Genomic DNA, 142,096 nt, shown 5'->3' with positions numbered 1-142,096 from the left:
TCCCCAGCTGTAGGAATGAACTGGCTCGACTGCAAATAGGTCAATTAAACTCCAACCAACAACCCTCTGGGGTCATCATAAAAGTTACAAATTGGATTGGAAGGCATGTAAGTATAATTAAACTTCTGTAGTTTCAAGCTAATGCAAAATTTCTCACTTCCTGCCCAGCATTCCTGTGTGATGTTCCTTGCCTAAAAATCTGATGCATTATTTTAATAAAGGTCTCTAGTTGGGATGCAGTGTGAGGCTGGACTGACCAAGAGGAAGACCCCTCCTGCTCTGGGCAGTCACAGATGTCCCCTGCAGGTGTTAAACCAGGAAATTCTAGTGGTGAGCAAAGGAGGGACCCTTCCTTCCTTCCTTCCTTCCTTCCTTCCTTCCTTCCTTCCTTCCTTCCTTCCTTCCTTCCTTCCTTCCTTCCTTCCTTCCTTCCTTCCTTCCTTCCTTCCTTCCTTCCTTCCTTCCTTCCTTCCTTCCTTCCTTCCTTCCTTCCTTCCCCTCTCCCACTGCTGGCACAAGTCCTACCCCTGTTCTCTCATCTGTTCCTTCCCACAACTTCTCATCCCTCTCTTGTTTCTCCCTGCATCCCACCTCACTTTAAAACAAAAAGCTGCTCCAAAACCTGAGGAACTGGATTTTACAGGAACCAAAGGCTGCCTGAACCGAGTCAGGCTCTGATTTACTCTCTTTCCTGGGACAATCAGCTATGGAAAATGCTGTGAGAAGCTGGGTGCCACAGCAGGGTGGGCTGTGAGATCAGCAGAGCTGGCTGCAATGTTCACAGTGCCATCTTTTGGATAAGGTGGAAAACTGTACTGAGTTCCCAGAGCCATCCAAAAACTCTCCAGACAGCCCTCCCAGAGAAAAAGATGTTTCTTATCCTGGCTGTTGCCAAAATTGCTGCCTTGATTCCCCTTGGAGTTGTTACTGGGAGAAGATAGTTATTCCTCCCTTCAAATCCAGAGCTGCTCTGTGGTGTCTGCACTGCTCCAGCCTCTGCAGTCAGCTGCATTTCAGCAGTGCAGCACAGGGGAAAACACTTTGGAAAGGATTTTTCTGCAGGTTTTTGGGTGCCTGATGGAATCCTCTGCAGCTCCTGGTGCTGCCAGGTCTGACCACAGGCAGGAGCAGCAGAGGGGGCAGCAGTTCCAGGATTTGCCTGGGCTGAAATAAGGAAAAACTCTAAAACCCCAGTACACCCTGGATGAAATCTTATACTTCCCATGCAACACACCAGTGATGCTGAGGTAGAAGTGAGTGCTGCACCTCCACTGGGCTTTTGAAATTCCATGGAAAGACCTGATTCCTGAAGGGGCCTTAACTGAGAATAAGCTCATCCTCAGTAGTCAGGCTAATGCTGTGTCTGAGCCAAGGTTCTGTAAATCCAAGTCAGCTCTGTCTCTTGTGCCTAATAATATGAAGCAAGAAATAGCCTAGCCTTAGAAAAGCTGTGGGGTTTGGCCTCAGCCCATATTGATTATCCAGCTCAGAAATGGAGCCCAAACTTCTGGTTCTTGCCCAAACAGCAATGATCTTGGAGCTTCCTGCCTACAAATCAGACTGGGTGTGCTGAGTTTGTTCAGACTCACATCTCCCAGTTTTAGCTGAGCTTCCCTTTTGTTTACAGACACTTTTCTTGAGCAAAGTCTTTTTCTAGTTGCTTGCTCTTCATGGAATCAAAATACTTAAGTATTTGTAGAGATTTTCTGTGGTCAAATCCTACTGTCATGAAATTAATGGCAAGATGCTGCTGATTTTATTGTAATCAAACTTTTCCCACTGGGAAACTCTCATTTTTGCAGATGAGCAGTGCTGCATGAAACCAGGACTAACTAAGCAATATGATGAAGTAGAGGGTGTCCAGCCAAACCATCCCATAAATGAGAGCTTAGCAGAGACATCTGAGCTACTTCTATCAGCTCAGTGAGGAGAAATTGTAATTCTCTGGTCACCCCTGCGTGCCAGACTCTGTCATCAACCTGCAGCAACTATTGCTCCAGCCCATTGAAATCAGGACTTCATTGTTCCCATTGAAATCAGGATAAATAAAGCTGGCAGAACATAGCCTGGGGTGCTGTCACCCTGAGCAGAGGGCTAGGACAGCTTTCCCATGTTTGGATTGCTGAATATTACCATCACCAATTGTCTGCAGCCAGCTGAGTGTCCCTCTCCCATTTGGCTACTGCTGTGATTTGCTGGGTGTTGAGAGGATTTTGGCCACACAGGTATGTGAAATCTGCCAAGAGAGGCTGTGGCTGCCCCATCCTGCAAGTGTCCAAGGAGCTGGATGGGGCTCTGAGCAACCTGGGATTGTGGAAGGGCATGGCAGGGGTGGAACTGGATGTTTTTAATGCCCCTTCCAACCCAGGTTATTCTATGGCTCTGTGATTCTGTGACACCAGAGCTCTCTCAGCAGAACAGCCCTGTCTGGAGGGCTGCTTCACCTTCTCATCCCTATTTCCCTGCCACATTGAGCTGGAGGTGGGGGCCAGGGGGTGGAAATACCTTCACTTGACATGGTGGCATGGAATGGAAAGGTCTTGAACACTGTAGATGGAAAGCCCTTGGATTTGGAGGAGGCTGCTGCCCAGGCTGGGTTAGTTTTCTCAGGACTGAACACCAGGGAAAGGACAAAGGGTTCACCAAGTGGGGAATCTGTCAGTGGAGGACACAGATGCCTTTGAAAAAAATGATTTCTACTGCAGGGCAAGCTTGGCCAGCTGGGAATGGACTTGTCCCAGGGCACTGAGAACTCCTGCTCTGTCTGGGCAACTGAGACCTCAAAAAACCCCTTGTGAGTAATGGAGTTCACTGAGCTCTTTAGTGGACTTTGGGGGAAGCCTCAACAGGTGGGGAGGTGCCTGTGCTGTCCTGTGTGCACAGCACCCCCCTCAGCTGTTTCCCTGGTGTGCTGGCTGAAGGGTTCTTTGATGCCCTGTGTCCTGGGCTGCAGTACAGGATGTGACCAGAAATGTGGATTCTGTCACCATCTGCTGAAACCAGGTGGGCAGTGACCCTTATCTCCATGGCACATATTATCTGCTAATGGGCCATCTTTAAAACCAGGTGGGGCAATCATCTTTATCTTTCCCACAGCCCATCCTCCCTTCAGGAAGATATCATCTGCTGCTGGGTCATTGAGTCCCACTGTGTGACTGATAAAATTCCATCAACCCACTGGGAGATGCTCCAGCCAGGGGGAGGAGCCTTTCCTACCCAGATAAAAACTGAGATTTGGAACACCAAGTTATCCATCTTTCCACTGGATTCCAGAGGAAAACCAGACCTTTCCACATCATCCCTGGACCTTCAGAGGAAAACTGCACCTTCTCCAGGAGCACTGCTCCAGCTGAACCACATCTGCCACTGCAGGAGGATGCAGCCACCATTGAATGGGACTGTGCCAACACCCTGACTGACTGACGGGTGTCAGCTTGGATTCTGACTCTGGCAGTGTTTTGGGATTGTTCTTTGTAATACTGCATTTCTATTTTAATTTTCCTAGTAAAGAACTGTTATTCCTATTCCCATATCTTTGCCTGAGAACCCCTTAATTTCAAAATTATAATAATTTGGAGGGAGAGGGTTACATTCTCCATTTCAGAGAGGCTCCTGCCTTTCTTGGCAGACATCTGTCCTTCAAACCAGGACACCTTGAAAAAATGTGAGCATCTCTCCAGCTTCACAGGTCCCTGCAGACTTGGGTTGTACACTGGGACACCAGGGATGATGTTTTGAAGCCATGTCACATGGGCAGGTGAGAGAGAAAACCCTCCTGGGTTTCATGAGGGTGATTTTGTTGGGAAATACCAGCTCCTGAGTGTGGATGGTGTTTGTGTGCAGCAAATGTGGCCAGGAAAAGCAATCCTAGAGACCTGTTCAGATCAAGGGAAGCCTTAGAGAAAACTAGTCCAGCAAAAATTTTATTAGGTCTCTGTGGCAGATGGATTGAATTATTTGAGCTTAAGCTAATACAAACTTTCCATGTCAGACACTCTGAGTTTCACTTCATGAGGACTGAAGTGTTTTGGGCAGTGTCTCTTTAATGTGCTGCTGAGGTTTGCACATGCAGATCCTGCTAAAATAATCCTGTGTGAGGGAAACTGTGAGCAGCTGAGGGGGAAAACGACACTTTTGAAAACAAAAATATGCTTCAGAAAATGATGCATGCTTTGAAAAATGAAGGTATTTTATTGCTGAACATTCCTGGCTTTTGGCCAGGTGCCAATCTGAATCCAGCTTGGCAATTTGCACTCTGCCATCTCCACTTTTGCTCTCAGTGGGGTTTTTGCCTGAGTGGGAGCAGGAGAGCTGGAGAGCTGTTCCTCCCCCAGGGACAGCCCCAAGAGCAGGGTACAGCAGTGGTTTTTCCTACAAATGTGACATCACAAACATCCATTTAGGAAATCAGCTCGCTCTGGCAAAGCACCCCATGCATTTGTGACCCTGTTTCTTCAAGACCCCTGCATAACTTTATTCTTACTCTTCGAAAAAAAGCTTTGCACGTGCTTGTGTAGTTTGCAGGACAAGGGGCAACGCTTTTCATCACCCAGGAGCCAAACACCAACTTTCTGCTCTGTAAGTCTCTGTGCTCTTGAGCTCAATGCCATCAATTCAGCTGATGGAGTTAACAGCAAAAATGTAGAAGGAAACAGAGCTGGCAAAATAGCTTGTGATTATTATCTGAGGGCTGGGTGGAGCAGCTATTGGAGAGGCAGCAGCTGGGAGCCAGCTCTCCAGAATAGAGAAGCTGACATTACAGAACTTCTTTCCCCCTTAAATGCTTTGGTTTTCTCTGAACTTTCCAACTTCCCGGGAGGGGTGGCAGCTCTGTGACCTGCAAACCCTGGGGAGACTGATCCCAGCTTTTAGATCAAGGGACTCAAAGTGACAATGGGAACAGAGAGAAAAAACAAATGCTTCTTTTAAGGAATGCTCTTTGAATTATTTATCTGTGTGTTACTGAAGTCTGTTTTGTGCCTCGCTGTACTAGCTACGAGGCAGCCTAATTACAAGTATTTAAGACAAAAATAAATTACCTTGCCAGCCATGATAAATGCTGCCTGTAAAGCTCTCTGCAACTGCAGCCAAGCAACCTTAATAGACCACCTGATGCAGAATTATCACCAGCATGTTATGAATAATCTGAATTCCAGGGAAAATGGGTGGTGCTTTTTTAGTGTCCTGGAAACTTGTAGCCATCCTTATCTGTTTGCTGCACCCCTGGTGCCAGTTCCTTAGGGATGCAGCAGGGCTCATCTGTAACTGGATGCTTTGGGAACCTGCAAGGTACCGTGAGGACAACGACCTGGCTTTGGGTGGGTGTCCAGAGCTTTGCTGCTCAAATGCCACAGGAGCTTTGTACCTGGTTTTCTCCTGGCTTCCCAACCCTTCATTCTCTCTTTCCAGCCTTCAGAAGGTATTTTGTGACATCCCCACTGATACACAGTGGTTGTGCTGGGGAAAAATGACAACGTGGAACATAAGCACCGACACAAAGCGACTCCATGGGTAGAGGTGATGCTGCTAGAGGCAGACTTCTGAAAATACCTGACAGACTTCAAATGTCAGGTTGCTTTTTGAGCCCTAGATATACCTGCTTAGGCTGCTGCTTTTGTTTTTTCATGCTGCAAATTTAACTCCTTGCAAAGGTGTCCTATGTTCTTTCAGCCTGTGTGTTTGCATTTTAGACAGGGCTGTCTTCCAAAAGCACCAAAGTGGCCTGGAGCAAAGGTCTGTGGTGGCTGAGGGAAAAGCACAGTGACAATGGGATGCCAAAAGCATCTCCCTGAGGCTGCAGTGGGATGCAGAGCCAGCAGCCCAGGCTGCAGCTGAGAGGATTCATCCTCAGATACAGCCACAGGTCCTACAGCTGAAAGTTCCTCTCTCTGGGAGGAGAAACATTTTCAGCCCACACAGACTCCTGCCTGGTCATACAAGGCAGTGCTCCAGGCTTAAAACTAGGCTTACACAGGGCAGGAATGGAGCTTGGACTTGGTGTGAGGTACAGGAGAGGACTGGACCTGCTTAGCTTGTGTGGGGTGCTGCTCCCTGGAGTGATAGCTCAATCCCCTGGGATACAGCCTGGAACAGGACCCAGGCCAGCATGGGGTGTGTTACCCACCCTCTGTTTGCTCTGGGACCTCAGGACATGGGCAGGGCTGTGCCTCCATCAGCCACGAGCAGGAATTTGCCATGTAAAGCCTTGGGCTAAGCTTTCACAGAAGTTTCTGAGGGTTTTTTTTCTGGGGCACGCTGAGCTTCCTCAGCAGTTTTGGGAGGATGCTGTCAGGCTGGCAGTGCTGAGCAGCCAGAGGCACTGCTGGAAAGCTCTGCTCTGCTCTGCATTAGCACTTCAGTGGGAAGAGGCTGCAGGAGAAGTTTACCTGGGCACTGAGCTCCATCTCTCTCATCTGCCTGTCTACAGCTCTGCACCTTCAGAAGCCACTTCACACCCCAGCACCACGAGGGCTTTGGGGGTGCAGAAATGTCCTGTGGAAGTATCTGTGTCAAGCTTTGCCAAAGCAGAGGTCAGGGGTGCTCTGCTTCCTGCAGAAAACCTGCAAATTGAGTGGCAGCCCCTGAAATCACCTCAGCATGGAAAGGATGGCATCACTGCTGACTCTTGTGGCACTGCTGCTGTGGTTTCCTGAGCCTGTTCTCTGCCCTGAGCCCAGCTCATGTGCTCAGGGCTGACCTCATTTTGTCCCCAGGACAGGGTGAGCTCACCCTGCTGTGGTCAGGAGCAGCCCCAGGGCTGCCAGGGACAGCCCCTGGGACATCCCAGGACACCATGGGCCAAAACGGTGGCAGGGAATGTGGTAACTCTTAAAAACCACACAGGGCTCTGTGCTGCTGCTGGAGAACTCTCTTTGGTTTGCTGGTGCAGATATCATCACTGGGAATAAGAGGAGAGACTGAAGTGCTGCTCTGCTCAGTTATAAACAAAGCTGAAATTATTGTCCCTTCTGTGAGTGTCCCTATTGAGCCCTCTGTGCTACAGGGATGGTCTCTCCTCCCTGCCTGATCACAAATGGATGGGAAATGTGGCAGGGGTGTTGGTCACTGCAAAACTCATCTCTCCAGGCCTAGAAGAGCTGGCAGATGTAGAGCTGTGCCTGTTTGCAGTGGAGCTGTGTGGTGTGCTGGATCCAGCCCCTCCAGTGAGCTGCCTCTCCATGAAATCCTGCTGGGCAGCCAGAGGTCAGAGCCTGGTGGAGCTGCTTCCCTGGGATGACAGCAGCATGAGTCAGTGGGGAGCTCGGTGTAACCCACTTATTTAGAAACACTGTGTGCAAAGACAATTTCCCCTCCCTGGCTGTGGCAGACGCTTCCCTTGCTCTGAGCTCACAGTGAGCTCCCCCAGCACTGATGAGGCCTCTCTCCTCTTTTCCTCTGCAGGATCCCCCCGGATGTTTGCAGCCCTTGGAGCCAGCAGTGAGGCACACAGCCCCATCTGCACCTTCCAGCCTGCAGGAATGGCTGCAGGACATCCTATTGCAGGTGGGTGTAGGCACCTCAGGCACGACCTAGAGGGAACCAAAACCCTCAAAGCCCGAGTTGTGACCCCTCCAAAAAGCCACACCCTTTCAGTTTCCACCTAACTCATCATTTCTTCCCACCCTGGTGTTTCCTGAGCGCTGCATCACTGATCTGTGTAGCCCAGGAGACCCAGCCCCCATTCCTTGTGCCAGGTACAGGAATGCCAGCACAGGGCAGGGTTTCAGTGTTCATTTGCCTAAATGCAGTCATGCAGTGCTATTTTAAGCACATTTGTTTACCCTGCCCAGCCTCTGACTGGCTGGTTTGTACATCCCACAGTGCCCCCCACACCCATATGGGGCTGGCACGTCTGACACAGCCCCTGACAGTCCCAAGCCCTCCTGGACTGGCAGGGCTGAGCATGACACACACACATGACTAAAATAGCACAAGACACCTCTGCTTCAGGCAGCCAAATCCTTCCCAGCAGCAGCTTCAGTGTTTCCCTGGCTGGTCTGCACAGTCCCACTGCTCCAGCTGCTGAACTCTTGCTGTCAGGGGCTAATTTTCCACGTCACTGCAATTTTAATTTTCCAGAGTTGCACCTAGTTAGGACTGGTTATTTATTGTTCCAGCAAGAGAAGGACTTGATGAAATGTTCAAATTCATATATAATAAAGTGCAGGATAACCTGGCACTCACAAGAGCATTGAACAGTGCAGAAATGCCAAAAGCAATATAGGATTTGATAGGACTTGGCTGGCTGCACGGTGTGAATACTTATAGATCACAGATCTGAGTCTTTATGGCACTGCCTCTTGTGTGGTCATTTATTATGCCTTAAAATGGGTGAGCAGTCAGCTTTTGAAGTGCTTCATGGCAACTTTGCAGTGGAATGGGCGACTGTAAAACCTGTTATCATTTGGTACTTTAAATCTATTGATGCAACAAGACCTTCCTACCCTAATGCTTGCATTTTTCATGACCAGGTTCTGGTTCTCTCTGCCTTCTGGAGGAAAACTGGCATCTCTGGATGTGCATGTAGATAAGCCTGCCTTGCTGGTGGCACCATGTAAGTAGGTTTTGATTGCAACACAAGGAGTTTCATCACACAAACCAGCTGCTGTTGTGGTGGAAAGAGCAAACAGAGCTGTGGCCTGAGCAGGTTTCAGCTGGTGAGGAGTGCATCTCCATGGGTGCCATGGTGGGGCTGCTCCAAAAGGTTTTCACTTCTGGAGCTCTTTGACATCAGCAGGAAAAGCAGGGAAAGAGCAGAGCACAAGAACAGCTCCCCCTTCTTAACCTGTTCTGCTCAGCCAGATTGGCTTTATTTGTGGGGTCAGTGCTCAAGATGCAAAGATGCATCTCCTTACACATAGGGAAGATTGGGACACAGGGACTCAAACCCAGCACCACACCCTTAGGCATGAGGGACACCTCAGAGGTCAGGGAGGCTCAGGGGCCAGTGCAAGCAGCTGCTGCCCCGTGGGGTGGGACTTTGGGGGCAGCAGGGTGGGAAGGTCCCTGTGCTTGAGCAGATTTTGCCATCCAGCCCTCCCTCAGAGCTGTGCCTGTGGGACCTATCCAACCTTTGGCTGCACAAGGAGCTAAGTTTGGTGTTTGGAAGCAGAGTGATGGGCAGGGTTAGAGGGGTAGGGGCTTGAGTCTGACAGGGGTTGTGGCACATAGCAAGAGCAGGGGAAGGTCTGGCCTGCAGCCCTTTACAAAGTCCAGTCTGCAGATGTGTTTATCTGAGTCCCTTACAAATCATTTCATGGGGATGGAGGACAGAAATGGCTCATCCTTGTAAGGAGAGGGGGGGGAAAAAAAAAAAAGGATGATTTTAAAAGCCTGAACTCTTTACCAATTGAAATGGGAAAATCAGGAGAGAGGGAGAAACATGAACTGCCCATTTCAATTGTTGCTGCATGTTGGGGTATGAATGCATCCCCTGCTTTCCTCCAGCACACAAATGCAGCAGGGGCATGACAACTGAGTTAACATGACAACTGAGACCTGCAGCCTGTGTTTTCACTCTGTATTCCCTTCCCCTGCCCTCAGCACACAAGCCCTGTGAGAGCCCATCAGGCCAGACAAGTCCCTGGGGCTGCAGCAGAACCCCAGGTTCCACCAGCAGCAAGCAGGGATGAGAGCAGCTGCCATTCACTCTCCTTTATGGCCCAGCTCTTCTTGTGAATGGCACAGAGTCTTCACACTGAAGGCCAAACACCATGGGAGCTCTGGATGTGTTTAAACAAAGCTAAGCTTAATTAGAGCTGCTCAAAAATTAAATGCAGAAAGAGAGTGTATTTATGTTTGCACTCAGGAATACAGGAGGCTCTCAGGCAGATCTAGGTCACCTCAGCTCGAGCAGAATTACTGAGGAGCACAGCATGTGTGCAAACATTGTTCAGCCTGTTCAGTGGGAATGGGGTAACTCCTGCAGGAGCTGCAATTCCCCCACTCACAGCACTGAAACCTCCAGGTACTGTCCATGTAACAGATTCTGGCTTGTTTTGCCTTTTGGCTTCTCTTTCTCTCTCTCCTTTACAGCAACCACACTGCATCTTCCTGCACAGTCATGGGATGCAGAAATCCTTTCTTTTCTGCAATTAAAGCTGAGTCTGTTATAATCATAAGACTCAGAGTGCAATAGGGCTAAGAAAAACACCCCACATGTATTTCCACCTCCAAGCTGTGCTGCTGAGCTGTCACTAAACAAAAAGGGTATTTTGTACCCTAAGGAATACTCAGGCTTTTGATTTTTGTCTGCTGCCTTTCGAGCAGCAGTCTGCAGGTCTGGGCTCTGCCTGAGGAAGCTGCTTGCCCCTGAGCCACTGATTGTGAGGATCCCCTTGTCTGGGTGAGGTTGGGATGTGCTGTGGTGGGTGCAGCACAAGTCTGGAGGCACAGCAGGAGTTTGGAGGCCCCTCGGATCAGAGGTTTGGGAAAGGTCAGGTATTTGGTGTGGGTGGGCTTTGGGGTCAGCTGGGCTGGAGGGAAAGCCCTGTGACTGCTGCAGGGCCTGGGAAATCTCCTGTTTGCCCAAGAGATTCCTCCTCCTGCTGGCAAAGCAGAGAAGGTCTGTGTCTTGCTGAAGAATCAGGGCAATTCCAGGAGCTGTCAAAATTCTGGATTTTCATGCCAAGAAATATGAACATTTTCTAATATTATTTCAGGGTGAGTCAGCAAAAACCTAACAGCAGTCCTCATTCTTAATTTGGCCTCATTTGAAATAAGATATTCAGTTTGCAGCAATGATCACAGACCTAAAGGAGCTCTGTGAACAACCCCTTGGGATATGAGAAAGCAAAATCCTGCTCCCACAAAACACCTTTTCTTTTGCCTGGCAACTCTTTTTCAAAAGGTGGTCTCAGAAATATTTGGGTGATTCCAGTGAATTCAGGTGATGCTCATGGCATCCTGCTTTCCTATTCTTTTTAATCATAGCCTGGTTTGGGTTGGAAGGGACCATAAAGATCATCTCATTCCATCCCCTGCCATGGGCAGGGACACCTTCCACCATCCCAGGTTGCTCAGAGCCCCATCCAGCCTGGCCTGGAACTGGCTCCACTCTCCCACCCAGCTGGTCCAGCCCCCAGCTGCCTTGGAGTGCCCTGTCCTGGCTCTGCTCCCCTGCTTTGTGCCCAGCTGTGGTTTCCATGGGCATTATTGACCATGTGTGACACTCCTGACAGCCACAGTTCCAAAGGTCTTATTTGTCTTTCCCACCTCTCCAAATTCCAGAAACACATCACTGGGATGTGCTGCTCGAGGACCAGATCTGAATTATCTCCAAGGCAGGGGATACCACCAGGCTGAGCATCAGAGTGGGAAGGTAAGATCTCACAATTTATCCTTCTTTTTGGTCCAGACACCCACGGGTTTAGTCTCCTTTCCCACACCCTTTTCTCAGCACATTAAACCAGGGTTCATTTCCATGACACTCTTTTATGACCTGAAATGCAGAAGACATTTTCCAGCCTACAGGGTAGAGGCTTTGCTTGTTGAGAGCAGCAACTCCAATCCCCGTGCTGAGGCTCACATTTTTACAGTAAACCCTTCACACCCTCTATCATCTCCTTGCTAAATGGTTCAGTGCATTAATTATGATTATTATCCATGGAATGTATTTCAACAGCACTTTTGGGTGAAGAAGCAAAACACAATATACCAATTTACGAGTAATTTTCATGCAATTTGCATGCACCCATGAGATGGGGGAACTACTTGAACTTGAACTAGAGCTTTCTCATTCAGACTGCACTAAAAACTTTTCCGAGGTGCTGAGGGTGGCCTCGGGAACAAGGACACGGATGGAGGGGGGTGGAGAATAGGCAGGACAGGATAAGGCATGGCCAGGTCAGCACGGGATGGGGGGACAGGGGGATGGAGGGATGGAGGGATGGGGGGATAGGAGGATGGAGGGATGGGGGATAGGGGGATGGAGGGATGGAGGGATGGGGGATAGGAGGGTGGAGGGATGGGGGATAGGGGGATGGAGGGATGGGGGGATAGGAGGGTGGAGGGATGAAAGATAGGGAGATAGGGGGATGGAGGGATGGGGGATGGGGGGAAAAGCGGGGTGGGGGATAGGGGAAAAGAGGGATGGGGATGGAGGGATGGAGGATAGAGGAAAAGAGGGATAGGGGGATGGAGGGATGGAGGGATGGAGGGATAGGAGAATAGCGGGATGGGGGGATCGGGGATGGGGGGATCAGGGATGGGGGGATCGGGGGTCCCAGTGCGCTCCCCCCTCTGGCCGCTGGGGGGCGCTGCGCCCCCGCCGGGCAAACCGCGCCACTGGCCCCGCCCCTCGCCCTTCGGCCCCGCCCCTTTATGCAAATTAGGATAGCGGCTCAGCCAATGGGAGCGCGCCGCCGCCGTTGTATTTATAGCCGCTATTTAAGGAGCCGGGCGAGCCGCTCCCGGCGGGAGCCGCGTCCCGGCCCCGCTCCCGGCCCCGGTTCCCGATTCCCATCCCTGACCCCATGCCCTATCCTCATCCCCGGCCCCGAGCTCCATCCCCGATCTCCATTCCCGATTCTCATCCCCGATCCCCATCCCCGATCCCGATCCCCATCCCCGATCCCCATCCCCGATCCCATCCCCGATTCCATCCCCGATCCCCGTCCCCGATCCCATCCCCCTTCCCATCCCCGATCCCCATCCCCGATCCCAGTTCATCCAGCGCTCGCCAAAGCTTCCCCAGCCGCCGGTGGTTTCGCTTTCACCGCGGTTCACTCCCATCTGTGGAAAGGCTTTTTTGCCTTTTCTTTGCCTGACAAAGGTTCATTGGTGAGGGCTGGCAGGGAGACTCGGTGATGCTCCAGGGCTGGCAGAGGTACCCTGGCATCTGTAGGTGTGCCACACGGATAATCCTCAGGATTTTGTCAGTGTTCTGCCCCGAGTGATCAAAGCCCAGCTCGCTGCCAGCCCTCTGCAGAGCAGACACCCAGGGTTTTCTGTCCAGAACAGCAGCTTTGTGTCTCCACAAGCCGCACTTGTCATTTGTCATGCAGCTTGCAGTGCTACTGACATCAGCAGTGCTTCCCCCTTCATTTGGAGACCCAGCCTGCTGTTTCTGGGTGTATTATGTGTTTTCATACACAGCCTTTCATCTGGTTGATACTTGTGCTTGTCTCTCCTTCCCACAGCACAGCTGGGCACTGGTTCTGTGAAGAAGAATTGCAAATGTCTTTACCCCTGTTTTAAAGAAAAAAAAAATCACATCAAAGAATCACAGAATGTGTAGAGCTGTAAGGGACACACAGAGATCATCCAGTCCAACCCCTGGCCCTGCATAGGACACCCAAAAATCCCTCCCTGTGCCTGAGAGCATTATCCAAACACTTCTGGAGCTCTGGCAGCCCTGGGGCTGTGACCGTTCCCTGGGGAGCCTGTTCAGTGCCCAACACCCTCGGGGGAAGAATCTTCTCCTGGTATCCACCCTGACCCTCCCTAAGCTCTTGGAAAGGCAGCTAAGGTATCACAGAATAGTTTGGAAGTGACTTTAAAGTCCATCTCTTTCCAAACCCACAGCCTGGATTGATCCCAGCACCAGCACCTGGTCCTGTTAAACCCCATGAGATTCCCATGGCCCAGAGCTCAACCTTATCCAGGTCCCTCTGGATGCCCTCCCATCCTTCAGCGAAATGTTGGGAGTAAATTAGCGAAAAAGGCAACAAATTACTAATTTTTTGTTGAGCATTTAAAATTACAAGCAATGCCCATTTGATCAGTGCAGAGACTTATTAAAATAGTAATTTTAAGATCATGTTTGTCAGGCCCTTGAAGGAACTTTGTGCTGAAGTATTGTGATGGGTATGGTTACTGCATTTTACAAGGGCTTTCTGGAATTCTTAAGCTGCCACAGTGGGAGAGAGGAAGAAATGTATTTTGTAGCTGGAATGTGCTTCAAGTGACCTGGTTTTGTTTGGTTGGGGTTTTTTCTGTTTTTCTAACTGCACTTTTGTAGACATCTGCTTGAGAATTGACTGCAGTTTTAAAGCTGTAGGTTTTACTACCATCTGTGCTTAGATTAATAGGGAATCCCTGAATATAGGGAGGTTCATGTAGCAATGTATGACCAGTGCATGAAATAGATGCCAGTAATTCTGTACTTTTTTCATGCTCTGGATTATATTCCATAATAAATGAAAGCACAACCAGATCCACAACGAGTGGAGTTAGGCTGGGTGTGAAGCTTCACCAGCAAACACCATCTGCCTGCTCACATTGGTCAGGAATATAAAGGATTCCCAAATCCCCGCCCCTCTACTCAGTGTGTACAAAGAAAGGGATTGCTTTCAAATTGAAAAGGACCAGATATCAGCAGGGAGCAGAGCAAGGGAGGAGGTGTGTGCACATCCCAGCTGAAATGGGATGGAGCTGGGCAGCAGGGCGTGCACAGCAGTGCCCTGCAGCTGCTGAGCTTTTGTTCTGCAGGGCAGGATCAGGTGGAGAGGCAGAGCCCGTGCTGGCACAGAGAAACTGAGCTCCATCTGTGACCAAGCAGCCTCTGAGGGTGGCTTTCTGAAAGGCTTGCACTGAAATTTAGCAGCCCCTGGTGTGTTCTGGCAGGGATTTGTGCTTGGTGAGCTGCCTGAATCCAGGAGGGATGCTGAGGTGCCCTGTCCCTCCCCCAGGCACTCACCTGCTGTGTTTGCCTACCTGTTGTCCTTCTAAAGGCTCACTCTAGTTGTAACCTCTGATACACTTGTGGTTTGTTTGTGTGTTTTTAAATCACAGGCCCTGATGAAAATTGAATAGCTTAGTGAATGCCTCAGGCTGCTGATGGCTTTGGGAGCAGCACAACTCACTTCCCATAATTGTGTCCACACTGGGACTTGTGCCAATAAAGATCTTTTACTAAAGGTATTGGATAGTAATCAATGTAGTTGTACCAGTATAGAGGTGCAGATGCAGAGAGGGATGTGTGTATATATACATATATAAAGGGAATCATCCTTTGGGTTCTGCTTCTTTAAAAACATTCCACAGAGGTTGAAATTTGGGACTGCCTAAACACAGAATTTGTCTGGTTTGAGCACTGTTGGTAGAATTAATCACTCTGGGGCTGTGGCAGGGGTTGTTACATTGGTGTTTCCAATTAATATTGCTTTGCTCAGATCACAACAAAATAAATTCAGTTCTCTGGAGTTTGTAGCTGTCTGGTGGGGACTCTTTGCAGGATAGCAGAATCACACAATGGCCTGCATTGGAAGGGACCTTAAAGTCTATCAAGTTCCACCCCCATCCCATGGGCACAGACATTTTCCACAAGACCAGGTTGTTCATAGCCCCATCCAACCTGGCCTTGAACACTTCCAGGGATGGGGATGAGGCTGGGCAGCACAAGTAAGACATTTTTTTTGTCCCAGAATTGCCACAACAAGGCTGTAGGGAGATGCCACTTTTCCCATGCAGCTTTCTGGCTGTCTGTAATTGTCTCCTGGCTGAAAATTGCCATTCCCAGCAAGCTGCCAGTCTGTGGGAGCACATCCTAATTCTTTTCAGGCCAGAATCAGGCAGGCTGGTTTGAATAGCTGCAATAGTCAGTCTGAGCTCATCTGAAGGGAAAGGAGGAGTGCTCACTGGAACTGCTCACAGTTGGAAGAGGCCAACATCCAGCAGAGGGGCTTGGGGTGGTAACAGATTTTACCAGCAGATTCAGATGACATAAGCTCACAGCCAAAAGAAAAAAAAAAAAAAATCACCTCTAGATCCAAAATGCATCATAACCTTACAAAAAGCAGTATTCAAGCTCTTTTTTTTTTTTTTTTCTTCTGAGTTTTTTCCACCTGTAAATTGCAGTAATCTTCAGATCCTTCCAGCAGCTCGAGTCCTGCCTATCAGCAGGAGAACATTAAAGCCTGTGAGCCAGAGTACAGATCCTGGACTTTGTGTGGTGGAGTTTGGCTTGCCTGACAGTGCCAAGGAAGCACAGCAGTGAGGGCATGCTGAGCAGGATCCCACAGGAAGCACAAACCCAGGAAGGTGTTGCCTTTCTCACACAGGAGCCCGACCAGGGTGGGTGTCACACTCAGTGGACACTTCTCCAGCAATGCTGCAAGAGTGGCTTTGGGCATTCTGGAGATGTGGCTCTCAATGAGTTCATTATTTTCTCTCTTTTTTTTTTTTTTTCTCCCAGTCCTTCTGTCTGTCTTGTTAATTATTAATTCAGTGCACTGAGAGCCACATTCTTCTGGGCGGCTCCTCCCATGTTTCCAACCTGGGCAACTCGTCTTGCCTTATTAGCCTGTGGACTAAAATTGCTCCTTCATAAAGGTCTGTGCTCTGGAAAGGAACCCAGGTGTCAGAGTGTACAGAAGGTGTGTCATCCCAGCCTTGTGGTGTGTCCTGACAGCTGCCTGCCTTACCCATTATGCAGCTTTTTTTACATGACCTCAGCAGGGTAAAACAGCCCCAGGTTTTGGGGACTCTGCTGCCTTTTCAGCACATGCAATTAATCAGGAGGGGAAAATAAATCCAGCATCAGAATGAGGGTTTTACTGGAATGGAATCACAATTTCTTGTGCATAATTTAACACTTTGGGGAGGGAGCGTTCTCTGCTTGCCTGAAATAATTTAGAGGTGGTTTTGAAATAGAACACGTTTGTGTAAATATGTCTTGGGATTAAAGAGCTCACATTTAGCTCCTGCAGCATTGCATCTCTGTCTATAGAATGTGCCATGCAGTAATCTCCAAACCCTGTTCTGCAAACTGTTTCTTATATGAAGAGACTCAAAATAGTTCTTCTGGCATAGTTCCATTTTTTTCCCTCCTAAATATGAGTCTGTAGCATAAACCCAGTGCAAGGTAACTCTGTGCTTGTTTTATACATGGGAAAACTGAGGGGAAGTTTGGCTGAAAGTGGCCTCAAGCTAGTGGTTCACATTTTTCAGTACTTACCAAGGAAAGGAGCTGTTTTGACATGTGGGTTTCCCCAAATTGCAGCCCTCAGAGTTACAGCTTGCTTTTTAAAGCTGTCCCGAAGTTACTTGATTAATCTGCTTTAGACCCCAGTGTATAGTTCAAAGGCCACATCTGCAGTTCATCCTGTGTCCTGTGTTAGTAACATAGACCAATTTATGGAGCCTCAGTGAGAAATCCCAGCAGTGACAAAGTGGATAATACTTTTGTGTATGGAATTTGCAAATATGGTGGGGCCCACTGACACGTCCTATTTACAAACACCTTTGCACCGCCCTTCTTTCTCCTTCCCTCTGAGACTGGGGAGCTTGTTTGGGATCAGATGGTGTTGGCCTTGCTCTTGAAAAGCTCACCAAGGCCTGAAGGATCTCTGGGAATGTGCCAGCCCAGCAGGATCAGAATCTCAGGCTACAGGCTGTAGTGATGGCATTCAGAGATCCCCTTTAGCTGTGACAATGCTGTGACGTTTGCTCAGCTAAGAATAGGCACTTGGAATAAGTTTCCCATATGGTGCTTTTAAATACCAGTAAACAAAAGCTCTCTCAAGTTGGTGAGGAGCAGTGTTTTTGGGTTAATGCATTTTTAAAGCCAGGGCTCATTTATTTTACAATTAACCAAAACCTGTTGGGTAGGTTGGGGTGTAGGTTGCCACACTTCAGACTCCAGTCATTTGCACTCCTTAGCCAGTGGCCTCAGCATTTTACCTTCATGCATGCTATCTGTAGGAGGGCAGAAGATCTGAGTTTCTCCAGGATGAGGAACCTCCTTGCTTAGTACAAAAATGCATTTTCACATATGTGGGCCAGGCAGTGCCAGGTCCCCCTGCAGGGGACTTGTGCTGGGACTTGGAGCCATGCAAAGGACAGAAAGGAAGAGCCAGGGAGTCGATTCTCCTGGTGAGACTGAGGGCTCCAGATGGTTTTAGGGGCCACAACAGCATTTAAGTGGAACTGAAGGGTCACCTAAAAGTCCCTTGTTCAGGGAGTTGCCCATGCTCGTGCCACACTGCCCCGTCCTGCTGTGCCTCTTTCGGGGTTTCATTTTCTTTGAGTTCCACTTTTTCACTCCAAGTTTCCTAATCAGCACAGCTGTGATCAGCACAGCTGTTTGGCTTGGCATTCCTAATCCCATCCCATTCCTTATCCCATTCCTTATCCCAAGCCCCTGGAGATGAGGTATGTGAGGCATCCACTGAACCGAGCTCGGTGCATTTTCATCTGATGCATTAAATCTGAATCCCTGCTGCTCCCTGGAAAGCTGCAGCTCTGAACCTGACCCCAACAGCTTCCTTGGGGATCATGCAGTCAGGTCCCTGCTGCATCAGATAAGGCTCACCTCATTTTCCTACCCATCAGCAAAGCAAGAACTTTCAGTCTGCTCAGTTCATGGTACAGGATATTTGGGATTGCAGCAAGGCATGCTCCTGTCTGGGGCAGGATGAGGAATTCAGTTCTGCCCTGCTTGTCTCCCACTGATGTCCAAATCCACGAGGAGCAGCTTTGTTTTGTTCTTTGCCCCACTTTGTGCCTCTGCTGGAGGAACATCCAGAGCTGGCTTCATTTCTGCCCCACCCTTGGTACAGCCCTGAACACATTAGTGGCTCCTGCAGGGCCCCAGAAGGGAACCACAGGATTGATTTTGGCTGCAAGTGATCAAAATAGGGATTTTTAAACAGGTGTCAGAACTGCTACCAGTAACAGGATTTAGAGTGGGGTGATTGCATCACTGCAGAGCAACTCAGAATTTTGCCAGGAATTCATTTGGCCAAGGGTTCTTCCTAAAACTCACAGCCAACAGCAAAACCCCACCAGTGCAAACCCCAGTTTAGCCTGGTGAGCTGCTGGCAGCAGTCAAGGGAAAGGCAGAGCTGCAGAGAAGACAAAAGCTGCATTAAAGCACCTGCATGCCCTGGCACACAAGGGGAGCAGGTTTTACATGGTTGGAAAGTGTTTTGTCCAAAACACTGTCTGATTTTTGTGATGGATTGAACACCTCAAGCACTCTTCCCTTTGCCTGCCTGGGTTGTGTGCATGCAATTTGGTGCCTGGATTCTTGCACAAGCTAATCTGAAATTAATTTTCAGCAAAGACTTAAGTGTACAATGGAGGAAGTGCACTGCCTGAATGTTTTTTGCCCAGGCACCTCCAGTGCACGCAGAAACCTACCACAGAAAAGCTGAAGAGTGACAAAAAGATTAACTGAACAAGCTGAATGTGTTATAATAGATGTATTTTGCCCTCAGCCCTCACTATGACAACACCTTGTAGCTGGCATTTGCATGAAGAATACACAGGCATGGGACACAGAAACAAAACTCAGCACTTCCCAACTGCTTCAGTCAAGTGTTCACACATCCCAAAAGTGAAGGCTAACAAAGTGACAGGGACAGCTGCTGCTCTGTAATGTGTTATCCCCCATCAAACTGTGAAATAATGTGAAAATGGCAGTTCCTATCATTATCTCATAACTGGTGGGCTGTTGCAGATTTACTGGGTTGTTTTGGGCAAGTGGTTTCAGCCTGTGGTGCCTCAGTTTCCCTGCTGCACAGGAGTGACAGGACAAGGGGCAATGGCTGCACACTGACACAGAGGAGGTTTAGACTGGATATGGGGAAGAAATTCTGTATTGTGGGGGTGCTGAGGCCCTGGCACAGGGTGCCCAGAGAAGCTGTGGCTGCCCCATCCCTGGCAGTGTCCAAGGCTCTGAGCAACCTGGGATAGTGGAAAGTGTCCCTGCTCACAGCAGTTCAAATTAAATCATCTTTAAAGTCCTTTTCCAGCCCAGGCCAGTCCATGATGTGTCCCTGGGAAGCAGCTTGCCCCAGCACCTCAGGAGTCTTTGCTGGCAGAGCCCACCTCTGAGGATGCAAAATGTTATTCTGCAGGTTTTTTCCCCAAAAATCATCCCCAGTGAGGCTGGGCACCACCCCAGGGTGCAGTGGGAGAAGTGAGGTGTGCTGGAAACAGGTCAGATGTGCCCTTTCTGTCCACTGACAGCTCCTGCATCAGACACTGGTGCTTCTGCTTGGTGGGCTTTGTATCACAGGAAAAGCTGAGCTGACTTTTCCTTCCTTCCTCCCTTCCTTCCTTCCATCCTTCCAACCAATTGCTGGGGGCAGGGCCCCGTTTCTGAGCTCACCAGAATAAAAACAAATCCAACACGTGTAAAAATTTAAATGTTTCAGGTCATTTAGAAATGCTGCTTTTTGCTTCATGATGCACCAAAATAAAATAATTGCTAGACTTAGGTAGACTTAGTACTCTGGAAGCAAAACCCAGTTCTTTTAGTTTTGTTTTGGTTTGGTTTTTTGTTGTTGTTTGTTTTTTGTTTTGTTTAATGAGACATATTTCCTTGGTCTAAACTGAAAGTTTAGGGTTTGAGTTTTTTTTTCATTTCCATACAGAACACAAATGAAAAAAAAATCAAAAAGGTGTGCTAATCATGAGGCATTACAAAAAATGTACTTACACCAATGGTAAGGGAAAACAGAGCCTGGAAATAAGAGTTAATTCAAACCAGAACCTGAGATTCAAACACTGAATGTTTTTCAGGACTTCTGAAATCCAAATATTGGTACTACTAGACTTTCAAAAAATAAGGCAGAACTATGTGAAATGTCAAAAGCTGAGATTTTTTTTTTCACATTTGGCTTTCTGTTCTTCAACCTTTTGTCCTTTTCAGCCTAACTCTTTTTCAGGGGCTACAGTGGCCACGTGGGCAGTTTTTTCTTTCCAAACAGATGCTACAGAAGCAAAAAAAAAAAAAAAAAAAAAAAAGAAAAAACAAAACTGTTCTGTGTGTAGGAAATTTCTCCAGGATTTCTATCACATGGTGACAGTGCTATCCAGTCAGCAGTGTTCATCATCTGCTGCATCACAGGGACTTTGCACAGTTATTATTTCAGAGTATTCCCTATAATACTGAAAACACCCCACTATTTTAAGTTATGGAAAAATTGCTGCATTTCTGAGGTTTGGGAGCACTGCAGGGATGGTTTCTCATTTATTAAATGCTCTTTTGCTTATGATATTATCCTGTGTTTTTTAAGATGTCGTGGTTCAACCCCAGCTGGCAACTCCTTTTATTTATGTCAGCCCTTATCTACAGCTTTTCACAGGCTTCAGTTTTAAATGGAGACAAAGCAAAAGGAGGTTATGGCTTATCTTTCTTATGCTGTTGTTTTTTCAGAAGCATAATTTAGGCATGATAAGGGAGGGAACTTCACAGCAGAGTTCTCTCATGGGGACTTCAAAGTCTTTCTAGCACCCTGTGGCATCCTCTTGTGGGCTTTATTTGGGGGTGAAGGTTGGGAAAATGCCTTTGGAGATTTTGTTATAGTTTGGATGGCTAAAAAGAGAATTGGATGTTTGACTGCAGGGTGGAAACGAGGAACAAAGAGAGCACTGAGACCCCTTGGAGGCTGTGCAGCTGCTCAAGGGGACATGACAGGGCAGAAGTGCCTTTCCCTGGGGTTTGTGCTGGAAGGGAAGGAAGAGCAGCCTGTGGAACTCCTGCCTTGCTCCCAACACAGGCTCATGCCAAGCTGGGGAGGGCAGAGGTTACCCTGAGAGGGTTTCCCTGCTCCTTTGGATGCAGTCCTGCAGCTGCTTTAATTTAGGCTGAACACAGGGCTGGTCCTGCAAACATGAGAAGCCACCGTGGTGGTCTAGAACAAGGGAGGTGCCTTGATGTAGGGTCTGATACAAGCCTGGAACAAATCATCTGAAATCCTTTCAGCTCTTTGAGCTTCATGTGAGGGTGAAACCCATGGCATTAAAGCCCTTTCTGCTTCCTTAGCTGCAGAGCAGGCTGTTTACAGCAAAGATTATGGACCATGGAAAATCGATTCAGGGGGTGCTGAGCTCAAATCACACTGCAGTGCTCTGCTGGAATCATCCCAGGGCCATTAGAAGGAGTGCTAAGTGCTTGGACCTAGGGGGACTTTGCCATCCAGAGGGAATTGCCCAGACAGAGGCATCACAGGGCTGAAATTTCCCCAAATTTGCAGAGCTGGTTTGTGGTCACACCTGTATTTCTGACAGATATCCCAGTGCTTCCAAGCTGCATAAAAAACAGGATGGGTTCTCCTTTGGAGATGTAGCAGAAAGTGGTTTTCTCCCAAGGACAGCCCTGCTGGGAATAAGTGGTTTGTTCCCACACAGGCACACAGAAACTCTGCTCTCCTGTAACTACACTGGCTTCATTTTGCATTGCAGTCCAGGACAAACACTTGGCACTCTCACAATTGGCAGCTGTGAACAGATATGATGCAAGGACTTCTACTCACTTAAAGCTCTGCTTTATGCCTGATTTACATATACTGGCTGAGAAAGTTAAAGAACAGACACTTCCTAAAACCCACAAGGTAAATTTTCTTTGGAATGAGAGTCTGAACCTCTTCAGTGAGACTTCAGCAGGACATGCCTGAGCCCTCAGAGTTTAGCACCAAAGCTGCTGATGTTTCCCAAAGAGATTGATGCACTTGGAGGGAAGGTTCTGGAGCTCAGGGATGCTCTGTGGTGACTCTCCTGTTCCATAGAGGAGTTGCCAAATTTCTGGAGGTTCTGGTGTCACATTAGTGGTGAGCTAGGAAAGCTCTGTGACCTTGAATTTAAGGCTAAGTTATGTCAGTTCTTTGGACATCCACAAGGTTGGGTAAGTCTAATTATTTTTTAGCTCTTGCTGCTGTTACTTTTGCTTTGCAGAGGTGATCTCAGCTGCAAGTCTTGATTTCAACTTCCTCAGGTTTTTTTGTTTTTTTTTTTTAGTTGAGAGTCAGATATATTTTTCAGCCCATCACCACAGTGGTGATGTAGAGAGCAAAATGGGACAAAGTGTTTAAGCACTGGAGGTGAAATACTTGATTCCTTCCTGTGGGGTGTCCCATGATGGGAGAATTCCTGCTGTTTGGCATGAAAGATGGTAGTCTTGGAGGAGAGGGTGATGCTGGAGGGCAGGACACTGGTGTGGTCTCCAGATAATCTCCAAGCATTCAGCAGGACTGTGGGAGCAGCAGGAGGTGCAGGAGGGGACTGGATGAAAACCAGCAAGGAGGGGGTTCTGTGAGACAGTTAGATGAATACACAAAGCTTTGGAAAGCAAGGAAAAGGAAACCAGAGAGAAGCCATTCTTGAGGAAGAGCTCATTAGGAGATAGAGGAAGGTGCCTCCTGCTCTGCCAAGGGCACACACAGTGCAGGTGGGGCTGGAATACAGGTGTGAATCCTGCCCCTGGAGCCTCCCCATTTCCTTGGGAATCTGTCCCAGGCTGGGAGGTGGAGCCTTAGGCTCAGCTTAGTGATGGGGAGGGCATGGGCAAGAACTGTCCTGAGTACAAAGTCTCCCTTCAGTCACCAGTGGCTCCTAGGTGTGGGAGGTCACTTGCCTGCTTCTGATTGCAGGATCTGGGCCTTTGCTGGCAGAAATTCTTCTGAATTGTTGCTCCTGGAATCTGTTATTTCTCAACCTTTCAAGCGTGCCACAGCTTGGCTGACAATAAACCATTCTTGCCAGACAGGAGCATTTAAAACCTTCATAGAAACCTGTGATCAAACTGATCACTTGATTAGATTGTCTCCCAGGGAACTGATCTGGTGCAATCTCTGTAGTGAGAGGAAGTGGTTCTTGCTTCACCAGAACTGCATTGTTCTGCTGCAGAGCTGCTCTGATCCCTTTTGGGAAGTCACCTGGTGTGTCACCAGGTGGGGAGCAGGTATTGCCCTCTCCAGTGCATTTTTGAGGGAATGTCAGTCTGTATTTTTGCTCCTCTGAGTAATCATAGTGCTTTTCTGCAACATTTAGAAAATCTGACCTCTGAAATTTTTTTTGTCTGTGAAATATCTGAAGTAACACACCCAGCAGAGCAGTGACCTGGCTTCTGACTGCAGCTCTAACAGAGATGTTTATGTCCATTTAAAAAGTTTACATACAGCTTCCTGTGCCTGGTATTTCCATACAGTGGGGATAGTTGTATTTCCTCTATTTAAAAACAGTGATTGATAATCCTTGGACAATGTGCTGTGTAGGAGCACTGTGCATGCTCATTAGTAAATTTGGATTGGGAGCTTCTTCCCTGCTTTTTAGAGGGGCCAAAAGCATGAAATCATAGATCAGCTTCTGCTGGAAGGGACCTTAAAGCCCATCCAGTTCCAGCCCCTCCTGCAGGGACACCCTCCCCTATCCCAGGCTGCTCAGAGCCCCATCCAGCAGCTCCCTGTCCTGGCTGTGCTGTCCCAGGGCTGGGTGCAGCCCTGCAGGTGCTCAGTTAGTGCTCCTCCACCAAAGCAGAGTCAGCAATTCCCATTCCTTCACCCAAGTACAGTCAGATCCCTCCAGTGCAGGATCCCCTTGGTCTGAAGGGCAGGAAATCAGCCCAGCAGGGGTTAATGCAGCCATGACCTTTCCAGCTGGGCTCCAGCTGCTGGTCCCAGCTGCAGAGCAGGGAAAGGGGTGGAGAGAAGGGCTGGAAGTCCAAAGGTAGGAAAGGCACAAATTAAAGGTCTCTGGTTTTGCCACGTGCATTTGCCTCCTGGGAAGTCCATTCTACTTTGTTTGTCTCCTTGCTCATTAGTGAAGAAAGAATCTTTCCTAAATTTGGGAGACCATCCTCAGTAATGAAAGCAAACAGAGCACACACTGTGCCTGAACATGAATTAACTTTCACATATTGAAGACTCACCTGTGCCTGACATAGCTTGGGATCAGCTCTGACTTCAGTCTAAGCTAAAGTGGGTGGTCTTTGTTCTCTTCCATTCACTTCTATGCAAATTTTTTTCCCCTGAGGACAAATGAGAGATTTCCTCCATAAATGTTTTAGATGTGTTTCTGTAGTGGCTGCATAGAGAAGCTTAATTGATTTGTGTGAAGTCTAGGAGTCATAAACTCTAAAAAATGTTTCAGAAATGATATCATTATCCATTTTCACTGTCAAAGCCTGTTTCCTTAGAGACCAAGAGGGCTGACAGCCTCTCTTTAACGTGACAATCAGTTCTCACATCTCTCACCAAAGCTCTGAAAGCAAACTCTACCTACTGCAATTGTGAGTCAGCTTTTATACCCAGGGTGACTCAAACACACAACCCTGGCACCTGTTCCCTGCCTGGCTTTGGGGAGCACAGGGAGCAAAGGTAAACAGGAGCATGTCCCTTCCCAGGAGCTGTTTGCCTTGCCTGATAAAGAACAAAAGCTGCCACTTCAAGGTGCTCAGGACACTGAGCTGGAGGAGTGGGGCATTGCAGGGAGGTCTTGTGTCACTTGGCTCCAAGAGGGAGTGACTCAGGGATGGATGCCAAGGCCTCTCATATTTCCTAATTAAGTTAGCTGCTTGTATTAACACTACTGAGGCACCTTATGGATGAAAATCACTATTCAAATTATTATTATTATCATTATCATCATTATCATTTCTACCATTATTTCTATTATTATTTCTATTATTTTTTCTATTATTGTTTCTACTATTATTATTATAATATTATAATATTATAATATTATAATATTATAATATATTATTATTATTATTATTATTATTATTATTATTATTATTATTATTAAAAAAAAAAATTCCTCAAGAGAGAAAGCTGCTCTGCATCTTGCCCAGTCATGCCACTGCAGATGTGTGAAGGTGAAGAAAAACAAGACTCCACACTAACAAGGAGGTACCAGTGTGAAATTTAGGTGTGTAACTCTACTTTTGATTTGTCCTGGCACATGCAGCTGCAAACAACATCCCCAAACCAAGAACTGGTTGCTCAGCTTTCCCATGTATGTCATTGTCTGAAGTAATAATCAGTGTCACGTGAAATCTCAGCCTGGCTGCCTCTCAGACAGGGATCTGCCTTCTGTGGGGATGCCACGTGCATATTCCCATGAAAAATGAGTGCAGGTGTAGGGAAATGCTGCTCACTGGGTGTTTGCCTTGGTCCTGTCAGGTAGAAAAGGGGTTTTACACCTCCCCAGAGACAGCTCTGACACATCAGGGATTGGTGTTTCCAAAAAAAAAAGGCGGAGTTTTGGGAGGTGAGGTTTGGAACCAGGAAGCAGGGCCAAGTTGGGAGAAGTGTGAGATGTAAATCTGAGCAATTCCCACACAAATTCCACACAAAGGTGAAACTACAGAGCTGCTGTGGTTCTGCCAGGTGTAAATGCTGCCTGCAGGCAGGAGTGTGCACAGGGATCCAGTCTGACCATGTGGGTTAAGAGTGGATCTGCAGCTTATCAGCTTAAGGGGGAAGGAGGAGAGCAGGATTTAAGGATTTCATCACATGATAAATGGCTTTTTTCTGTCTTCTTTGTCACCTCTGCCTTCATAAATCTTTACAAGATTTTAGATTGCTTATATTTTGAGCTTGTTTTGCTCTTACTTGCTTCTACCTCACTATGCTAAAGGCAATTGCAAGGTGAGGGTCTCCCATGGAGATCCATGCTACCTGCATGAGTGGGAATGTTAAAATGAGGGTACTGGAACACTGTCACTGTGCCCAGCAGCTCCAAACCTTTCTGCAGGATAGAACAACTCCACATGGGGCTGTTTGCATCTCTTAATTCAGAATCCCTGGTACAAGTTTCTGGTGGCTGATGTTAATGATGATAGAACAGTGCCAGCAGCCCAGAGCCATGGAAGGGATTTTCTGATTGCAGAATTACGTAGGATCCATGTGTGTTTGCCAGTGAGCATGAATCACAGTCTATTCCTGATAAGTCCAGTGACAGCTGCAGTGCTTCAGTGACAGGAAAAGGAAAATTATAGTAGTTTCATTTTTCCTGTGCATTTTGGGTGCACACCTTTGCTAGCAGAAAATAGTCTCAAAAAGAAGCATTCTGCCAGGGTGAGGAAGGGAAGAGCCTCCCCAGATGCATTAGAAGAGCAGGTTCAAAGGGATGATCTCTCCTCTCTGTTCAGCACTGCTGAGACACATCTGGAGCACTGGATCCATCCTGGGGTCTCCCAGAATTAAGGAGACATGGAAATACAGAGTGAATCCAGCAAAGGGCCAGTAAGGTGATGAAGGGATTGGTGTTTCTGTCCCACAAGGAGAGGCTGATGAGGATTTTATCCATGTGTATAGAGAACTCACAAGAGGATATAAAGAAGATGGAGCCAGGCTTTTCCCAGGGACATGACAAGGGCAATATGGGACAATGTACCATAAATAGAAAAAGCCTTTTTTACTGTAAGGGTGATCAAACACTGGAATAAGTTGCCCAAAGAGGTTGTGGAGTCTCTGACCTTGGAGATACTAAAAATCTAGCTGGGCATGGTCCTGAGCAGACCATGAGCAGAGGGTAGGATTAGTTGATCTCTGGAGGTGCCTGGAGAAATGATTACCTGTAAGACCAGGTAGCCAAACCATACCATGCTGGAATAGGTGTGGGGTCAATAAACCCTACTCTGAAAACTGCAGAAAGCTCTTAGAGAGCCACTGGTGGTGTGAGGAAAAGCCCCAGTGAGCTCAGGGTGCTGCTGGTTGCAGGGTCAGGTTCATCCCTGGTCAGTCAGCCACGATTTGGGACAGACAAAAAAAGCACCTTCAGCTCACCTGGCTGGCTGGTGGCACAGCAGGCAACATGGGAGGCTTAAACTATTTTAGGGCAGGTGTGGGAAAAGCAGACACCCAGCAGGAAGCCTCAGGTTCAGGTTTTGGGGAGGTGAGTGGAGCTGTGGCAACAGGGACAAGGAGCCAGACAGGCTGGGTGGGACAGGTTGCAACAGAGCAAATTAGCATCCAGCAGCCCAGGAGCTGCTCAGCTCTTGCATCACCTGTCTGCAGGGCACTGCAGGTCTGCAGGGTTACAAGGAACACTCCTGGGGGGTGGCTCCTCACACCTTTCCAAAGGCTGGAGATGCCTCCACACCACCCCAGTTAATCCACAGGGAGAAGGAGCAAGTTTGGCTTTTTCAGGCCTCTAAATGCAGAATGGGCATTACTTACAAATCTCCTTTTTGCATTATTCCAGAGACATTTCACCAGAAAATCTGAAGCTTCAAGAAGTAAAATGATGCCAGTATCATGGGAGTTTATGTTAAATTCCATACCTGTGAGAAATTAGTTAATAACAAGACAACAATAAAAACAGTGCCTTTCATTTTTGCCCTAAACAAGGGACAGAAAGGAAAGAAATCTAAGGTTATCTACTCTCTTCAAGGACACATCCAGGCAGAAAAAGCTCCTTGCTTTTTATCCTTTTCCAGCTGAGAAACTTCCTGGTAAATACATCCATTCAGTCCTAGAGTACATCCTATATCTTTAGATTGTGTTCAGAGAGTAAAAAAATTCTCAGTCTGGGAAGATATTCCAGCTTTCCTATTTCTCCTCCCATTTATTTATGCCCACCAGTTTGTATTTAAGGCAGGCAACGGGATTGAATTCTTCCATTTCCAGCCTTTCCCTCCCCTCCCAGTATTGATCTGTGAGCAGTTTCATCCTTTGCCATTGATTCCCCAGGCTCAGTCCCCTCTGGGTTTGATCCCTGCTGAGCTGGTAAGCCATGAAGGTTGAAGCTGTGCTTCTCAGCAGCGTGCTGACCTCACTCTGAGGTGTGTCCTCCTTCCTTGTACAGATGTTTGATGAGTGCACGTCGTGTAGAGTCATATCTGGGATGGGAGCTCCTGATAGGAGCTGCATCCCAGGGCAGCCAGCCCTGTCTGGGGTGAAGAATGTTCTATTGGAGAGACTTCTGCAAACAAACAATTGGTGTTTGTGCCACGTGGGTGGGCTGCTCGGCCCTTTCAAAAGCCTTTCCAGAGCACAGAAGGGTTTCCACAGCAGTGCTGTGGCTTTGCCTGGAAGCAGAAAGGAAGGGACAGAAAGTTCTTGGTGTTGGGGGGGACCTCATTAGCTAATTAACAAGAAGGATGAGGTCCAGGTCGTTTCCTTGGCCACACCTTTGCCCTCTGGGCAGAGCCTAAGGAACACCAGGGACACAAGGCAGCTCATTGAGCTGCACCCTGTGTGTGTGGAAAACTGCCTCTGAAGTCATCTTTCCTTATGCTAAAATATTTTCAACTTACTGAGAGAAATTTAATTCTTCCCATATACACATCAACAAATAACTTGCTCCCACCCACGAATATGCAAACAAATGCATAAGTTACGCCAAGTATTTCTCCCTCTCCCTGCCAAGTGAGAAAGGGAGATTGTTACTGCGACTTCTGTTCCCAAATTCTTGGGAGGTGCTCCAATTCTGCAGCGAGGGGGGACTGTATAATACCTAGGCTGGAGCTGAAAGAGCTCTAGCAGCAGCTCAAAGCCTGGCTGAAATAGCTGAGTGCTGAGATTCTCCCCCTAAATGATGTTAGCAGAGCCCTACCTTTAGGTGAAAGCACACATCCACAGCTACCTAGCTAATTGCAAACAGGCTGCAGCCGTCCCAGCTGCTGCCCCACGGTTTGCTGGGTGTGAGACTGAGCCCAAGGCTTTTCCAGGCCCTCCCCTCCTTGCTGTGTTCTATTTTGGGCTGTGGCGAGGTGCTGGGACCGAGCTGGTGGATGCAGCTGGAAGAAAAGGCTGGTTGTTCAGCAGGGGAGGTGCGCCCTGGGACACGCTGCAGGAAGGATGTGTGCTTGGAAGATGTGCAGGAATCATCAGCAGGGTGTGTGCAGCCCAGAGGGGGGGACCCAGCCACAGGAGGAAGGAGGCAGGGGAGGGAGAGCAAGGCAGGATGAGGGTGAAAGGAGCAGAGACTAAGGTAGTAATTGGGACTGCAAAAGTCACTGCTGGATGTAGGACACCTGAAGAGAAACTCCAAGACCTCCTTTGGGGTGGGAATTGCTCTTAAATGTTGATTGGGTCACCTTAGGAGAGCTAGGTCTTCATGCCCAGTTGGGCTGAACTGAACACAGAGCCTGTGGTGAGAGTAAAATCTGTCCAAGTGATCCTAAACTTTGCAGGGCTGGGATCCATTTGGCTCCCAAGTATTTAAAGCCATAACTTCTCTAAAATGGTTGTTCCATTGCAGGGGGTGCCTTAGACAGTGTCCTAAAGAGTTTCCTGGTCTGAGCTGGAGCAGGTGGATGAATCATCTTTAAACCAAACCTGGATTTCTCTTAATGTCAATAAAACAGCAGCTGCTGTTTCAGGACACCCCTGTGCCACAGGGACAGCACAAAGAGGTGAACCCTGGCAGCCAGAGCTGCATTTGGCCCAGAATGTTGAAGGGAGCCTAAATCACAGAGGGGAGACTGTGCAGCAAAAAAACAGCCCAGAGGGTATGAGTGAAAGGGCAGAGATGAACCTTCAGTGTTTGCTCTGTGTGCTCCACCTTCTCTGCCCCCCAGGAACCACCAACTCAAACCCTGGCAGGACTGACTCAGCCCCTCTGTCGCTCCTGAGGCTGAAGGAAACTGTGAAACCAAAGGTTCTGCAGTGAGGTGTTTGCCAGGGTTGTCCTGGTGCTTTCTGTGGCAGGCTGGGCTGACTGGTGTCCCTCACTGGGCCCTCATTCCTTCCAGTGTGTTAATCACTTAATTACTGCCTCAGTGCTGCTGAATTAGCCACGTGCTCTGAGTTGTGTGTATTTACCATGCACATCTTCAGTGAGCTGATGTAGTGCTGCTGCCATTCCTGGACTTACAATGATCTGCTCATTAAAATCCACAGTAGTCCTCTGATTTCAGCTTTTTATGGGTTATTAGTTGAGATGGACTGTTTACCCTTGGATATGAAAAAAGCCTGTGGGCAGTTTTTAAAAGGATCAGTCTGAAATATCTTTCATTATCTGTCATGCTGGAAGCGTGTTGGATGGGGTTTTTGTTTCTTTTCTTTAAGGGAAAATAAAACAAACATGGGTGTCAATATGTGACCCAACCCATGCTTTTAAAAACTCTCCCTTTAACTTTTTAGACATAAAAACAACCTTTTATGGTTTTCTTTTTTTTTTTTTTTTTTTAATAAAATATTGCTAAAAATATTCTCCTGACCTGAAAGTTTTGACTGCCAATATTCAAGGCTTCAAATATGCTTTTATAGCCAAGTTACAAATCTATGAAAAATAGATTTATCACCTGAGTAGAAATTAATTTGAACTAAGCCAAGATCCACATGATTCCTTTATATTTCAGAATGAAATGTTTGTTGTTCTTCCTTTTCCCTCCCAAATCTTGTAAAGGCCTGATATATCCCAACTAAATACATATGATATACAGACAAATTATTTTTAAGAATATGTCATAACAGGTTTAAAAAAAAAAAAAAAACAAAAAAAAAACAACTCTTATCATTCTGTTTTTTCTCTAAAGGTTTTCCATGCTCTAAATGAAATTATGAGAAGTAATCTATTCTGGTTGCCTGCCACTAGGTTTGTCCCTGCTCTAGCCCTGCAGAGCCCTTCAGCCCTCCAGCTCCCCACTTCCCCTCCCTTCTGCTGGAGTTGTCTTTCCTCCTAAGCCCAAACCCTTCCTCTGACCATGCCCCAGAAGCTCCAGGCTCTCACTAACCATGCTCTGCTCTCTCCTGGCTCCTCCAGCCCTGCCTGATGAAATGCTGGTTTCTCACACCTTGCCTCTCCTTGCCTGCTGCCTGCTCCTGTCACCCCACTGCTTCCACACTTAGCCTGAAGTGCCAAAAAACCTGTAAGTGTTGGTCTTTTTTTCCCTCCATCTCAATGGCTGAAGTTCAAAACCTTTTATATTTTAAGTATTTCTATAGCAACATCTGATCAGTATGATATTTTCTTAAAAAGAGCTGTGTTTTATCTGTGGAATTCCAGTAAAATCTATAAAATATCACTCACTGAAGGCATTCCAGAATGCTTGTGGAAAAGGGAAATCAGGGAAGTTCTCATTTTATACGGCTGGGTAGAGTTGCTTGCAGTTGGTAGAATAAAAGAGATAATAGAAACAATTTTTTATGTAAAACTACCCAAGGTTTCAGTAGGTAATTCCAGAGGGTAATAAAGGTGGGAATAACCATTCCTACATTGGAAGAATACAAGCTCTTACAAGTTATTTCAAGCTACTTTCCCATGTAGATATGTCCATGTGGCTTTAGCATAGGCTCATTTGGAACTGGTTTAAATCAAACCACAAAAAAAAAAAAAAAAAAAAAAAAAGGGCAGAACAAGAGTGTCCACGTGGGCAGTTTAACCACAATAACTCCACTGACACCCTGGCAAGTGTCACAAGAGCTTCCCCAAAGAGCAGAGCAGAATTCCTGCCAGCTGCAGCCAGGCAGGGACCCTTGGGGGGCTCCCCTGATGGAGAGAGGGCTGCTGTCAGCTCTAGCTGAAAGAGCTCGAGGCCATGGAAGAGGAAATGACTCAGGCTTAAGAGAGGAAAATCATCCCATGGCCATGTTTGTTAAAGGAGGTGGAGGAAAACTCTCTGTAACATCATCAGCCCCGTGCAAAATATTTTCAAGGTATCAAATTGCTGGTGTGAATGACATATCAGTAGATCAGAGGATTCTGTGTTTGGAATATAGATAGACAACAGCTGAGTTTTGTTGTTTTCCCCCAGCCTCCCCTCCCTTTTCCTCTTCTCCCACCCACTCTTTTCCTTCTCTGTAAACTTTGGTGGTTCAGATAAACTGAAGCATGGACCTTCCCTTGCCTCCCATTGATGCAAAAGGAAATATCTGCAAGCAAGATGTTATAAACCCAAGGCTTAGCCATGTGCATCCTTCCCTTACAGTATTCCTGGGTTCAACCTTCAAGTTATACATTCTCAGTGCCAGTAGGATGTGAAATTTGAAAATGAAAGTATAAACTGTTTAATTGTTATTTATTCATGGCCCAGTTTGTAAATGCACAGTGGTGGCATAACTGCCTGAGACAATAAGCCACCAGAAGAAACGCCTTTACATGAACAAAAACAGGTTTATACATAATTTATAGGAATTCCTTCACACAAAGACATTTCAGAGCCATCAGTGTGTGCAATTTTGCCCCCTCACTTTAGTGGCTGTGTCAGAAGTAGGGCACATTTTGGCAAAGACGTGGTACATTTACATTGTAAAAAACTTCATAAAAACTCAGAAATTTGGAACCTGCAGCATGACTTTTTCCTGCTGAACCTAGGAGAGCTGGGTAGGCAGACTGCATTTATTTGATGATGTTTGGGTAGGGTTTTGAGGCTGAGATTACTCCTGCTAGGCTGAGGAGAGCTAGGAACAGGCTGGGAAAGGAGGATTTGGGTAAAAGGTACAGTGATCTTTCTGTAGGAGCCAGCCTCCTCCATAAAGGACCAAAGGGCAATTAGGGAGTAAGCATTCACAAATAAAAGCTAAATCCAAGCCAAAAAAACCCTGTCTGGAAGTTCTCTTGCACTTCACTCTGGGTTCAATCTTTTTGAGGGAGAGCTCCCACCTTCCTTCAGCATCATTTAAAACTTGTCCCCTGCTCAAGAGCCTTTGTGACACTGGTGTCTTTCCTCGAGTTCCTGAGCTACTTTTGTTTGCCAGACAAATGGAATGTTTTATCTGTTGGAAATTCTCTGTGCCTTTCACACTGGTTTTTATCATGAGTTTAGCAGTGAAGGAGGATGCTTTGAAAAAGAGTGTTTGAAAAAGACAATAGCATCTCTTAAGGGCTGAGGAGGGAGTCTTGATGTGGCTTCACTAAATGCCACACAAAATATTTCAAAAATTTGAGAGAACTAGTTCTTGAAACACTGCAAGAGAAAGGATGCATTCTTACCCTGCCCCCACATTGCTAAAACTGTGCTTTGCTAGGTTTAACCTTTGCAGCTCGTGCCTTCAGTGGAGGATTTGAGTACCTCAGCTTGCACTAAACCCCAGGAAATTCAAATAGTGAAATTCCTTCTTCAGTTTGTTTGGATGAAAATACACGTTGTTATTGTCCATAAAACTTTTTTTCTAAAATATAATATAATAAATATAATTTCTGGAGCTGCCAGGCAGGAACTCTGTCTTTGTACAGTGTCTTGCACAATAGACCTTTTGAATAAGATTTTGCTGTCTGGTCACTGTATATTAATGTCTGTGATATAAGTTTATTACTCACCTAGCCAGCCTTTATCTTGTTTTGCCTTGAAACAAAGGAACTGCAGAGCAGGCTTAAAGAGTTGAGTTAGATTTCTGTAATGCTCTCTAATTGTACTGTCTGGCCACACACAACCTCCATTTCTGCCTGTGATGTCAGAGGATACTAATTATTTCTCTGCCTTGACTAAGTATTTTATTAATGAACACTTAAAGGAATGGTTCAGCACAAGCTGCAAAGTTCAGGTGCTAATACAAGTTTATGTTTTCAAAAAGTAGCATTAATTTTAGCCCCAACCAAATTTTCCTTTAAATTAAAAAAAAAAAAAAAAAAAAAAAAAAAAGATCCCAGAACACTGACTTGAACATCATGCAAAAAAAATAAAAAAAGAAATTTCAGGGTGATTCCTCTCACAAAGGTCAGGGAAACTTTGATTTGTACTTTTTCTAAAGAGCATCTCTCTGTTAAAAGGAAAGCTTTGATAAAAATGGAAGAGTGAGGTAAGATGACACTGGCCCACAAGGAGCACAGGCTGTAGAATTATCTGTGAGACACGTGCAGACTAAAGAAGAAAATCAAAAGGCAAGCAAGTCAGGAATTGCTCTTTCATTTAGGACTGGATGTGCCAAGGAGGAATTTTCATCTCAAAGAGAACTATTGAGGAAAATAGCAAGGTAAGCTCATTCCCTGCTGCCTTCTGCCAGTCTGACAACAGGCTCTAAAATCAGTGTGAAATGGTAAGATCTTCCTGCTTTAAGATGATACAGCAAGAATCAAATGGAAGGATGGTAGGCAAAAGGGAATGTAGGAAAAAAGTCTAGCACAGCATGTGCTGTCAAAAAAGAGTTAAGTGAGCTGGATAAGGTGAGGTCTGACTTGATTTTGTGATAGAAAACCTGAGAGAAAAAGCAGAGAAATTATTTTACTGCCTTGATTATTGCCCATCCCCACCCCCCAGCCCCCAAAGTGCTTTGTTCTATTTTTCACAACCACAAGCCCTAAATGAACACCAGCATCCTCACTAATTACGTATGACAAGGTGCTGTGAGAACTGCTTGGCAGCCAAATATATTCCATGGTGTCCTAAAAGCTGGGATCCACAGTCACTCCCTCCCCATAATTGTAGGGTGAGGACAGGAGGAAGTCTTCAGGGTCTTATTTTTGGTGAGCTACACCATGTGTACAATGACATCTTGCAGTCCTCTGTCATCTTCCTTTCCTGGGTCCCAAGCAGATTCCTAAGCTTTACCAGTAGTGCTGCTTGATGGGAATTTCAGAGAAATTCCTCAAAAGTGTGTGGGTGACATTCCTTGTCACAGAATCACAGAATAGGTGAGGTTGGAAGGGATCTCTGGAGATCACCCAGTCCAACCCCCTGCCCAGGCCCCTGGAGCAGGTGACAGAGGAGCGTGTCCAGGTGGGGTTGGAATGTCTCCAGAGAGGGAAACTCCCTGGGCAGCTGTTCCAGGGCTCTGCCACCCTCAGTGTGCAGAAATCCTTTCTCCTTTTGAGGGGGAACTTCTTGTGTTTAGTTTGTGTCCATCACTGCTCATCCTGTGGCTGGGCACCACTGAAAAGATCCTGGCACCGTCCCCTTGGCACCCTTTGAGATATTTATATTTATTAATGAGATCTGCTCTCAGCCTTCTCTCTTTGAAGCACATCAGTTTAGCAAACTGTTTCTTCTGCAGGCACTGAGGAAGAAGGAAGACCATCTTCTCTTTTCTTCTGATCAGCTGCAACTTTATCCTCACTTTGCTTAACACACTCTCTGGTGGCTTGTCTTGTCTAGTTTTGAATTATTCATACAGTCACACTTCAGCATCAGATAAAAGCGCAGCAATTTCCTGGGACAACATTTTGGGAAATATTTCCATATTAAACAGCAATTAGTGAGAATAAATGAGGAATCTATAAACTGATCAATTACTGGATCATATCCTTGCTTTACTCAGGAAGCAGTTCCTTGAGGCTTGGTTCTTTTCTCGCTGCCAATTGTGTAATTATTGAGCAACTCCAACTGGAGTCACCCCAGAGTAAAACTGACTTCCGTGAGAGCTGAAGGAAGCAAACTCTCCAAGAAAAGCAGCAGTCAGGCCTTAGCTAGAATATTTCTGCCCCTTAGCCAAGAGACAGCAAATTTTGGTGCCTTGTAGGTCAGGTTTCCTCTCTCACAGCAGGATACAGAGGTGCTGACTTGGGTGTTTCCTCGGGGTAATGTGTCTATTTTAAGAACATACAGACACTTGCTGATCACCACAAGGGTGGTTATAAACAGCACACAGTCAATTCCCCTTTGCAGAAACACCACAGCCTTGTCCCAAGGAACAGATGCTTTGGTGTCCTTTTTCTTTGGGCCACTCACAAAACCAAGAGGCTGTTTGGACACATCCAGCACCCCTTTCTGTCCCCCACCCCTGACTGTGAATGGGGGGAACCTTTGCCCAGGGCTCTGACCCCGTGGTGTGGAAAAGCATCTGGATCATTAAGCTTGGCTTTTATAAATCTGGGCTCAGTTTCACAAAGGCTGCTCAGAAAGCTCAGACAGAGGCAAGAGCTTCAAGCCACAAAGTATCCTTAAGGATTTTGTGTGTGGTGACTGCTTGGGATTTTTAACTTTTTGATGAAGAATTTTATCATGGGTGTGATGCATCATGTGCAAACCATTAACTCCTCTCACCATAGCTGTACATTTTCAAATACAAAGGATCTCTTTATTAAAGCACTTAAAAATAGCGTTCTGGTGCCAAAGGTTATCCAGTTTTCTGCTGCAGAGCATGTCAGCAACTCTCTGACAGCTTGCAGTGCATGGCAGTGATTTATTTGTGGAATTCCTAGAGAGCAGGGGCAAGCTGTGCAGAAGCCCTGATGCATCAAATTCACTGATGTATGATAAAAGATGTAATAGCTGATAACACAAACGTATTGAGGGGGTCACAGAGAACATGCTCTCTGTCTGCAGAGCTGGGGAGACCTGGGACCTAAGGACAGGAGGATGAGAATCACTGCTGCAAAGCTCAAGGGGTGTTTTAATGTGGCCAGGGAGGGCCTTGACAGATTGGTGGGAGGAGGAAGATGCTGGCACGTAACACTGGACACGTTTATTGGCACATAACAAGGGACAGGGACCCCTACCTGTCTGCACAGCTCCACTCTGGATGGGAGCTGGAGCTGATCCCAGCACAGAACCCTGCTGCAGGATTCTGGCAGTGCCAGCTCCTCAGGGCCTCAAGTCACCACTGCCCCATTGCTTTCTATTGGGGAGCTGCTTCCAATGATTTTAACCCAGCCTCAGATTTACACCACTAAAAACCTGGCTCCAAGCAGGCTGTGAGGGAATTTCCTTGACTTTTCTCCCCCTTCCCTTTAGAAATACTGCTGCCTGTTTTCCATTTTCCTATAGGTTTTCTATCCACTGATCCAAACACTCCAAAATAAACACGTACATTTCCTTCCCTGGTACTCTGAGTCAGGATCTATTTAGCTGCCTCTGCAGGAGTGAGCAATCCTAAAAATCCCAACATTGGTATTAAACAAAAGTTTCTTTTATTTTTAGAGCCATCTGAAGGTGTTACATCTCAGCAATACTTCCTGGTGTGTTCACATGCCCCATCCCTAGCAGTGTTCCAGGCCAGGTTGGATGGGGCTCTGAACAGCCTGGTCTGGTGGAAGGTGTCCCTGCCCATGGCAGGGGGTGGAACTGGAGCTGGATGAGCCTCAAAGTCCCTTCCAACCCAAACCATTCTGTGATTTTAAGATTCTAGGATGATTCTTGCAGTGCTTCCAGATGTATTTCCTAGGGCTGCACGCTGTTGTGGATTTATTAACCCCCATTAGACACACTTTGCTGTAATTTATCCTAATTCAAGTCTGGAGCAAAGGCAGCCACTCCCAGAAAATTCTGCATGTGTAAGCTGTTGAATGGACAGTGGAGTCTCCTGAAATTAGGCTGAATGAAAACTGAATTACTGCACAGCAAAGCAGTACTGTGAGTTTTTCTTGATGTGAAATTCCAGCCCTAAGTGTGTGAGGAAGCAGGTAACCAAGCTGCTGCTGCTGCAGACAGACATTGTTTCTTCCTGTGTTTGTTTAGTTATTATCGTAGTAACAACCAAAGGCATAAACCAAGAACAAAAAAAAATAATTAGGTTGATATAAAATACATATTAATACATATAATTTATTTAGGCTTGCCTAAATATAAGATGAGATAGATTGTACAAAACAAAGTAGAAAAGACTCATTGGTTCAAGAAGGCAACACCTCTTTGAAAACATGCTTTCTGCAAAACATTACAAGATACACAGCTCTGTGATCAACACCAGGTGTTAATTTGTGTTGTTCATTTTTCCTTCTCTTGTTTGTTTCTGAGAAAAATCCCTAGTTTGGGAAAGGTCTGAGATGGAGGTGAGAAAGCTAACAGCCTGGGGAAAATCTGAGTTGGATTTTTCCATGAGCCTTCAGCAGTGTCCACAGTCCTGTGCAAACCAGCCTTGTGATGACAAATAACTGCATCCAGGTGATGGAGAAACATGGATTTGTCACCTGGAATCTTCTCTGTGGAATTGGTGATTCCAGGTTAAACTACTTGCTTGCTCCAAAGCCACCAGGCAGTTCCCTGAAGTGCAAGCCTGCATGTCTTGGCTTTTCCAAGCTTTGACAGGTCTGTGGATCACTGAGGTCAGAAGCTTCCAGCCTTCCCTAAGTCTTCAAATTGTCCTGTATCTCCAAAGAATAATTTTCCAAGCACAGCAGTCAGTGAGAAGGGCTACCCTGGGATTCTGCTTCGAGTTTCCCAGGGGAGCTGGGGAAATACATCCTGTCCAAGAAAAACGTGAGCTGCTACTGCTGCTGGAACATTTTTTTATTTCTTTGAAAAATATTAGTTCTCTATGCCTTGTCCTGAGCAACATACTCAGCTTAGGAGGTCTAGGCAAAATAGGCAAAGGACTGTTGAGGTGGGAAAAGGAATGTAGATTTTAAAGTGCTGACAAGGATCTTCTTTTTTTCCCCCCTGAAGTAAAAAAAATTCAGCAGTAAAAGTCTTGGAAAGAAATTTTTTTTTTTTTTTCTTTTCCTCTCTTTATGAACCATTTTAATATTTTTCCATGTGTTTCTGGTCATCTCAGGGCGACGTATAGTTTTTCCAAACTCCAGAGAGGTGAAGCTCTTGGTGAGGTAGAAATCAGCTCAATCCCAAAGATTTTAGTAACTCCAAGGGATGCCTGCAGAGGCCAGGGGAGAGCATCAGGGGGGCAGCTGATGCTGGTGTGCCACAGGTTGTGCTGCAGCCCCTCTGCTTTTCCACACTGTCTCAGGCAGCAGAGATCTACTCAAATCCTTCTTCCTTCTGTTCCTTTCAGGGAGCAGAGGGATGGTGGACTTCCACTAGAGTGCCTAATGCCCTCTTTTCCTCCCCACAGGATGGTCCTCACTCCCCTGAGAGATCCCTCAGTTTTGGGTGCTGAGTTGCTGGTGCCAACAATAGAAAAGAGGCATCGAAGCACTTGGTTTAGAGACACAATTTGGACCCCCCACTGATTTTTTCCAAACATTTCTGGGCCCCATTGGGATGAAACCCATTAATTTCAGTGGGATTTGGATGGTTTCCTACTTACACAAAAGTTGAAAAATTGTGCTTTAAAAGAAACGCCGAAGTTAAATAGGGAAATTTTAACGATTCTCTTTGTATTTTAATTTGGTGGCTGTATGCTGACAGTATAATTAGAGAGATGCTATGTTAATTAATGCCAGATGACATTAGTGGGATGGCAAAAGCATCCAGTTTTGTAAAGAATAGCTCACAGTTGAACTGTTCCTTTCTTCCCACCCCATTTTTAGTAGAGAACAATATTAAAAAAGTCAGAGACAGCTGAATTAAACCAAAATTCAAACCATTCACAAACACCATGTATCTTAGCATGTTATTTTCAATCCAAGTCTAATGTTATTGCAGAGAAAATACATTAGCCATGTTTCCTTTAGTGCTTACATGTTTAAAAAAAGAAGGAAGGTTTGCAGGACCTCACGCTATTCTCGTGCTTAAAGTGGGTAGTGGCCAACCAAGTTGCTACTGAAGCCAAGGGAGCAGGACCTAGGCTTGTGATTTACATAGCTGAGGGTTTGAAATGTAATTTTTGGTTTAGTGTTTGTGGATTTCTTGGGGTTCATCAGATAAATTGAAAGAGGTTTGCAGTGATGGAGCAATGCAGGGTCAGTGTGAGCCCTTACATGCTGTATTCATATTCTGGGTGAGTTCAGCTTTGTTAGACTTCAATCTGTACATGTAAAATTACTGGAGCCCCCAAACCACTCCAGGAAATTTGACAGGGCATGAAAGTCACCATCTCATGAGAACTGTAGCCTTTATTTTAATGTAAACTCACAAATTGCACACGTAGAGGTATTTATCTATGGATGCAAATATTTATATATATAAGTTCACTGTATGTTGTTGTATAAATGTCTTGTAGATCCTGTCTTGAGCAGAGTTAGTAAGTTAAAAGTCTTGGGGAATATAATTGTATCCTGCTGTGTCAGCAGATGAAAAATTGCAAGCACATTTTACTGTTCTAAATAGAACATAAAATGAAAAATCCTCTGTAGGTGATCTCAACAAGAGAGCAGCAGAAGGAAATTGGGAGAACTTCCTTAAAAGTCTTAAATTTTCCTGGAGGGAGAAGAGGCAAAGGTACAACCTGAAGGCTGGCAGATCCCAAATGACCTCTGGCTAAACCCAGGGAAGCAGCACTGCATGGCCAGGACTGAATCCATGCTGCTGACTGTCTGGCAATGTCAGTATCACTACCACCCTTGGCTTATTTAAAAAAAAAAAAAAAAAATTCCCTTTACTAATATTCCTAATTCACAGCAGGCAAACCTGAAGTTGCACAAAACCCACTTACCTTTCTGTGTTAACACTACACTGGCTTTGCATCTGCTTTGCATAGAGTCCAATGCCAGGAAAAAACACAGGAAAATTAACTCTTGTCCCAGCTTGTCTGATGCTCTCTGTTAACAGGGAAAGCTTACTATTCATCCCCAGGCTGGAGCTGAATTTTACATGTTCTGCCCCTGGCAAGTTAGAAATGCCCCTTTACTCTCAAAATGAAAATGTCACAGAATGTATTGTACCATGTTTAGGAACAGGCAAATCTGAGTGCTATAAATGTGGGATTATATTTGGTTAGTGCTTGATATTATAAAGGAGTAAAGAGCTGTGAGTGGTTTTGCCCTCAATATTCCATATCCATGGAGGATCCAGAAGACAGGGGCTGGAATATTTTATTGAAACTATGCTTTAACTTAACTGAAGTGTTCTGGGATCTGAGGGTGTGCATCATCTTTGCACATGTTCAGAATTCTCTGTGCAAATTACACCAAAGAAACAATCACTAAAATGAAGATGGTAACTCATAGAAAAAATTCCACAGAATCTAAGAGGTTTTCCATCACTTGTGCTGACTATCACCAGTTTTCATATCAATGCAGTGAATGGGCTGGCACTTAATGTTCCTCACCAGCTCATTTATTTGATCTTGTTTTCAAACCACTCCACACGAGAAGGTATTTCTATATTGAATGCAAATACAGCAAAAAGCAATTTCATAATAGATATTTACAAACAAAATCTGTGCACAAAAAAAAAAAAAAAACAAAAAAAAAAAACCAGCTTTGCATTCTGCTCTTTCCAGAATCCTAACAATTCCTTCAATTCCTTTTCCCTCCACATGACATGCAAAAGGATTGTTTGCAGATTTCACTGAGATATCCTAAGGAGATAGGACAGCACAAGCTGTCATCAGGACCTGAAGTTTTCTTGGAGAAGGTTCTGCCAGCAGCAGCTGCTCTCTGGATACTCTTCTGATCCCAGCTGTGGCTGTGTGGGTTCAGGGTTTCCCACATCCCAAGCTTGTGGTTTTACCACCAGGCTACTTGTTCTTTGAAAGCAAGTCTGACTTTTGGGTTTTACATCTGCTCATGTGAGGCAGCCTAATTAATAACCCTGATTTGCGAGATGATCTCGTGTTACTCTGTCACATGGATTTTTGGGATCTTTGGTTTTTTATTGTGGCTCTTGGGAAACAACCTAATAACCTTTAACACAAAAATTACTAGGTTACTGACACCTAATTTTGGGGGAGAAGTGAAATGGGGATCATAAAGAATTTCCTGTCCCTGGCAGTGTCCAAGCCCAGGCTGGATGGAGCTTGGAGCACCCTGGGATGGGGAAAGCTGTCCCAGTCCATGGCAGGGGGTGGGACTGGATGATCCTTAAGGTTCAGACCATTCTGTAATTCTGTATTTCAGTTACAGGCAGTTATGCTTTTAGCTTTTTAATAAGAAATCATGGTTTACTGTGTATCTGTTAACTTGTTAAAAACTCCAAACACTGCGTTTATCAACTTTCATTCAGAGCTAATAAGCAAACCTTGTAAATTTTATTTTGAAAGCTGACCAACAATTTTTCATTTGTTTTGTACGTGTTGTGGCAATTGCACAAATGCTCTGCTGACATTTCCGTGGTGGATAAAATGATAGATAAAATCTTTGTGTGTAACCAGGCAGGCCTGTCCTGTCCTCTTGGGCCTCTTCCCCTCCAGGGTCCCAAGGCAGTGAGGGAAGGGGGAAATAGTGAGGAAATGCTGGAATTGGACACATTTCCCTTCACCACCCTGGAGTGTGCACTTCCCAGCCAGACTCTTCCCAAATGTCTCTCCAAGCCTCTCCCTGGTCCCAAACCCGCATCCTCTGGCCCCACAGAACCCCACAATGGGTCAGGCCGGACGGGACCTCAATGGGGCACCTGGTGCTTCCTCCCTGCTCCAGCAGGGCCATCCCAGAGCACAGGGCACAGGGTGGTGTCCAGATGGCTCTGGAATATCCCCGGTGAAGGAAATTCCCAGGTGGAATCTCCTGGGCTCAGCCCCTGCCCGTGGCTCTGGTGCCATTGCTGGTCCCCCGGAGCAGAGCCTGGCCCTGCTCTGACCCTCCTGCACACAGGGACACCCAGGGCCCCTCTCCAGGCTGATCCTCAGCCTTTGCAGTCCCTAAATCATCCCCGCAGCCCCCGCTCCAGGATCTCCACGTCTCCCCCATGCTGAGGATCCATGCTGGGTTGGGGAGCGGCCTTGGGCGGTCTCGAACCCGCGGCCCCGCGCTCTGCAGCGGGAGGGCGGCGCGGGCGCTGCCGCCAGGGGCGCTGGAGCGCCGAGCGCATCGATCGCGGCCGCCCATCCGTGCATCGGCGCTCGGCTCCCTGGGCAGCGCCCGCCCAGCCCTGCCCGTCCCCCGCCATTTCGCACCGGGACGGGAAGGGAAGGGACGCGGAGCGGGAAGGGAAAGGAGAGCAAAGGAAGGGACGCGACGCGGGCACGGCGGGTGCCGGGAGCTCCCGCGGCACAGCCAGCCAGGTACCGCCTATCCCCACCCCGCCGAGCCGGGGCGACCCTCTTCCTTCCTTCCTCCTTTCCTTGCCCGCTTTCCCTCCGCGGTGGGAAGCGCAGCCGGCGCCCCCTGGTTCCCCGTGGCCGTCCCCCCGCCGGCCCCGTTCCCCTCTCCCATCGCGCTGCTCCCGCCGCATCCCCCGGAGCCGCATTCCCGGTGCTTCCCGGCGGCAGGGACAGGTGGCCAACGCCCTGCGGGACCCGGCGCTCGCCCGAGACACCCCCCGCCCTTCCCTCAGCCTTCACGGACTGTGTATTTTTCCCGCAGCCCTTCTCCCAAATCCCTGGACCCGGAAAGTTGGGGCGGCGCGGGCGCGGCGCTGGCGGGGGCAGAGGGAGCCGGGGCGGGGCGGGCGATGCCCGGAGCCGCGGGGGTCTGTCCGGCTCTTAAAATGCAATAAAACCCGCCCTGAACTGTGCCGGGAGAGCCGCCGGGGAAGCCCCGCTGCCCTGCCTCCTGTCCGGGCTCGGACAGGCGTTCCCGGCTCTGAGCTCATCCCGAGGGGAGCTGGGACGCGCCGGGAAACGCGGGGAGGCACCGGGAGGAAGCAGCGGGGAACTAAATCCCTGACGGATTAATTCCCTGCACGAAATACTCTTTTGGCCTTTCCCGGAGTGCGGCGCCGTTTTAATTTATTTAGTGTATTTTTTTATTTTATTTTTACTTATTTCGTGTGTGGCTGAGTGCCCGCTCTGCATTCCCTGTGTGTGTGATGTTGGAGGAGCAGCATTCCCTCATCCCGTTTTGTCTTGTCTTGCAGGGAGGGAGCTGCTTCCCGGTAATAGTAGAGGATCCTGACGCTGAATGAGAAGGCACCGGCAGCATCCTCGTTAGTGGGAGCCCAGCTCTGCTTAATGTTGGTTTCTTTGTCATCAGGTCTGCTAAAAAATGACAGAGTATAAACTTGTGGTGGTTGGAGCTGGTGGTGTAGGCAAGAGCGCCTTGACAATACAGCTAATCCAGAACCACTTTGTGGATGAATATGACCCCACAATAGAGGTAAACGCTTTCATCTCCTACTTTTTGTGAGGGGAGATTATCAGTTAATAATGGTGCTTGTTTGCTCTGGACTCTTACCACAAGGACAGGGCTTTAGAGTGAAAAGAGCTCAGAGATAATGCTCTGCATTGGAGATAGAATTGCTGTGCTTCTTGATCTGGCTGTGGAACAACAGCTGCAGTAAAAAATTACCAGTTCTGATCAATTAATAGCATGGTGTTAATTGCCATGTATCCTTGGGCAGCTGGATGCTGGGATCTCCATGATAAAGTATTTGCAAACTCGCTTGAAAATGGTTGGTGAAACTCCTCATAGCTTTGTGCAGCCTCTTAAATGGGGCATTTTTCCTCTGATAAGAAGGAAAATTAGTGGTTGTGAAATGTGTGTGCCAGCCTTTCTCAGTTCTTATCACTGGCATCTGTTTCACACGCAGATCCCAGGGAGAAATGTGTCCTGGTATGTTACAGTGAAGCAAAAATTGGAGCCTGTTTTGTTTTATTTTTTTCTCTGTTTAAACACACCAGTGCGTGTTTCCCTATCTAGAGAAAATGTTATAGGATAGCTTCAGGAATGGGTTTTTTGGAATACGTGGCTCAGTACCTCAAAGTTTGAAATTATATTTAAGCTTTCAAAGTTGTGTTGTTTTAAAGGTTTATAATGAGCAGGCAAGCTCTGGCTTTTAAATACAATGAAAATACTGGTGTTGTCTGAAATCTCGTGTGGATCACTGCATTTAACAACCTCAGACTCTATAAAAGGAGAAATGACACCATAACTTACCCCAGGTTTTTATGTTCCCAGCACTGAAGCTCTGCATCTCATGACTTCATTTATATGTTTATCCAGCAAGGCACTTCCAGGCTCACTTGAAGGAATCACAAGGGTTTAAATCTGGGCTTAAAATGGAGACTTGGGAAGTGTGTAGGTAGTAATTTTCAGGGAGACACAAGCATGAGAGCTGGTGCCCCGAGGTGGCACAAATTTAGTGAGATGTGTTGACTTGAGGTTGTTCCTTGTGCCTGTGTGTCTTCTTGTCTCTCTCTTGCATGGCCAAAGAACATCTTGCTTGCAGATTTTGTGACTAGATGTGCAAAAAACTCTTACACCAGCAGAGCAGCTCTTTCAATGACTTAAGATATGAAGTTCTACAACAACAACCCCAAACACTTTAAAATCACACAAAACTTGCTGAGAGGAATAAACCAAATGGGGTTTTACTTTTTCCTTCCTTTGGAGGCTGTTGGTCTTTGATGCTTGTTCATAATTACCTGGGTTTCTCTTAGGTTAGAGGTGTGTTTAAGCACTGCAGAAAGTGCTGTGCACCTTCCATCTTACAAGCTGTCACTGTGTAAACAATTTAGGAACACAGGAACTTAAATGCCAGTATTCCTGGAGCTCTTGAGGGATTTTGCTGTTCAACCAGCTGGGTGATTTGAAGGGCATTAAATGCATTTTTAATGTAAAATAATGAAATGAAATACAGTTCCTTACAGAATGAACCTGAAAATCCCAGAACTGTGTCTTTTATTCATGGAAGCATAGACTCATTTGGGTTGGAGGGGACCTTAAAGATCATCTTGGACACTTTCCACTAGACCAGGGTGCTCCAAGCCCTGTCCAGCCATTTCCAGGGATGGGGCAGCCACAAATTCAGTGCTGTGGTCCAGAATCCACGTGTTCTTCTCTAAGAATGGCACCAAATTAACTGGTTATTAAGAAACCTAATATTTTGCCAGAGTTCACAGCTTGTCACATGCAGCAGCATTCATTTCTGCTCCTTTTACAAGTTCTTGTCTACTAAATCCTATTCTTATCTTGTAAATTCTGAGACCTCGAGGACGGAAACTGTATCTTCCTCCTCCTGGTAACTGGCATTGTTTGTGCTTACATGTGGGTGAGCAGTAATTCAGTGCCAACAAGGGCAGGCTGTGATTTGGAGTGGCAGACAAAAATAAAAATGGGATTTAAATGCTCCAGTTCATGCTTGGCAGAATCTCACTTGGTTGAGAAGGGTTGGTGATGGTCCTTCCTGTGTAGGTGCAGTTGTGATGCTCATCAGAGAACAATGGCTGTGGAGTGAGTTTTAGGCAGTATGAGGAGATAAGGGTAAAATTGCCTTGACTGGTAAATAATTAGCATAGTTCAATAGTGTCACTGCTGTTTCCTTCATTGCCATACAGCAGAATACTCATTTTCCCTGCAGATAATCAAGCACAATAATTTGGGGTAAGATAGAGAAGGTAGTTTAGAGTTTGTTGTCCATGGTATATTTGATAACTAGGCAGTTACTGAATAATTCTAAATATTTCCTGTGAAATGAATGAAACTCCACACTTGTAAAATTCTCATGGTACAGCAGAGGAAAAACCACACTAGTTACTTAATTACAGGTGCCTTTACAGCCTTAATTTTGCTGCTGTATTTTGGTGGAATAGACCTAATGATTCAACAAAGAAGCTGGTTGGAAAACGTTGAGTTTCAGAGCCTGCTTGAGTGTTTTATTACTTAAATCTGAGCACAGCAGATGGCAGGGCAGGGGGAGGACTGCAAATGAGTGTTTGGGTGGCTGCAGTTGTTGAGATGTCGATGCTTTATGTGTGTTTCACAGTCCAGTGCTCTATTTGAAGGAGATGTCCGAGAAAGGATTTACAGCCAAGTAATTTGAAGTGTTTTATTTTAAATTAAATGTGTAGCAACCATTGTAAATCTGGCCTGAGCAGTTAGGGCAGTGCCCTCTACCGGCTGAGGATGAGTAAATCTTACTTGGGACCATTCTTTAATTTCTTTAATTTTTACATCTTTTACACTTTCAGGACATTTCAGCCTTAAATACGTGTTGTCTTTTATGCAAGAGCAGCTTTTCTAGCTGCTTGTCAGAGGTTTTGAAATTGGATTAGCCAAATCCCTCTGCTGATTTAGGAATACTGATATTTAAATCTGTGTTCTTAAATGACCTGTGCCCTTGTGAAACAAGCACCAATATTTAGTAATAGCTTAGTCTCAGCAGCTGTGATATTTTAGCATTAAATCTTTGGTATAATGGAGTTTTGTGGAGTAGTAATTACTTGCCTGGATGGGATTTATTAAGCACTGTTTTTTTGTTTTTGTTTTTTTTTAGCTAAATTCTGTATGTAGCACAAAGATGAGATTTCATATCACGTTTTCTTATCAGTGCTTGTGAGCAGATGGAATTACTACTCCTTTAACATAATTCTTGCTGATTTTTATGGCTTGCAAAAGGCCAATAAAAGCAGGTTAAGTGATCAATGAAATTTTTAAAAGTTGCATACTGTATACTGGGAAAAAACTGGAATTTCACATTTGAAGCTGGGTAGGATCAGGAGTTGATCTTCTGGCTTGCATTATTTCTAGCTTGCATTTTATTTTTACTTAATAGTGTCAAATGTGATTTCAGGTTTGATGTTTTGTAAGGAGGAGAGGGGAATAGGCCAAAATTCAAAATATTTATTATTTCACTTGTCTGGAAATCATAAGCTTCAATTTTCTCTCCTGCATCTTTGTTTTCATTCTGGATTCTTCAAATCCCCTCACTAAGTAGTCACAAAGATTTTCTCCCTAGAAGTAGCAAAGCAACTTAGCGCCTCAAAATAGTAAATTTTATATCTGTGCTGTGCTTTCTGCTTTTGGCTGCTGCTGCTAACATGGTAGGCAGTTCTTAAAAGTGATTTTCTTTTCTCCTAAAAAATGATGTTCTTTGATGAAAATTACTTAAAGCTTTTGTTTACAGCTCAGTTGAGGGGAATTTCTTTCCCTTTGAAGTCCTTAAGATGGAAAGGAATAGTACAGGCTTTTCAAGAACTGCTTTTCATGTTTTTGAACTAGCAGTCAAATTGCAAGAAGAGAAAAGGCAAGCTTTGTAAATATGTCTGGTGTAATGATAGAAGTTCTTCTAGGACTAAAAGGGATCTTAGGACATGGGGGATCTGCTCTTGAATAGAAGTGTTGGAATGAGGATGCATCCTTAGGTTTTGGGGGATTTTTGTAATTTTTTTTTCCCCTTTAAGCAGCAAGATAGAATATTAACTTTATTTTAGAGCACATTGAAGCTTGTGTGTTTCTCAGCTGTATCAATATTTAAACATGGCTTATAAGTTTCTGAAGTAACTTACCCACTTCTTACCTGAACACTGAATTTGCACTTCAGTGAAACAAATAGTACCAAAATTATCTTTAAGGTAAACAGTAAGTATTGTTTTACCTGATATTGTGAGCCTGGATGACATTTAACAGTAAATGTGATATTACAGAGTTGATTTAGTTTAAAATACTGTTTTTTACAGTTCTTTCCTGCTTGTTTCTTAGCAGGAGCAACAGGAAGAGAGCCTTTTGTAAGATTACAAATGGATAGAAAGTGCCTGGGAGTAGGTGTGCAGTGCCCAAAAATGGGTACAAAGGAAGAAAGGTTGTTCTGAGTTCACCTTGCAGCTGGCTGGAATTGCAATTTTGATTCTTTAATTCCCTTCCCAGTAGCTTAGGTTTGCTCCTGTGTAGTGTCAGAGCAGCAGCAATGATTTGTTAATCTCTGGCTGGGGAAGCTGAAAGGTGATAGCAGGAGTTTGTCTTCACACCTGTTATTTGTTACAGGGGCTGCTTCCTGGGAATAATTCATGGTGCTGGCTGATGACACCTTTTCCAAGCTCATTGCCTGGCTTTATTTCAAACACAGAGGTGTTCACAGGAGTTGCTGGGCATGTAATGCTCACCTTCTTACTGCTAAAGCTGTGTACTCATAGAGCCTGGCACCAAAACAGGGATGTAACAAAATCTGGCTGGTGGGACTTTGCACAGATTTTAGTCACTTGAGTCAGTGACCTGAAAGCTTTGATTTGATAGCATTGAAATAATTTGCTCTGACATCTCTGTGAACCAGCCCATCAGGGTTTTGATATGACTCTCTTGGTCTGTCCTGGCTGAAAAGCTTGAATTTCAAATATATCAGTTCAACTCTGATAACTTAATAACAGGTATCATTATACACACCTGCTCTGGCACACAAAACAGATTTCCTGTCCCAAACACTGAAGGCTTTTTATGCTTCACTTCCTTTTCAGTGGTGAAGATTTTTGGAGTTGTCTTGCTTTTGTGTTCTTTCTGGTTTATTATTTTCTGCATTCTTGTAGCACAGAATGAAGGACAAATTGAAAAAACAAAATTAGTACATTGAGCAAGCTTAAGCACAGTCAAACCTTTTCAGTCACTCTCTTTGCTGGTAATTAATTTGATTATGTTCAGATTTACTGCTGTTCCAAACCTTACCTGTTTGTGGTTAACCAAGGTGTATTTTTTTTGTTCCCTAGGATTCCTACAGGAAGCAAGTAGTAATTGATGGAGAAACCTGTCTCTTGGATATCCTTGATACAGCAGGTCAAGAAGAATACAGTGCAATGAGGGACCAATATATGAGAACAGGGGAAGGCTTCCTCTGTGTGTTTGCCATAAACAATACAAAGTCTTTTGAAGATATTCACCATTATAGGTGTGTATATGGAGACATAATCCACCAGTTCTTTTATTAGGTGGGCAGGGAGCTTGTTCTTCCTCTGGATAATACAGTGATCTCTCATGAAATAGGGAAAATCTGAAAATTAACAAGATTGCAACCTATCTGTGCATCTGCTGTCTGGAATTTTGGGTAATCTGAAAATCTGCCTTGTTCATAAATGAGGTGTAAATTTTATTGTGACTTAGTATTCTGAGTCAAGACTTACCCAGAGATAAATTCTGTCCATTCCATTGATGAAATCATTTGCTAAGGTGGAAAAGCTGTTGTAATTGTACAAACAGTAATGTCAATTGCTGGTTTTGTTTGGGGCTGGAGGGAGAAATACTTGGGGAATATTGTGAGAAGAATAATCTGTGTGAGCCCTGATGGCTGAGAAGGATGGACACACAAAACTAGAGCTCCAAAATGACAGTAAAAACCAACCTGTCATGAATTTCTTCATATTACCTTCTTTTAAATAATTAGTTAAGAATTCCAACTCATGCTTTCTTTGTCAACTACACTAATTTAGAAATAGAAGCAGTCTCTGGTGAGTACCATAGCAGATCATTTATAACTTTTATAACCTTTACCTTACTGTTACCCTGAATTCTCCTGGGTATTCTATTAGAAGCCAATGTAATTCCTACCAAAAATCACTGATGAGCAGCATCAGCCTAAGGTTAGTCCCAAACATGTATTAATATATCCACAGTTAGGTATAATAGTAATTATAATAACAACAGTGTCTATATTAATTAAGGAACACACTGCTAGGTTATTAGGGAAGGCAAAAGTAATGAAATTAATGATTTTTATTCAAGATTCTTCACAAGTACATCTAACATATTTCAAGATGCTTTCTAACTAGTGCTTGAAAGGACTCTTAAAATTTTTAATGCTGTCTTTAATTAAAGAACAAAATAAAATCACAACCTCCCCCTAAAACCAAACCAAAATCAAGACAGCAGACATGGAGCTTTTGGCAGTATTTTGGCAAATGAAATGAGTATTTTGAGTGTTGAATGTGAGAGGTAAGTAATAAGATTAATACCAAAGCTTGTTAAGCTTATTCTGGTATTAGCTGGTAAAAAGGAAAACAAACAAACAAAAGAGTAAAACACCAAACAAAAAAACAACAGAAAGGAAAAAAAACCACCCCAGTATAATGACATTAATATCTACAGTAGTTTGTAATGTCAGGCTGTTGGTTGGTTGGTTTTTGTTTAGTAAGGTGCTAAACTTGGTGGTGACAGGATTGGTTAATTTATTTTTTAGTGGTCTCCCAGTAGTGCATGTGCAGTAGATTAACATAGAGAATGATGTTCAAGTCTGTTAATTTTATGTTTTAACTGTTTTGAAATCTACCATATAAACTATTAATACTTGTTAAATCAATATTTTCTTCTTTGTTTTTAGGGAACAAATAAAGAGAGTTAAAGACTCAGAAGATGTCCCAATGGTGCTAGTAGGAAACAAATGTGATTTGCCTTCCAGAACAGTAGACACAAAACAAGCTCAGGATTTAGCAAGAAGTTATGGAATTCCTTTCATTGAAACTTCAGCAAAGACAAGACAGGTAAAGCTCAAAACTTCCAGGTGCAAAGGCAGAGCTCTCAGCTGAATTACCATAATGTTAATTATTCCAGGCATTGACATTTGCTTAGTCATATCAAGGGATGCATTTCTGCAGATTGGAAATCCTTGGGGTGTTTCTTCTTTCTGTCAACTTGCTTTTAATTGTTAATTGTTTATTGATGAGTGATTGATTGGCTTCAAGTGGGCAGACTCAGAGTGAGACCTGGCCTGCTCTTGCTCTCCTCTGTCAGGTGGTTGCAGTATTCTTAATCTTGTGAGAGGTTTTAATAGAATAAAAGCACTTCCTCTTAGGGGTGAAATGCTTATTTTTCCCTCAGCAAGAGGATTAAACAGACAAACAGCTAATTAGTTTATTCTGGTGAAAGTGTTCTCATTAATAAAGGAATTTTTCCATGAGGTATTGATTCTCTAATTAGGGATAGACCTAAGCAATTGACCTTAAGGCTATTTCTGAAATTCCTGAATTAGTTGTTTGTGTAAAATGATACTTTTATTAAGATAATGATACTTTTCCTAAGATTTGAGAGCTCACTGTTGGTTTATTGTGGCTTAGTGGTTCTTTCAGTGCCTCTCTTGGGCTGTGTGAGCACATAGGTGACAAGAGTGGCACATCTGAGCTTTCAGAGAAGAGAAACTCTATGGATAGAGGTGGAACTGGTTCAGTACTTCTGGAAGAAAGCAATCTTGAAAAGTGCTGGTTGGTGGTTTCTCTTTTAAGAGCAAAGATTTTACTGTCAGTACAAATCAGATCAAGCCTGAGTGGCTCCTACTCTGCATCATCAGAAGTGTTATGTGCAGGTTGTGAATCAGGAATTCAGGAGGTAAATAAGGGCAATTTGAGTAACTGCTCAGAATTTCTGTAGAGATCCAGCTACATCACTTGGCAGAATTTGCTCATAGCTTGTAAGGCATTTTTGGATCTGAGAAATGAATATTTTATTAGTGCAAACTTGCTCCACCGACCCAAGTTTTTGACAAGTTGAAACCTGGGCTAATTAGTAAAACTTCACAAAGCAAGGCTAACTTCTGGCAACAAAGAAAGTCTCTGTCAGGTAGGATTAAAAACAAACAAAGCAGAATTACCAGACTTGAATGACAGAATAAATTAGGCCACACAAGTGTCCTGAAGAAGGGGGCATTACAAGTGAACTGAATAATGACAGTGGCTTTGTTTGGAAGGTGCTGTATTAGTGGCTGTCATGGAGATAGGAGGGTAAAAAACAATTCTGAAATTACATTTAATGTTTGAAACAACAGAAGTGCTGCAGCAACATCTAGGTTTTACTTTGTTCAGTCTGTCTTATACAGCATCAGGCTTTGTTGGGGAAATATTCCTTGTGCTTGGCCACTTCTATTAAAAGGGATATTTTACAATAAAGATGCCCTGTGGGCTGTTTAGAGTCTGTTGGATTCAAAAAGTTGGCACCACTAGGGATGGCTGCTGATTCTTTCTCAGTGCTGTTCAGAGCATGTTGTGCTATGAAATTCTTTCATAGGATGCTGTGTAAATAAAATATTTTTGAGAAGAGAAAAGGGCATTGGAGAAAGAACTGGAATTTAGTTCTAGCAAGAGGATCTAAATATTAGTGTATGTGATTGTATGTACATGTGTGTGTATGTGCACAGAACGATTTTTCAGTCACACTGTCTTTATATATAAACATATATATATATATATATATATATATATATACACACCTTCTTCAAAAGTAATTTTAAGTTAGGGGAGTGAAAGCATTTTATGAGCTGCCTATGGCCTGTGGGCTATAGTTTTATTCACTCTTTGTCTAAAAGTCAATATAAAAATAAAACTCTGGTGCTCTCTGTCCTCATGGAGAACTCCCAGGTATGACCAGATACAGCTGGTGGTCTTCTGGAGTCTGTGGGAAGTCTGCCATGAGCATTTCAAAGTAGGAACTTTATTTTCCATTCCCATCCTCACCTTCCACCCCATGGAAACATCACTAATGCCCTGCTGAAAGGCACCATTTTCCTGCCTCTGCCCTTTCCTGTGCCCAGTTTTTCTGGAGCTCAGAGGGAATCAGAAATGTTTCTGCAGGAGGAAACTGGAAGGTGGAAAAGGGAGGGAATTGTCAGAATAGACTTTTTTGATTGCCAAGGCACTTTTTAAAAAGGATGGCATTGCATGCTCGTGCAGGATGATGTCTCAGTTTAGCTAAGTTTTTAAGATTTTTCAAAAATTGAAAGGCAAGGACAGAAAAGAGAAGAATATTGAAATGAAGTACAGAAATAAGTTGTTCTGGAAGTTAGTGTGTTGGGGTTCTGACTGAGAATAAACATGCAAACAACTCACAGCAAGAAGACTGTGCTTTAAGCCAAATCCCACTGTGAATTTTCAAACAAATCATTGAATTCATCAGTGAAACCTCACATTAGAGGGCCCTACAACCTGGGTGTAAGGCTACAGATTATTAATACTTTGAGTTAGACCACTGACTGAAATCAGTATAATGTAAGTTATGAAAAGTAGTGATAATCCTGTTTCTGAATGTAAGCAAGTGGCAATATTGATGGTTTTGTAAGGCCATGAGCAATTACTCATCCCTCCAGAGTCCTTATGGAGAAGGGGGATGAATGGCTTAGGTTTATTTTGATTTCTGATTTTGCTTTTCTCTGTTTGTCATAAGCTTTATATTCAGTTTCTTTCCTGTCAACGTGAGCATGTAGTTCCCAATATTATCAATAATATCAATGAGAGATGAGGGACAAACTTGATTTATCCCCACCAAAGCTTCACCTGCCATTCTTTATTTGGCTTTCCCTTGCCTGGGAATTACACAGGGCAAGGTTGTAAGGCTGTAACCCCAATGTGGTTTGACTGTATCCCTTGAACATTTCAGCTGCTGGTACTGGATTCACAGGAAAAGGAGATGAATGAGCATTATTGCAAGCAGAGTAAAGGGTTTCCCAAAGTCTGAGGTCTCATTATTTAGAATATATGCTTAAACACACTTTTGGTGAGTGTAATGAAGTTAAAAAAGCATTTTGGTTATTTTAGCTGTCTGATGTACAGTGGGTGAGACCCCAGCCTTGTGATCAAACTAAGCTGAGAACCTGTGAAGCAACTGGGGCAGTATTTACAGAAATTCACTCCTACATCTCAGTTAAAATTTATGGATAACTGATAACTTAGTATGCCTAAACCATTTCTTAGGGGTTTGTCATATCTGTTTAATGTTATTGTATCACTCCAAGCCATTTTTAGTCCAGCTCCTGTGTACAGGTTTAATTTTAAAGCTTTGTTTTCAGTGAATTTAAACTTGGTTAGACTTTTTACACTGGGGGTTGATTTTTTTCATGTCATTTGTATGTTGTAAGTTAGAACTTTTCTGGAAAAGCTTAGTCCTCCCCCAAGGACAAAGCTCCAGGGGAAGAAAGTTCTGGTTGCTTTTAGGAGATCAGCTGTGATCAAGTGTTTCAGGATGGGCACAGAACAATTTAAGTGCTACAGAAGTAGAAACTTGTGAAAATTCTTGTTTGGGATACTTTGGTATGTGTTTGAAACAGCCTTTCCTTGCACATGGTCATATCTTAAATTGAGTGTTTGGCTATCATTCAGGAGGCAAAAGCACCTCAAAAACATTGCCTTAAGGTCCTGGGTTCCTTGGGCTGTTTGGATTTTGGAGTTTTCAATAACTGCCAAAAAGTATTTTTGCTTCACCTCTGACAGCTAAAAGAACTGGTTAGTCCCATTTTGTATATATGGTCATTCCTTACTGAAGGAAAAAAATACTGGAGAGTCTTAAATTGGTATTCATATTATTTAAGTTTGTAGGATTGGCATCTGGCTCTTTAAAATGTCACCTTGTGCTAATGATATGAGCAAATATGTGCCTGTACAGATTTTCTTTCAGAATAATCCCTTTGATCAAGGTTCATAAGTCTATTCTTGGTGGTGGCAGTAATAGCAAATTCTTTTCTCACTCTGTGTCTCTCCATCTCTCTGCATTGCTGAAGCAAATTACAGCTCCTGTTGGTGATGGGAAAGTTGGCAATAAATGTTGGCTCAACAATTGTTACCTAATTTTTCATGTGAAAGCTCCATAATCAAATTACATCTTTCTGATGCAAAACAGTAGATTTGCAAAAATGTTGATTCTTGTACAGCCTGTGCTTTGGCACATAGCAGGTGATCAATCTTTCTTTCAGAAAGAAACTTCCATTCCTTCCAGAAAAACATGGAAGTATGAGCTTTACTTGGATTTTTGTCTGTTTTACTGGCTTTCTTTACATTTTGCAACCTGTCAGACCTGGAATGTAAGACTTGTCCATACTTTACTACATCCTAAGAGGGCACATTATGTATATAGAGGGAAATACAATCCAGTAAATCTAATTCATTTAATCTTCAAATTGAAGAGGCTGTAGTTCAGGAGAACCCTCAGATAAGGAGCAGTGTGTTAAAAATAAATGTTCAGTGTGATAACCTGTGGCACAGGTCATGCAGAATCACACAGAATTGTGGCAGTAAATGCTGGCTGGCTTTTGTTACTCAGTGCATAATGCAAAGATGAAATGGAGAGACAGTTTATAGGAAATTTGCCAAATAAAAGCCCAGACTGTCCATTGGTAGTAATAAAGCTTTGGGGCTTAAGTGGTTGTGGTGCTTACCATGACCATCAGTGTGTTCTGGTTTTATTTTCAAATGATGAGTTTGTATTAAATTAACAGCCCTGTTGATCTGATTGAGGAGACAAATACTGAGATTGATAGTAAGGCAGAGAAGAGAGAGATTTGCTCTCCCCTTCCAAAGCTGCAATGGAACATTTTTCATCTTGTTCTAATAAGAACATCCTCACAGATTGATCTAAATCTTTAAATTTTTGCACAGCTATGCTAATTTTGAAATACTATAACTTAGAGCTGGTGCTGAATTTTTATATTGTATTTGGTTAAAGATGTCTTCAGTCTCCATACATTTTTATTTATTTTTTTTTTAGTGCTTGTAGTGTCATATCCAGGTGGCCTAAATACAGAGCTGCAGAAAAGTGAGGTGTGAGAGCAGAGGAGTAAAATGTGTAGCTCTGTGTCATCCCTGGAAAACAAGAAGTATTTCTGCAGCAGATTAAAATCTGAGCAGCAGAACTTCACAGGTTGCTTGCATTTAGTTGTTGTGATGAGACATCCATGGTTGCTGAGTCTGGCCTAGAGGAACAGATCAGATGTGTCTTGTTGATGTAACAAAGCTCTTAAAGATTCCAAGAATGAACATTTGCTCTTATGGCTCAGGTACCATTTTTCCTAAATTTAATAGCACAGCACTTGCTTTGTAAAGTTAGTAGCTTTAAAAACAACTCTGCCCAAAATTACTATTCTTAGAAAGTTTTATTTCTTTATAACCACTTAGGAAATCATGCATCCATCCCCCATGAAATGTGGGAATAGGTTCAGTAGGACAAGCAGTATCACTTTCAGCAATGGAAGAAAGTCTTTCTCTTTTTTTAGGCTCAGTTACCATGCACAGAAGAAAAGCAGGGCTTGAAGTGTAGATATTCACATAATTGGTTACCAATAAATGTTGAATTAAGTGTTTATCAAGCAGCAGATGAGCAAGGCCAGCATTTTAGGTACATAAACGAAGCTCCATTTAGTTGTCTCAAGTAAAGCTCATATTTTCAGTGGTTTTGTTGTGGATTTTTCCCCTTCTGTGGGTGTCCCAGTTTGTCTCCATCATTAACAAAGCCATTTTTAAGGAGTTGTGTTTTACAATGCAGAGAGTGGAGGATGCTTTTTATACATTGGTGCGAGAGATCCGACAGTACAGAGTGAAAAAAATCAGCAAAGAAGAAAAGACTCCAGGGTGTGTGAAAATTAAAAAATGCCTTGTAATGTGACAGGGTAAGTTTTGCCATGTACCAGGGTATGCACTGCAAATCACTTGCCAAATAAAACTGATTGAGGGTGTTTTGCCAATCAGACTTTTTGTGGCTAATCAGTGACTTAATCTCACATATAAAACCAATCACATTGAAGTGTCCTGAATATGGATTTGCTGTGATTTGTGGTGTTTTGATAAATGGATTAACAAGAAGTCTTCAGTGCATATTGAATTCTACAGCTGGGAAACAGAGGTACAATTCTGAGTGGGAAGAAGTTAGGGGGAAGGAGTTTAATTAGGATTATATTGCAGATGCTGTTGAAGTGAATGTTGGTTGAAGCTTCAGGCTGATGAACTGAAGGGAGAAGATTATAACACTTACAAGTCCTCCTCAGATTCAGAAATAGGAAGTTCTTAATCCAGCAAAACAGTATTTGACTGGTGCATAGTCTTTTTTAATTCAGGCCCTTCCTTATGCCATGCTCTTTTTTCCTTGTTTTTTCCCACCTTAAAAAATTTACCATTTTTTCGTGGTTTTTTTTTTTTGTCAGCTGTAATGCTGTGAGTAGTTCAGATTTGGACAAAATAAGATTTCACTTTTTTTTGACTGCCTTTACAAGAGGTGGGGGTGAAGGAAGACAGGAGGAGAAGAAGGGACTAAACCAAAACCAGCAGAAAAGCACCAAAAACCTCCATACCTAAATTCTCGCAAAATCTTTTTTGTGATCTGTATATTCCACTGTAAGGAAAAAGGAGAGGAGGTGAGGACAGAAGAAACTGGAATGGAAGAGGTGCTTGTATAAATCCCTTCCAGTGCTTTTTGAGCAAACCATCAGAGCAGTTCCTTGCAGATATTCCTGTCCCATTAATTCTTTACCTCTTTCTGCACCAGTGCAGAGAGTGAGTTGTTACTCCTTATGTACTTGTCCAAGTGGAGGATGGCCTGGAATTTCACCATTTTATGAAAGGAAACCTTCATTTTTCAAGATGTGTGTGTTTCAGAATATGTGGCATTTCAGAAGTAGTAGAATTTGGGTTGTATCCTCAGAGACTGTCACAGTGTGGGAATATTCTCAGTGGGGGAGTTTTGTTTCCCTTTCTGGGGAAGAAATTCTGATTCATATCAGTTTTGACTAGATGTGTTCAGGCATGTTAGTCTCAGCTTTTAAGTGAGAAATGACTGCTCAGAGATTTAAGATTTTTTTTTTCCTAAAGAAAAAGGTGGAGTCCACTTTCCTGGAGATGTTCAGGAAATGACTGGATATGGCACTTAATGCCATGACATAGTTGACAAGCTGCTGATCAGTCAGAAGTTGGACTTGATGCTCTTGGAGGTCTTTTCCAGCTTTAATTATATGATTCAATCCCTTTGTGATACTCTTTCCATCCCAGGTTTCCTTTTCAGGAAACTGGAAACTTCAGTCATGAAGCTCCCTAGTCTTGCATCCAAATTTTACTAAAACAAAACACCTTGTTTTATCCTTCCCTGGCTATTAAAAAACAACAAACAGAAACTGGGCAAGATGACTTTTGATGAGAGCAATAGAAATTAAATTGCTTAAGCCCTGTAGCCTTCTGAAAACCAACTCTGCATTTACTTGGTGTGCTACCAATGGAACCATAGCACAAAGTAGAATTTTTTTTTTTTTTTTTATGCTGTGACTTGAAAGATTCTGAGTCCTGTCTACTTTCCCTTCAAGTTGGGAGAATGAGAATAGGATGATGGGAATTGTGGTTTTTAGTGGAAGGATTTTTGCAGATTGTAAGGTTCTTATTTATCTCTCAGTGAACACATTCTTTATTTCTTACCAGCTTCCTACTTCCTTGATGGTGATGTCCAAGAGAAGTATTTTTGGGGGGTTTTGCACCTTGATTTTTTTGTTCCCTATGAGGGAAATCTTTTGTCAGCAGTGAATATTGTTGAGTTTTGGATGTTTGTTGTTGTGTTGGCTTTTTTCCCTGCACCCTGTTTAGAAAAGTCTTGGATCTAAAGCTCTAGAACTTGAATCTGCTTATGGAAGGAATCATCTGCCTTTATTCCCAAGTGAATTCTGCATGGTATTGATAGGCATTTTTAGCAACTTTCTATTTAGGGAGTTAAGCTGGAGGAAGCATATTCCAAAATTATTATGGCACAGCTGTAGTTCAGTAGTGATTTGAGTGGAATGAGAAATCTGATAATTAAACCAGCCTGGCTTGTATTACTTCCCAGTAAGTAAAAGAATGTATTATTTAATCTGATGTGTAGTAGGTGGCTAAGGAGAGCAGCACCTGATGGTGTGAGCCTTCCATCTGGGATTTTAGACTTCAGAAATATTCATTGTAACACAGACTGCCATGAGAGTATCCTGTGAATAATCAAGTTGGATGGCTCAGAGTGTTTTTCTCCCTCTTGGAATATTGTTTATCTTCTTGCTGCCAGTGGGATGCCTTCTTAAGTTGTATTAGTCTTGCACAAGGAAACTGAAAACTTTGACTGCCCAGACTGCCATGGCCTGCTGATGCTTTCCAAGAGTTTCATTCCTTTGGCTGTTGCACAGTAAAACAGAAAGGACAAAATATCTTTTGCTCCATTTGTAATTTCCAGCTAGCAGGGAGAAATTTCCAAAACTCCATGAGAAATCCTCAAAAGAACTTGTTTCGTGAAAGCATCAGGTTTTTAAATAAAGAACATGCTACAAGCAGACATCTAGATAATGTAATCCAGGTTGATCTGGGTTAATAGGGAAAAGTTTGAATTAGAAAAGTTCTAGATTTGAGTTTAAAAATGCCTGAATTTCTGGTTAAACTGCAATTTAATGGTTTCCCTCCACAGTACTACAGAGGAGTACAAATAACTTTTATTCCTCATGACTGATAGGTGTGTATCTATATATGCATTAGATATATTCCTAAAATGTAAAGAACTCCTACAATTTGCAACTTGTTTAAGATTTTTTTTGGGGGGCTGGGTCTTTAAGGAATTTCAAATTCCATATGAATTTGGTTTTTGTTATTGCCAGTCAGGTTTGTTGCTGGGTCTTATGTGTGCTTGTGGTGGTGCAGCCACATCTCTGCAGCCATGGGAGCATGTGGGGCTCCAAAAACAAATTGATAGCCAGGAGCAGGCTGATCCTTTGGGATCAGTTCTGCTGTTCTGTTCCCTCTGCCCTTTGCAGGAAGCAGAGCCAGGAGCAAGGAGTGTCAGTGCACCTTTAGTGAAGCTCTGGGCTTTAGTTCTGAGCCTGCACAGGGAATTGTGAGCTGCTAATCTAAGGCTGGATGTAAAGCTCCCTTTCAGTACATCTTGCACACAATAAGTGCATTGTCAGAGGGAGGAAGGTCAGCTGCCTGCAGTCCCTTCCTGCTGAAAGAGCTGACTGGAAAGGTTGGCAGCCTTTGATCTCACAACACTGATGCCTTCAGGGACCTTCTGGAGACAGAGGATCCACTACTTACATTTAAAATTTAATGGGCAGGCTGAAAAGTGCAAGACCTCCCTTTACCTTGTGTTCTCCACTTCTAACTCACAAATGGTCTAAGCATGGTTTTGTTTGTCATGTTCTATTGTGGCAGGACCAAACACAGTAATTTGTGAGGCTTGGTCTACAAAGGTGTAAATGCAAGGATGAAAGCCAGGTCAGTTCTGTAACCTGGTCAGGTGAAAAGTGTCCCTGCCCACAGCAGGGGTTTGGAATGAGATGATCTTTAAGATCCCTTCCAACCCAAAACGTTCTATGATTCTGTATTGCAACATGTGCTGTATGTGAAAGATCATCATCTTACTAGGTAGGAAAAAAAAAAAAATCTCAGCCTTGAGTGGGAAGTCATGTGTTTAAAGGTTCATGGTAGTATCTGAGTATGACTTTGTACGTTATGTTCTCTGCATTTATTTTAAAACAAGTTTAATGAGGGAGGATTTCTCATTTGAAGACTTTAATTGCAGCTTTTAGGTGTGTCTCATTTGAAGGCACCAACTGAAAGCCATTTCTGAAAGGTGGTTCTATAAGGCAGTGTGAACAGAACAGTTGTTCTTGTGTTTCAGAAATAAAACTTGTTTTGTCTGTTGTGATATATTCTTAGTGCTGTCTTCCTTCTTAATAGTGAGATCTGCAGTGGAATCATTAAATGGTGTTACTCCTATAGCATTTCCCTACTTGAGCATTGCTAAATATTCTCTTGGTGCATTAATGCTGAAGCTGTTAGCAAAATACACTAATTCTCTCTAAAGTAATACCAAGTATTTTTAATTTTCCACAAACTAATGAGTGACATGACCTCTTGCAGGAATAAGGCTTTTCTCCCACTAGGCATTCTGCATCAATTTTATATTGGTCAATAATGCCTCAAAATGTAGAACAAGTTGTTTGTAAGGTTTTGTGATATGCAAAGTGTGCTATTAATATTGGGAGATGGACTGCCAAGGACTCTGAGCATCAGTTGTGTATAAATGTTTTATGAACTTGAAGGTTTTAAATAAATTTAGCTTTTACTGAGTGCTGCTTTTTGAGGGAAGCTATTTCACACTTCCCTGTTGTTTGGACTTTTTATATTAAGTTTCATCACTACCACTTAGTTTGGCTGAACTGGGTGATTTTTGGCTTTTTGTTTTTTCAGAGTTCACTTTCAGTTCTTTACTGAAGCAGGCATAGAGGAGGAAATGCAGAGTGTTACTTTTTTTGAAGGCAAACTTGTGTGGCTGAATTTCTAGACCTCTTTTATAGTGATGCATCTGGCTGCAGTGATAGAGTAACAGTTCTCAAAGATATAAGGAGTAAGGCAGCAAAGAATGAAGAAAATTTTTATCTTCAGGATTTTATAACTGCCTGTACTCAAATTATTAAATGTAAGGGCAGACTGACAACATGAATACTTCAGTGGGACTTGAAGCAACCTCAGAGCAAGGCCATAAATTTTTTCCCATTAGTAGGTTGTGCCAAAGTACATTGTACAGCTTTGTACTTGATAGTGATCCATATCAGGCTTTTGGATTTTCTAGTTTCTTTAGATCAGAGTTAATATTGGTCAGCTGTAATTACTCCTGAAAATATTGAAAAACTACTCAGTGTGAACAAACTTTAGCTTTTGTTTCTGTAGCTTAAGTCTTGGAGCCATGGAGATTTTAAGTGACTGTGCAACACCAGAGAGAATTTGTTTCAAGTGTCCTTAACTTTCAGAATTGAATAGAATGATTTATCAAATAATTTATCATTGGGACATGGGACTGATTTGATTGATTTGCATGTGTAAAGATTTATAAAACTGTGGTGTGATTACTGTACCAGTGTGCCTGATCAGAATATGTGGATTAATCACAGCTATGTCTTTGGTATTGAATTATTGGTACAAATATTAGAATTCAAATTCCAGAGCTGCATATAGACCATTAAAGCATAAAGATAGTTAAGGCTTCATAACTTCTCATTGAGGGTGGTGAGGCTCTAGGACAGGTTGCCCAGAGAAGCTGTGGCTGCCCCATCCCTGGAAATGTCCAAGGCCAGGTTGGATGGGGCTTGGAGCAGTCTGGGACAGTGGAAGGTATTGGAACTGGAGGATCTTGAAGGTCCCTTCCACCCCAGGCCATTCTATGATAATACATATTTATAACCTAATTGTGAGGTGTTATTATATAAATGCACACTGTTCTAGCTTGGGGTGGGGTAAGGTGTGCTCTTGGAGATGGAGGCAAAGCCAGCACACTCTGCATTACCTTCCTTCCCACATCAGCAGTGGAATTTCACCTGTGAGTGACTGCAGGATGCCCTAAGCCCAGTTTAGGAGCAGGAGTCAGCTCCTGCTGGCACCAGAGCAGTTCCCTCAGGTGGTTGTGTCAGAATTCCAGAGAGGAACAGGATTAGTCCTGCAGCCAGGATTCCTTGTTCAAAGGATGGCAGGTAGGCAGCAAAATGTGCTGATGGAGCCCTCTCAGGTGGCCAGGGAGGGACACAGGCTGTGAGTCTGAACCTGATGCTGATTTGTGTTTTCTGGATCTTTTCAGGGTGTTGATGATGCCTTCTACACATTAGTCCGAGAAATCAGAAAACACAAAGAGAAGATGAGCAAAGATGGTAAAAAGAAGAAAAAGAAGACAAAGACAAAGTGTATAATTATGTAAATACAATTTATCCTTATTCTTAAGAAGTACTGAAGTAATTTTGTACATTACACTAAATTATTAGCATTTGTTTTAGCATTACTTTACTTTCTGCTTCATGATCCTGTTAGCTTTACCTGAATGCTTGTTTTAAATGACAGTGGAAACTTCATTCCTCTTAAAGTGCCAGTATTCTTTGACTGTTGGTTCTTGAACTAGCAATGCCTGTGAAAATAAAAGGAAAAAAAAAAAACAACAAAAACCCAAAACAAACAAAAAATACCCACAAAAAACCCAAGAACTGTCTTAGGACTCTTTGGTGCATGCACAGTTGCTAACTTCCTATTTTTCTTACTGATTGTGAACTTCTGTTCTGTGTGCAAAGCAAACAAATGATGCTCTACACATTTTAACATCCCCTCTAAATTTTTGGCTTTATAAATTTGGTTGGGAAAAAGGACTAGTTAGCAAAAGAAACTTTCATTTCAGCCTTTTCTTTATCTTAGACTGATTGCAATAGAGAGAGACCAGAAGCCTTTATAGTCTTCCTGTAGATTTTGCTTCTAGGCATCTAGTCTTGTAGCATTTCAGATCAATTTTAATGAATGTAAAGAGAAAAGTTTCAAAAAAAAATTCACTGCAATTTGTCATGGTTGCTCCTTAAATACTCTATTTTTTCTATAAAAAATTAAAAAAAAAAAAGAAAAAAAATTTAAAATACAACAATGCACACCTGGCAATGGAAAAAGTAAAAGTTCTAATTAGGTTGATTTGCTATTGTTAATGCATTGCTTTAAGAGCTTCACTGACTTATTTGTGTCTGAAGAGCAAGGTGAAATCCCCCTCTGTCAGAGCTTTGAGTAGCTTTGTTCAGTAGGGTCAGGATTTCACCCTGAGTGTCCCTAGGAAATACTAGAATGCCTTAAAAGAGAAGTTGATTCAAATTCTTAGGTTAATTCATAGATGGACCCAGAATTTTCCATAAGAATTAAATCAGAATCAATCCTAAATTACATAGTGGAGTAAAACCATTCTTTTTTTTTTTTCCCCCAAGAGTGGCATTAAATATTTCCAGATGCCCATTTTATGCAAAATAGGGGAGAAATTCTAAATTCTAGCAACATCAGATGATTGAATGAAAGAGTTGAATTTAGCTGCTTCATGCAGATAATTTGGAAATCCACTATGCCATGGAAGTGGTGTGGAATTTGCACAATCTGTCAGCATAGAACATGATTTCCAGAGTCAGTGTTGTTTGTGTGATGTCTGTGAAGTACTGATTCAATGGTTGGTGAGTGGCATTCCAGTGTCTAGACTGTCATGAAGCTACACCAAGAGTTTAATGTTGTCTTTCTCTGTGATTAAGTTATCTTGTGATTTTTGTTCTTTTCTCCCCCCACTTTTTTTTTTTTTTTTTTTTTTTTTTTTTTTCTGATTGGAATTAATGCCAGATTTTTGCAGGAGCTTCCACTTTTTGCTACTGCTGTAGCCTAGTTATCCACTGAAGTAGGAGCCAGTAGTCCCAGTGTTTCCTGTTCTGGTGTCTCCCTGTAAATGTGGAGTTTGTTTCAGGAAAGCTTTGGTCCCTGAAGGTGCAGTTCTTCACAGGAGCTAACTCAGCTGCAGAGTGACACTGGAAGGTGTGACTGGTGTGCCCAAAAAATAAAACAGAGGACATTGAAGTAGGATTGTTGGAGACACTGGAAAATTTGGAACAGGGAATAGCAGCATTGCCCTAACCTAAGGTATTCCTGGAATGGAAATTTTACACAGGTATGTAAAAATTGCACTGTGTAACTTGGACCATTTCTGTGAGAAGCATTATTTTGCTTCTCCAAAAAAAACCCAGACTGTTGTAGGTGGGGACCTGCAAAGCTGGCAGGGAGCAGAGAGTATGTGGATTGCTCCCATATTTAATTTCATTGTGTCTAGGAGAAATCAGGCCTTTCCCTGCCTGTGCCCCCCATTCCCACCCTTCACCAAAACCCAGACCCCTCCCCTCCTCTCAGCTTCAGTGTGCAATGTAGGTTATGACATATTCTGAAAAACAGGAACAGGAGAACAGAGAACCTAACTTTATACTGTAAGGACCAATAAGGAGTAAGAACAGACTCTTATTGTCACAAAATACTTCAGAGCTTCCAAGGTTAAAATGTGTTGGAGACAGTTATTTGCACATTTTATACATTCTTGATAATACAAGAAGAACATAGCAAAAGTGGGTTGTAAGCCTCGAGCAAATGGAAGTAATCTTAAGGTTACTTTAATTTTGGTAACTGAATCACACTGCATGTCAAATTAGGGCTGGTCTAAAATTCTATTGTTAATTTAACTAAAAGCTGTTAGGAGAATTTGTAGCTGAAATGTCTTATTCATCAAAAGTGGATTTCTATAGCTCTACTATAAAGCTATATATGAACTAGTGTTGGGGTTTTGCAGCAAAAGTGAGCTGTACTGCCAGTCTAATCAAATTAGTACAAAATTCATTTAGATTAGCCCTTATTTACTTGAAAAAAAAAAAACCAACCCAACCCCACCCTTGCCACTGTTGTGCAGTTTTGTCTTCCTGTTTGTTGAGATTTGGTGAAGCACGTTGGACTGCAGCTTGCACAAGTTGCTCCATCATCCCTGCCCTGCCCTGTCTGAGATGCTTCCACAGAACATCCCTGGGTGCTGTGTGTCCTGAGAGCAGCTCCTGAGCGAGCTGGGAGTCACTGCCCGTGTCACCGTGTCAAACTGCCATGTGTCAGGGAGTAACACCTTCTTACAGTAGCTTTATGTAACTCTGCTGAGTACCTGGATCCTTGGTTTGCTCCAGAAGGAATTATTCCCACCAGTTTCAGTGCCCTGAATTTTTTTGCTACTTTTTTGCTGTGTGGGCTTTGTTACAGTAACAGGATAATGGGTAAATACTGACACACACAATCTTCTGCTCTTGTCTAGACTATGAAGCAATACAGTTATTACCTTCAAAGACCATCAAACTGTAAAACAAATCATTGTGTCTCAAGTTTACATAAAGCTACATAGATGGTAAATCTTTCCTAACATTTCTTTATTCCACTGTCTTGTGTTTTCATGTTGAAAATACTTCTGCTTTTTCCTCTTGAGTGCCAACTTCTTACTAGAATGACTTCTTAATGTAATATGTTTACCTGGAATGTATTTTAACTATTTTTGTATAGTGTAAACTGAAACATGCACATTTTGTACATTGTGCTTTATTTGATGTGGAACATATGCAGTGTGATCCAGTTTTTCCATAATTTGGTTGTGTGACCTAGGAATGTTGGTCATGCCAGACATTAAGTTAAAAAAAGGAAAAAAAAAAAAAAAGACCACTGTTTGTTTTAAAATTTTTAATGTTTTTAGGAGTATGTGCTGTGAGGTGATCTGGAATTTGTCATTTTTTTGTCAAACTGTACTGCTCCTATTTATTGTAATGTAATAAAAAATAGTTATTGTGAGTGTCTGTCCCAGTTTCCTTTTCCTCTGCAGGAATTTCAGGTAACAGAGCATCCCATGAATTCTGTGTGCTTGGCAGTTGTTCTCCATCCTTTCTTGCTGCCTGTCCCAGAGCTGCTGTCCTTGCCCCCCTTGCTGTCCCTGTCTCTGAGAGGGGCTGCTCAGAGCAGGTGGAAGTGCAGAGGAGCTCTGCTGATGTGGAAGTTTTTCACATCAGTGTGGTGGCAGGAGCTGGAGCACGTGTGTTTCATCACAAGGTACTGCACTCTGCCATCACTTTTTAAATTCCATCCTAGAATACTGTGAGGATGGTGCTGCATCCCACCCCCCTCCTCCTCAGGCCAGCTGTATTCAGCACCTGGGCTGAGCTCCTCTGGAGCTCTTCAGCAACAGTTCCCAGGAATTGGTGCTGTCTGAAGGGCTCCTGCTTGGTAACCAACAGGCTTGGAAACTTATTTTGCCTGCCTGAAAAACACCTCCAGTGGAACAGCTTTTTTGAAATTTCAGAGGAAGTTACCAAACCTGGATTGTAGTCAGGATGGAAAATAGGTGTGACTAAACCCACCTGTCTTGTGACCCTGTAAAGAGCGGGCCTGAGTGAGGCCCCCAGAGCTCTCCTGGACTGCAGTGGGCAGTGAGTGACCACAAGTCACTCTGTGTGTGGCCATCAGAGCCAGTGACCTCTTGTTTGCTGTATCTGGAGGACCAGCAGTGACAACAGAGTGTGGAATGATGCCCCCCTTCCTTGAGACTCCACCCTTCAGGCACTGACAAGGTATCCAAGGTGAGTGCTTCAGTGAATTCCAGGGGAGTTTTGCATCTTGTACATACTCCAGGATTGTGAGTGTGGGTGTGCTATAGAAAATGTACAATGGATAGTGCTCTCAGAGATTTTAAGTACTGCAGATTGCAAGTAACTCGGGCCTATGAGTGAGTTGCTATTGTGCTTATAGGAAATTCTGTATGAATCTTTAGTTATATTGTTTTAAATTAAATAATAAGTGCTGTTAAGTGTAAGTGCTGTTAAACCTTCAGACATAAACCACTGGTCAGATCTGGGGCTCAGTTTTACAAGGGGTTTTGCACTCTGAACTTTGTGATTTAATGGGAGCATCTCCCTTATTCCTTTTATCCAGACCCTTTTCCATCCTTATCCTTTTTGAATCCCCAGCATCCTCAGAGATAAGTTTTGGCTGATTTTGGTTTTTGATTGATTGATTGATTGTAGATTTTAGTTTGCTTTTTCTCTGTGTGCTGGTGGAATGAACCTTGTTGAATGGACTTTGTCACACTCACACTTTTACATTAAACCTGGTTTTGCTGATGCCTTTCTTGGCAATTCTTTGAGTGACCTTAAAATGCCTTACCTATATTTCAAAGATTATTTCTCTCTCCAGTGTCATTTAGTTGGTGGGAACACCAACCAACCCAACAGAGTATCAGCTCTGACACAAGTGTGAGTTGAGCCAAGGCCTACAGAGGCAGCCTGGAGCAAACAGCCATGGCCAGCCAAACTTAGCTTCCAGGGGCAAAGATCAAGTTTTCTGTTCCTGCTGCAGCAGTTACACAACAGCAGAAATCAGCAGTAGCAGGAATGGTCTTCAGGGCCCAAGTGCTTAAAGCGCTATGGTTCAAACACCCCCCTTTCCTGACCCTGCAGTTGTCTCCCTGACACAGCAAGGTGGTGCCTCTGCAAGTTAAGCAGATGAGGTTAAAAGCTTTAAGAATTTACTTTCACAGAATAGTCAGGGTTGGAAGGGACCTCTGGTAACAATTTAATCCAACCCTCCTGCCCAGGCAGGTCACCTGGAGCAAGTGACACAGGAATAAGTCCAGGTTGGTTTGGGATGGCCACAGAGAGGGAGACTCCAGGCCCTCCCTGGGCAGCTGTTCCAGGGCTCTGCCACCCTCAGTGTGCAGAAATTCCTCCTCATGCTGAGGTGGAACTTCTTGCAGTATGTTTATGGTCAGTGCTCCTTGTCCTGTTGCTGGGCAGCACTGAAAAGAGCCTGGCACCATCTTCTTGGCACCCACCCATGAGATATTTATATGCATTGAAGAGATCCCCGCTCAGTCTTGTCTTCTCTTTGAACTAAACAGGCTCAGCTCCTGCAGTCCCTCCTCATAAGAGATGCCCAAACCCCTCATGTTTATGGCCTCTGCTTGATCCTCTCCTGTAGCTCCTTGTCTTTCCTGAACTGTGGAGACCAGAACTGAACACAGCATTCTCTCTGCAGGGCTGGGAACTTCACTTTTGAGAGGATGCTCATTTCCAATGAAAACAGATGGTTCAACGTGGAAGATTTTTAAAAATCAGGTTCATCTTTCAGGTAATAAGCACAGCACCTTGAACTGACACCCAGCTTTGGGATTAGAAGAGTTTCTGTGCAACACATACATGGTAGTGAAACAGAGCAGGGCTGTACAACCACACCTTCCTGAAAAATCGTTTCATACCTGATGTTTCAGTTTGAGGAGGTCAAAAGCAGCAGAGGAAAACCTATTACCCATAATCTGCACACCCCAAACCCTTCAGATGACTCCTGGTGGGGAAGCAGCTCCCTGATTTGTGCTCTAGAGGGCTTGGAAGGAGTCACATTTCACTTCAATTGCAGCCAGAGCTCTTTTATTGTTACCTTTCCTGGGGGGTGTGGTTACTTGTCATCGCTGTAGTAGCGCTGCTTCATGGCTCGGTATTTCCTCAGGAAGTACAAAGCCTCCAGCTCCTTTATAACAAATTCTCCCCGGGCAATCAGTTGCTTAATTTTTTCAGGGTCTTTCTCATCTTTGTTTTTTAGAAAAGCTGCTTTCAAACGGCTTCTGAAGTAGTCGGCTCCTCTGGGATACTCCCTTCCAAGGTACAGCAGCTTGGAGAGAAAAGAACAATGTGTTTTTAATTAACTGAGTGCACAGTGAAAGGGGGTTCATTTTCTGGTTAAGGAAAGTGCTGGTGGCATTTAAGACACTTACATTTTTGTACAGTTTTATCACTTCACTTCTTAAAGAATTGGCCATTCTCACATTTCAGTGAACTCTGTCCTTGGGTGATTTTTTGGTTTGTTTGGGTTTTGTTACCTGAAGGATAACCAATTTGAAATTAGACTTCTCTGGGAGTCAGTAAACCACCTCAGCCTTCCTAAAACTTGTGTGTTCTACTGAGCCCCATTTGCTCTAATTCTGGTTCTACTGCTTTTTCTTTTTCTTTCTTAATTTTTATTCCATTTAGCTTCTCATTGTCTTCTCTCCTCCCCCCTCAAACAGAAAACAAGAAACTTCTAATAACTTTCAACAACTGTGCTGTTCATTGACTGCTTTCTCACACCCTTACAATTCTGTACCTGCTGGCCTGGCTGCTTCTATAGTGTGCTAAAAATCGTATAATGTTTTAAAGATAAAAATACAGAATACATATTTAAGTATTTTATATATTCATACAGCAATGTTTATAATAACATATTTTGATGTATTTATTTTTATCTCCTATATATTTACATATTACATATTCCTATATTGTATATATAGATATATCCATTTTATACATACACATGCATATTCCTGCAGCTGTCGCATTCATAAATTTAGCATTTTTAAGGACTCTTTAAGTGCATTACAGATTGAGTCCAGCGAAGGATCAGTGACAAAGTAAGTGATTTTTATTTCTGTAGACACAAAGTCACAGACTGGCCTGGGTTTAAAGGCCCTTAAAGATCATCTCGTCCCGACTCTTCCAGGTTGTCCCGAGTCCTGTCCAGCCTGGCCTTGGACGCTGCCAGGGCCGGGACAGCCAAAAATCGCAAGCGACTGGAACCCAATCGGGCTCCGCTGCGGGGCCTCCTCGGGCCGCCAGCTCCCCCCGGCTCTGCTGCCGCCCCGCTCCCGTCCCCGGTCCCGTCCCCGCTCCCGTCCCCGGTCCCGTCCCCGGTCCCGTCCCCGCTCCCGTCCCCGCTCCCGTCCCCGGTCCCGTCCCCGGTCCCCGCGATCCCGCCGAGGCCGGACCGGGATCTCACCCGCTGCTCCCGGAGCCGCCGCCCGCCGCTTTACGGCAGCGCCGCTTTACGGCAGCGCGGCCAGCCTGAGCTGCGCCTGCGCCTTGGCCGCCAGGGCCTGCGGGCGGGGCCTGCGGGCGGGGCCTGCGGGAGCCCCGGGAACGGCAGCCTGAGGGACCGGGACACGGGAACGGCGTCCTGAGGGACCGGGACACAGGATCGGAGTCCTGAGGGACACGGGAACGGCATCCTGAGGGACCGGGACACGGGAACGGCAGCCTGAGGGACAGGGACACGGGAACGGCGTCCTGAGGGACCGGGACACGGGAACGGCAGCCTGAGGGACCGGGACACAGGATCGGAGTCCTGAGAGACAGGGACATGGGATCGGAGTCCTGAGGGACAGGGACACGGGAACGGCAGTCTGAGGGACAGGGACACGGGAACGGCGTCCTGAGGGACAGGGATACGGGAACGGCATCCTGAGGGACCGGGACACGGGAACGGCGTCCTGAGGGACCGGGACACGGGAACGGCGTCCTGAGGGACCGGGACACGGGAACGGCAGCCTGAGGGACCGGGACACAGGATCGGAGTCCTGAGGGACACGGGAACGGCATCCTGAGGGACCGGGACACGGGAACGGCAGCCTGAGGGACCGGGACACAGGATCGGAGTCCTGAGGGACACGGGAACGGCAGTCTGAGGGACAGGGATACGGGAACGGCGTCCTGAGGGACCGGGACACGGGAACGGCAGCCTGAGGGACAGGGACGGGAACGGCGTCCTGAGGGACCGGGACACGGGATCGGAGTCCTGAGGGACCGGGGCACGGGAATGGCAGCCTGAGGGACACGGGATCGGAGTCCTGAGGGAGACGGGCACCGCCACCCACCACAGGATCGGTATCCTGAGGGACACCGGCACCGCCACGGGACATGGTAAGGGGTATGGATTATGGGTTATGTGGTGGACAGGGGAGAGAAGGATGAGGTGTTGGAATAAAGTGGGGCGTTCCTTGTCAGCTACCGAAGTCCCAGGAGGTGGGAAAAAGGCTTTAAGGCTGAAGGAAGCACCCAAGGACGTGTTGTCTCATGTGTGAGGCCGTGTCAGTCCTGGTGCAGTGGTTTGCTGCCACGGTTACTCTGGTTTGAACCAGCCGGGGGGTGGCTGCCATTTGTTGGCAGAATGGCTCTGTGGTAACAAACTTCATTCCAAGAGCCATGTGATAATAGCTGATTTTCTACAGTATTGAAATTATTGTCGTTACAGTTTTTCAATAGGTACTCTCATCCGGTTTTAAAGAATAGTAGTATTTTTCTAATTATTCTTTTCTAGCTGATACGTTGTTGTCTGACATTCCCTTTCTTTTTTTTTCCTCTCCTGATCTTTTAGGGTCCAAAACCGAAAAAACAGGTAGGTAGGCAAAAACACGCTGTAGTTCACAGTTGTGTTTATTTTTTTTAATTGTTTTTCTGTTTTTTTCCTGTGGCAACTGGCCAGGGTTAATTGAATCTGAAGGAGGAAGAGGCGTCTCCAGGATACCAAGCTTTTGTGCCTTTTGCAGGGAGGCCAAGTGTTCCTGCAGTGCTGCCACTGCTTGTTTGGTTTATTTGGCTTGGCAACGGTGTCCAGGCAGAGAGGCAATGTCCTGGCTCTGTCCCAGCCGTGGAGTGGCAGCAGGACCAGGGCAGTGACTGTCCCCTGTGCTGGGCACTGGTGGGGTCACATTGTGAGTCCTGTGTCCACTCTTCTCAGTGCTCTGTTAAGTCATAGGAACGTGAAAAGAAAGTGACAAAAATGTGATTGCAAGTAAACGAAACAAGCAGATTTTCCATTTTCAGTTTATTTATTTGTTTGCTTATTCATTTATTTATTTATCAAAGTGGAAAGAACAAATTCTTGTCTGAAATCCTAATGGGTAAAAGTGTGAGTTTTACTGACTCTGTTTTGGGGTAATTTTGCAAATGAATGCTTTGGTAACAAATGCAATAAAATGCACTCAAGACTCTGGTGACACTTAATTGTCACCTTTGCATCTGTCCCAGCTGCATGGCAATCTCTGTACTCCAAGTTGCATTTATATATTTATATTTATGCAAATATATTTATTGCCATGCCAGGTAGTGTGAAGCAAACAAGTAGTTATTTATATCTGAATGTGTGATAGTCATGAATCAAAGTGTGAAATAAGAGTATTTGTAACACACTTGGTGTGTGAAGAAGGACCAGTGGTCAGATAATTTCTGAGAACCTCAAATGTAAAATGTAGTTATTCTAGGATTATGCTGGAGGTGAACAGTGAACTGTCTGGAGTTACAGTGAGATTTTATAACAGAAAAGAGAACTCTTTACTATTTTGTCTTGTGAATTAGATGCTTCTAGATGCCAGGCTTGTCCCAAAATACTTTTTCTGGTATTTCCTAAAATGTTTGAAGTTACAGCATCTACTTTTTTAGCAGATCTGCCTGTTGTTCAATTTCTACATTGAACCAAAATATTTTAATACTCTTGTGGCTGTGTTTGGGAATGTCTAGCATAGAAAATACATTAATTGTAAGACCTTATCATAAAAAGCAGAAGAAAATTGAGTTTAGATTGTGTATTACTATTCTGGGGCTGCCTAGGGAGTCTGAAGTCTTAACTGAGGGGTCACATTGGAAGAGCAAAGTCACAGAGTTATGGAACTGCCAAATTGTATGAAAATAATACTGACATTTGTTTTCTTCTCCCTTATTGCAAACATGAAGTCCGATGGCAAAGGTGGAAAATCGAAGAAAGCCCGGGAAAAGAGGCTTAGAGGTAATGTGCACTTCATTCAGAGGGAATATGATGGACAGATTGTTTATTTTAGATAAATGGGCAGAAAGCCATGTCATGAACTAGATGTGAATTGCTGTCTCTGTTTCACAAGTACAAATGATTCCTCCCTTTTTTCTGGTGTGGGCCAAATTCTCTGTTCCTTGATGCTGCATCTCACTTCCCCATCAGAGCAAAACTGTGGAGTAGCAGATTCTGAAGAGGATTTCAATGAACAAACAGCTGTAAAATTGAAAAAAAAAAAAAAGGAAACCAGTGGTTGTAGGAAGAAAGAAAAGGAATTTGGGATTAAAGCACTGAATTTCACTCAAGACTTTGGACTGAGAACTTGTGTCCATTGAAGCTGTAGATGGAGAGAGCACTCCTGCTGCTGCACTTGTTTCCACTTTTATCCTCACAGACTGGTAGGGGCAGTGCCAGAGACAGTGTGTTTTAGTAAAATTCTAATTAATTTGGATCAGTCTTCATATGGGAGATTTCTGTGCAGTGAAAGATAAACATTTATGTTGCTCATTTTATAGTGATTTTATCATTACAGCTGGTAGCCAAATATTTTTTTAGATTTTATTTAGGAAAGCATAGTGATGCTCTTGATCTCTTTCCCAATCCTCAGCTGAGGCCCAATTACAGGCTGAAAGAGAAGAAGCAGAAAGGCTTGAAAGGGAGAGACTACTTCAAGAGCACTTGAAAAATCTTGAGGCAAAGGTTAGTCTTCTACTTAATGGAAAAAATCAAATCCTATTTCTCAGCTTGAGACAAGGCCTGTAAAACACCTGTAATTTATAGGAATTAATTCCCTTATATACTTATTGTTGGGAACAATACTGAAGAAATCCAGTTTTGATAAATTTAAATACATTTCCTTTTGTGATGTGTTTCTTCAGTTTGATTAAAGGCCTTTGAGTTTGTGGGTTTTTTTTATTTCCACTGGGCTTTCAATTGAATGTATTTTTCATGTGCCCCATGAGGATATTTGGTACAAATTCCTTAATTGATTCCCTGCTCAGGCAGATAGAGTGATTTGTGTTTGCAGATATATGTGTGTGTATTAGACTATGTTTATTTATTTTTCTGAGCAGTCTGGCATAGAACAAAAATTAGCTGGTAATAGATAAATATTTTTGTGTTTAAAAAGGAAAAAAAGAGATTTACAACAAACTAATTTTTTTGAGAGTTGCTCGTCTACTCCTCTTGTATTCCACAGAATATTTTTTTCCTCCTAGGGAGAAGATGAGCTTAAAATAATAGAAATTAAAAGGGAAAAAAAATCCTATCTTGTACACTTTTTCCCAATTGCAGTTACATTTTTTAGCAGCTCCAATTAGAGCTATCTTCAGGATGCTGTTATGGAAGCTGTTCAAGTGAGAGGTTACAATCATATGTCACATTATCTTTATCATATGACTCAGCAGCTACTGTGATGACAATAACATATTGCAAACTACTGCAGTCTTCTCAATTGGATGTTTCATAAAAAAAAACAAGTTTACAGTGTTTTGGATTTGTCTAAATAATAACTCATTCAAATATCCCCAATTTGTTTCTTCTGTGTGAAATAATTGTAAGAAATAAGCCAAATATTTAACTGTTCTGTTTGATATATTTTTTTTTAACAGTATCAAGAGGAGAAGGAGTCTGAACTAGCAAAACTTAAATCACTGGAAAAGAAGTTTCTTTATGCACTGCAGTGGAAAATGGATTACAGGGAACAAGCCAAGGTAAGCTTTCTTGCCAAAATCTGCCCAGAGGTTTGGCAAGGGAGAGACTATAGGAGTTTCCAGTTCTTGAATGTAGGTGTGTGCTATGACAGCATTTCAAATTCCATCTCAAAGCAGTTACAGGCCATGCTCAGTCTCTTCTTTCCTTTGGAGCACACAGAAAAGAAATGTGGGCAAAGAGGAGCCTGTTTGGTGATCAAAGTATCAATGCCCCACACCTTACCCCAAGAGTCACAAGGAATTGTAATTTCAAATGTTCTGGTATCTATTCTTCCTCTTTTATTTCTTTAGTTCATTCTGCTTTTAACTGTTTCACCAAAAAAAAAACCGTTCTGCCAGGGCTTAAAAAGAAATTCTGTAGAACATCTGTTTCGGTGGTTCCTGCATATCACAGGTCAGCATTTAGGGAGAGGTTTGCCAGATTTTTGAAGGATGTGGCACAAACCCAGGTCAGGACTGGAAATGTATGAAAATGCAGCTAAAAGTTGGTATCTGAAGTTCAGGATGTCATCCAAGGTGGCTGAATCATCACCCAATGGCATTGTGTACCTGTTACATTTAGTTTTAAGTGGTAAGGTGTGGAAATACAGCAGATTTCACTCTGTGAATCTTGTAGGCACATCACTCAGTAACAGTGTGGTAATGAGATTTGGTCAGGTAAGGAAACAAGAGTTTCATATCCTACAGGCTTCTGGACACAAGGATTTCCTCTTTATCTTGTATATTGCTTAATCCTTTTAAAGTCTCTGCAGAACAACTTCACAATCATAGGATAAATCATTTTAGAGAGGACTTCTAAAATTCCTGTACTTCAACCTCCTGCACCAAGCAGGGCAAAGTCTGAAGTTAAATCAGGATGCTCAGTTGGACTTTGAAATACTTAAAAGTTGGAGGTTCCACAGCATCTTTGACAGCTTTACTACTCTAACAATTTTTCTCTGAATGCAATTGGCATTTCCCTGTTACAGCTTGTGATCATTGCCAGCTGTTGTTTATGAATGTTTTTGACAAACTAGAACTATTTTTTTTAAAATAAGTCTGATAAAACACTGGTATATTATAGGAAATACCAGAGTGTTGTTAAGATGATTATTTAAGGAAAAAGAAATATATAATACCTGAGTTTCCACATCTATTTCTGAACAATTTCAGTTTAGATGAAGACATGCACTTACAACTTAACATGACGTTTATCCTTTTTCTCAAAAAAAGTGCTGTTACTTCTAAGACTGTGATGATACAAGTGAAGCTCTCTTTTAAGTGCCAATATGGAAAAAAAAAAAAATCAGATGTCTTATTACTGAAAATTGATTAGTCTTTTATACAGGAGTTTCCCCTATTGTTATTTTATTTGAAGTCAGTGCTAATGGAAGTGGTTGGGAATGCAATCCTATAAGTGCTTTTGCTTTAAAAGCTGCATTTTCCTTTGTAATGCAATTTTCAGTAACAAAAGATTATTAATCTTCACAGCAAACAGGAGGGCAATGTTTCCTTAATATCCTATCCTATGGATGAAAAAAATTCCATTATGGGTGATAAATTGATCCCAGGAGCCAATGTTAGGCTTATGTTTGCCATTAAGTGGGTTTAGTCTGCCACTGATTTTTTTCTTTCCACCACTTATAGAAATGACCAAGAGTTGATAGGAAAATAAAATTATTTTTAAAACTCACTAATCTAGGATTTCACATTCCTGCCAGGGGATTCTGCAACAGAAGAATTGATGCTGGTAAAGGAGAGGAAATCGCTTTCAGAGGCAGAGAAAGGAGGAGTAAACATGTTCCAGTAGAAGCTCTTTATCAGCTTTATTGGCAGTGTAGGAATTTTCTGTTTTGGCAGAATCTGATCTGAGACCCACCTGCACCATGCTCATTTCTGTTCTCAGTCTTTTTATCCCTCCAGCCCCTCCCTTGTGGCAGGTACTGAATTCATTGCTTTTGTGGAACAGAGCAGAGCCCACTGATAAATAGGTACAAACAGCAAATGTGAGGTGGGCAGAAGCATGCAACACATTAATATCAAAGTAAACCTTTTTTTTCTGGCATAAGGATAATAAACCAGGTGGTGTTAGAATCCTGTTTAGATGCAGGTGTGAATTTGTCACTATAATATATTTGTCTTTCAGAATCCTCCTTTTTCTTGTAATAGCAGTGTGTAGCACACCTGTATCCACTTTTCTCTGAACTCTTCTGTAGTGGGAGCGTTACCTCAGCTGTGATGGGACTCCTGACCCCACCATACCTCAGGAAATCAACACTTTCATGAGCTTGTGGCATGATAACCAAGATGAGGATGTTCAGGTTGTGATGGAGAAGGAGAAAGTGGTCCTAAATGTAAGTGTTAAAATGGTATATTTCAGTTTAAGCTTAACATATCCTTTACAGCCCCATGTTAAAAAAAGGGAAAACTCTATTTTCCTTTTTTGCATGGCCAAATTGCTGAAAGATCTTCAACACCTAGAAGTTTTTCTTCAATTTTTTTATTTTTCTTTAATTACAGATTTACTGTTAACCTTGAAGATGTGTATTGACTTTCAATATGCATTTAAGGGATTTGTGTGCTGTATTTCTACACTGAGGTCTAGCATTCCAACACCCACGTTCCCTTCCATTTTCAACCACAGCATACAAGCTCATGTCAGATATAAATGCTTTGGTGGACAACAGCCTCATTTTGTAACACTTGTTCCAGTAAAATGTCATGCAAGAACAAAAGTTCCCAGAATTGATTTTTACCAACAGAAGTCACCAGCCATTGATAGCTTGTGAAGCAATTTTAAGCAATCTGTGCCTGCTCTCTTTCTTCAGAAAGTTGCATGTGTAATACAGGTTTCATTGGGCTGGTTTGGTTCTGAGTTAGATTTCCTATCTGTCTGTTAAAAAAAACAAGGTTGGTTTTTTTGACTAAAATCTGTATAGGTACAAAGGAAGTAGGTTTGCCTCATTTTTTATGACAGAACACACACTATGTTAAGGATGGTGATACATTTCCCATGTCAATGTCTTCTAGTTAATTGAGAAGTTGGAGTCTCTCCTGTTGGAGACATCACCAGATGAGATCACACAAAAACGACGAGAGCAGTACCAGGAATTTATTCTGCAATTGCAGGATCTGCTTCATAAGAAATACAATGAGGCTACACAGAACCTGCTCAAAGTGAGTGAGATTTACTGCTTCAAGGTTGTGATTTGTGCACATAAGTTTAACTCCAAGTGGCCTTTAATGATGCTTGGCTTTGTTTGGTCCTAAACTGTCACAGAGATCAGTCTGTGAGTTTCCAAATCGTGTTTATAGCACTTGCCAGACTTTGTAATTATTCAAAAACTCCTGAAAATCTGAACTTTGCAGTGGAAAATCTCATTATTAAGTCAGACAGAAATAAACTACTGGGACATTTTGTGGGATTTGGAGATGATGGAAACAAGAGGTGCTGTATGAAATTTGTTGCCTGTACCAAAAAAATGTAGCTGTGAAAACCAGCTCATAAGGTTGCCTTGTACACATTATTTGAACACAACTTCATGTGATTAAAATATTTCTGGAACTAAGATCTTGGGAAAGGTGAAGAGTACTCAAACAAGAAAATAAAATTGTGCTGGAGAGTCATTTTTTTGAGCTGCGTGTGTAGGTAGTGACCTTGCTGTTTCAAGAACATTAATCATATATATGAAGTATGTTTAGTAAAGGAATATTAGTGAAATAGTGAACCAGTTGTATGTGCACAGTCAAAACCCCTGCAAATGAAGAAATGTTGAATTATTGCTTACTGAATTTAGGATTAAGCTCCCAGTATAATTAGTATTTCACAAGTTTGATGTTGCCTAAAGGATAAAATAATCTGTGCAGTGACTCTGGAGTAGGAGTACATTATTGCTCAGTAAATCCTTTTTCTGTTTTTTGTAATTTATTCTGAGAAATAGAGAAATAATGGAAGAACTCCTATTTGGCAGTACTTGGCTCACAGAATTTATGAAGCCAGAGGAAGAAGAGGAATTAGTTCAAATTTTAAGAAACAGATATGAATTTATAATGGATGTGCTTTAGTACATGAATACAACACAGCTGGGCTTGGTCTGGTGTATTTTCATTCTTACATGTATTTATTTAATTATTTATTCAAGTAAATATAGATAAATCAAAGTGAAGTAAATAACATATTATTTAAATGGCTTTTTTCTTTGTAGACAGCTAGTATGTATGAAGATTCTGAAACTGGGAATATGCACACAGCCATAAAGGATGAAAATAGTACTTTCTGTATTTGGGTCAATCTGAAGAAGAAAGCAAGGTACAGCACACTGAAATTATTAATTTGAAATGAGGCCTGGCTTTGTTGAGTAAACACCAAGAATCAATTTCTCATCATCTTTTTGTTGTTGTTGAATAGCATCCATTCTGCAGACTCTAAGTGCTGGCTGTTGCTAAGGAGTGGTTTAGATATATATATATAAGATTCTTTCTTAAAATGCACCAGCAGGACCCTGTCACTGCCAGAACAAATTTGGAAGAAAAACAATAAAGCTTTTGTAGAGAATTGAAATTCCTCTGGAACCAGTGTTTCTTGCTGATGCATTTAATATTTTCTAAGTTGTTCCAGTTGCTTGCAAATCAGTGAGTGATACTTGATGCTCAGTTAGAGAAAATATTTTAGAGCCTGAGATGCACTGTCATTTCTGAGTCTGAGTTTTGTGTTTTTATTGAATTACCGTTTAAATGGTACATTGTCAAAATGAGATTTTTGAGCAGACTTCCTACTCCCACTCCATATTTTAGCTTGACTAAGGAGCTGTTGCTGTGAGTTTTGTTAAGATAAGTAGAAGGGTGGGTGATGAGCAATGTCAGATTGACCTGCAGGAGAAGCCCATGTGGGTTAAGTGTTATGGGTTAAGTGTCTTTTGGCCAGCAGAGAGATGCACTTATAATATTCAACCAATGATTAAAAGCTAAATGTTGCTTTACCAGAAGATTTTTAGAAATTGTGACCAGCTTATTTTATGGAAAAATAAATATTATTAGAATTATTTTGAAAGGTGCTGAGAGTGATATAACACAGACAGCTCTGCAGGGATTTTCCCAATAAATTATTGAGTTTTACCAGGAATGTGATTTATAAAAGAGCTGCCAGTTGATCCTGCCTCATTGTCAACTTGTCATGACTTATTTTTGAAACTTCTGATCCCCTTGATGCAGCTGTGGCTTTGCTGGAGGGTATTACAGACAGCTGCCAGCACAAGCACTGTGACATCCCACAACATTTCTCAGACAGTGCAACAAATCCCAAAGGACATTTGACCATTTGTGAGGAGACACCAAATGAAGTGCTGCCAATCTTACCAGGGCCTGTTGTTGTCACTGCCCTTCCCAGGTTCAAAAGCCACGTGTTCCAGGAGGCAGGGCATGGCTTTGACCTGCCCAAGTCGCTGGCTCTCAGCAGCGTGGCCATTCGCGTGCTGCACACCCGCTACGACCACGTGTCTCCCCTGTGGGTGCAGTGCCAAGGGCTGCCAAGGCAGGAGGCCTCAGACAGCCAGGATTTAGCTGAGCATCCAAAAGACACTGGGCAGGAACCAGGAGGAGAGGAGGAGGAAGGCAGGGAGGAGCCCAGCTTGTCTGCTGCAGCAGAAACATCATCTAAAGCGGGAGAGGTAAGTAAAGAAACTCCTTAAAGGATACCCTACACTGCTCTTGTTAACTTGGAGCTCAGTCACAGTGTTCTGTGCAGGACAGCCAAATCCTTAAATGTTGCATAGGAAGATGCACCTTGTGTCAACAGTGTCATAGATCTTCTCAAGGGGATGGAAAGTAGAAAGGAAAGTTTGGACAGGGTGTACAGTTGGCATTTGGTTGGTGGTTTAAGAGCAGGAGCAAGCATGAAGTGCCATTGCAAGATATTTCTATAAATCTCTGGCATCTGTATAGATTAATGGATTCTGCTTCTGCAAAACTTACAGCCCCACAAAACCCCTGCAGGAATCCAGTTTTAGGAAAATTTGCAGTGTGCAGAGTAAGACTCAGAGTTCAGCAGGTGTTAGCTGTGCAGGTGCATGGCTGCTCCATGTCTGTGTGCTGACCCCTTGCTGTTAGAGGGCTTTTCAAATACTATTTATGGCTGCCTGTCCTCTTCCTCAGCTCTCTTCCATGGAATATGTTGGCATTAGGTGTGATAGAGGTTGCTTGGTTTTGTGTTGTCCATCCTGCTTTTGGGGTTTCCAGTTTGTGTATCACCTGTGACTTTCAGATAAATGACCTGTGTTCTCTGCCTAAAATTTCTGCAGAAATAATTGCCAAAATATGTTTAGAGCAATTTTACAGGATATTCTGAGTGGAAAGGATCCACAAGGATCCTCGAGTCCCAACTCTTAGATGAATAAATTCTGGGATCCATACAGGGATCAAACCTCTGTTCATGATCATGACTTTTCTCCTTTTCAGTCCCCAACACCTTTATAATAAATCAGTGCTTGAAACCTACTTCTCTTGGTTTGTTTTTTTTTCTTTTTTTTTTATGACAAATTTTATATTTTGGCACTTTTCACCTACTTTTCTCAGACTTTATTTAAGCTCCTTCATTTTATTCCTTCTCTTTTTCTTTCCCAGGTCTTGTGCTCTTCCTCTCAATCCATTTTGTAAATTTTCCTCTTCCCACTGAAGGCTCCTCTTCTCTCAGCTTCTTTTCTCTCACCTTCCTGTCCTGCTTGAAGAGATGTGTGTTCTTCCCACCAGCTGGCAGGCACAGCCAGGGCACAGAAGGTGCTGTGCCTCCAGAGGAGTCTGCTGTGGCATGGATGAGTTGATCTGGATATTTGTCTGGAAATCCAGGGGAATGTTTCTCAGCATCCTCCTGTCTGTTTGTGCCTTGAGCTCCCCTACATTTCTGTGTGTAAATGCAGTGAAATACAGTGTGAAAGGGAATAAATATCATGGGCCAGGCACTGGCCAAAGCTGCAGGTGGGTTCTGGCACAGTTTGAGTTTGGTTTGGATTCAGCCTCAACTTGCATTTTACTTTGTGCCACTCTGCTGACTGTAAAATCAGCAAAACCACAACTTTTGAGTGCACACTGTGCTGAAAAAGTGTTGTGTGCTTGTTTGGTACCCAGGGACCTCAAGATGGAATTTGCTGTGCAAATGAAGTAATTATTTTGTCTCTATAAATCTAGTTCCAAATTAGTGAATACTTTAATCAAAATATTTTTGCTAACTAGGTAAAAATTATTTCTCTTAAAGCCTTGACCCTGTAGCAAGATTGGTACAAATGTTTCTGTATCCATTCTCCTTGGGCCTCCTTGAAGGAGGTGATACCTTCTTCTTCATTGTGTTTGTCTCTGACTAATGGAAAAAAGTCTTGCTTTTTATCTAGGAGAGTGCTGCCTCACTGAAAGAAAAGAGCAATGATGCAGATGATGCAAAAGAGACAGAGGAGGAAACTGAGAAGAATTCAGACGTTTTGGATGTGCCATCACAAGGTATTTGGTTATTTTTTATGTGCAGCACTGCTTAGTACTTAAGTATTTTATATGTTAAAAATTGTTCCCTGTGAGTGTGGTGAGGCCCTGGCACAGGTTGCCCAGAGAAGCTGTGGCTGCCCCATCCCTGAAGTGTCCAAGGCCAGGCTGGATGGGGCTCTGGAGCAACCTGGGATAGTGGAAGGTGTCCAGGGGGCTGGAACTGGACTTTAAGGTCCCTTCCAGTTCTTCCTGTTATCCATGGAAACACTGCAACATTTCCAAAGTTGATAAATATAGGGATGTTTTGATAACACTTGGGTTTTCTTGACATTTTTATTAATGATTGTTAAATGTGGGGACAGATTGGAAAATGGAGTTTGTCCCCACACTTGTTTTTATTTATTTATTATTTATGCTTATGTACATGCTTATCATGTTTATATAGATATGTGTATTATTATACATATGTTTATGGGTGAGACACACCATCTTTATGAATCTGCCAGGCTCTGGGGAGATTTACTTCCTCAGAAAATGAATGATTCCAGTGCATATCATGGTAGGCATTGGTGCAGTATGGGGTGTTACTGAGTATTGCCTGAATGGGTGCTTAAACTGAGAGGGCCTAATTCTATGAAATAAATCTGTTTATCTGTCCCACATAAATTGCAAATTTCTGCAGTACTGTGATGTTGCCCTTTGGTTTAATAACAGTTTTCTTGTGGTACTGACTTAAATAAAACAACTGCAAACAACTATTAGCATAATTTAGCTCCACTTTACAGCCTTTTTCTTCAGGTAGAAAAACAAACCCCACCCTACTACACTTTGGACTGAGCACAGTCCAGAGAACCAGGTGTCAGACTAGACCCTAAAAGCAAGGTTTTCAAGAGAATATGAAAGACTTGGGCCTCATGTGGAGGAATTTGTATTTTACTTCTGTCAGGCTTTGAAAACCCCTACATAGTATTAGGTGAAGTGGATGTGTACAGATACCAAATATACTTGAGTATTTTCTTGTTCATCTGTTTTAATAAGTAAAGAAGGAAAAAACTGCTTTTTCTGGCATGCTTATGGTTTGCAAACCCTTTCAATCACTTTTGAGAACAGCAGTGAAAGGAGCCAGGTAAATGGGTGTTAAAAACCAGAAATGCAACAACATAGAAGAGTTACAGTTTCTCTGGATCTACCTTTATTGTACCACTGTTAAGCAGATAAATTACCTTGGGACAATAAATAGTTTCTTTAGAAGATACTTACATATTTTTGTACTATAATTAAAAAAAAAAAAAAAGTTAAAGTGTAAGATACCACTGTAAAATGCAGTGAAGTGTTTTTTTACTTCTGATAAGTTTGTTGTTCAGAATAACTGCAAAAGGACATTATGGTGGTGTGTGATACAGTAGAGTAAAACCTCTGCAGAATGTAACTAAATCTGACATAAAATGAACACCATTTTGACTTTTTTTTTTTTCCTAGCTTGAAGACAATTTATACAGAGAGTTGTCATTTTTTGATATGATCTTATTCTCTCAGAGCAAATTTCATAACAATTACAGTAGCTGTTTTTACAGTATTGAACACTTTTTTCTTGATTCTTGTCACCAGTAACTTCTCTCCTCCTGTACCATCCTATGTGATGTTTGATGTGGGCTGGTTTGGTTTTTTTAAAGAAAATATTTGTGGCCATTTTTGTCCACAGTGTTTCTGCCTTTTACTAACATTTTCCAACTAATTAAACCTTAAGTTCATACATTTGTGATATATATGTAATTATGCATAGAAAAAAAGGAATTATCTTCGTTATCTGAAAATTGTGTTTCATGTTAAATCCCTCTTGCTCTTCCTAATTACCATGTCTTTCACCTTCAGGACATGACCTTTTGGTGCCTTATTTTTATATATCTTTTTATTTGCCTCACTTCTTTTCATGTCAATACAATCTTACTAAACCGTCCAGAACCTATTGTATTATTGTGCCTGTGGGTAATTATGGAATTATTTTGTCAGTAAAACCTTGTTCCTATAGAAAACATTTGGAACTGGCCACAAATGCAAAAGCTCAGCCCAAACCAAGAAGAGCTTTTCACTGCCCAGCTCTGCCTTTCCCCAAGTCAGTGATTTTTGAAGAGCACCAGCAGATGGGGCTGAGCTGCTGCAGTGAAGCGCTTCCAGCACACACAGTGCAGAGCAGGGAAGGGGGGAAATGCAGGAGGGCTGGAGCAGGTTAACTGCTGCTGTCTGGTGACTCTTGCAGGAGAGGAAGCGCTGCAGGAGGCACCAAGGGCTGTAGATCCGCAGCAGCTGGTGCCCCTGGGGGGTGTGTACCACATCGATGCCCTGCAGCTGCCGCCCCAGCCCCAGGACGTCGGGGACTGGAGCATGGTGCAGGTGAGGCAGGACAGGGATCAGCCCTGGCACCCTGGGAGCTGCTCCTGAGGTTTGTCACTGCTGGCACAGCCACTGGGCACGACTTCCTGAGCAGCAAACTGACGAGGCAAGGTCTGCAAAGCATCAGTTTTTCAGATGTGAAAGGTAAAAGCACAGTGGTACCAAAACTCACTGCTGGTTCAGCTCCAGGCTCTGCAGGCTGGTTGAGGACTGTGGGCACTGGGCTCTGGCTTCCTCTGGTGCTGAGCTACTCCCCAGACTGTGAAGCTGGAAACCTTTAATAAGCAGAATTCCCCATATTCCAGACTCAGAGAGCAGGACTGGGGCAGGGGAAGAGGCCTGGGCTGTTCACCCCCAGCCCCCTGTGACCTCTCCTTCCCTGGGACACCTTGGGGACAGGGTGGAATTACAGCTGCTCCTGCTTTCTGAGGCTGTGCCACCCTGCCTTGAGGGTGCCTTCAGCAGCACTGGAAGGGCTCCAGGCTCTCAGGGTAGCTACTCTTGTATTGCCTTCAAAGTTGGAGTTGGAAATGTGCAATATTAGCAAACCCTTTAAATAGTGCATTAAAGAACTTTGCAGTGGTGAGATGAACTCCAAGAAAGAACCTGCATTTTCTGATAAACCCCTGATCTGTCCTGTTCCTCTCTTGCCAAAGCTGCTGGACATTGGATTGGAGATGTATCCTTATTCCCCAGGAGAGGCTGAAGATGGCACACAGGAAGCAGTACAGATAACCCTGAGGCTTCCTGATAATGTGATTTATTTTCAAGTGCCTGTGGTAGCCAGATGGGAGCCTGCAGGTATGAACTTAGGACATAAATTTATTTTAAAATAAATTCAATAGTGGAATTTCTACATGAGTTGGACTGTTGTTACACTCCATCTGTAAAGATAAGGGCCAGTTTGGAGCCCAGAAATAGCTGGGGGACTTCCATGTTAATTGATTTGGATTTTTTTTTTTTTTTTTTTTTTTTATTATTATTATTATTATTACTTTTTTGGTTTGTTTTACTTCAGCATTACTGGCAGAAGCCTCCCATGAACATCACTGTACCTTTCCCTCCTCTTTGTCCAGGCCAGCAGTGGAGAACTGATGGCATCAGCAACATAACTTATGAAGCAGAAGAAAAGAGCATCTCCTTTCAGATGGGTGCCTTTTGTCCAGTAGCCCTTCTCCAGGATGCTCACCTGAACCTGCCGTATCAGGCCTGGGAATTGCACCCTACTGGTGTGGATGAAGGACTCTTTACAGTTACTGCAGTCTTTGCAACCATTCAGATACAAATTAAGGTACTGTCAATTTTTTTAATTAAACATTTGCAGTAAAAAACCCCATAATTATTACAGTGTCCCTGATTAAGAATTTGGGATGTTTCCACAAGAGAAAGTTGAGTGTCTCTTCCTTTGCAAGCACTGCACTGGTTATTTAATTTCAGTTATTTACTATGAGAAAGCATCTGGGCATTTGCTCTGGGAAGTTTGTCAGTGCTTTGCTGCTGGTGCTGCATTCAGGCCTGTTCCACCTGCTAGAGACCTGAAAATTGTTCCTCACTCCTCCCAACTCTACCAAGCGAAATACAAGGAATTCTAGCAGCCTGCTGCTAATGCTCCTTGTTTCTTCTCAAAGTTCAAGCCACCCATGATTATCCATCTGTTCACTGGTGTGCAAACCAGTACACCAGTGTCATTTCTGAATTCCTGCACAAAGGTGTCTTTCTTCAGGATCTGTAAATGAAAGGTCACAGCCCAGAGTAGCAGATGATGTGGGTAGGACCCAGTATAGCAAAAATATCAATATTTGAAGCCTAAACCAGAAAGGAGCTTCCCTGACCAGTAAGTTGCTTTCCCTGGTTTGTACAACAGGATAATCAGTGTATGTTGTCTTCAGTAGTGGTGGAAGAAGAAAAGGTGCTTTCCCACATCACAGGAAAATGGATGAGTCCTTTTGCCCTCAGAGAAACTTTGAAAAGAGCTGGAGTGAACATTTTCCCAGCAGAGTACTCTCCTGAGTACGTGCCTGTGCCCAGGAAGGTGAGTGCCAGAGTTTCCTGCTGGTTTTTCTCCCTGTTTCTCTCTCAGGTCACCCTTTCCTGCACTGGGCCCTGCTGTGCTGCCAGCTGAGCCAGGACTGAGTAAAGCAGGCTCTGCCATTGCTGTGACCCAGGGAAATGCAGGGAGATCTGTGTCTGATTTGTACTTGTGCACTGCAGGCTGCCCTGACAGAAGTGAAGGCCTATGACCAGATGGCTCTGATGGCAGCTGCCTTTGCTTTTGCTCACAGCAAGTGGAATGGAGAAGCAGGGCCAGAGCGAGTTGTGTTCAAGGTTTGTGGAGTCAGCCCAGCACTGACCCCTTCCCCAGGCAGACAGAAAGAATTAACTCACCCAGGGTGCTCCAGCCCCTGCCTCAGTTCAGTCACAGACTGCACTTGAGAGAGCTCTCAGGGGACACTTGCCAAGGAGAATGGAACTGATAAGGCACCAAGGGGGGCTTTAGCCAGAGCTGGCCTGACAGAGCTTCATGCTCTTCAGAGGGCCCTTGAAAACCAGCAGTCTGCTGTGCCAGCTTTTTAAGGAACAGCTGGACTTCGTTGCTGCCTGTAGGGTTTCTTCTGCTCCCTACTGCAGAGGAGGGAATAAGCAACCTCAGTGTTGATCTGTCTCCACCTGGGAACTCAAACACAGGGTTAAAACTTCTCCCAGCCAGCCAAACACTCCCACATGTGGCTGGAGAAAGGTAACACAGCCCCCTGCTGAACACAAATATTAGAATTTATACTCTGGCAATGGCACAGGCTTCACCTCACTGCATTTTCTCCTGCAATAGGTAAGAGAACATCTTACAGCAGGCTCTCCCGAAGACAACAACTGGTCTCTTTATATGTTCAGTGGTGAGAAAGTACAAAACCTCAAGCTCACTGAAACCAGTGAAGCTTTTTCAGAAGACCTGGAAGAGGAGTCTGAATTTCATTCCACACTCTACCATATGCTCAAGGATACTGCCAGCAACAAAGCCATGGATAAAGTGGAAGGAGCTGGCTTCCTGTTTATTGATTCTGTGTATCAGCTGCTTCATGCTACCAGAGTTTTAGCATTCTCTTAGATACTGCATGCTTTTCTTTAAAACTTTATTATCAAAAGCTTTCAATAAAGTTAAGACTTGAAATGTAAATCCTTTTCTATTCAAATAATTGAAACAGGATCTAAAATGCAAACATTTTATCTTTGCTCAAGCAAAATAAATGCTTTGTTCAATTGTGATTAGACCACCTAGACATGTTTTGTAGAACAAAATTGCTGTTCTATTGTAAACCTCAGTAGAACTGAGACCCTTTTAGCTACTTTTAAACACTACTTTTATCAGAATGGAAAAAAAATACACTTTTTTGTTTTCAAGTCATGCTTTAAAGAAAAAAAATTCATCTCCTCCCCAAAAAAAACCCTCAACCAGCAATACAAACCCAGCATGTAGCCTGCAGTGCTGCCAGCCTCTCTCCTGTCCTGCAGCAGGGCTGGGTTATACCGGGGGAGGGCCGTGGTGCTGCAGCCCTGTGTAGGGCCACAGCAGCTGCTGCAGGGATGTCCAGGAGTCCCCAGTGCCCACAGGGGCTGCATCTGCTGGCCTCTGCAGGGACAGCCCCGTCAGGAAGCTGGTGAGAGCAGCCAGCAGCACCAGCACGGACACCGACACCCAGAGGGTTTTGTTGGCGTGGCAGAAGGAAGCCTTGAAGTGGGATGCCCACGCTGCCATCAAACTGCACCTGGGCAGGGCAGGAAAGCACAGAGCCCTTCAGGGTTTCTGCAAAACGTGCAACTCTTCCCACCCCACCCCAAAAAGCCTTGAAGGAAAGCAGATCCCACAAACACCAAAAGTGACAGGTTGTTACTGTTTCAGGAGCTGTGCTTCTGGGTGTGAAATACAGCCAAAGAAGCAAGTTCTTGGTAAGCAGACTCAGCTCACCTGCCCACCATTTCCCAGTCACTGCCTGCAAGGGTCAAAGGAGAAAAGATCCCAGGGAAGCCATGACGTCTCTCCACTTGCTCCACGTACCCTGGAGTGAGTGCAGTGACCCCTGAGAATGGAGAGGGGCTTTGGATGAGGTGAAGAGACTTGGAGAGCCCATTTCCAGAATGATGCTTGTTTGAAGGTTTGTCCAAATATTTGGTGCTTTTGTCCATTTCATGTCTGTTTTTTATTTTCAATGGATGTTTGAGTTCTAGGCCTAAGATTAAGTTCTAGGACACTTAAAATTAAAAAGTCATTTTCTAGTGTATAGCATAATTTACTATGATTTTTTTTCTTTTTTTTTTTTTTTTTGTGGAAAGAAATAATTTTCTTTTCATGTTTTGTATTTCAGGACGCACAGAAGCTCTACTGACCTTTCCCACACCAAGCAATCCAAGTGCAAAGTAGTTAATTGGATTAGTTGTTGTATGAAGAATAATACTTAAACCTGTTAATCCTTCTGTTGGTACACTCTTAAAATCTGGTGTTCCTGTGTACCTGGGGCTTTGGCCACACTTGTGGAGATGTAAAATAAGCACTTGGATTGCTCTGGACACATTGTGAGAAATGTTGGTTAGAAGCCCTCTGTGGATAAACTACTGTTCTGTTATAGAGAGCAGCAGTGCCGGCTTTGGCAGAGTGGTTCAAGGGTTTGTGAGTGCAGAGCAGGGAATGGACAAGTCAGCTCCAGTAGGCTGATGTCTGCCCCCTTACATTAACAGAGTATAATAGAAATGTAACCCAGCTGTGAACCCAACGCCTGTGGCAACAATTGATAGCAATAACTGTACCTTTCTGTCTCGAGGTCACTGGCAAGCATGGAACAAGAACTGACCCAGGACTTCTCGTTGATGCACTGGCAGAGGGAGAAACAGCAAACAGTGTTGGAAGAATTTCTGTGAGTCCCTATGAGATCATGATTTTCTTTAAAACTTCAAAATTAGTCTGAATAGGAAAACGTGGGGTTTTTTTTCACAAAAACCACATGTGGAAAGTGTTACAAAGATAATTTGATGAGAGATTTTGTTGAAACAGAAACATCATGTGTTCTCATACCTTTCCCTTTGTGCCCTGCTGTGTGGGACAAGGGCAGAGGGGCAGCAGAAAGGCACTGGGGGCACAGGGACCTCCCTGTGTCACCAGGGCATCTGTGGGGACACAATGGACACCGTGAGGGAAAGTGGAGGTGAGGAGGGGACAGTCTGGGGCAAAATCCAAGTTCATCTGCAGGGAAATAAGTAGGGGATGTTTTGGAGGGAAAAGCTGAGGGGATGAGTTCACCCAGCTTGGCCCAAGTTGTGTTTGCACAAAGTGGGACCAGAGGTGAAGATCAATCCAAAGCCAACCCTGCTCCACACCTAAGTCCCAGAATAAATTCTACAAACTGCCCACTGAGGGACTAAAAATACACAAAAATGGAACCAAGAGCACTAAGAAGGCTCCTGGGACCCCATTACAGTGATGTCAGAGCATTTTAAACAGATCTTTGAGTTTTTTATGACAACACTGCATTTCCTGTTGGGATCATTCACTCTCTGGGGCTTATTTGGATTTGAACTCCCTCACAGTGGCCCTGGCACTGCTCAGGAGCTGGGAGGAAAAGCAGAGGCAGAGCTCCTGGCAGGGGCAGGGTGTTTCCCCCAGAGTGGATCCAGCTGCTGCCCACCAGCCCGGCCAGGAGGGATGTTCTGGGTCGGGTCAGGCGCGGTTCCAGCAGCCTCATCTCCGCCCAGCCCGGGCGGCCGCTCCCGTCCCGCCCCTCTGCTCCCAGCGGATCTGTCCTGCAGCAGCGGGGAAGGACACGAGCTGCACCTGGGACTGGGACTGGCCTGTGGGGGCTGTGGGAGCTGGGATTTACAGCATTCCATGCATCTGCCTGCTGCAATTCCCAGCCCAGGGCCTTTAGCTGACAGGGCAGCACAAAGATTGTTCTTGGTGTGGTGCTCAGATCTGGGGTTCAGTATCAGCTTTGCTGGTTCAGATGAACTATACCCACATTCCCTGCTGAGTTCCTGCTGAAATTACCTGGCAGTGCCTCGTGGAGCCTGGATATTCCCATGCAGAGCTGCCACTTTAGCACCAGCTGTGTCAGGAACCAGCACAGGTTCCAGGGAAGCTCAGTGGGACTGGGACAAGGACAGGTTTATATTCCACAGAATTTGCTATTTATAACCCTCATCCCCCAGCCCCACAGATGCCCCTGGGGGACATTCAACAGAGTTCCCTGGAATTCAGCCAGTTTCCCTCCCCCCAGCTCGGGCTCCAGTTGATACTTTAAAGCAGGAGAAGGAGGTGGCCGGACACACTCCCAGCCGTGCTGAGGCAGCTTCTGTGCCCAGGGGAGGACATCTCTCCCTGCAGGAGCTGAGTTCATTCCAGAGCCTCAGGAGTGGCTCTGGAAGTTCTTCTCCCTGAGGAAAGGGATGCACATCCCTGCTTTCAGCACACCTTCAGTGGGACCCTCCTGGGAAAGCTTTCCATCAGTTCTGTGGTACCAGCTGGCTCCCAAACAAAACTTTATCCAACTCTAACCTTTTATTTTAAGGTGTCTCTGAGGGCTGTTGCTTGGGGTGTAATTTCTGTGAGGGAAGATTCCCTTGGCTTTAACACTGCTGATGGATGATGTCTCCAGGCTGGAAGGGAAGGGATTTGGGGTGGGTGGGACACACCTGGGGGTGTGCAGGAGCTCAGCACCAGGAATTGCTGTCTGAGCCCCTCTGCAAACACACCCTGCCACCATTCCCAGGTACTGCCAGCTGTTCTTGGGGTCATTTTGGGGGATCAGTGGGATCTGTCTGGGCTGAAGCACCTCCAGGTGCCTGTTCAGGGCAGCCCCTGGCCCAGGAGCTGTGTGTGGGCAGCCCTTTATCCACATCCATCCCAGCACTGCCCAGGAATCCCAGTGCCCATCCCTGGGATGTGTGCCTGGCACACTGTGCCACGGGCAGGACACTGCAGCACAGCTCCTCCCCTGCCAATACCGAGGACAGGAGGGGCTGGGTCCCTTCCTGGGGCTCCCACCTCCTCCTGCCCCCATTCCCAGCCAGCTGGGACACCTGGGGAACACCAAGGAACGTTCCTGGCAGGGAGTGGGAGTCACTGAGGGCTCCGTGCAGCTCTGGGCCACAAAAGCAGCTCCAGCCTCAGCAGCTGCTGTGATTTTGGGCTGTGAACACTCACCTGCAGGAAACGCCCCTCTGCAGGCTGGACAGCCCTGACACTCTCCAGAGCTTTGGCCATGGACCAAGTGAGCCCTCAGGACTTGTCCTGCCCAGTTCTTCTGGAAAGAGACATGGAATGAGCACCTTTACAGCTGCTGAGCAAATCCTGGAAAGGGCTGGTGTGTAAAACAGCATTAACAGAAAAACAGGAGCTGCATTAGCACAGGAATTCCCTTGCTGGCAGCAGCCATTCCCACCCCAGGCAGGACCTTCCTCACGACCCTGAGATCGGCTCAGGTGCTTGAGCAGGGTACTAAGGACAAGATTCTGAATTCAATCCCTGCATGGGCCAGGCTCTTATCACTGTCTGATTGATGATCGTCATGGCTCTTTCCAGCTAAGAATCTCCTGTGCTCTAGAAATTAAAGGCCAAAGTTCTCACGGGTTTTTTAAACCCACGGGTTTTCCATTGGAGAGTGCGAGCCCCAGAGAAAGTGGTGGACAGGAGGGAGAGGATCGAGTCCCACCCGGCAGGTGTCGGAGGAGCGGCGGGAGCAGGGGTTCGGTACTCTCTCGGGTGTTCCCGGGTTCGGTTCGGTTCGCTGCCCTCTCGGGATTCCCGGGTTCGGTTCGGTTCGCTGCCCTCTCGGGATTCCCGGGTTCGGTTCGGTTCGGTGCCGGCCCTGCCCGGCAGGGGGCGCTGCGCTCGCTGCGCTCGCGCCGCCGCTCCGTGTCCGCCAGGGGGCGCCCCGCGGGCGGGCGGCGCTGAGGGAGCGGCGGCGCCGGGCGGTCCCGGGGCGGTTCGGGCGCTCCCCGCGCCCCGCCCGCCTCAGCCGCGACCCAGCGCCCGCTCGGGGAACCGCCGCCCTCCTCCGGCACCGGCACAGCCCCGGCTCCCTGCGGCAGGACCCCGGCCCCGCGCCGGCCGAAGCGGAGCGGCAGCGCCGGGCTCGACCCCAGCGCCCGTCCCGGAGCGGCTCCTCCGCCCGCGGCCATCCCGGACCCATCCCGGCCCAAACCCCCATCCCGCCCGCCGAGAAAAAAGCGGCTCCGCCCGGGACCCCCAGCAGACACCGGCAGGACCCGGACCCGAATTTTCGGGCCCGGATTCCGGTACCGGCCCCACCTCAGCACCTCGGGCTCCGCGCAGCGCTCCGAGCGCCAGTCCGGCCGCACCCGGGACGAGCATCCCCCACAGTGAGCGGAGCGGCGCGGATCCGCCGGCATTTATGGGCGGGGCCGCACAGGTGTGAGGGGCGGGGCCGCGCAGGTGTGAGGGGCGGGGCCGCACAGGTGTGAGGGGCGGGGCCGCACAGGTGTGAGGGGCGGGGCCGCACAGGTGTGAGGGGCGGGGCCGCACAGGTGTGAGGGGCGGGGCCGCACAGGTGTGAGGGGCGGGGCCGCACAGGTGCGCGGGGCCCCAGCGCGGCTGCGCGGGGCGGGGCCGAGCGGATTTAAACCCCGGGAATGGGCTGTGGAGCCATTTGCCCGTCGGCGCTCGGAGCGGGAGGCTGCTCCGGCCCGAGCTCCATACTTTTCTCATTTCTTCCCTTCTAGGAGATACACAGGGCAGGGCTGCACTGCACCCCCAATCTGAGAACTGGGAGAAAAGACAAATCCAGACTGACATTCCTGGGAGATTGGTGCAGCTTCTGCCAGCCAGAACAATCCTTTCATCTATGGCTCTCCTCTCGCAGTGGAGGACGAAGACTAGAAGCAATTTGAGAAATGGGCTATAATTCATCCTGTGCACACAGTAAGGGAGAGAATGAGGAAAAACAGAATAACAAAAAACCCAAAACCCCACCCAATCAAGAAGCTTTTTCCAAAACAAAGTGGGGACTTGATGTCAACAAAAAATTTTGTGGATTCCAGTCTGCTCATGCAAAAAAAAAAAAAAAAAAAACAACCAACAAAACCACATGGGGAAACCAAAGGAAAGAGTCAGAGAAGAGACAATCTCTTCCTCTGTTTTTGATCAGTCCGTTTAGTTTTCACTTAAGTTCATGTAAGATGTCCTTCACCTGAAAGGTCTCTGATTTGAAATACAAAATCACTTCTTGGGCTGTGTTAAATCCCAGGCTGCTCTCTCACCCTTGCTGTCTTTGCTGCTGCTGGGCACCCACCTCCAGACTGCAGGAACCCCCTGAACCCAGGAGAGGTCCTCAGAGCCTGCTGCCAGATCCTGCAAAAGCTGCAGTGTCACAGCTTCCACTGAGAGAAGAGAGGTAAAAGCATTAAACAGCATTTCCATGGATGCTTAGAAAACTTCAGAAAAAGCCACTTGGTATTGATTTGCTGCATCAGCTCCTCTCTGTATCAACCAAATTTGATCAGAGCAGTTTTCAACCTGAGCCTTCCCTGGCACTGAATGCTACTCAGTGTCTGTGGAATTGTGAGCAGCAGAACAAGGAACGGCCTCAACTTTTCTGCTTTGTACCCCCTCCAGGTCTGCTTCACCATTACTCATCAAAAGAATCCAGTCTCATATGCATGGATATGCAGAAAGTCCTGGCTCCTGCAGAATCACAGCCTGTTTTAGGTGGCCTTCAGCCCTGATTCACAATGACAGCTGGACAGCAGAGGTGTGAAAATACAGGCAGCTACACCAACACTTACAGGCTCCTGTGCTGGGGAGTCACTCAGCTCATTCTTCCAAAAAATATTTTGAATGGCTCTGGAATTACTTCTCCCAGCAGTGGGACAAACTGATGTGGAGCAGATCAGAGTGACAGCATTAAAGCAAGTGCACAAAATTCTGTTCACAGCTTACTTGGAGAAGGGGAGTACAGGACACAGAATGAATCCTCATTCTGACGTTTAAACATTTTTTCTTTCAAATGAACCATCAGAAATAAAACCTCATGAAATATAAAGTATTAAAAAACCCTATTTCCTGCTTCCCTTATATGCAGTATCCCTATAGGATTTTAAGAGGCAAGCTTAACTTACATGGTTCACAGTTGGTGCTGCTGTTTTTGGGAAAAGCCAGATGTGGAACGGTGGGGAGAAGGAATTAAGAGAGGAAGAGCTGCAACAAAACACAGCTGGTGACCAATGCCAAGTCTCCCTCAGAAACTTGCCACAAAAGCATTTACACATACATGTTTTTGTATTTTTCCATCTAGGAGTGGTTTGCAGCAATGCATAAAACCAGGACACAATTACTGCAGTCTAGCTGATGTCACAAATGGTTACACATGAGGAACCATGAGAGGAGACAGAACTTCACCTCCTTACCCTCCCCTGCCCTAATTTAAGCATCTGCATCCATCCTCAGATGTCTGAATATGTAACCCAGACACTGGAGGAGCAACTTTCTGAAAGTTTGGATGCTCTTTATATACCACAACTCCAAAAAGTTGATCTTAATTATTTGTAATAAATTTAAGTGTACTCTCAAATGAAGAATGAAAGCCAAAAACTGCTACCTATAATTATGGAAAACCAAAGCATGTCCTGAGCTCTAAACTTTTTTGGTACATTACCAAATCATCTCTATAGGGTGGGAAAGGAGGTAGGAAAGCAAATCTTTTATTGCAAAGCTGTACCATTAGGCAGAACAAATGGTCATCTTGGAATTCTCTTAAAAAAGAAAGGTATTTTTTGATGAACAAATTTAATCAATAATTCTAAAAAGCCACATGAACAGGTTATCAGAAGTGGGAATTAGATATGAGGCAAGTAGAAATTAAATCCCAAATACAGCTACACTGTTAACTGTATTTAACACAGTATCTCAGTTCAGTAGTTTATTTTCTACCCCAACTTTAGTGTTTAGATTTCTAAATCACTACAGCAATTTAATAAGAAAGCAAGTCTGACTACCTGAAATTAAAACTAAAAGCTAATTTTACCATACCACTGTATAGACAAAAAACAGATGACAGTGTTTAGAAAGTTGGATACTGATGACCACACATAGAAATTGAATTAAAAACTGAGATTATATCAATTGTTTTTATTAGATATCAGCAGTTTACAAATTTGAATTAAGAAAATTACAGAACAGAATTAACTTGAATTAATTCTTGGTTGTAAAGTTTTTTCTTTAAGGTCATAATAATTTTTATGCAGGATGTCATCAGCAATAAATTCTAGACTGTCTAAAACACAGCCCCACTATTTCCTTTTTCAGTAATTGATAGTTTATCAAAAATCTAAGATTGTGCTAAACATTTTAACAAGTATTTAATTAACTACTCTATTAGGCCCTTAGTATATTTCAAGTTTTTTTTTTTCAATTTTTACACAATACAGAATTTTTAAAAGCACTTAAGGATTCCATATTGCAATTTTTTTTTTTTTTTGGTAACTTTCAAAACTAGGAATAAATAGACAGTCCCCACAACAAGGTGAAATCCACTATTCAGTATTATCACATTTTGACTTCTCCACACTTCACATCTAAGCACAGAACCTTCTAGCTGGAATACTGTTTTAAACCACTAATTCCCCACCATTTAATGCACATCAATTTATGACTTTTAAGAGCTTTTCCTTCCTGGCAAGCACAGGTTTAATTTAAATGTGTATTCTGCTACAGTCTACTAAACACCACCACCTCCTTTCTCATTCCTGCCCCACAGACAGAGCCAGTAATGAAATAAAGCTCCCAGCTTATCTAACAATAAGGCTGTTAAGAAATAAAGACTGGAAAGGAGAAAAAAAGGAAAAGTATATGCAATGTAACAAGTTGCTGCAAGATTTCTGCTCTGTTAAGATGAAACAGCACTAAGAGGCTGAGTCAGAAATCTGCACTAAGAAACAGTTAAAAATATCATCAGTCTTAAGGCAACCTTCATTTGAATCAGCAGAGTGATTACTTGTGTGCCTGAAGAAGAATCCTTCTTGAGCTTCAGGAACCATATCGATCCTAGAAAAGTAAAAACAAGTAACAAACCAGGTCTGAGTGGGTTTCCCATGGAAAGAAATCAGTTTTACTTCCATTTGTGCAATGAAGAGCAACTGAATTCTTCAAGACTTTCAGAAAATTGACCAGTGCTTCCCAGAACTGGAGTTTAGGGCTGAATTCCAGGATGAGCCTGATTTTCAAACACCTGAGAGCTCCCAGTGACCTCACAGAGGAATTGCCAAGTGACTGGAGCACAAACCATGCTGGACACTGAGGCCAGGATGGCTTATTTTGTGCAAAAAACAGGGTCAATGAAAGAGCCCAAGAACACAAAAGTTGGGCTGGATGATCACTGCAGATCCCTTCGAACCAAACTATTCCATTCTGAGTTAGGAACAGTAGTGAGTTTATAAACAGTGACAACAAATAACTTTCATGATGGGATTTTTTGTTTAATTGAAAAAAAAAGTTATAATGAAGGTGAGCTAGCAGGTAAGATTTATTTTTTTAAATTATAAAGATTTACTGTCTACTTTGAGAGGTCTACAGAGCTCAAAACCAAATTCATTCTTTTCTCTCTTAAAATAATTCAGTGTCAGGATCCATGGTACTAAATCCCTACAGAAAGATTTCAACTGCTGGTTAATAGATTGTGACATTTTTACTCACCTGTATAGATGTCATGACTCCATTAGCAAGGACAGAAAGTTTTCCAGCCACGGATTTCACTCCTTGTTTAAACTGAGCTATATCAGGAGCTGAAGGCAAGACATTGGCAATATTGTAGCTTCCTAAAAGGAGAACACACATGGAAGAAACAGAATTTTATATTAAAATCAACCTTTTTTTTTTTCCTCCCTGAAATACAATGTATGACTAGGAGCACTAGACAGAGATCTCAATGTCTTAAATGCATCTTCCTTTGGATTGTTTCCAGGTTTTCCTAATTGCACCCGAGAGTGTCATCCTCTACACTCTGTATTCCCAGCTAAGCAATTCATGCTGGGATAGAAGATGACTGATTCTGTACTTCCAGTCTGTGACAAGCTTGTGTTGTATCCTCAACAGCTGTTATCTCCTTGCAATTCAAAGATAAATGCATTTCAGAGGTGGCTGAAGTGATGAACCCTATTTGTGTGCATGCAGAGAGGGATGATTTCCATGCTGTATGAACACACTTATATTTTGCCTTACTGCACCTGAGGCTTGGAAAAATCCACAGAAATTACAGTAAAGGTAAATAAATTAGGTTTTAAAACTCCAGAACAATGCTGGCAGTCTGGCCTTCCTTAAAGTCAATATATTTTGGACAGAGTTAGCTCTGCTTTATTATGGCCTGGGTTGGAAAGAACCTCTAAGATCATCCCATTCCAACCCCCTGCCATGGGCAGAGACACCTTCCACTATCCCAGGTTGCTCAGAGCTCCATCCAGCCTGGCCTGGAACACTGCCAGGGATCCAGGGGCAGCCACAGCTGCTCTGGGCAACCTGTGCCAGGGCCTCACCATCCTCACAGGGAATAATTTCTTCCCAATATCCAATCTAAACCTCCTCTCTATCAGTGTGGAACCATTGCCCCTTGTCCTGTCACTCCAGGCCCTTGTCAAGAGTCTCTCTCCATCTTTCCTGTGGGCTCCATTCAGGCACTGGAAGGGCACAATGAGGTCACCCCAAAGATCCTGGGATTAAATGGGGCTCCATGGAGTAACCATCCCAAACCAGACCATTTTCCAAATGGAGACTCCTTTTAGTTTTTCCAACAGGAGTGGAAGAGGAAGAGAGGGAACCTGTAGCTCCTCTGTCCTATCTCCTTAGCAGGCTGAGACAGACAATCCTGGAGATCATTTGTTTCACCTAAGGTAAGAGGCTGGTTTGTAGCACAGATGCCTTGTCACATTCAGAGAACTTCCCACTCCAATCCTTCAGCCCAGCATGGGTTTATAGACATTACAGATCCTCTTTACAAATTATCTTCAAGATTTCCCTCAGACAACCCTATTTCTGAGCTGTAATTTGGTCTTTTTACAATCTATTTCACTCATCAAATGCTTCAGGCATTTTTGTTGCTAAAATCAGTCACAGAAATACAATCTGCAGTGATAAAAAACCCGAGAAGCTCTAACCACTTCTCAGCCACAAGAATTCTGTCATCATTTGCTGCTTAAGTTTGGTTGGTCTGAAAAAGTTCTTGTAAACAAGGCAGGAAAGCAACTGCTTTTCTTGTGGTTTCCTTCCAAATCAGCACCTTCAAGTCAGCCACTTGACTTTCATAAGCATCAGCTTTGAAATAATGCAAAAAGGCATTTTCCTGCAGGCCCCTCTTTGGTTAAAAACCTCCCTACAGCATTCTGTACACAAGCAAGGAGCCCACACTGTTCTACCCTGACATCTCACCAGTGCTCACAAAAACAACCTCAGATGCAAAGGATGTTTTATCCCAGCAAGGACTCCAGAACTACAGTGGTGTTTTTGTTGACAGTGTCCTGATTATGTTTATTTTATGGAACTAATGATAGTCTTTAATTAATTCCACACCAGACAAACTGTCAGTGCAGTAGATTTCTCCAAGAAGGGTGACCCCTCAGTTTTTGGGGTGAGTGGTGTAGCAGAAACAGGCAGGAAAGGAAGTTTCTGTACATTTGATATAGTGTGAATTTATGAAACCATGTTGCATGTGCTCTTTCAAGTGGTTAAAACAACTTACTGTGATTTCTGCTTGGTATATTCTTCCCTCTTTAATTTTTTCTTTTCACATTTCAAATTCCTAAACCCTGGTTTTACTTAAGCAGCTGGTAACAGGAGTTATCTCTCTGCTAGCCAGTGTATTCAAACTTTCAGGGGAACAAAACTAAACTGTCACATGTTCTGGGGTTTTTCCCTCCTTTACTTTTCCAAAGTAAAATTAGATGCTGCACACTGTTTGTTTTTCCAGCCTATCTGAATAATTACTCACAGATTTCAAGTTCTTCAGTAACTCTTCTTTTTCCAATTCCTTCAAAAGTTAAGGAATGAAATTCAACTGATTAAGCATATAGAATATTTCAGTATTTCCCACCTTTTCCACTGCACATTATTGCACAATGCAAGAAGTGTTGGAAAGAAAATATGAGACATTTTCCATACCCTAAGGCGCTTCTTTTCCCTCAGTCTAATCTTTCTCCCTTTCTGATTTGATGAACTACACCCTCCAATGTGAGGTGCTCCAACAAATCTTTGAAACAGACAATCCAAGTGAAGATCTTCCTTAATAATTTTGCAAGGCCAGAGGTAGAAGCAAATATCCCACTGAATAGGTATGCCATGCAACAGATGACATGGGAATTTCAAGTCCACTAACATTTTATTAATGATTTTTCCTAGATCCACTATTATTAGGAGAGCTAATGAGCTACTCATGGTAACTGATAAAAAAAACTACCTGAGAGTCCTTTTAGGTTTTACCTCATTGGAAAATATTAGTTTTCCTTTGATAAATATTATTTACAAAAGAGTTTGTTATTTGCAACACCCCCCTACCCCAAGTATAAAATGCTGAACTTAGAGAATCAAAACTAGAGACCTTGAAATTTAAGGAGCTAACTTTTAAACATGATACACCTGCCCTGCCTGTTGGATTATTAGCATTTTGCTTGCAGAACACAGTGATGATGGCTGTGATCAGAAGCAGAGGCTGCATTCCCCACATGCTCCAGTTTGTCACTGTTTGATATGTACCTGTTGGTTGTTTTCTCTGGTCTTCAAACAAGTCAGCTGAACTTATGGATGTGCTTCCAGAAAGCCTTTCTAGCCGAGCCCTTGCTTCATACTGGAGAAGAATTGAGAATAAAAAGGATGTTATCAGCTTGCTGCCACCTTTTGAGGTCATGTCAGATAATCTGAGAAACTACAGATGTTTAGATCTGAAGTGGACCACACTGAAAGCTGTGCCCATTTCGGTTTTCACATCACTTATACTGAGTTTGTCACCATCCCATTTCTGAGTTACCCAAGAGTGATATTTATCATTTCAACTGCAAAGGTCCCACTCTGTTAGTTACCCTACAACTGCTGAAAAACTATGCAACCAATAAAATTAAAACAACAATAAAACTAAAAACAACAGAACAAAACAACAACAACTAAAAAATGTGAAACACAGGGGGAAGCACTGCAGTTTACATTCTGCTGACCCTTCCAACCACATGAGACTTTTAAGTCAATTTTTTCCAAGTTCCCTGCAAACATTAATTATATTTTAGTAAGTATTTACACTGCTAGCTTGCCATTACAAATTTCACCTCCAAAATGCAGCACAATACTAATCTTTTTTTTTCCTAGGCTGATTCAACACCATGCAATTCACTGAGTAATTTATTTACTTAGTTAAGTTTGTAACATTAAAGATATTTTCATGCAGCAAACACACAGCAGGATGTTTCAGAAGCTGTTTGTTGGCATCAGTTTGAGAACAAATTAAGCCTGATTCTATCAAAAATTCTATCAAAAAGGAGGGCTGAATCATAGTCTACCAGGAAAGAAGAATGATGGAGGTATGGTCAACTGCAATTCCTTAAAATTAAACTCTAAATTATCAGAAATTTGTACATTTCTATCAAACAAATAATCAAGAGGACAGAATTCTATAAGCTCACTAATTCTACCAATTTTAATTGCCTTCTGTCTTACTCACAAAAATACAGTTTTATAGTCAAAGAATATTTTAACATTTAAAAATACTTATCACAGTTTCCTACTTACATCAGCCTGATCTTGCCTTCCAAAGTACATGTCTGATGAAATGGCTTTGACATTGCCAAATTTTTTCTGTGCCTCATCTGTGTTTGCAGAAGGTTCGTGTTCAGGCTTACGCCGAGATGCAGGCCTGGAAGGAAAATAAAATAAATCAGGGAGAGAAACCTCATGCACATTGTGGCAGAATGAAAGGAATCAAACAACAAGCACTGAAGTGCTCAAACTGCACTGCACAGGTAAATGAAAAATAGCATCTAAAGGAGAAAGAAGAGAGATGGAAAACACCAACCAAGCACATAACCCTCAGCCCCCCATTCTTACATTTTCTACTTGGTTACAAAGATAAAAATACAGTTGTCATAAAGATTTTTTTTTATTATTATCACAATCAGACCTGTTGTTTGTGTCTCCCAAATTTTCATTCATTTGTTAACAAGGTTTCCTTTGATTCATCACACAATAAACAAAGCAGGTATGTGCTCAGAACAGGGCAAATATTTGAGTTTCTGCCCACATTTTTTGTCTACTTCCTCTTTTGCTGAAAGTGTTTGGGCATTACCTCCAGTATATGAACTGAACAGCTCTGAGCACAACAGACAGTACTTAAAATGTAAAGAAAAAATTCAGCTTGCAAAAGAAATTGAGTCAGGAAATCACTTGACTGATGATGGAAGGTCTGGCCAAATTCTCCTTCCACTGACTGAAGAAAATCCCACTCGCAGGACTCAAATCACATTAAAACTTTCTGGACAAAAATCCAGGTTTTCTTGGTGTACCTGTCTGAAAATCCTGTGCTTTTTGAAGTTAACAATGTATCAATGTCTTTACTATTATTTTCTTTCTTCCAAAAATCATCTGGATTGTCATCCCATTTAGAGAAAGTGCTGCTCCTCAAATCTGAAGAATCATAGTACCTAGAATAAAAGACAGAAAAACCTATTGAAAAGTCAGAACTTTGCTAATTTATTGAAAAGTGGCAATATATTTATATGTTGTTAGATAATGACTGCTATAAACATTCAGTAGCAAGTCTGTTTTCACCAAAATTACAGTTGTCAGTGAGTAATCTGGATTTCACAATACTTTTTTAGAAGCTTTCGAGAGTTGAATCCAACAGCTCAGAATAGGCAGGAAAGCCTTTATTTCTGGTTCTGCATTTTTAAAAAATCCAAATATTAAGAACTTGTAGGTTTTGCAGCATTTTATTAAATGCTACAAACTCGCTTAAAAGTGAGTCTGAATTTAGACAGGCAATCTTCTCTTGCACATCGTGGGGAAAACACAAAATACATGGTACATCATTTGATCTTTTCCCCTTTTGCTTACCTACACATATCTCAGCATATGTGGAAAGTATTTAAAAAAATACACACCCAAAACTATTAAAATACCAAAGATTATTTTGTCCTTGAAGAAATTTACCTCAAGTTTGGCTATGACCAGGATGGGGAGAAAGATGATCAAATTCACAGAGAATGGAACCATTCAGTAGAACAAGATAGGATATTAAAATCTGCACCTGCATTTTGTGAAAAATACTCTTAAAAAAGAAAGGTCTTCATGTTTGTGCTGCAGCAAAGTCTCAGCACTGAGCATGGAAAAGATGAGAGACAGATCTGGAATGAACTTCTACAAAAAGCAGGAGCCTCTCTCCTGAGGTTCCTGAAAAAAAGGTTTCTTTTTTTTTCCTGACAAAAAGAAACCACAGCAATTTTATAAATTCTATAATAACAAACACACAAGGTGTTTTTATGGGTTTGAAGCTTTCCAGTCTCACAGTGGCCACCAAAACCATGGCATTGGGCAGGGCCCAATTTGAGCTGATTTGAGTAAAATTGTTTATTTTCAGATTCTTCTGGCTTTGCAAAATAGTTCTTCAGTATTTGGGGTGGGGGAGAGAAAGAAAAACTGCATTTAACAGAAAACAATTTTTTATGTTGTGACATTAATACAGATTTTATGAACTGCAGCAAAAGCAAAACATCAAAATACAGGACTTTTAGGGGCTTCAATTTTATGTCTAAACCTGGAGACCTTTACCTTGTTTAATTCACTTATCAGCACTCTAACACCCAGTATGATTATTCTGCTTTTGGGCATACACTAAGATGATGCTAAAGCTACTATTTCAAAGTCACAGCTTGAAATAAAGGATAATAACATCCTTAATGAGTCCAAATCCGACTGTTCTTTCTTTAAAGAGAATGAACTTGTGTATCAACTCCAACTAGATCCTCCCAGCTCCAACCAGAACAACAAGAGCAGGGAACAGCCAGGTTACAATTTATCCTCTAATCATTGAACCACAACACATTAAAAAGCCTCCTCCATAATTCATCCTTTGCCTGCTGGTATGTGATGAATAATTTGAGAGCAGTAACAGTTCTTTTCAGGGAGCAAACAAGGCAAGCACTGAAATGTTGTGTTTTATTCTACAAGACTGCTGCCACTTTCCTTGGACCCACATTTGTGTTTCTGCTGCAGTGATTACACTACAAAATAGTGACACAAAAGCCTTTGTGCTTTTATTTGCCTGTCTACAAGCAATTAGATACAATTTCTCATGTTGCTGTGGCACAGATCCAATAAAGGCAGTTTATGAAAGCAACACCTGTTTGTATCTCAGTCCAGAAACAGAAGGTTCATTGCAATTAGCACCTCTAAGATTTAATTATTTTTCTTCTCCCAAGAGCAATATTTTATAGTGTGCATTGCATTCATCCTCTGATAACAAATGTTTCAATTACTTTTCTCTTCCATTTTATGTTCAGATACATAAAGGTCTCTGAAATAGGAACATAATACCTCAAAAAGATTGAAGATTTTGCATGTGGCATGCAGAGAATGATGCAACTGTAGTACATCTAATATCAGACTTCAATGCTTGTTTAATTTGAAGACAATAGCATTCTGACAAAAAATTCACTGGATTTGGAATACAGCAAATAAAAGTTTATATGGCAACTGTCTGTGCAAGCAGAGACCAGACTCTGGACCAGATAAAACCTACAAACAGAGTTCAGACCACTTTCCCAACAAAGCTACCTCCCCTCCTTCCCAAATCCATCTGTCACTGAGGCAAAGCCAGCTTTTCCACAACTCTTCTGATTCAGATGTCCCCTGAAAACATGCTGGGTGTGTACACAGGTTCAAACTGCCTTCATCTCAGCTTTCAAAAATACTGTGCATATTATTATGGAACTTGCACATACTACTGGGCTCATCCAAAACTTAAAGCTTACAGAATACCTTGAGCTAGAAGAGAAGTAAGAGTCTTCCACATCATCCACATACTTCTTCTTTGGCTTTGCAATTGTAGGTGTTTCCTGCTCTATTGTTTGCATATCTGAGGTGACTGAGTGAGAGATGTTACTGGGGACAGGAAGAAAACAAGCATGTAAAGAAATGACAAAATTCACACCCTAGAAGAAAAAAAAAGAAATCAAAGCCCAAATCTGGTTTCTGAAGCTTGCTGAGAAAGCCCAAGCTATACAAACATTTAAGGGAAGGGGAATTAAAAGAAAGGAAACCCTTGGAAAACTGTTGTTCTCTCAAGTAGGAACAGGACTTCTGAACAAAGCCTGTTCTGACAGCTGGAAAACACAATCTAGCTGACCTCTGTCTGCCAGCTTAGAACTTAAATCTATCAGAAGCTTCCCCTTGACAAAGAGATTTTTTGCTGATATTGCTCAAGTTTCCCTAACATGCTCTAGTCCACTTCATTTCCTGAGTAAAATGAGGGATAAGTGCATAAAACCACAGAGTATTTCAAATACAGTTTCCAGAACTTCACATACCTCCTGCTGCTGCCCAATCCCATGCCAAGCCTCTCCAGTTCTGTTTTCTTCTTACCAGAGAGGTTTAAAGTTTCTTCTCTTGCTTTAATATCAAGATCTCTGTAGGCCAACCTTAGAGATGATACTCTGTAAAAAACCACAGTTATCAGAGAAATGTCCAATGCTACACTGAATGATCAGACCAGGAATATTAGCAGAAAATTAACAGTATTTATTGTAGCTCTGTATTTTCTAATGTCTTCCCTTCAGAAACATCTGGGCCCAGATAAGTCTCTATCCATTACCTCTAAACCATCTCAGTATTTTCCAGTCACAGCAGTGCAGCAGACTGAGGTTTTTGATCTTAATTACAGAATTGTAATAATACTACTTAAATTTAATTTGTCAGGTCAAAAGGAATAAATTTTTTATCAATTTTAATGAGCAACTCAGCAATATTTTAAGTCTCAATTGGCATGAAGTACAAATGAACTACCAGAATAAAGGCAAATGAGATTTAGGATGCTGCAGGTAGATGTGCTGCAAAGCAGAAAGGAAAAACTGATGAACATCTACTGAGCACTTTAGGCAGTAAGATTAGCAGCTCTTCTCAGGAAATCTATTATATGAACATCAAAATCTTATTTGCTGTTGATTAAAACAAATGGGAATACTGATCAAGGTCTTTAAAGTAATTTCAGCTATCTCTTCTTGTCAGTGCACAGCAGAAGATAAGGAAATTGTCTACAGATTTAAAATCACATTTAAAGTTTCATGTCTCAGAACTCTTCCTCCTTCTAAACACTGAAGTACAATAGAATCACTTCCACTCCTGCCACATAACAAAGTCATATTGAATTAATTTAGTAAAGCTTATTACTCAAGCTTTTAAAATTAAAACCACCACACCAATTAGTTGGAAGCAAATGCAGTTTTAGCAGACTTCACCCTTCCTTTTATTTTGGTATCTGCTGCCACCTACAGTTAAAATTCCCAAATGATAATCTCAGGGAAATACAGTTCTCTTGCCTCCACTGGGACTGGATCCATAAACACAGTGTATGTGCATCCCTCGTGTTAATAAGCATTTTTAGAGGGTTTTACTACTGCAGAAAGGTTGCAGAACTTTTAATAAAAGTTGGCTTGGATCTTTGGATTTATACATTTCTAACACAAAACCCAAGACACTACTTGGGACTTCCTTCCAAACTAAATTACACAATCAAAGACAACATTGATAAAGAATAATAATACGTGAACAATCCTTTTTATTATTATTTAGTTGTTACTTCAGAGTCTCTCCACTGGTAGCTTTTGGAAATCACCAAGAACCATGATGTTGTGGTTAAAACACTTCCAATATTTAAATCACAATCCCCTTGTGACTGGCATTTTTAATGCAACCAAAATACTCATTTCTGCATGGACAACACAAAAGTAATGGGGAGGAGATTATAGACCAAAGACCTTGTTATCATGAGCAAAAAGTGATCCTGTAATTATGTAATAATTCAGAAAATTTCTTAAGAGGTAATAGGAAGGATTCTCTAGCACCTGACAGGATGTTAGCTCTGTAACAGAAGAAATGTACACTATCCAACTATTTAGTAGTCTAATTTTGATGACAACTAATGAAAAATTAAAAATCAGAAGCACACAGAGGAATGTGGAAGGAATCAGGAACAGCATCCTCTGAGCTTTAGGGCTGAGTATTTATTAATTAAGGTGGACCAACAGATTAAAGGCCTCAGGCAGAACTGTTCAAAGGGTTTTGGTGAAAATGAAGACAGTTCCAGTATAAATCAGTGGAAAACTTCATCAGGCAATTTAAACTTCCTCTGCTCTTACCCAGTAAGCACTAGTTAAACTGAATATTCCCTATGCTCTTAGAAAAACTGTTTTCAATTGTATTGAGTTCACTACACCAAACCAAAATAAACTAGGTAACTAGCGTGAGATTAAAAAAATTCATGAACCAAGAGTCTTCTAAATACTTAATTTTCTACAGTAACTCATCAACTGTATAAGCAACTGTATATTTAATAGCCAAAAAAAAAAGCACTGGGGGAATTACTGCTTGGCTCATCTTAACCATGTCTCTTTGGAAATTTTTTTGAAGAACTGAAGTTTTATTGGCATATGCTAATCTATGGTAGTATTTAAAATGCTGTCAATTAGCTCATTAAATTAGGCTTCATAGTTTACTACTGTATAATTAATTCATACTTACAGTGGCTCTTCCTTCTCAGTTTTCTTACTACTGTGAAGATCCTCTTGTTCTTTCCTTTTATCTACAGCTTGTGCTTGTTTTTCAATCTCATTAAAGCTTTGGCTGCTCACTTTTTGGGCTCCCAAACCACCTTTTTTGGCACCAAGCTGAAAAACAAAAAAACAACAACAATATTATAACTGAGACAACCAGCTCAGCTGACTCAACAGCCAGATGTGCAAGCAACAGCAAACACTACACCCTGTCTGGGAACAGTCTTTGCAGACAGCAAGAACAATCTGGAGCAGAGAAAATACTTCTTTCCATATTCTGGACTTCAAAATTCTGCTCCTGCTAATTGCTCATACAAATTTAGTTAGCTTAGCAATGAAGTCCTACAGAAAAATGGAAGTATTCAGGTTTTAATTGTTCAGAGATTGGCAGGCTCAAATAAATAAAATACATAGAACAACTTTGGTTTCTTTTGTTGCACAGGAGTAACATAATAAATTTTTGCTGCAATGGAACCATTATCAGACTTATAAAACATTAATACTGCAAATATGGATAAAATGGTGATGACTCAGATGGTGGCACAGCCCCCAAACTGCTGCTCTTAGTCTCCTCTGTGTTTAATTCCTCACCTGCAACACTGCAGCAACAATAAGATTCACAATGCATTTATCTTCACCTTTTATTGCTTTAAAGCCTTCATGTAAAACTCCAGGCCATGCACACACACATCACAAACTCTACCTGCACCTGTCAACCCACTTCTGATGTTCTCACTGGAAGGGAACAGATCTGCACAAACCACTCAGAACAAAAAATTCCTCTTGGGTATTAGGGTCTTCTAGTGGGAGCACAAAATCATGGGATTTAAACTAAATTATCTGTTCCAATAAACCTTTAAAATGTTCTGCCCTACATTGGCCCAGACTCAAAAAGAGTGACTCTCTGCAACAAGCTGTCACCCTGATAGCCCACAATTAGGGTGCCATTAGGGTGACTATTAGGGCTGTTTCTTGAGTTGCAACACATCCAAAACTTGAGCTGCCTTCCCCAGTTTTCCTGTGCCTTGAACCATCACTCTGAGACACTCAGTTCTCTTCATGCCTTCTTACAGATGCTAAGAAAGTGCTAAGATCCCATGCAGAAAAATTAGTAAACTGTCTTTAAGCTTGAAATAAATGACCCATAATACAGTTAAAAACACTCATTGTTTGCATACACTTACCCCCTTCTTAGCTTGAGTTGGCTTCTTTTTTATGAAGGTGGTGTTCTCTGCAAGGATTAAATGTACATTACTTAACATACAATTTTTATTAATTCCAGAACTGCAGAAGAAAAATTCCATAACATCAACTGCAAAATAATTTTTGCCATTTATTTTCATGTCTTTCTACACTGAGGGGCTGAGATGTTAAACTGAGCTACAGAACAGAGCTGTGAATATCTCCAAGAAAATGTGGGGAGCTACCTTTGATTGGCATCTCTTGAAAATACACAATAGGAGTAAAATTGCAGCTCAGCTGTCTGTTGCAGGTTCCTGCTAGTTGACAGAACAGGAAAGCAGGACTTGCTCTTCTGAATCAGACCTGAGGTCCACCTGACCTCATATCACATCCAAGATGAGTTTTTTTCCTGTCTAGAAAAGCACTGGCTGTGTTCAAGCCCACCAGTGACACACAAAAACATACCTGGTTCACTAGAACATCACAAGCATTATGAACACTCCTACTGGATGTCTGTGCACACAGAAAAACTACTCTGGGCTGAAATTGGTGTGGAAAAGGGCAAACACAGAACAGAGATTCTTCCCTTAAGACAGAACTTGTGATGTCCAAACCAACCAAGAAAAGCACTTGCTTCAGGAGAACACATTAAAGGTACAAATGAGAAAAGCAGGAAGTGCATCCAGTGAAGTTTTTTGTAGTCTCCAGCTCTAAAATAACCAAACCCAAATAAAAACAGTGATGAAGACCAAACCTGCCTAAAGTATTGAAACAGGCCCAGACAGCATTTCTTTACTACCTCTGTGCTGCTGAGAATCACCACTTTGTTCTCAGAAACCTGCTCCTGCAGGACAAGCCTCACAGTGACAAATCACTGAGGTATTTTACTCTTCTATTTCCATCAGCTTTCCTTCCTTACTCACAGTATGATTAACTGCTCAGTGCTAAGTATGAGAGCCTGGTCACTGAAGGTATTGCATTATCAACACAGGATTTCTCCTGCTCAAGTTTTTATGTTCAGACTTCTGAAAAGAGAGCAAAATCTTTTTCCACAGCTCTTCCCAGGCAGACATTCTCTGTCCAAAGGGATATTTGGGTTCCCTACACTTGCTGCTCTTTTCTGCTGCTTGCACTCATTACCTAATGCAGGCTGTGGGGATGAGCTAAGGCCATCAACACTTGGTCCATGTTCTGGTCCTAAAAGATAAGAAATAAGTGTTAAAATATCAGAAGGCTCTTTAGAATGCATGAAGTACCAAAACACATCTCTCTGTACTCAGAGCAGTGCCTGGCAGAGACACCATAATGTGGTATTTCCATCACAGCTTTCCCAGTCACTAAAAGAGCATCAGGCACCCCAAATTATTGTGTTTTTAATCATAGTTAGGTTATTTAACTAATAAAGCATTATTATTAGCTATTAAAGCAGGGTAAAAAGAGTAACAGAGAATCAGCTGTACCTTCACAGGATTCTGGAATGTTTTCTGAAGTTTTCTGCTGGAGAGAAACTGGTTCTGGTAACATCCACTCTGTATCCTTTGCCTTGGAAAAAACCCCACAAAATCAAAAGTGCATAAAAAAAAAAAGTGCAAAAGAAAATAGAATACAGCAAATAAATATGAGCACTTAGCTAAAGACAGCCTAAGCATCACTGGTTTATTAATACTGAATTCTTACAACTTTTAGGATTAAAGCTGTACTCAGAAGGGCAACTATTAAAATTACAAGAAATGCCTACCTTTACTAAAAACAAGATGGTTTCAATCCACTTCTGAGCACTTTTATTTCCCCTCTCAGGAATTTTGCTTACCATATGTTTACCATCAAAAACAGTAATATGCATTTAAAGTGTGCTTTAGATTTATTCATTGTATGCTGGATGATTAACTTACTCTGGTGGTTTGTAAAGATTTTTTTTCAATTTTTACCTCTTAAGACCTGGGCAGTTTTTCTGGGACTTGACAAGGACTAACTAGTGTTGGATTTTTAATACTGACACATTGTTACACTAATGAGAAAGCTTCGTGTGTCTCTGTGAAACACACATGTAAAAATAAAAAGCCTCGGGAAAACTTGTAGTAAACTAATTAGTTTTTCTGTATGTTGTCATTGTAAAAAAAAAGTCTGTGAAGAGAGAAAAAGTATTCTAAAACTTTCATTCTAAGTTTTAGTCTTTTTTCTTCTTATAATTTCTAATAATAAAATTTTTCTTTGTACCACTTAAAGTTAAGCCTGTTTTGCCTTTCTCAAAAAATTTTCAAATTAACAAACCAAAACCACTACACAAAACTGGTGTTTCTAGCCAATTAAACCAAAACCACAACCCTTACATATAATCACCACACCTTCTCCCCACTAGAAGCTCTTGCACTTCCCATTTCCTACACACTTCATTTTTGATTGTGAGTATCACAGTCATACCTGGTGTGTCCTCCCACTCCCTTCAAACACATTCCCCCCAACAGGCAGGTTTGTGACCAGGTCACAACAAATGTTATCAGAACTATTACACTTCACTGATTGAAAACCCAAGGTACAACACAGTACATTTATATCCCAGCCCTTCCAAGCAAGAAATCCTGGCTCCAAGTGGAATTGTTCTGCCTACAAAAAAACAGATTTTCATTCCACATTTAGCTACTATTTGGGGCATTTAAAATGCTCATCTTAGAAAGTGGTTCACATCCAGGAAGAATTCTGAGACTCACAGAAGGAAAAGCAGATACATATTAACTCCCTGACCTACCTTTTCTCTATAAAGTTTTCTTTCAGGGTTTAATCTTCACCACAGAGCTCACAGTCAACAGAAGTGTTTAGAAAGCAAACAAGAATTAGACAAGTAATCTGTACCTTGGTAGAAACATGGGATGCAAAAAAATCTTCCTCCTCTTTGCTTTGAGGTGATGCTGGTGGCATTCCACACCCATCTGTCCACAGCTGAAATTAAGGGACAGAATTTTACAGGTTAATTGCATAAATTTTTTCCAATGCACTTATCTTAAAAAGACTCTGTTTTGTTTTCAGGTTAAAAATGTATTGATTTTTTTTTCTTGTCCTTATGTTCTTCTTACAAATTTATCCAATGTCCAAGAGATGATATTCCTTTTATTTTTAAATTAAATTCATATATATTTCATGTGTTCCTGGTGGACCAGCCAAGAGCTTTGAGCAAAGCCAGATCTCAGGGCTGGGGTCCCCAGAGTGCCACAGGACTGCAGGACAAACTCCAACCTGTGACCTGCACTTCAAGATTTCTCACAGGCAAATCTTTTCTCATGGCTCTTCCTACTCCATGCAGGAATAATGACCTCTGTCAGAAAGGATAGTGAAGAATCATCTCTATTAGCAAGTGAGAAAAGGAATTTTTTGCCATGTGACAGGTCAGGACATGGTTGGTATTAAATTCAATTATCTGAATAATTTAGTAATTTAAATAGCACATAATCACTTAAGTTTGTAGTGCACAGCTAAAAATATTTATTAAATATTTAGTGAATTTTTCAATTATTTAATACCAAGCAATTGGACAGAATCTGTAATTGATGCAAGATAATCACAGTTCCTCAAAGAGTCATTTGGGGAATTTGCCATAAACTTAGATACATGCAGTACATTGCATTTTCTTGAACACATTTTACATCTTATGCTGTTAACTAAGTCAAAAGAAATGTTCTCTGAACCTAGTGATGTGAATGATACTGTCCATAGTATGAATAATTAAGAACCATCCATTTAATTTCATGCTGTTTGATGCAGGATAAGAGAAAAATCAAGCCTTCTTGCTTTTAATTTCCACTCATCTGATCAACTTCACATGAACCAGTCACAAACTTCAACAATTAAACAATCAAAACATGTTTTTTGTGCATGAAGAAGAGAACTGTTGTCAAACTTACTAACACTTCAGAAATCAATTCTGGATACTTTGCTTAACTCCTGTCAGCAACCTAACAATGTTTTGACAGCTTGTATGAACTGCCTCAGCATTTCTGATGGAGAACAGCAAGTTCTACACAACTTACTAATTTCCCAAATATTAGTTTTGTAGGGAAAAAAAACAAAGAAACATTATTTACCTGTTCAAAACAAACCCCACTTAAATCATACACAGTCTGTAATTAATTCCACTACAATTTTTCATGCTGTAACTCCTCTAAATACTCAGTTTCAGATAAACAAAACCAAAACTACAACATGGCTCATGGAGAAACGGCCACATTATCTGAACACTGATTATCTTCAAATACCAATTAGAAGTTTCCAGTGACTTTAGAGGGAAAGAAGGTGAAGTTTTTCAGGACACACACTACTCACATCAGTGCCATGCTTTCTTGTGGCCTGTGTTGCAAGAGATTTGATCTTCTCCTTGTAGAGCTGAGCAGCACGGCTGTTGTACTTGGCATTGGTGTCATTGGTTGTGCACCCATGTTGGTGGAAAAATGCAGACTGGGAAGCAGAACACAGAAAATGCTGTGAGGAACAGGCTTTAAAGCTAATGACATCTGACACAAAAATATATTGCAATGCAGCAAACTACTCTGCTCCTCTGCCTAAATCTAATCTTTTAAATGATGGAGTCTAAGTAATCTGCAAAGTTACAAAGGGAACTCCACTCTGATGACTACTTTACATATAAATAAAACAGAAAAAACCCCACACAACAGTGTGATGCTTTAAGAACACATACAAATACAAGCTTCCATTACATACAAAAAATCCTTGTTCTGAAATTGAGTGATTAAGTGGAAGCAAGAGGTAAAATTAATTGCCAGTAGCTGTGCTCCACAGGACATTGCTGATATTCTAAAAGACATTGCTTGGATCCATCTCTGTCAGGCTGGGGAGATCAATTTACATTCAATAGTATCAAAATGAGTGTACAAAAATGGTCCTCCTTCAAAAGAAAGGGGTGTTTATGCACATATCTATGTGCCCAGGTACGTTTCTAGGCATAAAGGTGTTTATATAAAATTAATAAATGAAGATTGCGCATTTCTGCATGTAAACATATACACCTATTAACCATTAACTTGGTAGCCAGAGGGGCTTCTTAGAAATCTTAATTCCATTCACCCTAGAGATCTGATCTGAAAGCACAAGGATCCAAGGACACTCTGGATTTTCTAGCTATCTAGCAGGAAGCTCAGGACTGCTGTTATCCAGGATTCAGCATCATCAGGCTATTACAGAATACAAATGATTGATGCCAATCTAGCAATGCTTCTAGCCAATAGTTAGTAAAACTGGGATTTGGTACTTAACTGGAACCAAAAGGGAATGGCTTTTTAGTGCCATTAAAAGTGTTAATTTTACTTCAAATGTCCAGACAATTTACAATCTACTTTTTCAAGTTTCAAGTATTCATCTTCTGAAGTAATCCAAACCAGACCATTGAAAATTTAGGGTATTTGGGGAGTTGCTGAAGGTGTATTGCACCTCTTGATACAATGTATGATAGGAAACAGTGACATCCAAGCAGGAAGACAAAACCCCACAAAACTAAACAATTAAGGTTTACTGTTATTCATCTGCTAATAAGCTTTCTAAGATTAACTGAAGACTTTTTCAGACTTTGCCATCTCTTCTTTCCAACAGCCTCAAGCCCTTTACATAGCAAAACTGATATAATTTAATCAAAGCTTTTCAGCATTTGGCTAAAAAAGAAACTATTCTTAACATGAAATCTCCCTCTTCTCGTTAGTCAAAACTGTGATTTTCATGTACTAAGTGGCATAACAGAAACCTGATGAGGACATTCATACAATGGAAAGGAATAACTCAGCAAGGACAGGCAGAAGAAAAAGAGGGAAAAGACACCATGTAACTGCTCAGATCTGTAAGCCTGAGATAGTGACTTGTTGCATGCCAAATTGAAAAAAAAGTATTTCTTTGGAAAATGCAGAAGTGGAAGATAAGTACCGATGTCCCTGAACTCAGTGTTTTTTGTATGCAAATGGGAAAAAAAATAGAAAAACCCTAAAGACTTAAGGAAAGATGGTTAAAACTGCCAAGGAAAAGACTATGGAAAGCAAGCTTGGGTGAAGCTTCTTAAAGCACAAATAAAAAATAAAAATATAAGGGATAAGCATTCAGGGAATTAAAAGAAAAGCAGAAATTGCTTTTGGAAGTTCCATGTTCCCACACTGGGTGGGCTAACTTAAGGAAGCATTCTGTTATTTGTGGAAAAAGCTGTGAAAAGATAGCCAAAGAGCTTACAAAAGAAAACAAAAAGGGAGATTGAGAACAAGACAGCTGTCAACAGAACTTCAATTTACAAACAAGTTGTGTAAGTACATAAAAAGTCCAGCTGAAAAGAACAGCCAATATGAATTGGCCCAAACCATGACGCTGCTAGTCCCCCTCCAACAATGCAGAATGTCTTATCATCACTGCAACAGGTGAAGTTAGATCATGACTCCAGGGTGACTTTTGGCAGTTCCATGGGTTTGGCAAGAGCCATGGAAGGAATGATGGTCACAGAAGAGGCCATGAGCTTGCTTCACAAGCCATCTTTGAGCAGCTGCTAAATTAGGCATGTACTGACAAGGAATCTAATCTGGCCTTTTCAGTGATTTTCATCACTGACTTTTAAGAAAGAAACCCAAACATTTTCAGGCTATACCAAAATGGAGAAATTGCAAGAATGAAGGATAAAATCAGCATCCAGAGGAATTCTTAAAAAATGGGGAGGGTGGGCTGTAACAAAGAAAAAGGACTGGAAAAATAAAAATAAGCCCAGGGAGAGAGGCAGTAAGGACAAACAACATTTTCCAAGCCTACCAAGCTTCAATGTGCAAAGCAAACACTCAGGAGCACTTACAGCATTTGCATTTCCTCCAACCTGCATGCATCTCAGCTGGAACCAGGACCAATTGGAATCCAGTTCTGTAGACCTAAACACAAAGACCAATGATATCTAAAATCACTCTGCTTCTGGTTTTGTTTTTTGCCAAGTGTTTCTCTCCACCCCCTTTTTTCTTTGTAATCTGTAGTTATTTATCAGACCCCAAAAGGCCCTGAGTCAGCAGCTGGGATATTCACCTGGAATAGGACAAGCTCAGGGTGCAGATTTATTGACTGCCTGTGCTCTACTCAAGTACCAGAACCACAGAATAGTTTGGCTTGGAAGGGCAGAACTCAGGTGCCACCACAGTGAGCTGCTTCAGGAAGCAAAGCTGGCAAATTGAACACAACTCCCAAGAAGCTGTCAGATACAGCAAAGCCAACACAAACACTAAGGAGGTTTGAATCAGAAGCTGAGGGAAGAATGGGCTTTCCTCTCTGACAGGTCTGTGAACAAACCATGGAAAGATGGATTTTACTGTCAAACCACAGCAATACTCACCGAATGAAACTCAAGTGAACGCCAAGGGACCGGTGTGTCCCTGAGCAGTCGATACAGAGAAACACTCCATAGGTGATGCTTGCCCAGCTGGGGTTCTTTGCTCCACAGTCAAAACACACCTTAAAGCAAGCAAACATCAGGGACAGAACTTGAGCAGAACCAGGCCTTAATTACAAGTCAGTGTAACCCCCTGCAGTGATCCAACTTCGTTAACTCATCCTTAGGGCGTGTGTTGACATGACAACTCCACATATCCTAATTTTAGACATCTAAAGAGAAGTTACACAATCTGCCCACACAACTACAGCCTCCCCATTCCCAAAAATAGCCCCTGTACACAGGTGGAGAAATCAGGTCAAAGAACCCACATCAGCCTAGTTCAAACACAGAGCTCCCAGCACTGCTGGAATAGCAAAGTGATTAAGAAATATTTCCCCACGGGCAGGCTCTCATCATGCTGCACCTGTGAGTCCCCAGAAGGTTATCAGCAGGACTAATGCCATCATTATCTACTTTCCTGTATGGAAACCTTGACCTTCAGGGCAAGCCATGGCAATCCAGCTGTGAGAAGAAGGCCTCTGAGCACTGCTTATCCGGCAGCCTCTGCAGATATTTGCATGATTCATCACACACCAGTTGCCACATCAGCCTTCCCACCGTCTGTGCCACGCTGGTTAAAAAGCAACCAGGTCCACAATGACTGCATGGACAAACCCAGGAATTTCCTACCCTCTGCCACCACGCTGGACCTCTAACATTCAGCCAAAACAGCAAGAGCTGTGTCTGTGAGTGTCTCAGACACTTTGCAGGCTGGTAGATCACAACTTTCAAGTCCTTTTTCAGCTGTTCTGAGTTCTGTGCTACTTTGACCAAGGAAAGCAAGAATCAGAAAAAAACTACCTGATACAAATCAATTATCAAATGCAAGGAACACAACAACTTTAAACAGAAACAGCTATTCTGAGTTAATGCCACGTGTACACATCTATTCCTGCATGACAGGACTTTATCTGATCAATTCTTTTTCAGAGGTATCTGCAAAGGCTGCAGAGTATTTTTACAGTAAAAGTATCCACCTAATGCCATCTAAAAGTGGCACCTAATAAGAAATAACTCCACAGAGAGATAAGCTTTTACACACAAATTGACAGCATTCCAATTTGCAACTTTATCCTTTAACATCCTCCTATAAACTTAATGCATCCTCAGATAGCAATGGAAGTTCTAGCTATATGCAGATATAAAACATAAAGCTTATTCCAAGCCAAGTGGGGACATATGGAACAACATAAACAAGCTACAGAGCTTCCAGCAACTCCTTACTAAGCTGAACAACAAAATAAAAATAACATGGAGACGTCTTCTTGCCAGAAATTCTCTCTGTAAACCTGAATAGAGATTTTTTGTCTCTATTTTTCTGTATATACACAGTCAAACAAGCTCTGAGTCTGGGCTCAAGTCATGTCACCTATCATCCATCCAAATTAACTTCAAGTACATGCCCAGGAGCAGTTTGAGGCTAAACTCCTCAGTTTAATGAGGGTCTCTATAGCTCGGGCAGTTCAAATTTATCAGGCACCAGCACAGCTCACCAGCAGATCCAGCATTAACTTCTGCAACAACTGAACACTTTGAGGATGAGCTTCAGTTAGGGAATGAGTGGTAACACACAGAAATCATGGAGAACACAGCTGCATGTGCAAGTCCTGCCCTTCCCTCTCAACAGGGACCTAATGCTTATTAATGTTATTTACATATCCCACTCCTGTGTGTGGAAATGGGGCATTCACTGGCATACAGCAGGAATTAAGGCAACACAGAATGGGTGACAGCAGGAGAGGTTAGACTGAGTCCCTGAAACTAGCTCAGGTGGAAGAATGGCACAGAAGGGGAAAAAGAACAATGAGTAAGACTTCATGTATGCCATATTCTAAGAAAACACACAGCCTAAGCAGTCAGAACTTATTCTTCTTTTCTCAAATTCTTTGAAACAGGTCCTTAAAAAACATGAGACTCACCCTCATTTTAAATTGACTATTTCAGGCTTTTTCTTACAAGGCCAAATGAGGATGGGGACAACAAAAAAGAAGATTCTACTTGCAACCAAAGCCAACAGAACAGCCCTGGTCTCACTTCTGATACAGGAGAGCAAAGCTGACTTACAGCTGGAAGTCTTGTGGAAACTCCCTGGAGTACAAATGGGAAATGAGAATCTGGAGTGGGTAGTTTAAAAAAAAACATGTTTTTGGAAGGTCAGTCATAAATATACCTGAAGATTTTCCTTCTTTCCCTTTCCTTTCCTCCAATTATGAGCACTTTGTAATTTCAACATCTTAAAGTCAATTGCATCACCTTGGAGTTGGCTGCCACAGCTCAGTGGCTTCACTCACACAGGAGTCCCTACCAGATACCTGTGAAGATTATTCACAGCAGAAAAATGGACTTTCCAGGACTGAGATGCAGGAACATCCAATTTTCTTCTGAAAGCAAAGGAGGAACTGCTATTTCCATCAATGGTTTGCAACAGAAATAGAAGCATGTTTCATTAACATTTAGACTAATTTTGCTTAATTTTCTCAATTTTTTAAGTGCTTCCCACCACATAAATTTTAAGAAGAATCAGGGGAAAGCAATTAAAATCAATTTCACAGCCTCCCTATGAAATGGTTTCAATTTTAAAAACACACAAATTGTATTTTCTGTACAGATTTAGGTGAACTAAACTTTTAAAATATTTATTAAAAATATACTTGAGGGATATGCTTAAATAACCTAGTGCTTTCAAAGTACACTTGCATGCTTTTTGTTTATTTTGTGTTGAAACACTTCACAGACTAGATCCAGTAAGAATCACTTTGGAATAAACCAGCCAAAGACCTGAGATGTCTGTACAAGAGCAAACACAGAGATTTGGGTACAATCCACAGCAAGCAGTCAATAAATCACAAAATACCCACCTTGCACAAAACACCTACATTAATAAAGAAATAGATAAAATATTGACATTGGCTATGGAAATGCAGATTAATGCTCTATTTGGCAGGAGCAGAAGAGGTGAGTGGGTTGAGGAGCACTCACCCCGAGGTCAGGGTTACACAGAGACTTTCAGCCCCCACACTCTGACCCTGCCCTGGAACTCCAGCCCAGGGCACATCCACACCTGGCCATTCCCAGGCCTGAACACCAACCCAGCTGGAGCTCAGGAGGCAGTGCCACACTGCCAAGGTGATCTAAACCCCAGCAGCTCCTCTTAGTCACCAGCCACCATCCCCAGATATGCTTTCCTCCTTCTCTTGCATCAGCACTAATAATCCCAGCTGCTGATCCCGCTGGGAAGCAGCTCTGGACTCAGGGCAAAGGTAGGGACAACTCAGAGCACAGCTGACCTGGCCAGGAATGCCAACACAAGGGAGGAACTGCAGTGCTGGCCACAGCAAGGCAAGAGGACTGCTCGTTGTGGAAGTGTCACCATCTCAAAATGACTTAAGGGACACAACGAGATAGTAGAGTCCATCCTGGGGCAAAACCCAACACAAACAAAACCACACCCAAACACACGCTGGAATAACAAAACTCAGCTACTGATAAACCACCAGCACAACACTCACACTGGGAGTCCAAGCAGAGACAGGAATACCATCGTCAACCAAAGTGGAAAAGGACAAAAAAAAAAAACTTTCAGAGGAACAGATCTATGACAGAATAAGAGACTTTCAGCACAGCCTGAGTGTGCAAGTCATGAAAAAAGCTGAGCTGTAAAGCTCAAACACTCAAGTCACCAATATCAAGTAGCTTAAGGACTATGAACATTTTTATGGGTACAAAATACATTCTATTTGATACCTGTAACATGTTTGTTAAGTGATCACCAGTCTGCTGTCATCAGGCAGCTCTACATTATGGGACACCCAAAGACACTAAGAACTCAAAACCTGATCATAAAGGGAACTAACATCGAATTAGATATTAATTTCAAGCTAATTATTAAAACATCACTTTCAACACACTCTAACCCACTAATTAAACTGCACGTTTATTTAAATAGCAATTTTTCCCATAAGCTCATGTGCACTAAGAACTACAGCAGAGCACCCACAACAGTGTAAATGCAATAACTAGAGCAGCAGTTCTTCCCAAGCTCTATCCATAAACTGCACAGTTAAAGCAAATTACTAAGCTTTTAATCCAGAACCTTTTTCAATATTTGCACTTCCCCATGTCTTTCTTCCCCAACACAAAAAACGACTTACAAATAAAAGGGGCAGACAGACTGCTTAAGAACACAACAGAAAGGAAACAAACAGAAAGGAAACAAACAGAAAGGAAACAAACATGAGAACAAAAACTGATGGAAGCAGCTAGCTAATGGAAGGAACAACTTTTACTCCAGGAGAACAGTCAGACAGATGGACATGGGAGAGTTGTGAGATCTAAGCTGCTGTTTTCCACTCTCCCTCTCTGCCTTCTTAGGTCAACCAGACCGGGCATCACCGCATTGTTATCGAGTTCTCTGTGCCTGAGCCACTTCTTTGTCCTGGCAGCACACATTGTGCTTATATTGCTAGGTCAACACTGAATTTCTGTGGGTCATCTGACATGGGGACACAGATACACCTGAGCAACCACAGGTACCACATGCATGTGATTAAACCTACACAGGAACAAGGAGTCCAGCACAGGTACTCCATGCTTGCCAGGCAGGGCAGTACTTTCTCCTCTGATCCCAATACAGAAAAAGCATCACAGTAGCCCTGAGTTACTCAATTTTCAGGCAGAGTGCCAATGGATTTCAGGAGCTTGTAAGAGATCTTCTCTCATCCTTCTGGCTGGGATTAGGACTTTACTTGATAAACTTTTTACCCCATTGCAAAGGCAAATCTTAAGAATACTTTGGTTGGAAACTGAGTGTTCACCTCTGAGCTCTGTACAGTCTTAATGCATTGCATTCAAAGAGTGGAAGTCAGTTTTGGACCACAGACAGACATCCGGATTCCTATTCCCAGAAAACAAACCCAACGTGTTCCTCCGTGTGAGGCTAATCCCAAGTTTCCTGGTGGGTGTATGTTTCACAGGTCCATGGCAAGGCCAACGCAAACAGAGCAGCTGAAGGCACTCGTGCCGACACCTGGCCAGCCCCTCTGCCAGCCCGCACCTCCGCAGCACTGAAACACCCACCTGGGCACGGGGCGAGATTAAAAAACGACAAACTTATCACTGGATAAAAAAAAAATAAAAAATAAAAATAGGAGGGGGGGGAGGAAAAAGCAAAAAAAGAAACACGGACTCAGCTACGTTGCAGCTGGCTGGGCACTTGTTTATGCGCCCAGCGGACCCGAGGCACCGCTGCTCGCTCCCCACGGGCTCATCCCCGGAGGGACGGGGGCAGCCAGGGAAGAGCCCCCGCTGCCGGCACGGCCTCCCCGGGCCTCAGTGCGCCGCCCCGGCCGCGGGCCCCGCGCCTCCCCCGCCCCGCTGTGCGACGTGTCACCGCGGCGGAGCGCTGCCCGGCCCGGCCCGGCCCTTACCTTGTTGGTGGGCACGGAGCGCAGCCGCTTGAAGATGACGGCGATGTCCTGCTTGCTGGGCTCGCACATGGCGCCGGGAGAAGCGGCAGGGCCGCCGGGGGAGCCGCGGGCGAGAAGGGCCGGGGCTGCCGGGGCTGCCGGGGCTGCGCCCGCGCCGCCGCTCCCGGGACGCTCCGCCCGCCGCGGCCCGGCCCCGCTGAGGGCGGCGCGGCCCCGCCCGGTTACCGCGGAGAGCGGAGCGGGGCGGCCCGGGGCAGCGGCACCCACCACACCGGCGTTCCGAGAGGAGCGAGCCCGACCTTCGGCCGCTCCGGGGATGGGGACTCCGCCGGGGCTGCCCGTTCCATGAAAAAAAATCCACCTTATATCCAAACGCAGCCTTTCCAGACTGTGTCCTGTCGCTGTCCCCTCCTGTCAGGGGCTGTGCAGAGCAATGGCCCCCTGAGCCTCTTTTCCTCCAGGTTGAACCCCCCCAGCTCCCCCAGCCCCTCCTCATGAGGTTTGTGCTCCAGCCCCTCAGTGTCCATCTGCAGTGACAGGCCCAGAACTGGACACAGCACTGGGGAGGGCTCAGCAGTGCCCAGGACAGGGGGATGGACAGTCCCTGCCCTGCTCCTGCTGGCCACACCACTGCTGACCAGCCCAGGTGCCACTGGCCTTGCTGCCACCTGGGCACAGCCGGGCAGCAGCAGCCCCAGCCCTTCCCTGCTGGGCTCTTCCAGCCTCTCCTCCCCAGCCTGGACCTTGTTGAGCATCATTCCTTTGGTCTCACCCCATTAATCCAGCCTGTCCACATCCCACATCACAGGAATGGGGATGGGAATCAGCCCCTCTCAGACCTCCAAGAAATTTTTTTACTAAACTGGGAGGTCTGACATGAATTATTTTTAAGCTGATGAAAAGGCCAGAAATAATAAAATTTTTTTTTCCTGTCTCCCCTTATACTTCAATAAGGAATAGGCTACAAAGCCAATATCCAGGAAATTATCATAAAATCAATAATTTTTCCTCCTTCTCTCTACAGGTCATCACACACTGTAGAAGGCTGACAGCTTTAGTTATGAGACTGTTGGCTGAAGATATTTGCCAGCAGAAGAGTAAAAGAAATGGAGCTCCCTGGAAATAACGGTAATGTAGCCTTCCTCTTCCTACAACTCTGAGACAGAGTTGTATTCATCTATTAAAAAAAATAAATATAAAATTATTACAAGTAATATTGGCAAATTTGGTTCTGACACTTCACTGTTTGACTTGTGTTACCTCCACCTTGCATTATCTTCTACTGCCCATCTAGTATTTCTAATATTCTAATATTACAAAATGTCCAGTCTCATGATTTTGTCCGTGTCTTGGGTCTAATTTCTGGATTTTTGGGTTTTATGTGCTACATTTTTATCTTGAAGAGGGGAGGGCAAGGGTAAGTCTGAAAACAAATAAGGTAAGTAACAACATCTATGAAACAGGTGTGCCATAAACAGGTTACCACACAAAAACTGACACTCATACAAATACTAAATGTTATTTTTTCCTCCAGTCTGACTAACAGAAAACTGGAGGAAAACAAACCAACCAACTAACCAACCAACCAACACAGAAGTTCTTTGCTGAATCCCTTTATTGACCTCTGTGCATATATATATTTTATAAAGATGGGGTAAATTTCCAACAGCAGCAACATCTGAAGTACAGGTAACTTTTGATACAAGAAATATTTTTGAAATATTTGTTATACAGACTTCTCCTACTCTAGGTCTGCAAATCCTCTGTAGCCTGTCACAAGGAAGAAAATGGATAAGATCCAAAAATAATATAAAAAACAGACAATAAGGTCATAATTACAAACAAATGCATTTGAACTTCAGGTGCCTCAGTTCCAGTGAAGGACTCATAACTGAAGCTATGGCATGTGGGGAAAAAAAAAACAACAAACAAATACAAAAATCAATTACTGCCCCAAGACAGTATATTGTGAGATGCTCTTCTGGACAAGTGGAGCAGAATAATTTAATTCAAACCAATGAGGAGATGAAACTGAGACTTCTCTGCTAACAACATTTCATTTCTCGAACCTTCAATATCCCTTTCATACAAATCTAACTAAAGGCTGTCAGAAGAAAAAAAAAATCAAGTTTATAAAGCCCAGGCTTTATAAAAAAGCTCAGTGCAACCTTTCACATGCCTTGTTTGGTCCATGAGTTTTTGTACTTGCATATAATCCAAAATCTTATCTGCATTCCACATCAGTGCAGAATCAAGTCAGATGTGAATTGAAAGTATGTTTCCACCTCATTTTTGTTGTCTAACCTAGGCCCAAACCCACCTTTTGATGCAGGAGGTTGAACCTGTGTCTTGATACATGCACTGGTATAGTTGGATGGTTGCTGGTATTACAGGATTAAGAAAATTCCAAATAAAATTAATATATGTCTTGTTCATGTATGGAGAGATGAGAGGTTTAACAGATCTGGGATGACCTAACAGGAGAGTGATCAGACTGATGGCATGTTTTCATTTTGTCTCTTCAGCCAAATTGATGTCAAAAAAACCAAGCACTACATCCCATTTCGATGAAAAAGAACCTTCCTGTGCTGACTTACCTGGAAATAAAAGAGACAAAAGCTGCTAGAATTAGAGCACCACGCTGAAGCTCAACCTCGTGGCTGCCTAAAACCACCAGCCTTTGGTTTGGGAGCTTCCTGTGCTGCGTGCCAGGGGATTGTTTGGAATCCCAGCCGGTCTGGGAGGGCTTACCCCGAGCGGCTGTAGCACTTCACCGCCAGCAGGATGACTGCGAGGAGCAGAACCGCAGCGCACAAACACAGGGCGAAGACCACGTAGCACCAGGGGGATCTCTCCAAGCAGGTCACTGCCGAAGGGACAAGGGACAGCGGTGTCACTGCGGGCAACTTCTGTTCTGAGTTATGGGAATATGAGAAGTCATCGTGCCTCCTGCTCTAGATACAGCACCTGTGTATTTATATGGGTTTATAGCATACAAACCTGTGTGTAACTATTGAAATCACACTTTCAGGGTCAGAAGAAACCTTTTCCTGGCCAGTCCTATATTTTATCATCACAGCTGTTGCGAAGAAACCTAAAGACAGAACCTCTTGCCTTTAGAGGCAGAGCACAGCCTTGCCAGCACTGCTATGCCAGCACTTTGCCACGTGCACACACAGCACTGCCAGTGCTTCCCACTGGAATATGCTCTGCCCTTTCTTTGGAAAATGGTTTGCAGTGGTTGTTTTATCCTGTGTTAATTGTCTGAGGTTACACTACTAAAGACTCAGAAGAAAACCTAGAAAGTCCCATTCAGGCATTAAAAAAAGATTCTATATGTAATTTGAAATTATAGAGACTCTTCCCAGATTACCATAATTTTTAAGCACAACAAAACACACTTGTTTAATTGGTCTTTAAATCCCTGCATCCATCATTTTCCTTTCCAACTTTAATCCTGACTAGGATCACTGTGTTCATTTGATCCCCATTCCTTAATACTTTCCATTTAAACTGCTTCCCAATCTAAACAAGAATCTGAACAAACATTTGGCTTCTGTAGTTTTGAAGAAGTTCCAACTAAGAATGTGAAGGGACAGAGCTCTTCTAGTAGCATTTATCCACATGTAGAGCATATATGGATTTTGATATTCCTTGAACAAAATTCTAAAAACCTGGATGTTGCAGCCAGAATCAGAGAAAGGAAGGGAAGGATTGAGGACTGGGATGTAAAAAGGAACCAAAAAGCAGACAGGTCAATGGCCCTATATCAGAACAACACTTTCCATGCTGCATTCCAAGCCTGGATTCACTGGGATAAAACCATAGGGCATTTCAATGAAGCCAGTAAATTAGTTTTGTATTTGTAACAGGGTCTCCACCTGGCCCACTCCCTTGTCTGCCTGACTGCCACTTTTATTCAGAAAAAACATCTGAAGCTTTCAGTTTCTTTTCCCTTGTTTTGAGGCCAAATGAAACCCCAATAGAAATGTTTGTTTGCACTAGCGTTTCTCCACACCTAACATTTTTTTCCATATATATATTAATTGCTCTTATGCATCACATGAATGCAATATTCTCTTCTTCATTTTCACTTCATACACAAGAGTCAAAACTCATGTCCAGTATATTATTTCACTTTGTGGAACAAAATTTTCTTTCAGGGCTGGTTAAATGGTTTGAGACAGTTTAAAGTATCTTAAAATTTTAATTTAAGAAAAGACAGACACAATTTTCCTGGAATTGTGAAAAAGTTGTTCAGAATTTTTTCTTTTTGGCTATTATTTTCCAAAAGTAACTCGTCTTGCTTTAAATACTAATGTTGGCCTGTTCATTCACCCAAAATTCATTTGGAAGTAAAAAGCAATACATGGAGATTGTTGCTGAAATGAACAAAAGTTTTCAAGGGTCTCCACTACAAAATGAATGTTAAGCATGTTCTGAGCATCCTTCAGGAGTGGGGATCAGAGAAAAAAGGATTGAAATCACCTGCAGCAAAGACAGAAAGTGACTGTCTCCCATAGTCTGGAAGAAGATGATGTTTGGCTGCTGAAACATAATGAGAAAACATGAAGGGTCCTGTGGTGGTGCCATACCTGAATGTGCTGTTTTGGGTGTGCTGTCAGGTGTGTCAGATCTCCATGCCACATTCACCTCAGCATATGTGACTTGATCACCTAGAGGGACAAAAAGTGCTGAAAGTGCTACAAGAGTTCTGCAACAGTGGTTCTTCAGTGCAGTATTCCCAATAAATACATACATACAGAGCATTTATTTATTACATTTTAGACAATTTTACAAATCCTTCTAGGTGACTCTCAGTTACCATACACTGAACTACTCTATTATGAATTCTATTTTTTCCTTGTCATTCCATATCTTGCATACACATTTATATATTCTGCCAATCTTTAAGCAGAAGTTAATCACTGGCAATGTTTCTTGGCTAAATTACTATTTTTTTCTCTTTACTTCTTAATAAACCACAAGCAGGGTGTGACATGGTCACAATCAATATAAAAAGTGCTTCATCCTGTGTTACAAGATTTTTTGCAGCCAACAGAGTACATAAAAAGTATTGTCAGGGTGTGCTTCCCCAAAGGTGTGGAATGTGTCAGTACCCCCAGCAGTTTTTGGTAATTGAGGCAGCAGAAGGAAGGAAGGAAGAAGTTGTATTTTTATATAAACTGCAACACACCACAGCCTCCAGGGTTGCCTGCTTTGCATGTTTTGCCTCATTCCCCAGGAGCTACTCTCAAAAAATTTGCTCACTGTTCATGTGTAAAATCAAACATTTTTGCTGAAGAAAAGCAACCTCCTAAAGGTGACAGAGCTGCTGAGATCAACAAAAGATTTAGATTTACAAAAAATATCAAATCCAACCCATTTTCAGAACTAAACATCTTTCACAGGCAACAACATCTTCTACAGAACAATTTAACAGCATTTGGCACAAGATGAGGGTTGGGTTTCCTGCACTTGTGCTCTCAAGCAGAAAAACAATTGAACACACAAAGAAATCAAAAAGACTGTAAGAATTTATAGATATGATTTTATATCTATAAGAACATGAAAAAATATTAATTGCATAGGGTGATGTTTTTCTGATAGATCTCACTTGGACACTCTGATGCTATCAAATCAATCTTGAATTTGGCACATATTAAAGTATTTCTTCATGGAAGATATTACAATCAGCCTGTGGAAGTCCTTCTTTTAGGATGCTATTTAAGTAAAGCATTTATTGGGACACCAGCAGGGATGCAAGATTCACAAAAGTGACCAGAATATAGATATTGCAATTGAAAATATTTTTTAAAAACTATTATAACAGGTTAAACCATGCTGGCATATTCTAAAATGTAAGAAAGGCACTTTGTGTGAAATTTGGTTACTTAATCAGCCTCATAATTGGCCATTAGAATTTTTTAGATTCTGAATTTTCATGCACCATACATTGGCAAATTTCAGAAGTATGATCTTGGCTTAGGAGGCTCTCAAAATACTTTATACAGCAATTTCTTAGCAAGATTCATTGAAGTCAATCAAAAGTGTGAAAGCACTTAAAGCTATAACACATAACTGGAAATTTAAGGGACATGTGAGGAAAAACACAAAAATAGGTGGAACAGATTTTCATGCTCTCCAAGTCTGAGACATTTCAGAGTGAGCTGTACTGGGCATGAGGGTGCATCTCCAATAAATCCTTAGGGGACAGTTCTGCACTGAGTTCCAAGGATTGTCCTGGCAGTGCAGCTCTTCTGCACACAACTGATCACATAATTTAAGGGGCAAGCCGAGTTAACAATGAAAGCAAAGATTTTGTACCTGTGCTTTTTGTACTCTGTTCCATTGATTGAATACACATAGCTAATTTTTAAGAATAATTATTGCTTTACTGGCATACTCAGGACATATTTTGCTTTTCTGTTGGAACCTCTAAATATTATGATTTAAAACAAATTTTCCCTGCTCAGTTTTCTTACAACAAGAAAAGATTTTTGATCAGAATTGAAAAAATAAAACTCAATACTTTTGTTTTAAAACCATGAATTATTTCCTACCAAAATCCATTAATGGCTGTATCTTGCACATTATTTTTTTGCAAAGAATTTTTTCAAGCAATGCAGTTTTATAGTTGAAGGTTGTATATAAATTGCAGTACTAATAGTTTTCAAAATTATAGAAAGTTCTGTTAAATCTTGACTTGTATTTTTCTCAACACAGAACTCTAAGAAGAGAAGAAAGAGGGACAGAAAGAGAGAGAGAGAAAGAAAGAAAAAGAGAAGGAAAAAAGAAAATAGAATCAGACCCATCACTTTAAAATTCAAAAATATTTCCAGTGTCTAAGAAACTGAATCAAATTAAAGTACAAAATCTAAGTGGACTGCAGGAGAGAGAAGTCCATTCAGTGAACTTCAATTATCAATGAGTTTCCAGTAATCTGTATAAGGATATTCAATGTTCATTGAGGTGTTTAAGAAAGATCCTATTTCAGCCATCTTACTGAAAGCCAGAATGGGATTTTAAAGGTCAATCTTCTCTTTTGGTAGAATTCAGCATTCATTCTACCAATAAACATGAATTTGCCACTCCAACAGATATATATAATAAACAGAGCTGGGTATTAATGGTTAGAAGGCTTTCCACATGACTCCAGCTGCTTGAGATTTAAGAAAGAGTGAGAGTTTTAAGAATGTGCCCATGAGCAAAAGCAAAATAAATAATATCAAGATAAACATTTTTTTTACCTGTATCTGAATCTTCTGAAATGAAATTCCCTCTTTCCTTGGGCGACACCTTGGCATAGAGCACCTCACTTGCCATTTTGAGGAGCAGCTTTCAGCTCTCAGGGCTGCCATCCAAATGGACTCCCTGAAGAAAACCCAGCCTCTCTTTCTGACCTCCCCCATCACACCACATAAGGCCAACAGAAGGGTTTAGATGTCTGCAGAACGGAAGGAAACCAGAACTTTTTTTTATCAAATGTAAATTCTCACCTTGTAGCTTTTGATAAACAATTCTTACTCCCTTCTCTTAGTTTATGTTGTAATAAAAATTGAGATTTTGATCATTTTTTCACAAACTGGAACTTTCAGCCCACACATAATTTTCATTTAGAGCCTGAGCTGGCAACAAGCTGAGTGCGTTCATCTTCTCCTCAAACCAACTGGACATTAAAATATGTTTAAACAGAAAAATCAATTAATAATTATTAGATTGCTCATTTTGTGATTATTAGATTGCCTTGGTTTCTGATTATCAGATTACTTCCTCCTAAACTTCCATAGCTCAGGGTTGAAACCAGAAAGTAATGATTTGGGGAGGAACATAAGGAATATCTGATATTGCTGAAAAAAACTAATTTAAATATTTTTGAAACAATGTTTTCTGAATTTTAATTTTTTCAAAAATACTTTATACAGAACAAAATTATTTTTAAAAGTTGGGTTTAAAAACGTTTCTACAAGGGCCACTTCCTCTTTTGCATTGGACTTTCCTCCCCATAGAAGTTTCTTAATTTTGGTGGGTTTTTTCTACATTTTTGGGCTTTCTGGTTACTTAGAATGATACCAAAACTTTGAATTCTTCTTGCAGAAGAACTTCTACTCTTCAGCCAGCTCTACACCACACGCTAATATTCACATCCCTGGGGCACTGCTGAGCTCAGAATTAAACCAGGGCTGAGTCTGACCTATGCTTCCTTTGCATGTTGATTTTCAAATTTTCTCAATAAAGGCAGAAAATGTGGTTTTTTGGAGTTAGCACGGTGCTAAGTCAAGGAGTGTAATATTTTGCCCTCTTGGACTAGCCAGAGAAGAAGGATAACACATTGAAGAAGGAGGAGCAGTTTGGCCTTTTCAGCTTGTAGCTCTGAGATTTTTGAGAAAGGGCCTTCACAATCTTGGTATCTGAAAGGTTCTGCATTAATCATTAATGGTTTGGATTTGAATAGGCTTTAAAGGCTGTGTAATTCCAGCCCCTCTGCCATGGGCAGGGACTCCTTCCACGAGACCCAGCTGCTCCAGTCCTGTCCAGCCTGGCCTTGAGGGATGGGGCAGCCACAGCTTCTCTGGAAAACCTGTGCCAAAGTCTCACCATCCTCACAGGGAACAATTTCTTCCCAATATCCAAACTAAACCTTCTCCCTGTCACTTTGGAGCTATTCACCTTTGTCCTGTCCTGTCACTCCAGGCCCTTGTCAAGAGTCTCTCTCCATCTTCCCTGTGGCTCCCTGCAGGCACTGCAAGGCCACAGTGAGGTCACCCCAAAGCTTCTCCTCTCCAGGCTGAACAATCCCAATTCCCTCAGCCTTTCCTCCCAGCAGAGCTGCTCCATCCCTCTGATCCCTTGGTGTCCCCTGGCTCCAGCAGCTCTCTGTCCTTCCTGTGCTGTCCCAGGCTGGGTGCAGCCCTGCAGGGGGGTCTCAGCAGAGTGGAGAAGAACAACAATGTTCTCTTCTTTCTTGGAAAGGAGGGCAGCAAAGAGAGAAAGTTATGCTCTACCATTCTCTGCAAAAATGTTCTCTTGGGCTGCTGAAATATAATGAGAAACTTAGAAGCATTGCAATACCTGACTGACCTTTCAGGAGAAAGTGGGAGAACAGTGGAGGTACCAGCTGGAAAGCAGAAGTTTGTAAAGAGCTGAGATTTAGCATCTAGGTGGGTGAGCAGAAGATTATGGGGTTAAAGCTTTTCTGTCCAAAGCAGCGTGGAATCAAACCCAGGATGACTTAGGTTGGAAGAGCTCTTCAAGACCATCTAATTCCAGCCCACTTCCAGTTCCAACATCCTTCCCCTTCCCTTAGCAAGCAGGTGATGGTTCAGTATAAAAAGACATTTTTTACTTGAAATTGCATCCAAGTTGTTCTTCAACCAAGTAACATGAAGAAGAGATTTCTGTTATTACTTAGGCATTAAACTGTCCTCAGTGCCAGTAATGCAAAGCCATTCTAAATTTATTTTGTATATAAAGATGTACCTATTGTTACAAGGCTATGCAAGAAATTGGAAGAAGTTTTTTTTTCCCTTCCTACATTAATCCTTTGCATTTGAATAACAGAAAATAGTCACTAGATGTCTCTGCTTCACCATAAAATGCATCAGAATTTCTATTCCACTTAAACTGATGGACATTTGGAGTGTTTATGTAGCTTTCTTTTCAGAAGTATGAGTTACATAACGCTGATGTTTGATTCCTTGAGATCTGCTCTGTCCCAGCACCTAAAGCACTGCTATATCTCCCAGTTAAAGGAGATCCACTGGCTTAGGCTAAAAACACAGCATTTTTCCTCCCTGAAATAGATAATAGCAGGTTGCTATTCTTGCACTGGGAAGAGTAAAACCTTTCTTTACTTCATGGTTTTGAACTCTTCACTATGGAGAATAAATTTGTATTATTCATATCCAAAACAAGCACATTAATGGATGTAAATCTCCATGGATATAGGCCATTTTCACTTTAGGTTTCACTTTAAGTTTTCAACTTTTGAGTATAAACTGAGGAGCTGACTAAAGCTGGACAAGCAGAATAAAAGCGACTAAGAATAGTATCTAAAAAGTATTTTCTTTTTTTCTCCATTTTTTCCCCTTTTAAGCCATCTGTATGAACTGGCAGATGCAAACTTTGTATCCCTGGATAATAAACCCTGTAATTTCAGGAGGGTAGAGGCCTTCCCATCTGATAATTAACCACCTTTTCCCTTATATGTTTTCCTGGAAGGAGCATAGAAAAGTACTTCAAATTCAAGAGTACTGGATGTACCACCAAGATTTCCTCTGATAACCTGATTTCAAATATTTAAAGGTCTTCCTGAGCAGATCAATCTACAATGTAGATCAGAAATGACAAGGATGTGATGCTGGGTTGAAATTAATAATCATCTGCCTTCTGCCAAAAAGTAATGCAGTATTTTGTGCACAATGTTCAAAAAGCCTTGATCTTAAATGCATTTTAAGGTGCATTAAGATAAACTCTGAGTTGTTGTGAAATCCCACTGAAAGCATTGATACTTCAGGCATATTTTCTGTAAAAATAGGTAAATGAAATTTTGGATAGATTACCTGGAAGTTCTAAAACTGCAGGAAACATCATATTTTGTAGGAGGCATAAGAGCTGTTTGTTTTTATTCTTATTCCATGCTGTCCTAGTTTGAACATAGGCTTAAAGAGCTAAACTACTAAATTCTGGTTCATCCCTTGCACAGCTAAGCTAAACTGTCATTTATAAGTTTAGTTTTGATTGTATAATTGCATAATTTTGAACTAGTATTATTTGCATGTTAAGGAATGAAAAGACATATAAAATGTAATTCTACAATGAATAAAGTCCCGTATTTTTTCCACTGGTGACAAGAAACACTGAGGTGGACCTGCTGAGAAAGTCCTGAAGGTCCCACTGATGCCAACTTCACATCCAGGAATTTCCACAATCAACTGCCCTAAGGTCCTTCCTGCTTTACTCTGGTGCAGCTGAAATCAGAGTTCATAATCTGCATTTCAAGAGCTGTGCAGGTGGTTTATGACTTTTGGAAACCATTAATTTTGATGCAAACAGAATGCTAAGAGGAATGCAGTGAGTCTCAAACTTACCAAGTGGAAAGCTCCCTCCCAAGGTCCCAAGACCTCCTCCATGCTGGCATTTTTCAGGGATCATTTTTATTGTTATGACAAAGGTTTCACTTGAGCTCAGCAGCTTTCAGGCAGCACAAGCTGCTGTTTGGCTGTTTGGCCATCAGTGATATTTGCACACACTGTCCTTCTGCTTGAAATTGCTGCTCAGGATCAGGTGTTGAGGACACAGAAAGCTACAAAGGGAGGGAATTATGCAAGAGTGACTGAAACAGCAGCAGTGACACATTCACACAAGCCCACGTAAATATCAAACATTTCAATAACTGATTGAAGTGTTTCTAAAGAGAGGTGGGAAGGTCTAAATGCCTGGTCATGCAAGATCCCTTGAAGTCCATCAGAATTGTCATTTTTCTTATAAGCTGCATAAGAGCTCAGCAAACAGATCCCTTTCTTCTTGCAAACACTCCATTTCAGCTATTTTCCAGCCATGCAAGGTAAACCTAAAAAACAGGACACACTCCTCAGAGATATCCATCTCAGAGCCCACAGTCTTACAGATTAAGTCTTTAGTTGTCAATTATTTCTATTCAGAGGTTGTTGGACATAATACTGTTCCTGCTGGCACTGACTGAAAACTCTATAGAAGCTTGGTTATAGGGATCTACTGTGCCCAGAGGTTTTAGGGTACAGAAACTGCAGTGCCCAGCAATGCTACCACAACCTCTCCTGCTGTTGTTCTGAGGTTTTGATGTTCTCAAAGCCAAGAGGGTGAAGCTGACATCCCTCCTGACCAGGCAGGTCTCCAGGATGGGTGTCACCACAGCAGCCAGGCAGCTGGGCTGCCCCATGGCAGGACACACTGATGGTGGCTGCTGGGGCAGGGCTCTGACAAAACCAGCAGCAGCTTTTTTCTCCTGTGCCAAGGCTATTTGCACCCAAAGACACCTTCCTTCCTTCCCCTGTTAACCCCAACAGCCCTGAGGGCTCCTGGAGGATCCCCTGACAATCCTCCAGGATGGGGGGTCATGTGTAACATTTAGTGCAGGAAAAAACCACATGTGAGAGCTGTGCCTGAGGTCTCACATTTCAACTTCCTATCCCATTTGTAAAGATCCCTCCTGCAAAAAAAAAAAAAAAAAAAAAAAAGAGTACCAACTGGACATAAATGGAAAATTAAAGAACTTGTGCTGACTGACACGGAGAGTGCTGCAAATGGAAAGTGTGAGTATAAAGAAGAGGTGGATATTTGTCAAGACTAGAGACACTTTTAGCTCCACTCTCACGGCTTCACCTCTTTGTGCCAATGGATGTGCCATCCAGCCTTGATAGAGCTGGAATGCCATGGGTGAGACAGGTAGGGCTCACCTCAGCCCTGGCAAGGAGAGAAGAGAAGCTGCCCATGTGTAGAAGTTACCTCCACTTCCTGCAGCAACCATTTTCATATTACTCAGAGGCTTAAAGGTTGCTGAAAGCACAGTGCCATTTGCTGGTGGCTCAAATCAGGTCATCCAAGAAATTTCTCACACTCTATTTGCATTCTTTTTCTTAAAATCATACACAAATAAGAGGAGGCTGCAGAATGGGGACCTATTTCCCAGGAAGAAATCTTTAGAAGGAGGTGGTTGGGAACTGAGCCTGTGTGGAGCTCTGTGGAACTGCACAGGACAGGGACTTTTTGGGATGCCTGGAGGAGGTAGTGGAGATGCTCTGGAGTCTAGATCATCTCTCCTATGAGGAAAGACTGAGACAATTGGGGCTGCTCAGCCTGGAGAAGAGAAGGTGTGGAGACCTCAGAGCTGGATGCCTTCCAGTGCCTGAGGGAGGTCTGTAAGAAACTGGAGAGGGAAAGTCAGTGACAGGACAAGGGAGAATGGCTTTAAACTGAAGGGGAGTCGATTTAGGCTGGATATCAGGAAGAAATTGTTCCCTGTGAGGGTGGTGAGGCCCTGGCACAGGTTTCCCAGAGACGCTGTGGCTGCCCCATCCCTGGCAGTGTCCCAGGCCAGGCTGGATGGGGCTCTGAGCAACCTGGGACAGTGGAAGGTGTCCCTGCCCATGGCAGGGGGGTAGTGGAACAAGATGGTCTTTAAACCCAAACCATTCTATGATTCTACAACATAGCACGCTGCTCCAGACTGCTCTGCAGAAAGCAAAATAAAGATGGAAATTGCAGAAGAAAGCCCAAGGCAGAGCACAGGATGGAAAAAGAGGGTGCCAGCTTTGTCCCCACAGTGCTACCAGATAAGAATGGTTTTCAACTTGTGAACATCTGAAGCCTGATAAGAGCTTCCATTGGAACTAGTAAAGTGAAATACTTGCAAAATTCAGTTCCTCTGATTTTTGTTCTGACTGTATGAGAGCATCTACATTCTATTAAAGCACCTTTAGTGTCCTTTGATCTATATCATAAAATCTTTAGGCAGCTTCCTGCTTCTTTAGATGATGCCAAAGCCACTTACAGGAATTTTGATCTTCATTTACATGAAACATGTTTTGAAGGAGAATTTTGAGAAGTGGAGGGTTATTAAATGTTGCACTGTTAATATGTTCACAAAAGTAAATGTTACTACAAGTCAGGGTTAAACAGGTTGATTTTCCCAACATATCTGAGTGATAATGAACCCTTGAGACATGCTAGAACCATGGTTGCTTTCAGGCATGCAAAGAGATTTCTCAGACAAAGCACAAATATTGCAAAAAGTCTTCACCAGCTGTGCGACCAGAGATTGAGTTCTTGTGGTTCAGGATTTTCTTGATTCAGGCTTCAGAGCATTTTTATATTTTATGGGCAACATCACTGACCTAACAGAATATTACAGCAGTTAGGAATTGGATGCTTCCTAGCTAGAAGAACAAAATAGGATGTCAAAAGGAACAATGCATTTACACATTGTGCTAACTGTGGCCAATTTAGGATCATCTGCAAACTTACTTAGTCCCCCCTCCTGTCCTGTGTCCAGGTCATTTACAAAGATGTGGAAGAGTACACGGCCAAGGATGGAGCCCTGTGGAACCCCACCAGTGACAGGTTGCCAGCCTGATAGAAATTATAGTTCTCTCATTTTCCTTCCTTTCAACATCTGTTTTTTTGGAGGCTGGCTTCTTGCTGTTCTTGCCTGGTTGCTTATCTCTGCCATTATTCACTGGATCTACTATCTCAGTAAAAGGAATATGAATGTTCTTCTGAAATAAAGGAAAATCCCAATGTTTTTTGCCTTGGATTCACAACACCACATTGCCAAGAAAGGACCTGCATTTCTCAGAATTGTTCCTTTGTTTATTCAGTTAAAGCATGTGCTGGACTTCACAAAAGAAAAGGAAGTGATATAGCATTTTATATATGTGTGAGAGTGGCTTTGAAGTTTTCTTTCTGGCAAAATAAAATCTGAAGCGTGAAGTGTGTTTGAGTAACAAGAAGCAGGATGAAAAACAAAGCCAGTACTCTGAATGTGCAGAAGAGGAACAAGGTTTGTGACCTCTAAAAACACTGTGCACCAACTGCAGGTTTACACCTACCCAGAAAATTCCAGAGGAAATTTTTGTATAAATGTAAACATGCCTGTGTTTTCCTGGATTGCTTCTCTTTGGGACCTTCATCCTTCTGCTGAGACAGTGCTCTGGGTTTTCAAGGCTTGGCACTGTCTGTGACCTCCATCCTTGCAGTGCTGGTATCAATTCCTGCTGCCAACCTGTGAGCAGCCTGGAGCTTCACTTGGATGGAGATGAGAGGGATGTTACTCTTGTCAGACTAAAAGACTGGTTTCCTTTCCCTGGATGGGCTTTCTGCTATCTTTATTTGTCATTACATGAAAATATTTTCACTTGTACTCCAAACTTTCAAAAACTAGTTTAAGAATGTAAAGGGGATTTAGTGCAAGTGAAACAAAAGAGTAAAATATTTGAACAGCTTATTTAGCAGGTGCCTGACTTTTAACACTGGTTTGTTCCTGTTCAAGGGAATAATTCACTTAGGAGTCAATTTCTATCACTATTCCCATGGATGGTCTCTTGCTAATATTTTTAAGAGTTTCTTGAGATAACCACAGGATCCACTGCCTTTGTTTTATTAGAACTTTACAGAGCTTAACAAATAGATATAAGAAAAAAATTGAAAAGTAATAGGCTGGTAAGATGGTTATGATGGATTGACCTTTGCTGGCAGCCAGACACACACCCAACCTCTATCATTCCTGCTCTTCAACATGACAGGGGAATAAATATGAGGAAAAGGGTCATGATAAAAGCAGATAAATCACTTATCAGCTACCATCATGCACAAAACAGGCTTGACTTAGGGAAAGTGAATTACATTTGCAAATTAAAATAGATTTGGATAGTGAGAAATGCAGACAGAAAGATTCAAGCAACACCTTGCTCCTGCTCCTTCTTTTTTTGATTTCTTGATTGTTTTATTCCTGGCTTCACTCCCCTCCTCACCTGCCACCCAGAGGCACAGGGGGATGGGGCAATGGGACCAGTCCATAACAGCTCCTCTCTGCTTCTCCTTCACCCCACACTGCTCCCCTGCTCCGGGGCTGGTCCTGCATGGACTGCACTCCCATGATTTATCACCACTAGACACTCTATGGACACATTAAAGGTGAAGCCAGGATGTAATCCTGACCTCCAAAAAATCCTGGTTGAACCTTGCTGAATCTGACAGCAGACAGAAATCATTATACCATTTCAGATGGAAAAAAACATTGACTTTCCACAGAACCCTCAATTTCCAGAAAGAAATATTCCAGTTAAAGCACTTAAAAGACCACCAAGAGCTTGCTAAAATACCCACTTTGCTTTTGTGGAAAAGACCTTACCTGTGAATTTCAAAGTTAACAAATCTTTGCTGTTAACAAAAAGCCCAGGCTTGTCCTTTTGAAGTGCAACAGAAATTCTGCCAACTCTAAGGTTTCAACAGAGCTTCTTCCATTGCTCCAGGCCTCACAAGTCTCCATTTAAATAATGGCATTAAGCTGCTCAAATGTGCCAACAGTTCCTCAGGTGGACAGGAACAAAGCAGAACTAAGGATCAATACATATATTTAAATGTCCTTTCCAGCTATTTAATGAGACCTATGCACACCATCTTAGTAAAGTAAGAAGCAATTTCCAGCAGTTGAAAAAAACCCAGAAGTTCAGACAGCTGATTTTAATGTAAGATAAATGAAATTAAGTCCAGCAATCCAGTAAAAGGGGCTCAAATCTGTTCTCCCTGCAGGAAGGGGTGTGTGTGCATTGAAAGAGTGATTTTTGAAGAATGAGATTGCACAGGAGAAAGTGCAGTGTTAGAACTACCTGTTAGAAAGGTCTGGAGTTTGTCAGGAAAAGACAGAGAAGAGAAAAGGAAGAGAGGAAGAGTTCACTTGTCTGTGCCATTTCCACTGTGCAGTTTCTTTCCTAGTCCTGCTGCTGCATGGCTTCAGTTCAAAGCACAGTGACCATCTGCTGCTCCCTTCTTCAGCACACTCAGAGTCACACTTGGAATGGAAGGGTCCTTAACAATCATCTCAGTTTTGGTGTTTTTATAGGTTTTGGGGGATTTTCTCTGTGTGTGTTGTTTGCTTTTGCTTTTTGTTTGCTTGGTTTGTTTCACATTGGTTTGTTTGCAGGAACAATGTCTAAGGAAAATTGAAGAATAACTGAAATTAACACTGTAAGACAGTAACTTACTGTTCCCTAAGGTCTTCACAACAACTTCTGGGGATTTTGTCAAAACCACCAAGAGCAGCAAGGGGCAAAGTCCAAAGATTTGTGATGGAAGGCTTTCAAACTTCTCTTGCTAAACTTTATTTCTTTGAAGTATCGCAGGGAAGATCCTCTCAGATCATAAAATCCCAACACTCAAAGAACTTAGACATCCAGTTTCCAAACAGTTAATTAGCTCTGATGTCCAGTTCATGAGCAACACTGGCTGGACATTTATTTTAAAAGAAGAAAAATCAAGAGCTAACATCAATTACTCAGCATAGCAGGATAAATTGTGTTATTGTCTATTAGTACAGCTTAACTGAGAGCTCCTGGACTGGCAGGACCAAATTGACAGGGACTGAGGGTTCCATCTGGACAAGTGGCAGAACTTGTGTCCTGTGCAGTGATTGAGCCCTGAAACAGAGAGCAGAGAGGCTGTGGGATCTCCCTCACAGGGGATATTCCAGTCTGGACACATCTTGTGCCCTGGGATGGCCCTGCTGGAGCAGGGAGGTGGGAACAGCTCACCCACTGTTGTCCCTTTTAGCCTGGCCCATCCTGGGATTCTCCCAGTGGTGATACACTTAGGATTGAAAAGGATTGCTTGTTCTTCTGTACTGCTCAATTAATTCATAGTTACATTTCTGCCTCCTGAGGAAAATATGAAGATGTCACATAGTTGTAAAGAAATAAGGCTAGAGAGCACTGGAAGTTTTGTGGAAGGGAGTTTGTTCTTCATTTCTGCCACTGGGTATTAATTCCAGCAACTTCTGGAAGAATTGTAAGCTGTGTGTGCTTACAAACACCATTTCTCCATTTAATTTACATAATTTATAGATGGTCCCACTTTTACAACAGCTTTGCTTCCAATTTCACTAGCAGAAAGGAATTTTTTACCCAAAAGCATTTTGACATAAAATAAATGCATTGATGGCTAAGGGATTTCTAAATCCATGTGAGTATGTAAATCAAGAAAGAGCTCTGGAATACATATAGGGAAGGGAACTGATGAATCTGGGTTCAGGTTTTACAGTTTCTGAAGCAACAAGCCACAAACCTATGAGGTATCAGCAATCAGCCCAACCTGCTGTTATGGTTAACCCCATCAGCAGCTCAGCCCCACAGAGCCACTCACACCTGGGGGATGGGGGGAGAACCAGAAGGGTCAAAGTGAGAAAGCTCATGGGTTGAGATAACACTCTAATAGATAAAGCAAAAGCTGCACACACAAGAAAAGCCAAAAGAAGGATTTAACTCACAGTTTTCCATGGGCAGCAGGGCTCCCATCACACATAACTGTGATGTGGGAAACACCAGCACTCAAAACATGCCCTCTTCCTTCCTCCCTCCGTTAAAATACTGCTCATGATGCCATATGGGAAATCCCTTTGGTCAACTGGGGTCAGCTGTCCCAGCTGTCCCCTCCCAACTGCTGTGCAGCCTCCTGGCTGCTGGGGTGGGGTGAGAAGCACAAGAGATGCTGTGTTATCACTGCTCAGCAGTAGCTAAAACACCCCTGTGTTACCCACTCTGTTTCCAGCACAAATCCATGGTAGCTGCTGTGGGTGAAATGAGCTCTGTGCCAGCCCAAACCAGCACACCTTCAGAAAAGGATGCTGTGCTGAGGGACAAAAGTGCTGAGCAGCCTTCTAGCCCTGCCCCTGGCCTGCTGATGGGCTCAGACAAGTCCTTTTATTTTTGCCCTTCCATCTGCATCCTGGAATTGATGCCCTTCTTTGCTAAGTGCTCTCAGACCCACAGGTTAAAGTAATACCCAAAACCAGACTTTCTCAGCCAGGAGGGTAAGGGAGCTCTACAAGACATGAAACAAGGCAGGCTGTGTCTGTATGGCAGAATAGAGCACAACAGGGAAGGACTAACCAAACAGATAAATAAATTTCAGCCTGTGAGTTTAAAAGTGTAAATGATGTCTTTTTTCCTGCTACAGTGTGGGATAACCACACACACCACCACCTATTCCTTTATGGCAATAGGTGTCTTTGTTTCAGCCCTAGCTCTGATCATGCATTCAGGGTGCTGCTTTTGCACCTCACCATACAAGCAGGTTCTGTGTGACACAGCAGAGGCTTAGAATTGAAACCTAAACTGGATATTCACTCTTGGGACTCCCTCAGTTTGGGCTGAAAGCTTCTGTGTTGCACCTCAGCCTTTGGGAACTGCATTTTATTGTTGGACCAGTTCAAATTCTTTTAAATGTGCATTATGAGGCAGCTGGAGTCCTGGGCTGAGCTGCCTGTTCTGTGGCAGGAGGGGCTGAATTCTGCTTTGCTGGATTCTGCTTTGCCCACATCACTGTTTTCAGTCTGCCTTTGCCTCCACACGCAGTGAAGGCAATGCTGTCACACCCACAAGAAGGGGTGACATCTGCAGTTGTCACCACCTTTGTTCTGTGCATGGCTGGAGCTGCTGACTGTGCTGACACCAGAACATCACTCAGTGACATCAGCCAGGCTTGGCAGTTGGAAGAGGGGGGTCTGTGTGCACCCAGGAGCATGTCAGGATGGGGAATGACACGAGCTCACATCCCTTTGCCTACCCCACAGTGTCCCTGAAGCTCCAGGCTGTCAAACTCTTCATGATGTGCAGAGAAATCCTACACCAAAATCCCACCATCTTTCCTTGCAGGTGCTGCAAGAGAGTCTGGACCCTCAGATATCTCCATGTTCTGCCAGAAAGTCTGAAATTTCAAGGCTAAAACTCCACTCCCCCCTCCCTAGATACATGGATGTTTGATACACAGCCCCTGATGCTTTAGGGGCCTCACATTAATAAGCTCTGCATATTAATCCAGATTAATTTCCTGGGAGGAAAGAAGAAGCTGGGGCAAGGATTTACCTGGAGAACCCAAAAGACACAAGGCAAGGGTGGATCATGCAATAAATTAAACTCAACCCAGATTACAGCTTGTGAAGAGGGAGCTGGGGGAGCTGGGGGGGGTCAGCCTGGAAAAAAGGAGGCTCAGGAGGGACCTTCAGGCTCTGCATAACTCCCTGACAGGAAGGGGCAGCTGGGGGAATGTCAGGCTCTGCTCCCAGGGAAAAGGGACAGGAGGAGAGGAAACAGCCTGTACATGGTTACCTCTGGATGGCTGTGGCTGCTTTAGGAGGCAATCATGTGAGAAAAGACTGCTGAAGTGTGGGCAGTGATGGAAAGAGACTGAGAGTTCAGACATGTTTGGCCTTCTAACTCTCCTTTATGGACTAAAGTTTCAGAAAAACCCCAAATAAGGGAAGTGGTGTTTGGTTCAGGGTTGGGTTTTTTTTTTTTTTTGGTTTTTTTTTCCATTTCAGAGCCTAACTATCCCGCTGTAAAGGATGCTGAGAAGCTCAGG

General features: G+C 43.1%; 4 protein-coding genes and 1 long non-coding RNA gene across 12 annotated transcripts; 3 read left to right on the top strand and 2 right to left on the bottom strand.

The window, feature by feature from the left end:
* The first annotated feature begins 43,077 nt into the window (after window positions 1-43,077).
* Window positions 43,078-66,782, top strand: KRAS (KRAS proto-oncogene, GTPase). 5 transcript variants are annotated; one of them, XM_056482444.1, is made up of 7 exons: window positions 43,115-43,268; window positions 44,063-44,080; window positions 44,179-44,301; window positions 49,620-49,798; window positions 51,224-51,383; window positions 57,139-57,262; window positions 63,220-63,308. In XM_056482444.1, exons 3-6 carry the CDS (start codon window positions 44,191-44,193, stop codon window positions 57,256-57,258), a joined length of 570 nt encoding a protein of 189 aa, XP_056338419.1. In that variant the 5' UTR covers window positions 43,115-43,268; window positions 44,063-44,080; window positions 44,179-44,190; the 3' UTR covers window positions 57,259-57,262; window positions 63,220-63,308. The 5 variants fall into 5 exon arrangements, with proteins under 5 accessions (XP_056338422.1, XP_056338419.1, XP_056338421.1 ...); XM_056482446.1 differs by lacking the exon at window positions 57,139-57,262 and having other exon boundaries at window positions 63,220-66,782; XM_056482445.1 differs by lacking the exon at window positions 44,063-44,080.
* Window positions 66,783-70,847: 4,065 nt separating this feature from the next.
* DNAI7 (dynein axonemal intermediate chain 7) lies at window positions 70,848-88,401 on the top strand. 2 transcript variants are annotated; one of them, XM_056482438.1, is made up of 16 exons: window positions 70,848-71,707; window positions 72,162-72,182; window positions 73,517-73,568; window positions 74,200-74,291; window positions 75,203-75,304; window positions 77,500-77,637; window positions 78,314-78,460; window positions 79,489-79,592; window positions 80,670-80,949; window positions 82,663-82,768; window positions 85,008-85,141; window positions 85,798-85,942; window positions 86,218-86,432; window positions 87,006-87,173; window positions 87,353-87,466; window positions 87,969-88,401. In XM_056482438.1, the coding sequence occupies exons 1-16, from the start codon at window positions 71,705-71,707 to the stop codon at window positions 88,242-88,244; spliced, it is 2,097 nt and encodes a 698-aa protein (XP_056338413.1). In that variant the 5' UTR covers window positions 70,848-71,704; the 3' UTR covers window positions 88,245-88,401. The 2 variants fall into 2 exon arrangements, with proteins under 2 accessions (XP_056338413.1, XP_056338414.1); XM_056482439.1 differs by lacking the exons at window positions 87,006-87,173; window positions 87,353-87,466 and having other exon boundaries at window positions 70,881-71,707; window positions 87,969-88,244.
* On the bottom strand, window positions 88,264-94,052 carry LOC130248574 (uncharacterized). Of its 3 annotated transcripts, XM_056482441.1 has the most exons (6): window positions 93,435-94,052; window positions 92,328-92,427; window positions 90,204-90,295; window positions 89,939-90,003; window positions 89,103-89,214; window positions 88,264-88,902 (listed from the first exon to the last, which is right to left on the bottom strand). In XM_056482441.1, exons 1-5 carry the CDS (start codon window positions 94,050-94,052, stop codon window positions 89,121-89,123), a joined length of 969 nt encoding a protein of 322 aa, XP_056338416.1. In that variant the 3' UTR covers window positions 88,264-88,902; window positions 89,103-89,120. The 3 variants fall into 3 exon arrangements, 2 of the variants coding, with proteins under 2 accessions (XP_056338416.1, XP_056338417.1); XM_056482442.1 differs by lacking the exon at window positions 90,204-90,295 and having other exon boundaries at window positions 88,659-88,902; window positions 92,328-92,474; window positions 93,435-93,535; XR_008839652.1 differs by lacking the exons at window positions 88,264-88,902; window positions 89,103-89,214; window positions 92,328-92,427; window positions 93,435-94,052 and adding an exon at window positions 89,223-89,327 and having other exon boundaries at window positions 90,204-90,244.
* Window positions 93,483-96,669, top strand: LOC130248577 (uncharacterized). The gene is made up of 3 exons (XR_008839653.1): window positions 93,483-93,555; window positions 93,694-94,536; window positions 94,758-96,669. It is a non-coding gene; the product is annotated as an uncharacterized LOC130248577 (long non-coding RNA).
* Window positions 96,250-122,163, bottom strand: ARFGAP3 (ADP ribosylation factor GTPase activating protein 3). The gene is made up of 16 exons (XM_056482440.1): window positions 121,985-122,163; window positions 116,460-116,578; window positions 115,935-116,007; window positions 113,429-113,560; window positions 111,965-112,051; window positions 110,575-110,656; window positions 110,255-110,311; window positions 109,117-109,163; window positions 107,901-108,046; window positions 105,692-105,817; window positions 105,144-105,266; window positions 102,671-102,808; window positions 101,901-102,024; window positions 100,878-100,968; window positions 97,833-97,954; window positions 96,250-97,184 (listed from the first exon to the last, which is right to left on the bottom strand). Exons 1-16 carry the CDS (start codon window positions 122,051-122,053, stop codon window positions 97,167-97,169), a joined length of 1,554 nt encoding a protein of 517 aa, XP_056338415.1. The 5' UTR covers window positions 122,054-122,163; the 3' UTR covers window positions 96,250-97,166.
* Window positions 122,164-142,096: the final 19,933 nt, after the last annotated feature.

The sequence above is a fragment of the Oenanthe melanoleuca genome, chromosome 1A (assembly GCF_029582105.1).
Source record: "Oenanthe melanoleuca isolate GR-GAL-2019-014 chromosome 1A, OMel1.0, whole genome shotgun sequence".
Classification (NCBI taxonomy): Eukaryota; Metazoa; Chordata; class Aves; order Passeriformes; family Muscicapidae; genus Oenanthe; species Oenanthe melanoleuca.
The sequence above is the reverse complement of the archived record's forward strand: the minus strand, read 5'-3'. Positions and strand labels throughout refer to the sequence as shown.

Excerpts from the sequence above, each read along its gene's own strand:
- LOC130248574 (XM_056482441.1), bottom strand. The coding sequence starts at position 94,052 with ATGAATTATAGCCCATTTCTCAAATTGCTTCTAGTCTTCGTCCTCCAC. Across the intron at positions 92,428-93,434 it reads GCGGAGCCCGAGGTGCTGAG|AAGAACTGGGCAGGACAAGT; the intron begins GTGGGGCCGGTA and ends GTCTCTTTCCAG. Across the intron at positions 90,004-90,203 it reads AGCAGGGCACAAAGGGAAAG|TGCATCAACGAGAAGTCCTG; the intron begins GTATGAGAACAC and ends TCCCTCTGCCAG.
- DNAI7 (XM_056482438.1), top strand. Across the intron at positions 77,638-78,313 it reads AGGAGAAAGTGGTCCTAAAT|TTAATTGAGAAGTTGGAGTC; the intron begins GTAAGTGTTAAA and ends AATGTCTTCTAG. Across the intron at positions 82,769-85,007 it reads TTTGGATGTGCCATCACAAG|GAGAGGAAGCGCTGCAGGAG; the intron begins GTATTTGGTTAT and ends TGACTCTTGCAG.
- ARFGAP3 (XM_056482440.1), bottom strand. The coding sequence starts at position 122,053 with ATGTGCGAGCCCAGCAAGCAGGACATCGCCGTCATCTTCAAGCGGCTG. Across the intron at positions 112,052-113,428 it reads CAAGAAAGCATGGCACTGAT|CTGTGGACAGATGGGTGTGG; the intron begins GTGAGTAGTGTG and ends CCTTAATTTCAG. Across the intron at positions 110,312-110,574 it reads CATTCCAGAATCCTGTGAAG|GACCAGAACATGGACCAAGT; the intron begins GTACAGCTGATT and ends CTTATCTTTTAG.
- KRAS (XM_056482445.1), top strand. The coding sequence starts at position 44,191 with ATGACAGAGTATAAACTTGTGGTGGTTGGAGCTGGTGGTGTAGGCAAG. Across the intron at positions 44,302-49,619 it reads AATATGACCCCACAATAGAG|GATTCCTACAGGAAGCAAGT; the intron begins GTAAACGCTTTC and ends TTTGTTCCCTAG. Across the intron at positions 49,799-51,223 it reads GAAGATATTCACCATTATAG|GGAACAAATAAAGAGAGTTA; the intron begins GTGTGTATATGG and ends CTTTGTTTTTAG.